The sequence below is a fragment of the Nelumbo nucifera genome, chromosome 2 (genome assembly GCF_055504915.1).
Source record: "Nelumbo nucifera cultivar China Antique chromosome 2, China Antique-T2T, whole genome shotgun sequence".
Classification (NCBI taxonomy): domain Eukaryota; kingdom Viridiplantae; phylum Streptophyta; class Magnoliopsida; order Proteales; family Nelumbonaceae; genus Nelumbo; species Nelumbo nucifera.
In genome coordinates this window covers 62,285,029-62,425,717 of record NC_142650.1, presented here as the reverse complement: position 1 = coordinate 62,425,717, position 140,689 = coordinate 62,285,029, and the positions used below count along the sequence as shown (strand labels likewise).

The 140,689-nt window shown below is 38.2% G+C and overlaps 4 protein-coding genes across 15 annotated transcripts; all 4 read left to right on the top strand.

The window, feature by feature from the left end:
• Nucleotides 1-17,728: 17,728 nt before the first annotated feature.
• On the top strand, nt 17,729-21,934 carry LOC104607755 (subtilisin-like serine-protease S). Its single transcript, XM_088896916.1, has 11 exons — nt 17,729-17,874; nt 18,057-18,151; nt 18,264-18,361; nt 18,473-18,625; nt 18,772-18,887; nt 19,145-19,702; nt 19,818-19,912; nt 20,036-20,266; nt 20,531-20,645; nt 20,751-20,955; nt 21,050-21,934. Exons 1-11 carry the CDS (start codon nt 17,788-17,790, stop codon nt 21,610-21,612), a joined length of 2,316 nt encoding a protein of 771 aa, XP_088753042.1. The 5' UTR covers nt 17,729-17,787; the 3' UTR covers nt 21,613-21,934.
• Nucleotides 21,935-62,771: 40,837 nt separating this feature from the next.
• Nucleotides 62,772-93,045, top strand: TAF12 (TBP-associated factor 12). 6 transcript variants are annotated; one of them, XM_010273407.3, is made up of 9 exons: nt 62,772-63,552; nt 63,637-63,801; nt 72,248-72,775; nt 85,286-85,360; nt 89,215-89,293; nt 89,392-89,456; nt 89,579-89,614; nt 90,651-90,837; nt 92,932-93,045. In XM_010273407.3, exons 1-8 carry the CDS (start codon nt 62,956-62,958, stop codon nt 90,780-90,782), a joined length of 1,677 nt encoding a protein of 558 aa, XP_010271709.1. In that variant the 5' UTR covers nt 62,772-62,955; the 3' UTR covers nt 90,783-90,837; nt 92,932-93,045. The 6 variants fall into 6 exon arrangements, with proteins under 6 accessions (XP_010271709.1, XP_010271711.1, XP_088754554.1 ...); XM_010273409.3 differs by having other exon boundaries at nt 92,890-93,045; XM_088898428.1 differs by having other exon boundaries at nt 92,856-93,045.
• A 6,400-nt stretch (nt 93,046-99,445) lies between these two features.
• Nucleotides 99,446-108,443, top strand: LOC104607715 (uridine nucleosidase 1-like). Of its 7 annotated transcripts, XM_088899213.1 has the most exons (10): nt 99,447-99,740; nt 99,939-100,076; nt 100,146-100,261; nt 100,368-100,427; nt 101,621-101,803; nt 101,906-102,010; nt 107,500-107,596; nt 107,671-107,796; nt 107,898-108,033; nt 108,109-108,443. In XM_088899213.1, exons 3-10 carry the CDS (start codon nt 100,154-100,156, stop codon nt 108,215-108,217), a joined length of 924 nt encoding a protein of 307 aa, XP_088755339.1. In that variant the 5' UTR covers nt 99,447-99,740; nt 99,939-100,076; nt 100,146-100,153; the 3' UTR covers nt 108,218-108,443. The 7 variants fall into 7 exon arrangements, with proteins under 7 accessions (XP_010271715.1, XP_088755340.1, XP_088755339.1 ...); XM_010273413.3 differs by lacking the exon at nt 99,939-100,076 and having other exon boundaries at nt 99,446-99,740; nt 107,919-108,033; XM_088899212.1 differs by lacking the exon at nt 99,939-100,076 and having other exon boundaries at nt 107,689-107,796; nt 107,919-108,033.
• Nucleotides 108,444-115,694: 7,251 nt separating this feature from the next.
• Nucleotides 115,695-116,021, top strand: LOC104607716 (uncharacterized). The gene has a single exon (XM_010273414.2). It carries the CDS (start codon nt 115,695-115,697, stop codon nt 116,019-116,021), a length of 327 nt encoding a protein of 108 aa, XP_010271716.1.
• The last annotated feature ends 24,668 nt before the right edge of the window (nt 116,022-140,689 follow it).

The window sequence follows — 140,689 nt, the reverse complement described above, 5'->3', positions numbered from 1 at the left end:
CTTCCAAATTCCATCTTCTTTCTCACCAAAAGCACGGGGGGAAGCAAAGGCTCTGCAGGGTAGCCCTTGTGTTCACACTTCATAGGAATGGAATTAAGCTTAAGAGGAATGTTGTTATCATGGTTTTTAGTGGGGGTGGCCCTTTTGGCTTATCAAAAACATCTTGAAATTCAACCACGAAAGCATGTTTCTATTAAACATAATTATATAACCGCCTAAACTTTATTAGTCTCCTCATTTTTATTCCTATAGTTATTGAATTTGGAAATCCTTACAATAATGTAGATCGAATGGTTTATGTCAGGGGTGAGAAAAAAAATCCGGAAAACCAAATCGACCGAAAAACTGATCAAAACTGAACCGAAAAATCAGTTAACCGAACCGATCAGTTTGGTTTCGGTTCGATGTTTTAAAAAAACCAACAGTTTTGATTAATCATTTAAAAAAAAACTGACAGTTAACTGAACCAACCGATATATATATACAATAATATATATTTATATATTATTTTTTATTGTTTTTTGAAAATCTAATAAATGCCGAATTGAGACTTTTCAGTTCGGCAGTCTAGACTCTAGAGTGTTTGCCAGTCTGGTAGACAACAGCCAGACTTTTCAGCCTGGCTTTTCCATTTTCCTTTCTTATCCTTTGTCTCTCTTTGAGCTCTCTCTCTCTCTCGACTCTCACTCTCTCAGACTCAGACTCCCACTCTCCTAGAGTCCCGGTCCCAATTTTCTTCTTCGTTCTTCCCCAACGGACCAACGGGCGATGGCCTTTGGCACTCCCAAAATTACTTATGAACTGCAATAGCTTCATAGACGGCCTTCGTCACTCCAAAAAATCAATGGACCAATGGGCGACGACCTTCACGCGATGGCCTTTGGCGCTCCCAACTGCAATAGCTTCGACGGACCAACAGGCAATGGCCTTCGACGCTCCCAAAAATCAATTTTCTTCTTTGTTCTTCCCTAGTCTCTAAACTCTTTCTCTCATCTCTGAGCTCTGTATGTTTCTCCCACTCTCCCACTCTCTCAGACTCCCACTCTCCCACTCTCTCAGACTCCCACTCTCCCTATCTCCAATTCCTTCTTTTTTTATAATTTTGAGGGCATAAGAAAAAACCGAAAAACTGAACTGCGGTTAACCGATCGACCGGTTGCATCGGTTCGATTTCGGTTCAGTTAAATATAAAAATTGAACAAGTTGGTTTGGTCCAAAAAATCATCCCACAGTTTGGTTAACTGAACTGTAAGCACCCCTAATTTATGTGGCAAATAAAAAAATTATTTCCAAACTTGATTGCTCCCAATCAAGCTATATTTGTACAAGGAAGAGAGGCCACTGGTAACATTAATCTCTTGCAAACAAATGTTTCACACCATGAAGAAATCAAAAGGAAAGTCAAGTTGGGTTGCAATTAAGGTAGACATGGAAAATGCTTTTGATAGGATTAGTTGGAAATCCTTATACCGATGGAAATCATGGGCTTTCCTTCTCAATATAATCAAATGATTGATCATTGTCTATCAACATCTATGTTTTCCGTTCTTCTAAATGGCGATCCTTCTTTTTTTTTTTTTGAATAAAAAAGGGATTGAGAAAAGGTGATCCCTTCTCTCCCTATATCTTTGTTCTTGGCATGTAGTATTTTTCAGCAATAATGTAGAAAGGTAAAGCTGAGAAATCAATTCAAGGTATCAAGATATTCCATGAAGCACCTTTAGTTTCTCTTCTCTTATTTGCAAATGATTACTATTTGCAAAGTTCACCCAAAGCAAATACTAAAGTTGAAAGATTTATTGGATCAATTTGAATAAGTTGATGGTCAAAAAATAAATTAACAAAAGTCAACAATTTTGTTTAGTGTAATAATGTTCCAAGGCTTCATTATTATTAGTACATCAAATAGCTGGTGGTTCTCAAGATGATGAATTCAAAGGATGAATACTTGGGCATGAATTTATGGGAGGGAAAAAATAAATGGCAAGAATACAAAGAAATTGTTGAAAGAGTGAAGAAGAGAATTGCCACTTGGCTGCAAGCTAAAAATTTATTACAAGTAGGGAGCATAATTACTTTGATGCAAGTAGTTTCTCAAGCCATATCTCTATATGAAATGCAAACATACTTAACACCCACTATAAAATTATAAAAAGTTGATTTTGGTGGAAATGGAACTTTAGGCTTCAAACCATAACTTGAAGGAAAAATGGTGAGACCTCAAAATGAAGGTGGTGTTGGAACTTTAGAGACAAAGATATGAAAAAAGGCTTCTTTGTTTTATTTTGAGTAGGAACAAAGTCTTATCTATAAATCAGCTAAGGAGGCTCTTCAATGATAGAAATAATCTACAGACAAATTAAGGTGATTTGTGCAAAGTATTTTGAAATCTTCTTCCATCATGTCAAGCCAAAATAATCCCATTCAATATGGTGGAATAATTTAATTAAACTAAAAGAAGAGGTGAAAAAGAATTTCTTCTGGAATAAAAGATGAATCACAAGTTTTTCTCTTTTCAAATCCATGGGTATCTGCTTCGTTGAGTGGTAAGGTTGACAAAATAGATAGAAGTCAAAAAATCATGTCCAAATTCTAGCAATGGTTGTGATCCCTAGTAGATTGGAAGAGGGAGACAAACTATTTGGAAACCTACAAAAGATGGAATCTTCACAATTAAATCAGCATATAGAATATTTGTTCTTAACCAGGAATTAAGGCTCCGTTTGGATGCAGTGCAAATACAAATATGCACTATACATTTTTTGTGGAACTGGACACTGGTTCAAGTGTATGCAAAGTAGGGCTGCACATTCGGGAGCTCTTTGCACTCTCGTTGTTTGTTTTTGAAATACACATTTCCGCTGATTCATGTTTGGCTTTTTTATGGATACAAGATAAAGCATCCCAACTCCAAAAACTGCTATAGCCAATTTTTGTGCCAAACTTGACCATTTAAGGCAACAAATTTAACCGTTGGCCCACTTTCACAGTTTCTGATGTATTATGACCGTTACAGCTTTTTATTACCAATGGGGGGAAAATGGGCTTTGATTATTTGGTTCAAGTATCATTTTCTAAGCTGTTTTACAAGTCAATAGAACTTTGCATTCTACTATGGGTTGATATCCTATCAATGAAACTGAACTCTACATTCAACCCAGTACAAGATACTAAACTTTGCACAAGATGTTGAACTTTACATTCTACCCTGTTAGGTCATGTTTCTTTGAATAAAAGACAAGTATAAGATTGTAAGAACTACCCTACTAATTCAGTAATAGCAGTTCTAGAAAAGGAACCTGAGTCACAATTAATTGAACTCTGCATTATACCCTTATTATCTCCTCAAAACTTTGAAGACTTGAAGCAAACAAGAACCTTAGCAGGCCCTACTGCAAATTTCATTTCTGTATACACCCTGGAAGTTCCTAACTAAATATAACTACAAGACTTAAAGATGAAATTGAAGTCATGAGAAATCTTCATCTAGAATATGATAACTCAAGTTAGACTTTGTTTCCTAGCTTTTTTTTTTTCTATTGATAAAAATAAACATGTTGCTTCTGATGCAACATGAAATCACATGTTGATTCATTACGGTTTGATCTGAAATAAGCTAAATATAGCACAATTCATCTATTGTAGTTGCTTTTGACACAAGGCAAGAGAAATTGCTTTTGTAAAAGTACTTTTATAAAAATACTTCCATAAAAGTGCTTTTATAAAAGTACTTTCATAAAAGTGCTTTCATGTAAAAGTACTTTTGTAAAAATGATTTTATAAAACTGCTTCCATAAAAGTGCTTTCATAAAAGCACTTTTGTGAAAATTCTTTTGTAAAAGTACTTTTCATAAATATACTTTTATAAAAGTGCTTTTGTAAAGTACTTTCATAAAAGTGATTTTATGTCGACTTTATTTTTGAATGGTTTCAAATTAGAAAAGGGTTTGGCCTCATGATCGGATTATTAGAAATTTGGTTTAAGTCCAATTCATACCAATAAGAATATGAACCCATTTATTTTGGATTGGCCCAATCCAATAATCATGCGGACTATCCAAATCCGATTTGATAAGGTTTGGATCGGATTGGATCCAACCCAAAATTGGCCAATTGACACCACTATATAGGGATGGTTCTAAGAGATCATAATGGAAACCTTATTCTTGCTTGTGCCGTGAAAGTTCAGACCAATTCAGCAACGGTTTGTGAAGCCCTAGCTTTAGGAGAAGCAGTTTCCTTGGAAGATTCCCAAAACCTTCCTTAGCAATCTAGTGTAGAACATATCAAACAAGCGGGCCCACACAAAATGAAACAATATAACAATATTTAAAGAGAAGCAAATAAGTACACTATAACTAAAAACATCTAATACATATTACTCAAAACACACACAAATTCACAAGCATTTATAGATTCAAACTTAAGCAATATACGAACACAGACATCACACACTTGCTATTTAACTTGGAACTAGCGGAGGGGCCCCTGTTATGGGTCCGCGCATAGGATTTCGTCACGGGTTGGTCTACGGGGAGAAAGCCCTGCTTTCCCTTGCGCCTTCCCTTGCGTGCAGACCCTATTGCAGAAATTGAATGAGTGATTTGTCCAAGAGACCACCCGAACTCTCCTCACTCTTTTTTTGACTAGAAAACTGAATGTCTTTATTTCAATTTGTGGCTCCTTAAATAGGAGATTACAGAAGGAAATTCCTAATTAAACTCAAACTCCTAATGGTAACACAACTCTTACTAGATAAGATAAGGATAAGGATAAGATAAGGGGTAAGGGACAAGGAATGGTGTAGCTGGTAGCGAGTTGGCGGGCAGAGCTGATGTGGTAAGATAAGTGTGGGCCCACCCTGATGAGCTGTCATGTGGGCCCCGCCCTACTTCTGCTGCCGGGCGGTGCACGTGTTTCGCAGTGCTGCTGCCGTGAGAAGCGTGCTGCTGTCGTGTGGTGCCTGTTGCCGCCGTGCGGTGCGTGTTGTGTGCTGCTGGGCGGTGTGTGCTGCATGCTGCGCATTGCCAGGCGGTGTGTGCTATTGTGCGTGCTACCAGGCGGTGCGTGCTGCGCGCTGCCAGGCGGTGTGTGCGGTGCGCTGCCGGGCTGCTGTGCGGCGCTGTGCGTGCTGCTGCCTATGACTGCGCTGTAGTGCGCTGCCAGGGAGTGTGTCTATAACAGCCCCTGCGTTGCACGGGCTTGGAGAAGCTAAATTATTATATAGAAAAAAAAGTTGAGAAAGTTATTTAATTTGAGTGCAAGTATTTTTGAAAAAAGGTACATAAAATAAATAAAAATTTATGGATAACTATACACAATGAGTGTATTGTGAGTGAATATATCAAATTCGGCTAAGCACAATTTAGTGCTTGCCACCTTCAACTACATATGGTGATAGCATAAAGTAGCATTCGTAAGCCTTTGGGATGCAACGTGCTTTAGATATTTTTCATTTTTTGCTATTTGGCCCTTCATGCGCATTGATGCTAGACGAGTTGCTCTCAGCAGGATAAAGTGTGCTGCCAATACCTATAAACATCCGTTTAGTTAGCAAGATTTGTATAAGATCTGTTTCATATAGCAAAGGTATTTGGGTATCATGTACACCTTCATCAAATCCAAACTTCAAGGATGGTGATTCAAATTACACCGGGCCTGAGAATAAATGGTAGGTTTTAGTAGAAATGAAAATAATAATATAATCTTAAATTGAAGTAATGCATTCCGTGGAAGTAAGAGCTGGCTCCATAAGCGATATGGGAGGAGAACTTGTACAAAAAAGGTGGATTACATAGTCATTTTAGCAATAAGGTCGAGTAATCGGTAGCTTCAAATGAAAAACTAAAATCGCACTGAAGCTCAACAGACAAATGTGTGACGTACATTGAGAGGATTCAAGAATGGGTTCTATAAGTGACATGGGAGGAGCACCTGCATATAAAAGACACAATACACTTTAATCATTGAAATAAGGTGGTAGAAAATAGTGGGTTTAAGTGACGAGGGGTACCTGTATAGGAAAATTGAACAAACATTTAGTCTACTCATAGGGTGGGGGAAATAGTATTGGAATATGCATTTACTTTACTACCAACTTAACACATACAGTCAATAGAAGTCAGAGGCAATTCTATGGCTATCATGGGGAGGGTACCTCTGTAGAAAATTGGGAGTACATGTGTGTTAATCACATCTAACTTGCCAAATGTGGATTAATTGTAAGCGTGGAGTGTTGCATTACTTGGGCGTTTAGAGATTTTTGTGATTTCAGTAAGAAGCCTACGACTCTCTTCTTGCCAATTTACGTTCGAAATGTTTACAATGATCAGGGAGAATTGCCTAGGTGGTTCAACAACAATTGTATATGGCCTCTAGACACATAAATGAACCAAGTTGTTGAGGACTTCAATCTGGTTGTTCTAAACATTTTGGTTGGATATAATTCATATTAAGTATGGTTATATATTGATAAACTGAATGAGGACTTGACTGGAAAAGTTAGCATAACAAGAACAAATAATAACTAATAACATGTAAGTAAATACTAAATCTCAAGTAGACAATATTGGAGATTCTAAGGGGAAGGTGTGGAGTTAATGCATGTAAAGCACATGATGTAATGGTAAGTAAATACTAAATCTCAAGTAGACAATATCAGAGCTTCCAAGGGGAACGTGTGGGGTCAATGCATGTAAAGCACAAGATGTAATGGTAACAAATGTAAAAAGACAAATAGTGGGAAGGGAAGTGACAAATTATATCAACCTATTGGAGAGACAGGTCAAGAGACAACCATTTGTAGCAAAAATACATTAAACAAAGTTAGCTCAAAGGATGTGCAAAAACAACACAGATTGACACTAATGTAATAAGGAAGAAAGAATCAAAATAAGGAGAAACAGGCAATACAAAACCTATTGTCGAGATGGTTGCCGAGATGATTGAACGACTGAACGAAAAACCAAATATAGTAAGCGTATATATATAGATGGAAGTTCAGAGAACTGGTGACATGCTCCCACTAATATTAATGTGGAAGATTATTAGACAGTGTATGTCCTTAGCTCCAATCAGCATGATGTATATTATGAAATTTATTGTAAATGAATTAAGTAAATATTTGATTCATGTTATTATGGTGTGTTTCTGTGTAATACCCTTAAATTTGACACATATGAGACTTGTATTAGTTTAGAATCTTCACAGCTGTTGGATAGATTTTGGGAGATTTATCATGCCAATGCTGAAACTAATGTACTGCCAAGTTGGTTGGGGTGGCTTGTCTCAGCTGCTAGGGTGAAACCTGATGTACATGTAGTGTGGGCTTTCTTGAAACCCTGAACCATACCAAAATTCTAGTATTTCCCGGGATCTTGGAGATAGATGGGCAAAACTGGAATGTTACACTTGACCCCTAGACTCGATTATGATACTGCACTAGGCGTCGGATTAGACTGTCTTTGATATGCCAATCAGTGAGATCCTTAAAGGGGGTCAAAACCTAGGTATGTTGGGACAGTCCGAGAATTCATCTAAGTGGGTGATCATAGTGACAGAATTAACCCTTTTGTCGGACAAAGTGAATGATTGGGGACACACTCTCTCCGATGGAAACCTAAACTGCCGGTAATTGATTTCAACCATTGAAATTTATTTTGCAAAATACATTTATATAGAGATACACACACACACACACACATATATATATTATGGTTTCAAAATGTTTTCTAAAGGTTTTAATTCTCGGGATCCTTGTGAGTAGAGAATGCAGCATTGCACCTTGTAGCCGAGGGAGAGGTCCTCTCTTATCAGACAGTGTTTGATCATTATGGGCTGAGAGGTTAAGTGTAAGACCATTGAGGAGTATACCTGATGGGCTAATCTAGCATCTGCCCACAATCCTTGGGCCTTCATAAAATGGCTGGACCCAATGACAATTTAGTGTAAATGTTGGGCCCATTAAGAGCCCATGGTGATGGACTCAAGGGTTCACTGTATTCAATAGTGAATTCGACTAGGCCTTGTAACAGAGGCTAGGTTGAACCCATGTGGCTAATGTATAGAACAATGATAGGGTCCCACGCCATACAAAGAGAGCCAAGTTAGCCAGCATTAAATGGGAAGTAAGCCTGAAAGCTTAATGGGCCTAAAAGCCCATTTCGAGCTAGGTTAATTAGATTAATTAAATAGGGGCTGATTTGGGATTTGGATCAGTAGATAAGGGATTATCCTTATCCACTTAAAAAGTCCAGATCCAAATAAAGATTTGGATTAAAGGAACTCCTAATTTGATTATGAAGGTTGATCTTTATCTGTAGATAAGATAAGGAATTATCCTTATTACTTAAAGAGTCCAGATCCAAATAAAAGATTTGGATCAGGAAACTCCTAATGAGATTAGGAAATTGTTTCTTTACGGCTATAAATAAGAGAGCAAGGTGAACTTCCAAAGACATACTCACTGAATACAGAGAGAAGACAACACAGTTAGACTGGTCTTGCCTTCTGCTCTTTTTTTTCATGTTTTTGCCACCCTACCCTGTTCGATCTCCAGTTCTTGGATTGGATCAAGATTTGATCTTGATATTATTTCTTACCAGAAGAAACAATTTAGAAGCTGTGCTCACTGTTCCATTCGATTCTTGCTGAAGAATCACTAGTTCTTGGTGAAGAACTACCTGCTAATCTTGCCTCACCCTAAACTGTGTCATCTTCAGTGGAGGGAGGATTTGGTACTCTGTTTGGACGTGAACGCGTACGTTGGGAGGAGCATTCTTGCATGGATTCCGTATCAGGTATATCCCTCCCCTAATTTGGTTTCAGATTTGGTCTGGTTTAATTATAAGAACGAATATTGAAAATGCAGTTTTCTAAACTGGGAATAGGATTCACAGATGGAAGTAAAAAAATTTTTGAAATTTTACCCAACCTTCCTGTAGGGTTCGGCCATCCATATGATGGATCTCCCATCCCTTCAGAGATGACTGTTCGCATGCATAAAAAAGATGCAACGCAGCCAACTACTGATCAGTGGTTACCTTCCAATTCTTATGTTGGCTCAGCTTTTTGCACTAAGAGTTGGAAAAGACAAATACCTACAAAAACAAATGGTTCAACTTTCGTTGAACAAGAGAAATTGTGACGGAATTGGTAGGAGAGAGAAAGATGGGCTAGAATTCACAAACACATGTATCCTTTCTAACGCATCCACCAATCTCCATTTCAGTTCATTAAATTTGTTAAAGTTAATAGGAATCTTGACTTCAAAAAAATATAATTTTTTTTTATAGTTCACTCTGCTATCTCAAATTTTGATGTGATGTGTTATCATCTTATATTCATTTTTAATCTCACCTACTTCTACTATCACCTACTCTTTCTCATCTCAAATTTCAGAATCTACAATCCAGCCCTCCCACTGGCACCATTGCAACCTCCTATGAACTATTAATTAATTAGTTTTTTGCAATCCAACCCTTTAATCTCACCTACTTCCACCGTCACCGGACCACCAACCAACTACAAGTTCTCTCCCTTCTTCTCTCTCCCTTCGAAAATCTCTCCTTTCGAATCTGCAATCCAACCCTCCTTTGAAATAATAATTAATTAGTTTTAATTAATTAAAGTGGATGAGGTCGAAGAACGGAAGCAAAGAAAGAGAGGGAGATCGGTATGGTTCAAAAGAGCAGGGCGGGAGCTGTCTTCCTTTCTGCAATTCAAGGCTTTTTCTGGGAACTCCCTATTCAAATGATGTGATTGTTGGAATGAACACTGGCACCGGATCTTCCTTTTTGCATTTCAAGGCTTTTTCTAGGAACTCCCTGTTTGAACAATGTGATTGTCAGAATAAATACCAGCACCGGAGAAGGAAGTGGAGACGCAAGGACAGTGAACAGAGTGGAACAAACACAGAATTTTACCTCCAAATGATGTGAATAGTGTTTTTTGTGGGAACTCCTTGTTAACCATTGGACTTTACCTTGTGGGAATTCCTTGTTACCTACTTGAATAGGGTCAAATACCGATTAAAAGATTGATGAAAAGGAGAGAGAGAGCAGAGGAAGTTGGAAGATTTGTCCTAATGTGGTACTTTTGTAGTTTTGAAAGTCAAAAAATATATAGATTATACACATTCGTAAAGGGTAAACCCCTATTTTATACATGAACTAATTGCTTTACATGAGGCAGTTTTAAAAAAATTTATGGTGTTTTAATGGACCACATGGGTCCTTTTAATCCAAAAAATTCAAGTCAATTTGTAAATTGACTAAAGAAGTTGGTGATGACTTTTCATTTCTCCCCTTCAGCAATGACTTCTTTCTTGCTAATCATCCAAAGCCTTCTTTTTGCTTTAGGTTTTGAATCTCTTTTCTTATTGCCTTTTGCCATCTTTTGCATTGACTTATCTTCATAACTAGTTGGTTCTAAGTTGTTAATTTCCTTAGCTAATGCAGTATCTATATTCTTAGGGTTAGGATGTCTAACCCTACTTGACCTTCGTAATTCATGTCTTGGTTGCTCTTGTAGCTCTTCCATTTGACTTGGTCTAATATCTTCTGGTGTTTTCTACTCATGAACACTAGTGCTCCATGGTCTTGGAGATTTTTGAGAATCTGATGAGCTAGGTTGAGGCTCTGAATTTTTTTCCTCGTTTAATTTTTCATGTACATTCTCCTCCATGACTTCAGAGTTGGATAGTACCACTCTCTCAGGTGACTATTAAGAAGAAGCTTCATCAAATACCACATTTCAAGATGTATAGCAACGATTGGTATTTGGATCATTGCACTTCCGTCATTTTCTTTCATTATTGTATCCGAGGATTATACACATGATAGGTTTTACTATTAATATGGTTCTACATACTTCAGCTAGATGTCAGTTCTTTCTCTCAACTACTCCATTTTATTGCAGAGTGTTTGGACATGTCAACTATCGTTGTATCCCATGTTTCGTGAGATATTTTGAGAATTTTTTTATGTGTATTCTCCTCCATTATTAGTGCCTTGCCATATTGACTCTCAACTTCAAATTTTTTTTATGTGTATTCTCTTAACTTCAAAATTTTCCTTTAAGTACACCCGTACGTACCTTAAGAAATCATCAATAAATGTTATCATATACCACACCCCGGTATTTGATTCTTACTTCACTTGTCCAAACACATCAGAGTGAATGAGTTCCAAAGGTTGTTTAGCTCAAAACTTTGATTTAGTATATGACAATTGGTGTGCCTTGCCATATTGACATCCAACACATACTATATTGATTCATACTTTCAATTGAGGAAGTCCTTTCAACATTGATTGAGCTTGTTGTATCCAACATGGCCAAGTCTTGCATGCTAGAGATTAGTAGTTTCATTGCGTCGAACTTTTCTACATTAGCTGATCCAGCAGACATTACGTAGATAAACTCTAATTTCTGTCCTTTCATAAGTGGTGCTTCTGGTGTATGTATACTCCGATATACTTCGACATCATTTGGACCAAATACTACAAAATTTCCAAATGCAGTTAATTGAGATAGTGATAATAAATTCTTTTTCATACCTAGCACATGGTAGACATTTTGGAGTTGTGCTTTTACCTTGTTGAAACGCGAGATGCATAATCCTTGACCAATATGGGTGATTGGAAGCCTTGCATTATTAACTGTAACAATAGATTTCTTGCCTTTATATTCTTACATAGATCAAAACATCTGTTTATCTCCTGTCATAAGATTTGAGCATCCAGAGATCCAATCTTGGCTATAATCAACTACTCCAAGATTTGACAAGACAAGTGTCAATTTGGTTGAATAGTCTTCAACATAACAATCGTGCTCATCTGGCTCTATAATACAATAGGAAGCTTTAGCATCTTGTTGTTCTTCACTTTCTTTATCTTCTTGATGATTGGTTGATGTTGCTGAATTTCTTTTTGTTGTACCAGCATTCATGTGCACACAATGACCCTTCTTGGAACAATTATAACATATTACATTGCGTTAAATACTCTTATACTACTAAGTGTCATCTACACGTGTTTGTAAAGCTCCTTTGCTGATATCATTCCTTCTGCTAATAAAATTTAGCAGGCTTCTACTGCATAGGATTTCTGCTTGGCCCCTTCTTCTGAGTGAGAAGTGCTTCTTTTGTTTCTTTGATTGAAACACTAGCCATCTATCTCTTTGTTGGCCAACATATTTTCTAATTCAACAAGTGATGGATGTGTTGGGCAGCCTCTAATAACTGTCATAAACCTGTTATACTCGGGTCTCAACCCTCGTATAATTATTCGTCTCATTTGGGTTTCATTAATTGTGGACTCTTTATCTAACTGAGAGATTTCATCATAGAAGCCCTTTCCCTTTGTAAAATATTAGTTGATTGTTATTGATCATTGACTGATCAATGCAAACCCATTTTTAACATCTGAAGTCGAGCTTCATTTGTTTTGAAAAATAGTTTAGATAAAACATCTTAGGCTTCGCTTGGAGTGTGGGCCTTTTTTATATGCTCTAAAAATTCCTTCTCAACAGTAATTTTAATAGCGTAATGAGCCTTATCTGCCTTGACTTTTCACTTCCTTTTGGCATTCTCGTCAATGGGAGCAGTAGTTTCACCTTCGATTGTTACTTCCAACAAGTCTTTGCCTTGTAGATGACTCCATGCACGTGTGCCAACTATCATAGTTATAGTGGTTTAGCTTCTCCATTCCCGCTAAACCCACTACTATGATTGGTGAGATCCTCTTCTACTTTCTTTCACCAAGAAGCTTAGTATCGGCTTCACAACATCGTGCTGCTCACAATGGATGGCTCTAATCCGATAGAGCAATAGGTAGATCTTCGTTATTCAAACATCAACCTGGCAACAATGTCGGACAACCTGCTCTAGTACCAAATGTAGAGCACAACAAATAAGTGGACCCACACAAAAAGAAATAATATAGCAATATTTAAAGAGAAGCAAATAAATACACTATAACTAAAATTATCTACTATGCATATTACTTAAAACACACACAAATTCACAAACATTTATAGATACAAACTTAAGCTATATACGAACAAAAACATCACACACTTACTATTTAACATGGAATTACAACCCCACGTAGGCAGTTAAAAGACTTTATGGGGTTTTAATGGACCACGTGGGTCCTTTTAAAACCCCACGTGGAATTACAACCCCACGTGAACACTACCTAGAGAAGTCGGTGATGACTTCTCATTTAGCACCACGATCGCCAACTGTAGAGCTATTTTACAAAGTCCCCCTCTCTTCTCAGTGTGTTTAACTCCTCGGGTTTATAATATGGCCCCTTACATCGTTGCTCGTAAAGCTTGTTTTTTGTCCCAAACTCAAACTTGGTGTGTGCCCTCTTTTCTGCAGGAGGATATGTGATAAGCTCCGAGTGTTCTTGTTGCCAATTGGCATAAGTGAAAAAGTGGTTAGGGGTCCCTAGTGCTGCTGAAGTCATGCAATCTGTTACTAAATTGGCAATATTCCAAGGAGGTTGGGACTTTGCCTACACAAGTTTCACCAAAAGTAGACAATCGGACTTGAGTTGACTAATAGTGGACAAGCCTGTTAGCTTCAGCCTCCTCGAGCGACATCAATGACAATCTGATTGATCTCTCATAAACAAAACAACCCCCGGAGTTGCGGATCATGAAACCTGCTCGTACTCTATCTGGGGACGAAGCACCATCACGATTACTTTCGAGAATACCCGGTGGAGGGAGTATCCAACCATGAGAAGAAGTGATATTAGCTACAGGTTTGTCCAACAATTAATGCAGTATATATTTTGGGGAGGGGCAGAGATAGTAGAAAGCACCTCTGAAATTTGAGCATTAGTGATCAATTTAAACAAGGACCTTTGTGGTTGTGCTTCATTGCAAATAAAGGGGGCAGCACCAAGCCATATGGTTTCATGATAGAGCAATGGATGAATCAATGGTCTATGTGTTGTTTTCGTTCAAACTGAGCCCTACTTCACAACATAGAGGCCTAAGGTTTGTGTTGTTTTCGTTCAAACTGCCACCCAAGTAATTGATTCTGCGTGTATATACCTCTGAATCCGAATCCTAATGCACCTTCATCCTTGTGTTGCAAGCAGGATTCCCGTCTCTTCAAATATATATGACGTTTATCATATCGCCAACACCACCAAAAATCCCTCGCCATGTACACAATTTCCTTCGTTTCCTGCTTGCAGGTAGTCCTTGGAGATTGAAGCTTCATTGAGTCCAGATCACTTGCCAACAACCTACCAACATGATCTCATACATGATGAGCCCCACCCCACCTTTATGGTGGGTCCTAATCTCATGGTAAAATGCGCGATATTAGATCAAATTGGTAAGGAGTTGAAACGTCTTTTATTAGCAGAAGATCCCAATTTGCCTTCATTGGCTTCGTCTAAGGAGGCTGACGTCATATTTTCCACTGCAGCACTGCCCGTAAACCATCCTCCTCAATTTCTTCCTCACAACATTCAAGCTTAGCCTTGATTTTCTCGATGCTGCAACAAACCTCAAATGACCCCAAATTGTCGAATCAGGGATTAATGCTTGAGCTCCACAGGGCTCACCTATGCTCCGGGGTTGTTCTTCACACACTAATCCAGCAGCCCATGGGCTCTCAATAAAGCTGTTGGGCCACAACTAGGTCCACTCAAGAGATCGATAGACATGGGCCCCCACCCATACCATGCTTCGAAGACAAATTCAAATTCAAAATCAGCACCAAAGTGGAACCCACCCTGCCATCCTCCGGTCCTCCAATGCCAAAGGAACCAGTGCTAGGTGAACGTTGGCCACTGCCGCCCGAAAAACGCTCTCCGTTTCCTTCCCCCCGACCCTGGCCGCAGCTCCACTATGCGAATACTGTCTCCTGTGGACCAAACGAGACCTGGCCATTGGACACAATCACTGGATTCCTCTCTTTGTCTACTACCACCACCCACCGGGAGTACATCAAACGCATTTCAGTCATCTTTGTCATTAAATTGGATATTGGGTATATCGCACGGGAAATGGTAAAACTAAAATGAGACCAGATTTGCTCCTAACACCTTGTGCCTCACTGGCACCTCACACGCACATCCTGGTATGCAATGAGAACATTTCCCCTACTTATTAGTGAATATTCCCGGGAGATGTTTCCAATACACTGTGGATGTGCCTGTGAGGCGCCCATTTGTGACGAGCAGATCCCGTGTACCTCCCACCTGACTCATGCTGTGAGGTCAGTGAGAGGAGCATATGTAGACTAGTTTTAGTGTTTCTTTAACATACCAATAAGAAGGTTCCGTTGTCACTTTTGGCTTTGATTGTGGGACTTTAAAAAGCTTTCCCTCCTCTTGACAAATTTCTCCCTTACAACTTTAATAATCTTTCACCTAGCTAGGACCTCCATCGTTAGAGAACTATGTATGATGACATGGGGAGTCCACTAATCTCCACTCTAGGCTCTCCTCCACTGCAGTCATTGAGAGCATCCCCTAACTCTTTAATGAATGCCCAACACCGAGTGTGCAATAGGATCCCAAAATCCTTCACCCACAAATTTCTATATTTGTCAGAAACACAGACTTTCTTAATGGAAGAATACCTTTTCGACACTGTTAATGCTCATCCTCTAAACCTGAAAGTTCAAGGACGAAGATGAAGCAACCTCGGAAAAGAACCAACAATTTTGAATGAAGTCTCTACCTTGTTTCCATCAAATCTGCTAGTGCATTGTGATTTACAATGGAGTGGAAGCAGTTGATGAGACTCCTCTAAGGGCTTGTTTGGTTCATGGGTATAGGGGTCTGGATTCGAATCAGAATGCATCATTCCGGTTCTAACTGTTCGGTTGGGGGAATGCCATTCCCCCATTTGCATTTGAGGGAATGGCAATTCCCTCTTCCTCTCTTGAGTATGAAATCACATCCCAACTGATTCAAATTCACTTTTTGATTCCTGTTTGAACCCAACAGACAGACTATGGGAATACATCAGTCTGATTCCGATTCCAAGGTATTACAATTTCGATTCCTATTCTGACTGTGACTGCAAACCATATAGACCCTTAAAAGTCTTATGAGAAAAGATGGAAAGTGATTGGCATGGATCCTTCCCGGAGGTTGATTTTTTTATTTTTTATTTCTCTACAACATTGGGTTCAGAAGAACACTTGCTGCTCTATCTTGTCTTCGACAAGCCACGACTACTGTAATGGTTCCATTCACAACTTTGATCATCATCTTTCTAGTCTAGATTCAATAACGAATAAAAAGTCCATCGTTGTTTAATACAAAAGGATCCCTTCACATGACATATGACAAATCTGGAAAACACAACTAATTTTATACAACTGATTAACTTTTTTTTTTATAATAATATAGATACAAACTTAATTATTATATATCAAGCTAAAGATAATCACATAGAAGGAGAGGAATTTTAAATTTTTTATGAGACGACTTTTTTTTGAGATGCCAAAATTGACTTTTATAAGTCATTTCATTTCAATTAAAATCATATAGTTGGGTAGAGAATATTGATAAGCTGTCCAGAAATTCTTTTTCATTGAAAACCACATAAGTCCATAACATGTACATGAGAGAACCAGAGCAACCAGAATCTAGATTGACCCAAAATCAATCCAACCCAACCACCTCCATATTCTTAGTGAAGGCTACAAAATCAATCCAATCCAACCCAAAATCTAGATTGACCCGACTATGTATTCTTAAGGAGTCGGGTCTGGATTGGTTCTAGTTAGTAGAACCATTCTTGAACCAATTATTAATTGAGACAAAAGAATGGACACAGAACCGTTCCGATTAATAATCTGGTCCTATCGGGTCTTATCTGATAGACTCAATTATTCTGAAAATTATATTTATTTATTTAAATAATAGCATAAAATGTAAATTTTGATAATGTAAACTTAATAATAAAATACTAAATTGTTTATATGTTAATATAATAAGCATTTTTAACTAATATAATTATCATATATATTATCTATCAAATTTACTATTTCAGAAATGAAATATAATGAAAATTATAATAAAATTAGGAAATATCATATATATTTAATAAAATATTTGATTTGGGACAAACAAGAACCCAAACCGATCTGATTATTAGTCAAACAAACTCAGGAAACCAGAACTGACAACCCATTAAGAGCCCTATTTACAATATCACTACGTCGACAATTCAGCTGTGGTGCGAGTTAGTGTTGCCCCAAATCCAATCCAATAGGATTGGGTCAAAATGGGTTTACGACAAAGCCATAACTGGACTACTGCTTGTAAAGATCTTTAATGAATCGATCATGCATACTAGTGCTCAACAGTAGTCAACCTACAACAGTAAATAGATTATTATATTGTCATTTACCCATTTGATGCATACTTTATAACCATTCATTGGAAGTTTCAGTTGCACAAAGTAAAAGTGTTAAAGAATTCAGTGTGAAAGAAGAGACCACGACCAACAACTGGTGGGTTCACCATTCAAATTATAATATGGATTGCGCCATTAATTAATACAAGTAGTACTGTTACATTGTTAGTAGTTTAATACCAAATGGAATTATGTATTTGGATATATAGACGTACGTTGAACGTGTAAATGGATGTACAAATAGGTTTCAAAGTTTCAAATTACCAATCTATTGCTATAAATAGGAGAACTCAGTCACAAGTATTACTTGCCCCCTTTCTTCTCATAGTCGACCCCAATCCCATCTTCTTCTCTTGTTCTCTAATCCAGTCTAGCTACATTAACATCATGAGAGTTGCCAGAATTCTGACTACAATACTCATTTTCTTTAGATTTTATTCTTTTTATGGAATCAGCACTACTGCCACCACTAAGGTGAGGTTACCATTTCTACACTCAGTGGGTACTGGGTAGTTCAAAGTTCTCTTATGTACAGAACAGATTACTTTTCTTTTGGACTGATTAGATTATGATATTTAATTTATAGATAGACTAGAGATTTTTTTCCTTTGATCTTATTAACTAATCAGAGGAAGATAATTCATCAAAAATGGCAGCATTACGTAGTTTACATGGGAGATCACTCTTATCCAAACTCAGGTTCTGTGATCAGTGCCAACCATGAACTACTTGCTTCAGTCCTTGGCTGCAGGTAGGACACGAGTTGCTCCAAATTTCTGAATGTAATGGATTAGATTATGTTTGTACATCTTCCCTTCAGGGAAGTTCTGAACAAATTAATGCATGCTCAACCATTTTTCCAGTGTTGAAGGAGCACAAGAGGCAGCAGTGCACCATTATACGAAGAGCTTCAGAGGCTTCTCTGCTATGCTTACGCCAGAACAAGCACGTCTCCTTTCTGGTATATATGTGCTTGTTTTAACTTGTATTATAAGTTCAATATTACATAAGCCAGGAATAAAGGCTGTGAACTGGAACACCTTGAATGAACCAGTTTCGGTTGATGTTTCAGAAAGCGAATCGGTTGTCTCCATCTTCGAGAGTAGGGAACATCATCTCCATACAACACATTCTTGGGAATTTCTAGGAGTCGATTCTATTCATCAATATAACAACCTGCCGATAGACGCCAAGCCTGATTTGATTATCGGAGTCATCGACAGTGGTAAATGCTCTAGTTTACATATATATATATATATATATATATATATATATATATATATATATGAGCAAGCTTATTTGATTATGTAATCACTGATCATCATCTACAGTGGCTATAAATAAATTAAAAATGAGTTTTGGACTTGCCAGGAATTTGGCCTGAATCGGAGAGCTTCAACGATAGAGGGTTAGGACCTGTGCCCAAGAGATTTAAGGGGAAGTGTGTCCCTGGACAAAATTTTACAGTGGTCAACTGCAACAGGTATGTTCAGAGGTTGTGGACCGATGGAGTAGTGGGTAGGCACTGTATAAAGCATGAGATTTGGATTTCCAAGCTTTGTCAATTACTTATTGCTGGGATTTAGGTATGAGTAGTTAAAAAAAATCTTACATTAGAAAGGAAAGGAATGAGAAGTGCAAGAAACTTGTACAAGAGCGACTCATAATCTAATAGTTTAAGCTTTGGGTTGTATGTGGTGTCCCTCGGTTTTAATGGCTCCCCTCAATAATTCATAACAGTGAGTATTGTGGATTTGAATTTTGCGGGAAAATCATAGGGGCCCGGTACTACTGGAAAGGATTTGAAACAGATATTGGACCTCTTGAATCTTTCGGCGTTCCTTTCTTCCAGTCAGCTCGAGATGAGAATGGGCATGGCACACACACTGCTTCTACAGCGGCAGGATCTGAAGTGAGCAATGCCAGCTTATTCGGCATAGCTGCTGGTGTTGCAAGAGGAGGTGCCCCCACTGCTCGGCTTTCCATCTACAAGGCTTGTTGGCTTGCCGGGCGTTGCAGTGATGCAGACCTACTCTCCGCCATTGATGATGCTATTGATGATGGCGTCGATATAATCTCACTCTCAGTGGGCGGGCCAAATCCTACCTACTTCGTGGACGCAACAGCCATCGGAGCCTTTCATGCATTTAAGAAGGGAATTCTGTTTTCAGCATCAGCTGGAAACGAGGGAGTTAGTGAGCCAATATCTAACGGGGCTCCTTGGATCCTCACAGTGACAGCAAGTACTGTGGATCGAGAATTCAGATCGGATGTGTATCTCGGAAATTCCAAAGTTTTAAAGGTAATTAACTTGTTACCAGCTGCTGGTGTCTGTCTTAGTTAATTTTGCCAAGATTTATTTATTAATTCTTGAATATGGATCGAAGTGCATTTTGATTGATTGAGATCTTGATCAGGGATACGCATTAAACCCATTCAAGATGGAAAGGTATAATGGTCTAATAAAGGCTAGTGATGCAGCTCTTCCAGGCGTTCCTCCTCTGAATGCAAGGTATATATCTGTCGTCGTCTCATGGCTTAATTATAACCCTTTTAACCAATTTGTCCATGAAAGTATTAATATTCCATATCCGATTTTGTTCTGGAATAATTAACAAATGCTTGCTGTTTTCAGCATGTGCCAGAACAACACTCTTAATCGCAAGTTGATTAAGGGAAAGATCGTGGTGTGCGTCCTTTCGTCGGAAACAGACACTTCAGGGAAAAGCATACAACAGGGTGGCGCCAGTGGGATTATACTCATCAATCAGTTTCCCTGGGAGCTAAAGCTCCAGCTTGCCCTTCCAGCCACTGTGCTTCCTGTAGATGACGCAAAAGTTCTTATAGCATATTTTGATACAGAAAAGTAAGTAAACGGCAATATGACATGGTTGCTTGATGGAATGTAGTGAGAGCCATCCAATGAATGGTTCATAAGCATATAATTTGGATTTTGGACCGGGTTGAACCCAACACTCCAACCTCATCACTAACCCAAATTTGGGTCGGGTTCGGTTGGGGCGAAGATATGGTTAAAATTCTTCATGCATGCAGCCCTAATATTCTACGACAAAGACCATTCTGATCGATTTCTGAGAATGATGATTTATGTTTATTTTGCAAATAATAGGAACCCAACTGCAAAAATATCTCCCACCCAGACTGTTGTCCACACAAGTCCAGCACCAACTGTGGCTAGGTTCTCTACAAGGGGTCCCAATACCATAACGCCTGATATTATCAAAGTATGTTACTTTCATATATAGTTAATTTGACTACAAGGGGTCCCCCCCAATACAAAAATGTTGACACTAGCTAATTAATGCAAAATAAAATCTTTGTGCTTGTAGCCGGACATCACAGCCCCAGGAGTGCAAATTTTGGCAGCTTGGCCTTCGATATCAATTGATGAAACTGGTGGTCGATCTACTGATTATAACATAATATCTGGTACCTCCATGGCCTGCCCACATGTTTCAGGAGTTCCTGCTATTATAAAATCTGTTCATCCTTCATGGAGTCCTTCCGCCATAAAATCAGCAATTATGACAACAGGTGACAAATTTCTTACATCTTTCTCCACACCCTAATTTCTACTAATTTACATTACATGGAGTGAGGTTTCCTCTTTTTTTTTTTTTTTTTACAGCTACGGTACTCGACAATACTCAAAAACCCATATTAGGTATCACATCAAATCAGTCAGTGGCAACAGCAGCAACACCTTTTGATTATGGGTCGGGACACATAAACCCAATTGCAGCACTTGATCCTGGACTAGTATACGAGTTTGATTCCACTGATATCATCCAATTCCTTTGTAGTTACGATGCCACACCTGCACAATTCTTCAACTTAACAGGAAAGAAATTTGTTTGCAAAAAACCATCAATTCCCTCCTACAATTTCAACTATCCTTCAATTGGAGTGGTAGACATGAAGGGAAGTGTCTCAGTGCATCGGACAGTCACTTACTATGGAAAGGATCCAACAACAGTTTATGCCGTATCTGTAAACAAACCAGAAGGCGTGGACGTTGTGGTCAGACCTAGCAAGCTCAAATTCGGCAAAGCTGGTGAGAAGAAATCTTTCAAGGTGGATTTCAAGCCCTACAAGAAAAGTGGAAAAAGCTTTGTCTTCGGGGACTTAACATGGAGCAATGGCATCCATAATGTTAGGAGTCCCATTGGCGTCAATGTGCTCTCAGTTTAGCATTTTTCTGTTAGTATTATTTAAGCAGCCTAGCTATATCTAATATCTATGTACTCTTGTTCTCTTCTCCTAGTCCTAGATGGCATTTCCAATAAAGGAAGAAACTGTAGCAGGAGTACATATACATCATGCTCAAGTGGCTCAACTGATGGATCAGATTATCAAAATACCTCTGCAAAAAAATGCCCCATTGGTTTCAAGATTCTCTCAGCTTATAAGGGAATTTTGAATTGTTCGGCTTCAAGCACTTGTCTCAATGCGTATGCGACAACTAAAGTGGAAGAAATTATAGACAATCAAATTACTCCCACTGATAAATACTTTGGAACACCTTATTGTTTAAATACTTGGGAATCTTTGGAACACCTTTTTCTGCATTGTCCTAGTGCCAGGTTCTATCTTATGTATATGATCTAAAGAAGTTAGTGGGTCCTTGTTTAATTGCCTCTGTCAATGGATTATGGCATCTAATGATCAAGACGACGAGGCTCCATTCATCATTGTAGCGGCTTTAATCTGGTAGTTGTGGTGTGCTCGTAACAAGCTAATTTTTTATAAAAAAATTATTCAACCATCCACTAGCCATCATTTCAAATACAATGTCTCTACTTAGTGAGTACAAAGAAGCACATCATGAGGTCACAAGAATTTCTGAACCATTGATCCAGTCCTCTCGGTTAGCTATGTCATGGTGCCCACCTCCTGCTATACTGCTGTCTCAGATTTGGAACTAGGGGTAAGTATGGGTCAGTTAAATATTAAAACGAAAAAATGATTAAATCACTTAACTTTATTATTCAAGGTCTTTGTAATCATGAATGTTTGGGTCTAAATCTTTACATCCTCAAAAGTGTTTTGAAATTTATTTCAAGGCAAGTTCAGTTTCAAGGCTGATTCATCAAGTTGGTTTAGACAAGGTAAATCTGTTCCAAGAATTTAAAACCAAACCTTATCATATAAAAAATTAGATAGGGTGAATTCAAAATCAACAATTCGAGGTTGATTCCATTTGATTTTGGATAAAAAGTAAAATCTACACATTTGCTTAGGGCAATACTTTTCTCGCATGATGCAAAAGATGTTCTATTCGTAATTATTTTTTTAAATATGTGAGTATTGATTATGTGGTTCATGTGTACTTATATATACTTTCATTATTTATTTTTGATTGTATGCTCATTATTGAGTAGAGATATTATTGCTACATCTATATTGGTGTGTGAGACATATCATATAACCGCTATGCCACACTTACATTAGCAAATCATATTGCTTGGTTTTTTTTGTTAAAATATTGCTTGGTTGAAAAGGTTATAAAGGTTGTATTAAGGACATGCAAAAACAAAAGCATCAACAATGTACAGAGTATAGGTTTTGATGACAGAGCATTAATAAACCTGAACCAGATGAAGCATGAAAGCAACCATGAACCGAAGACATCCTCAAAAATTGGATCAAAATCAGACATACCCTAATTTCATCCTATTAAGATCCCAGCCCAGGAATATTTTATATGCATACATATATGTAAATACATGTACATATTTGCAAGAACAACATTGTTCTTCATCGAATCTCCCATGTGGAAAATTGGGTTGGGGCCAAAAATGGCCACATAGACCTCTTGTTATCCCTCTTATTCACCACAGAATTTGAGCCTAAAACCCTTTTTTCGATGTGATCAGAGTACACCCTTCTTTTTAAGTTTTGTATTAAAATGGTAAAACTTCTTACAGTGGTTCAACCCAGAGGATCTCCATTCCCTACCCAGTAGATGACTCAATTGAATACAAAGCATTTACTGCGTACAAGTTCTTGCAAGAATTATTGCTTCTGCATCCAAGTTTATCTTAATGACATGAATTAGTGGTGGGTGCCACTTCATCCGCATCGTTTTCTATCATTTTCCATCTTATTTATCACACCAAGTAGGACCCTACTGTTTAGAACCAAAAAAAAAAAAGTAGGGACTGTCTACTTTTTTTTTTTTTTTTGCTTAGCATGTACATGAGAAAATATACATTTGACAAGATCCACAGAAAGGCCCAAAAGTATTAGGGCAACAAATAACTGCTTTACAGATAAGATCTAAGGCTGCATTTGGCATTCCTTATTTTAAGGACTTATCTCCTTTTCTAATACATATAAATACTGAGTTTTTAACTGCAAAAAAGGAAATAAGTCCTTAAAATAAGGTATGTCAAATGCAGTCTAACTCATCTAAGCACCCCAGCCTTATATAGATAATTAAACTATCAGTCAATATATTTAGAATTCAAAGAATTCATCGGAAAGAAGACTGTAAAGCTCTCACAACCTCCTAGCTAGCTTTAGGCATTAAATGGCTGAGCACCCAAGGCCCACTCCCCCTGTGGTTGATCCAGTTAATCACATTAGCAGAGTCACCTAACACTAAGGGGGTGTTCTTTTTTCGGATTTTGAGAGGGGGGAAGTTGGTCAATGGGCTTTTGGTTCTCATTGACCAAGAATCCCATGTTCATTTTTCAGATTAATGTGGAGACTTGAATGGGACAAAAATGCCCCTTTTAATAATGATTTTTATGGTTAAAATGGTCATTTCCCTTTTTACTTGAGAAATAAAAGAACATAAGTAAATACACTTACTTGAATAAATGTTTCCCAAGAAAAGCTTACCCATATAATTGCATTTACCCGGATAAATAACATACCAAAAAGCGAATGGAGCCCAAAAGAGAATAAACACCCGGTCTTTAGGCAATTCGAATAGTAGGAACTATTATTTAGTGTAATAATAAAATCCCAAATCCCAGACTAGCAAAAGTGAGAATGTGGGTTTAAGTCGAAGAACCGCCACTTTGTGTAAAAAAAAATACCAAAGATTAGAACTATATCCAGCGTATCCTTCCCAGGACCCAGATAGCTAGAACCAATATTAGATAATAGCTTTATATTCTATATAATGGCCTATCCCTCCCAAGACCATTTCGGTGCACTGGACCTGATATTTTTTATTGGTCCCAATCCAAGTTACGTCGGTGAGATATTCCATCTTGGTATAGCTGTACTGTTTAATTTATTGGAAAAAATGTGCTTCCCATCCGCCGCCTCCATCCACACAATTCACAGATTGGGTCATATTTGGTCTCTTTTGTAAGTTGCCTGTTTTCTGTTTGGAACCTTACTTTGATATCAAAGGAACCACAACGATAATTGATTTTTTGAAGGGCATTTAATTCAGAATGATTGACCATCTGATGTGGTTCCCCACCACAATATTTCCTCTTGTTGCTAGGGGATACATGATAGTGACGCCACGTTTGATTGGTATGATTTTAAGTAGAATAAAGATGAAGTGGTCGGATTTGATAACTTATTACTTTGTCTTTTGGTGAATAAATAGTTAAAGCTACATTTGAAATGAAACGATGCAAATAAGTGTGAATGTAAATATGTAGTGTAAAATGGTTCATATAAATTTCAAAGTTAGATTAATTTTGCACTAACAAATTTATCTTTTTACCAAACAGACTTTTAGGTCTAATGGATGCAAACAAGAATTCCAATAAAGCATGTCTTTTTTTTTATCAAAAATCTACTTGAATGCAAATTTACTTTTTTTTTATTGATGTACTCTTACATCTTATTATAAATGTAAATATGCATTGAAAAATGTGTTTTCGGTCATTTGTTAATACATAAATGTAATATTGCCAAACACAGGCAAAAGTGAACCAGAATGCAAATTTACCCCGAACCGGGATATACACTCCATTTGCATCATTTCCAAATGCAACCTAAATAACATTCAAGGGTTTAGTAATCAATCTATTCGGTTTCAGGATTTCACAAACTTAACTTAGGTTTGCGTTTGAATAAGATTCAGGGTTTGTGTTTTTAAAGCCCAAAATCACAAAGCCCCAGTTTTAGGCTTTGGGATTTGAGTAGGGCTCTCAATGGATCAGGTCTATCTGGTGGATCCAGATCGACCAAACCAATTATAATGTTTCTAGTTTCATGATTTTGTCCCAATTAATAATTGAACCGGTTCTAGTTTTGTCTGCCGCAAACCATTTCAGACCCAGAACTGATTATTTTATTAAAATATAAAGTATTTTCTTAATTTTCTTATAATTAATATCACATTTTAAGTTTGAAATGATAAATTTGATACATATTAAACAAGAGAATATTAGTTAAAATATTTAATTTATAATATATAAATAATTTAGCATTTTTCTGTCATTTTTAATAAAGTTATGTTATCAAAATTTAACTTATAAGTTGTTATTTAAATAAATAAATATTGTTTTAAGTATAATCACATCTATCGGATCTAGACCAGATTATTAACCAGGACTGATTTTGTCCCAATTAATAATCGGTTCGAGACTGATTTTACCTGAACCTGAGTCAGACCCGACCTGTTGACAGCCTTCTTAAAAGTATTTTGATTTTAAATTAATTGTCATGTTTTCAAATTAAGCAACTCTTACCAAACATTCAAAACACATGTTGGCTCACTTTTTGCCACAGCTCAAAGCTCAAAAGCAAAAGCTTTTTCAAATGGAGTCATAAAGGGCATCCGACAACATTGAATCCTTATAACTTTTAGACACTTCTACCGCTGATGAAACATACAATTTCTATTCTAAAATCCCTCATATTTTAATTGAATAATAAATATGTTAAATAATTAATAAAATAATAATTAGAAAATATGTAGCAGAAAATAATAACAAAGATAATTAGAAAATACAATCGGTTCTTAGAACAGTTTTGCTTTTCACACATCTTTTTTGTAATAAAATACAAGATTAAAATATAAATTAAAAAAAGAAATACAAGAATCCCAAAAACATCACCAATATCTTGACCACCTTGAGGCTGGAGCAAAAAATACCAGCCCAATGAAATTAAGAACAAAACCGAGATACAAAGAAAAGGCCCATCCAGAAAACCACAGGCCTCTCGAACCAAAGGCCAAAGCCAAGCCCAACACATCCAAACAAGTAACGGGTTTGAGCACAATGGCAAAACAAACTATTTACTTTTGCCAATTGTGGGTGTCAATTGGACTGGATTTGGTCTAATCCGATCCAGTCTAATGTGAGTCTATTACAAATGGATCAGGTATAATCTAATCCAATGTTTAGACTATTTTGGAGTAGTCCAATTTAATGTCAAGACCATCCAATTTGTTCAAATTCGTTTTAATTTGGATTGGTTTCAACCCAAACCCAATCCATTAACACCTATACTCTTATCTTATATCAATGAACCAGATATTAGATTAATCCAATCCAATCCAATATAAATTTATTATTGATGGACCAGGGTCAAATCCAATCTAATAAATATTTTGGATTGGATTGGTCCTATCCAATATGTCTTGTTTGTCCGTCCAATCCATCCAAATTGATTTTGGACTGGATGGGGTCCGGTCCATTGACACCCTTACTGCCAATTCTACCCACTCTTAAGAATTTTTAGCATCTCTCTTACCTGAACGCACACAAACATCACCGAGAAAACTCTCTTTATCCTTTGATCTCTTGGAACCAAGAATACTACCAACCTAATAGGCACCACCATCTTCCAAGAGGCCAAAGCCACCTTCAGCCTTTTCACAAGATTGAGTGCCCGTTTGGAGGGCTTTTGGGATCGGATTTTAGTGTTTTGATCTGGGCCTCACACAGCCTGCTATATATATATATATATATGGATTGAGAAGATATATAACCAACTTCTTTCATGTAGTTACCTAGCAAAAACCAACAAAATCCTTTTATGTACCCACCAGGCGCCCTTTAATTTTGACCTCTCTCCATCCACTACATTAATGATCTTAAACCATATTGATATTGCCCTAATAGGTTTGAATTCATTTCTGCCTCGTAGAGAGTGCCGCAAAAAATGCCCCACATGCACATCTTAGCGTGCATGGGAACATCTTTTGTACTCGTTATTGGGAGATGTTCCCAATACATGGTTTGGGTGTGTTGGAAGCATGTTTGGGTATGTTCTGTGGGGCATAGATGTGGATTCAATAGTTTTTGCTCACACCTTTGTCAGCCATTTAATCATGGGACAATGATCGATGTCCCCAGTGTCAGAATTTGTAGGTTTAAAGTACATTTGGGGTAGGTGCCAGTTCGAAATTGATGCCAATTCACGGGTAGGTATAGGTGCATAGGGTGTGGTTTTTGGATGTTTTGAATGTTTAGAGTTGTGTAGTGGGACTCAGATTTTTGCATTGGATGTATCCGTACTTTTCCGTTTAATTCATTACATCAAAGTGCTTCCTTTAGGCTGCGTTTGGTTTAAATGAAAAGGTAGAAAAAGGAAGGGAAAAATGGAAAAACATTTTGGGTAAATTACAAAGACCCCCGTGTACTATGGGGTTTGTGACAAAAACCCCCCTTGTACTTTGTTTTGTGACAAAGCCCCCAGTACTATGACCATAAGACAAAGACCCCTTCCATTAGCTTTCCGTTCCAATACTTGCAATATTTTTTAATCCTAATACTACCCTTGTAATAACTATTGGGAGAAAAATATTATTCATCTTCCCCAACCTCATGATAATCCCTTCTACCTCATATTCCTTCACATCTCTCTCCCTTTCTCTCTCTCCCCACAATCTCCCTTTTTCCCCTTCCCCTTTCTCTCCCCACAATCTCGGCCATGGAGGACTGTTTTAACTCTGGCTTATCAGAGCTTGGGCGTTGTTTATGGGGATTTGAGCACTTCTCCTCTCTACGTTTACAAGAGTACATCTGCGAAGGACATTCAACACTCAGAGACAAACGAGGAGATTTATGGGGTGTTGTCTTTCATGTTCTGGACTCTAACTTTGATACCGCTGCTCAAATATGTATTCATCGTGCTCCGAGCAGACGATAACGGCAAAGGTGGGACTTTTGCGCTATATTCATTGCAGTGCCGACACACCAGAGTCAGCTTCTTGCCCAATGGCCAGGTCGCAGATGAGGAGTTATCGACGTACAAGAAGGATGGCATTGGTCCGCCAGACACAAGTTATGGTTTGAAGTTAAAATCGATGCTAGGGAAGCATAGGGTGTTGCAGAGAGCGTTGCCTATTTTGGCTTTGATTGGAACATGCTGGTGACGGAGTCCTTGCTCCTACAATTTCTGGTACTTTGAGTTTCTTTTTTCTATTTCGGTTCCGTCTCTGTTTGAAAATTTGGAATCTCTGTTCATCGAAATTTTTTTAATGCTCTTGCTTGCAGTTTTTTCTGTGGTGTCCAGCCTTGAGCTTTCAATGTTTAAGGAGCATCACAAATGTAATCTTTAAGATCACTGCAATCACCTTTAAAAATGGTAGGCTACAGGTCCAACTTCGGCTGGAATAGGCTTAGGGAATTGGTGTCCCTGTGTGAGAAATTGAGCTTCTTTTCTCTATTACAAGACACTTGGTGAGGTTTTAATCTTTGAAGAAGATCTAAAGATGACAACAATTTCCCCCCTTCCAATAATTAATTTTTAACGTAGGGGAAGTTTATCCCTAAGCTAGACAGCCAGGGATCATTTACAGACATCTATCTTCATGAAAAGAAAGGTTTATACCAATCTCCAGAAACTAAAAACACTCAAAAAATCTAATAAGTCCTCTATTAAGTAGATTCCTTTCCGAAGTTACAAAATTTACCGCTGATTAACTTAATTTATCTTTGATGTGACCGATATGATCTTACATAAATCAGCAGGGAGAAGATTTGTATGTACTTTTTCTCTTATTGGTTAGCAATAAGATGAACAGTGTTAGCAATAAGAGGGAGAGAGAGAGAAATGTGAAGGAATATGAGGTAGAAGGGATTACCGCCACTACTATTCGTGTATTATAAGATTGAGGAAGATGAATAATGTTTTTCTCCCAATAGTTATTATAAGGGTAGTATGGGGATTAAAAAATATAACAATAGCGAATTTTAATGGAAAACTAATAAAAGGGGATCTTTGTCTCATGGTCATAGTACAAAGCGGTTTTTATCGCAAAACAAAGTACAGGAGGAATCTTTGTCACAGACCCCATAATATATAGGGGGTCTTTGTAATTTACCAAACATTTACAAACCTTTTATAGAGTTCCCTGCCATTCCCTACTTTTTGGAAAATTTAAGTGGTGGCATTCATAACTTATCCAAATACTGCCCCAACTGAATTATCAGACATGGGTGGCCCGCTATCTTCTATTGCACCAAAAAAAAAAAAGGCATTTCATCAGAGAGGTCGTGTCAATTTCATCATTGAAAAATTATAAATGAAAGTTACAACTGCCCATTTCTATTTAAACTCAGTTTGGAAGGAGTAAACCTTATGTTTTATATTATTTTATATACTGTACATATTGTACTCTTTCTAAACTAAGCCTTAGTCCCAAATCCTGGAATTAGCTGTATCTGAAGTCGGAAACAATGCTTTCAATTAGTTTTACAACTATTAAGAACATGCATGCTTACTTAAACAATATTATTTGCACAAGCGTTCCATAATATTCGATTCTATTTTAAGTTTAGGGATTGGCATTTTCTGGGCCCAATTGATGAATGGGTTTGAAGTGGAACCAAATCACTTAAAACTTAAATGGTGATTTTTTTGACACTCTTTACAACTGATGACCGTAGTCTAGCAAGTAATTTTTATTGACTTTTTTCACACCTGATGCGTTCTTATCAGTACTCCTTTGCACTTGCAAATGTCGGTGCTTTTTTTTTCTGGAAAACTCTTGCAACCTGTTCTTTTTTTCTGGTGGGTGACGATTAATAAATAGTGGTTAAATTCATCTTTTTCTTTTATCAATGAATATGATAGATCAAGCCAATTTCAGGCATCACAACCAACCTGCTCACGTCAATTTTAAAGGTCACCATGGTTTGATATTCCTTCCTTTACACACCAACCTTTCAAGCTTTTCCATAGAGATAAGAAGAGCTACATCATGTGCAACTTTTTGAGGGCCACCATCCAAAACTTTGAAAGTCTGCTGTTGCAAAAGGATTCAAATGTTGAATTTACAATGGCCAACAATAGGGGTACAATAATCTCCTAAAAATTTGGGAGTAGGGATTCTTGGGGTTGGGGTTGGGGTCTCAGCTATCAGGCCTACTTTCTCAATCTACTACATGGTTGCCTTTGGACCACAGGTGGTTGTTCTCTAATTTTTTAAAATATAACTGAAATATATGTTTCAGATTGACTACCATATCAGTGCAGTTCTTGTGATGACATTACAACACACTAAGCTGCAGGATTACTCATCACATTCTTATATCAAATTATGGATTTGGATATGTTCTGCCAGGGCTCACATATGTTATAACTTGTCAAATATTGGATTAACTACCAATTGTCGTAAATTGTAAGATTTTTTTAATATAATATATAACTGGAGAGGCCACATTTTTACACTTAAGTCCTAAGATTCATGATTTAAATTATATATATGTGTGTGTGATTTGGACAACCTTTTTCTTCTGTAACTCTTTCTGTATTATCAAAAAAAACAAGCATTTCACAAGAAAAAAAAAAGATTCAAAAATAATATTTGAATTGAAATTCTTGGAATTCATGATTCAAATCTTGAAACGTATACTAAATAAGAATATTTTGAGCAACCATAATTTCATATAAGAGTGTGATGAAGGATGCTTTTATTTGTGTTTTATTGGATGGTTGCTAGAAAATGCAGCTGGGACCATGGTCGAAGCATATGTGAACCCATTCTAGACGGTAACAAACGAACAATGTAGGAAGTTGCCCGGTGATAATTCTATAAATAGGAAAGTTATAGGCATTATTTTGACCCATGGAACCCTAAGGTTCAAATACTTCTCTCTATTACATTTTAGCCTTTCCTCTGTCTTGTTTGCTAGTTCCAGTTGTGCATTATTGATCGATAACCATGAGATTTCCCATTCTTTCATCACATGGAGTCTATACCATCGCCACCATTAAGGTTATGTTTGGTTTGAAGGAAAATGTAGGAAAAAAGAAACAAATTAAAAAGGTAAAGAAACGCATACAAGGTTTGTAAAGATTTTCTTACTTTTCCTTTCTTTTTCCTACTTTTTCCTTCTAACCAAACACCATGCAAGGTAACGCTATTAGACTGCTAATTTCATTAGAGAGAGAGATTATGACAATTTAATTTAGTTTCTTGGTATCTTACATTGTTTGCTTTTTATTTTTTTAATTTTATTTCACATATTTATTAATGGAAAGATGATGTGTGTTTATTAAAATTAAATGGCAACATTACATAGTTTACATGGGGGATCACTCTTATTCAAATTTCGAGAGTAGGGAACGCCATGTCCATACAACACATTCGATTCTATTCATCAATATAACCAACTGCCGATTGACGTGAAATCCGATATGATCATTGGTTTAATCGACGGTGGTAAATGCCCTCATTTGTTTATTTATTATCACCATGCATTATCGTGTTTCATTAACATTAATAGCAACAAATTAATATTTCTTCTGGACTTGCCAAGAATTTGGCCCGAGTCCAAGAGCTTCGATGATGGAGGATTGGGGCCTGTGCCGAAGAGATTCAAGGGGAAGTGGACAAAATTTTACATTGGCCAACTGCAACACAAGTATGTTAATTAAGAGGTTATCGGCCTGCCAATGAAATCTAGATTCCCAAGCTTTCTGAAATTATTTGGATACTCTAAATTTGAATTTTGCAGGAAAATTATAGGTGCCCAGTACTAGTTGAAAGGATTTGAAGCAGAAATCGGTGCAACTCTTGAAGCTCTCGGCGTTCCCTTTTCTTCCGGTCAGCTCGAGATGAAAATGGGCATGACACACACACTGCTTCAACAGTGTGGCAGGATCTGAAGTGAGAAATGCCAGCTTATTCGGAATAGCTGCTGGTGTTGCAAGAGGAGGTGACCCATCTAGGCTTTCCAGCTACTTCATGGATCCAATAGCCATCGATCGGAGCTTTCCATGAATTTCAGAAGAGAATTTTGTTTTCCGAAAAAGCTGGAAACGATAGAGACAGCCAGCCAATATCGAATGGGCTCCTTGGATCCTCACAGAGTGGCAGCAAGTTCTGTGGATCGAGAACTAAGATCGGATGTGTATCTTGGAAATTCCAAAATTTTAAAGTACCGGCTGGAGTCTGACTTAATTTTAAGAAGACTTAGGGTCCGTTTGGTTTATAGCCGGAATCGGAATCAAAATCATCCGGATTCGGATTCTCATAGTCTATTTGGTTCATAAAGGAATGTGATGAAGGAAGATTTAGCCCGACCTCGCAATCACTCCACGTGGCAAAAGCAAATAGCTCGGCACTAAAAACAGCGTACCCAGGGCGCAAGCACCAAAGGGAAGAAACCAGCAGTCCGAACTCCCTACGAGGAGCCCGACCTCCCTTCGAGGAGCCTGAACTCCCTACGAGGAGCCCAACCTCCCTACGAGGAGCCCGACCTCCCTACTAAGAGCTCGACCTCCCTACGAGGATCCCGAACTCTCCCTTGGGCCCTGAGCCACACAAGGCAGTGACCCGAACTGGCCCGCCTCATGGCAGTTCGGGACACTCCCCTATCCGAACTCAAGACCACCTCGTTCGCCACTCCAGCACTTTGCCTCCGAGACGCCAAACTGAACAAACATACCATACCTGACACCGAGGAGGTCCGTATCCAAGCGGCGGCGCATCTGACTGACTTGGGATCTGACGCTCGACAACCGCACTTCAACGGTCACCTACCACCGCCACCTGCCACCGTCATCGCCAGTCGCAGAGACGACTCCGACAAAATGGAGCAGTGGCGGTTCTGACCAGCAGAGGGGATGACACCCGAACTGGCAGGAGACCAGAGGTAATCATACCCGACCTGACAAAAGCTTGGGAGTGAGTGCACGAGGTGGGTATAAAAGGCCCCCTACCCCCAAGAACAAGGTATGCAAACTTTGCGCTATCTGGTTTTATCTTGCCTTTGAAGGATTCTAACTTGAGCTTCGGAGCCTCCACACCGGGTTCCCCCCAGAGCTTCCTCATCTTCTCCGTTTCAGGTTCCCCGCAATTCCGTTCAGAGGCAAGGTCGTTGACAGCTAAGATCGGCCGGATTGCGCACCATCAGAATGAGAATGGAAATTAAAATCAGCAAGAATGGGATTTTATTCCTCAGAGAGAGGCAGGAAATGACCATTTTCTCAAATGAGGGAATGTCATTCTAACAAGAATAAGAATAGGATTCTTATTCTGATTTCAAACAATTGGAATCGGAATGGGCTATTCCGATTTCAAACCCCTATTCCCACGAACCAAACGGGCCCTTATTATTTCTTGCAGATCGAATTGAAGTTACTTAATATATAGTGCATTTTGATTGATCAGGGATAGGCATTAAACCCATTCAAGATGGAAAGGTATTATGGCGTAATAAATGCTTGTGCTGCAGGTGCTCCAGCGTTCCTTCTCAGAATGCAAGGTATATGCATCTCTGCATCTCATGGCTTAACCCATTTATTAATTAACACCAATCGATATTATTTAGTTGTTCATGAAAATATTCCATCCAATCTTATGTCCTGGAACAAATGCTGCTGCCTTACACTAGTTCTTTTCTAATGGGGTTTCAGTATTTCTTTGTTTGTTTAGCTTGTGCCAGAACAATACTCTTGATCCCAGGGTGATTAAGGGAAAGATCGTGGTGTGCAACATTGGGTTTGGCATAGATAGTACTGGGACTGTGATCGACGAAAATGAAGCAAAAGTTCTTGTAGCATATCTAGCTACGAAAGTAAGTAGACAGACATTTCCTCTCCAAAAATTCAATGACAAAGCCATGCTGAGATGATGATTTATGTTTATTTTGCAAATAGGAATCCAATGCAAAGATATCCCCGGAGACTATTCTCAAGACAAGTCCGGCGCCGGTTGTGGCTCGCTTTTCTTCAAGGGGTCCCAATACCATAACTATTATCAAAGTAAGTTATTTATTTAAATTTACCATTTATTCCATCAATATATTGTAATTTAATTAGGGAATAAAAATGGAGGTCATTATTTTAAGGACTTATCTGCTTTTTGCCGTTAAAAACTCAATGCTCATATGGGCATTTTAACTACAAAAACAGATGATCTTAAACTAAGTCCTTAAAATAAGATTGCTATCAGTATCAATGTCAAGTTTTCACTTTGGTGGCATTATTTTTTTGGGTTTTGAGAGGAGGGAAAATTGGTTAATGGGTTTTGGATCCCATATTCTTTTTTCAGATTTATGTGGGGACCAAGAAAAGTTTATTTTATTGCGTATCACTTACTTGCGCAAGTAATACCCATCTCTTAGGTGGGTAAATAAATTTTCCACCTGGGGGAAGTTAACAACACTTGGATGAGACAAAAATTCTCCTTCTAATAATGGATTTTTATGGCTAAAATGGTTATTGCATTATTTAATTGAGAAATAAAAGAGCATGGTAAATACACTTACCCAAGTAAGTGTTTCTTTGGAAAAATTTACCCAGATAATTGCATTTACCCAGGTAGGTGTTTCTTAGGAAAAATTTACCCAAATAATTGCATTTATCCAGGTAAAACGAACAGGACCTTAGGAGGCGTTCTTCTTTTGGATTTTGAGAGAGGGAAAGTTGGTCAATGGGATTTTGGTTCCCATTGACCAAAAAACCCATATTTTCTATTCAAACTTATGTAGGGATCAAGGGGAAATTGCCAACACTTGAATGGGACAAAAATATCCATTTCAATAATGGAATTTTATGGCTAAAACAGTCATTACATTATTTACCTAGGAAATAAAAGAGCATGGATAAATATATTTACCCGGATAAGTATTTCCCAAAAAGTGAACGTGGCCTTAAAGTATCACGTCAGCCATTGCTGATTGCAGAGCTCCTTCGTTGCCTCTCTTCATTGTCAATTATTCATACCAATCATCAAGCCAATATGGCTGCCCATAGAAATCCTAAATTTGCACTTGGTTGTAATTCTATAACTACTTAATGTGCTTGTCCTAGTTTTCTGGCAGACATTGTCATAGCTGTAGGTTTTCTTTTTTTGTGTGTGTGTTGGTTGTCCCTGTTTCCCTGAGTCTCATGTGTGATTAGTTATTTTGGTTCCCGGGCCTTTTATTTGTTTTTTGACTTGGGTCCAAAGTCTAATTTGTAAAGATCTGTGGTGTTCCTATCTTGTGTTAGTGATGAATATTTTAAGCGTGGGCGTTGCCCTATTCTCTTTATAATTTTTTTCTTTCTTTTTTACTTTTTTAATATTTTTTTATTAATTTAATATTAATTAAATATATGGGATTGACTACATGAAACCTATCTTATTATTCATATCTTATTACTTGAACCGAGTCATGGGTTGTCTATGCACATGAATGAACCATTTCAATCAATTTTCCCTCATCTTGTCTCTATAATGTGAACTCATCTTCAATTTTGCCCTTTCTATCTTTTTTCTTCTGAGAGATAGTGTCCTTTCTATCTATTCCATATAAAATGCCGGTTATATATCCTACTCATAAAATTTTCTTTCTAATCTCATCAATAGAATTATGTATCCCTTAAGCCACTTTATTCTAATTCATGCAGTTGATAACATCCTCTTTAATATCTGTCTTGTCAAGGATTGTCAAGGATTATTGATCCAAAAGGATTACACCACCAATGTCACAACCATTTTTACTAAAATTGCAAGACACGTAATCATAGTTTGACTTGTCTTGCAACCTCACACAATAAAGCAAGTCTTGCAACCTAAAAAGTAAACATATTATATACCACATGCATTTAATTGCCGAGCGACGTTTAGTTGAATGTTTTAGCTGTTCAACGTGCTGTGGAATTAATGATAAGGTTCTATTCTAGTATTTAAATATATGGGACCTACATTTTTTATTACTAATGTGGAACCTCATCATTAGTTTCACAGCCCGCTGAATGGATAAAGTGTTCAACTAATCTGAATTTTTAATTGCCATAGGATTATCTATACTTATATAAAGCATATATTTGTCTTGGTTTTCCATGCAGTCATAAAAGTTATATGTTTGCACACATGCATAACACTTGCTCTTTATATACATGCATATCTCTTTAAGTTGGGCTGCACTTCCCCCCAAAAATTCAAGCTAATACAAAAGTACCAATTTCAGAATTTTTATTTTTCAAAAAAAAAAGTCAGGCTTTTTTGGTAAAAATTTCTGGCTTAAATTGGTACAATTCTTATGTGGGGAGTTTGAATAAAAAAACAAGTACTTAATTTTTAACTAATAGATCCATAAGCATCAACCCTTAAGCAATCAAATAGTGGAAATTTATTTGCAAACTACCCTTGATCCCAAAAATTAAAGTCTTCCTCTATGATTATCCCAGCTGCCCTTTTTTCCATTTTGAGGCTGAATCAGTTATACATGCCTTACTCTACTGCCCCCAAGTAAAACCCATTTGGCTATTATCAAATTTAGATCTCCAAGTTGATCCCATTCCTAGACTATGTCTTAAGGACTGACTTCTCTCCCAAATCCAAAGTTTAACGAGTGCAGATGGAGATTCAATTGTTCTTATCTTCCTTTATTGTGTTCTACTGGTGCATCTGGCTTAGGAGAAACAATTTGATCTTTAAGAACCAACTTGAGGACCATTTTCTAACTCAAGCTCATGCTAACAAGATTTTCCAAGAATCTCTACTAATCCAAGATCAGGGACAAGCCTTGGCCCCCTCAAAGATCATTAGTGGAAGCCTAGATCTGCGTCCCTGGCCTCCCCGTGCAAGCAGTTTCTCTCAAGATTCCTATGTAGGTTATGGTGTTTTAATGTTGAATGATGAAGGACAAATCCTACTTGCGAAGGTGAACTCAGATATCCCTCACTCTACCTGTTTCTCACAAGTGGTTGCTATCCTTCAGGGTATAAAACTCGCAAAATCTTTGGGTTTCTCAAAATATGTTTCTCCACAGCGACTATAGAACAGCTATAAATCCCTTGAAGCTGCAATCTCACCCCCCCCCCCCCCCAATAAATGATTGCTGCCCCCTATTCATTGAGATCTTTTGCGAGATAAATGGTTTAAATTATTTTGGGTGTAAGTTTATTTCACAAACTAGAAACATGCAATGCATTTTTTGGCTAGTTGGAACTATCAAAAGGGATATTGGTTACATCCTCTCCCTAGCATCCAGTACTCAACTTAGGACCTTTGTTAATGATCTTTGTACTCCCCTTTCTGGGGTTCTATTAATGAATGATTTCACTTTTTACCAAAGAAATATACATAAAGAATAAAAGAAAACAAAAACTTATTTTTATTTGTCACCAAATGTTCATACTAATACAAAATAAAAATCTTTGTAGCAGCCAGACATCACAGCCCCAGGTAGGGTTGTTCACAGACAATGTCAAACCAACCAACCCAACCCGATTTGGTCGATTTTTCTTTACCACCGATCAGTTTTAGATTGTGAAGAGGGGTAAACTAAATTATCGATTCAGTTCAATTTCGGTTTTTCTGTGTGAAAACTAAAACCAAACTAAACCGAACCAAGTTAGTTAGTTAGTAGTTACTAGGTAATCCCTAACTAGGTTATTTCTATCCGAGTTTCTTCTTTCTAGTTATTTAGTTAGTTACTTATTTTGAACATTAACTTTCTAGTTTCTTCTTTCTAGTCTTTAAGATTATTTTCCTTTCTTGAGTAGTAAATTTTACATCAAATAGGAAAGTTTGAATATGGCTATGGTAGGAAAAAATACAATTTTAGTCAATTTCAAAAACCATTTTGGGATTGATAAGCATTGCAAGCAAAATCCCTACACCTTTAGACTTGCCAAACTTGGAAGATTTCTCATTTGATACTATGATAGGAGTCTTGGAGAAATGGGGAGTGGACACGTTGGAGACTTGGTTAATTGGCTTATTGCACTTCCCGGAAGAATAAAAGAGAGGTTTTCTACTCTCTAAGGTATCCTTTACATCAAATAGGCAAATAGGATCATAGAAGTCCTAGTCCTTCCTAGACTAGAGGTGTAGGGTGGTGCATTGGTAGGATTAAGCTTTATTGTGTGTGGTGCATTGGTAAGTTAAGTTCTAGAGGTTGTAGCTGAATCATTCAGCTAAATTGGGAGAGATTTTTTTAGCAACCAAATTATGTGAGATGCATCAAATTTAACCCATCATATGGAATATAATGTTCTTACGGTTTGTTTTCCTTTTATACAGCTACGGTACAAGACAATTCTCAAAAGCCCGGCCATATTAAGTATCTCGCCAAAGAACTAGCTTTATGGCAACAACCGCAACACCTTAGGACACATAAACCCAATTGCAGCACTAGATCCCGGATTAATTTGATTCCACTGATATCATCATCCAATTCCTTTGTAGTTATAATGCCACACCTGCAGAATTCTTCAACTTAACAAGTATGAAGGTTGTTTGTAAACACCCATCAATCCCCTCCTACAATTTTAGTTATCCTTCAATTGGAGTCGTAAACATGAAAGGAATGAAGCATCTCAGTACATCGAACTGTCACTTACTATGATAAGGGTCCAACAATTTATGTTGCATCTATAAACAAACTAGAAGGAGTGGATGTTGTGGTCAGACCCAGTGAGCTCAAATTCAACAAAGCTGGTGAGATGTCTTTCAAAGTGGATTTCAACCCTACAAGGAAACTAAAGAAAGCTTTGTCTTTGGGGACTTGACATGGAGCAATGGCATCCATAATGTTAGGAGTTCCATTGGGCTCAATGTACTCCCAGTCTAGATACTTTGTGTTTAGCAGCCTAGATATATCTATGTACTTTTATTTTTTTCCCTTATCCTAAATGATGTATTTGCAATAAATGAACTGTAGCAGGAGTTTTTGAGTTGCTGCAGCCTTTTAAAGTCCACCATTGTTGGCCAATTGTTTGTTGAGATTACCATATAATTTTCTAGTCCACTAAGTCTGAAGTAATTATAGACAACAATTCTAAAATATTCACTATAAGAAAAGTGAATTTTAGCGGCATTTAGGTAAAAACGCCACTAAAGGCTATAGTGGTGTTTTCAAATTACTCCACCGATATCTAAGTCGGTAAAAATTTTAGTGGCGTTTATCCAATTTTTAGTAGCACTTAAATAAATGCCAATAAAATTTATTTTCAGTGACGTTTATCCAAATTTTAGTGGCACTTATATAAACGTCTATAAAAACTATTTTTAATGGCATTTTATTCATCCTTTAGTGGCCGTTTTAAATGCCATTTTTAAATTTAATGATGGCATTTATTGGCACATTTAGTGACAATTCTTAATGCCACTATATAGCAACCGCTATAGTGGCAATTAAGGTTACCATAAAAACTAGCAATAACAATATAATAGCATTTATTTTTTTATATAGCGGCATTTTTTAATGTCATAAAACATTTATCTGTATAGTGGCATTTATAATTGCCACTAAAAAGTCTTAATCGATCTATTCATTTAGGATTTAGTGGCATTTACAAGCGCTACTGAATGTCTAAACATATTCATACATGCATGCAAAAAAATAATAAAATGAAGCAACAAAAAATATGTTGCTTATTATATAATGGTAAATGGACCTATATCAATAAATATTAATTTCATCATGCCCTCTAAATCAAATGCATATTATATATTTAATTAAAAAATCAAATCATTATGAAATTTAACCAAATAAACCAATTTCGTATAAAACAAATTTATCATAAAATGTGTATATATACATCTGTCACTTTCGGGTCATAGATCCACAATGGATAGTCCAAAAACAAACAAAAAATATAACAAAAAAAAATCATTTCGCTCTATGATGTTCAACAATCTTCATCAAAATCCTACGCTGAGCTCCCTGGTGGTGAGCTACCTTGGTGGACTCCCTAGTGGTGAGCTACCTTGGTGAACTCGTCATTTGACCTACTCCTAGGCGTCCCGTAACTCAGAGGATGGAGGAGCTCCCTGGTGTAGCGCAACCCAACTGCCCTCTGCATGAGGTGATCTCCTCTCCTTTGTAGGCGGCGGGAGTTGAGGGACCTGCGAGAACTTCATCTTTTCCTCCTCTTTATAGGCAGCAGGAGCTGAAGAACCTACGAGAACTGAACCAGGGGGCCCAGGGTATTTACCCGGCGGGGACTCTCCGATGCCTAAGTTAGCACTCTGATTGTTGAGAACTTGAAGATGATATTAGAGGAATGAGAGAGCTAGAGAGTAGGGATTACCGCCATTTTTTCCTTCTCTCCCCCTTGTCTTTGGGGGTCGGAGTCCTTATATAGTGGTGTCCTGTCAAATCAGGCGTAACAGCCTCTGTCAAGTAAGGCGTAACCGCCTCTATCTCTCTGCCACAACCGTTACTGCCAGAGCTGAGGTGGCGGGTGCAGGCGGCTGCTGCAGAGTACGGCCCTGCCAGTCAAGGGACAGCTCTCAGGACTGGCAGGCACGGCGCCGCCTAGCGAGAGACGTGGGCGCAGGTCTCCGGATCTGTTAGGTACGGTTGTCAGGCAGGAGATCTTCCTACGATACGCCGAGCTGCCCCTAAGTGTCGAGCTACCTGTAAGTGCCAAGCTGCCCCTAAGTGGCGAGCTCCTCGTAAGACGCCAGGCTGTCGGCGTTGTGGCGAGCTGCCTATGCTGAGCTACCTGTAAGTACCGAGCTGCCCCTAAGTGGCGACTTCTTCGTAAGACGCCAGGCTGCCTGCGGAGTGGCCAGCTGCCTGTGGCGAGCTGCCTATGCCGAGCTTCCCCTAGCTATACCGAGCTCCCCGAGCTATGCCGAGCTGCTTGTGGCGAGCTCTGTCGAGCTGCCTGTGGCGAGCCATGCCGAGCTGTCTGTAAGTGGCAAGCTCTGCCGAGCTGCCCGAGCTTCCCGAGCTGCCCAGTTGTCAAGAGGTTGCACTTGGTTTGCATGAGGTGCCAGGTGTCACAATTTCACTGGAGGGCCAAATCCGCCATCATCATTTGCCCCCCACTCCTGAGCTGAGACTAAGAGTAACTCAGCGAAGGGAGTAGATTTCTTCTTTTTGCCTGTAAGTCGACGAGCTAGTAAGTGCTGAACCAACTCCTTAGGCTTTGGGAGCTACTTGTATGTGGCGAGCTGCCTATAAGGTGAGGAGGTCTCCGCCAGTTCAGTAGTGTAGCCCTTAGGATCTGGGGGCAACTTATAGTTCACTTTTGTTGATTTTGCTCATGCTGAGGAAGCGACTGGGTATTTAGCAATAGTGTGGCCCGTAGGCTTTGGGAGCGACTCGTAGTCCACTCTTCTTGACTTTGCCCATGCCGAAAAGGCGATTGGGTCTTAAGCAATAATGTGGCCCATAGGCTTTGGGAGCGACTCGTAATCCACGCTTCTTGACTTTGCCCGTGCCGAAGAGGCGACTGGGTCTTAAGTAGTAATGTGGCCTGTAGGCTTTTGGGAGTGACTCGTAGTCCACTCTTTTTTGACTTTGCCTGTGCTGAAGAGGCGACTGGGTCTTAAGCAGTAATGTGGCCCGTAGGCTTTCCCTGTGAGGTGCCGAGCTGACTAGGTGTCGAGCTACCTATGAGGTGTCGGATTGCCAGGTGCCGAGCTACCTGTGAGGTGCCGAACTAACTAGGTGTTGAGCTGCCTGCGAGGTGCCGAGCTGACCAGGTGCCAAGCTACCAGTGAGGTGCCGAGCTGACCAGGTGCCGAGCTACCTGCAAGGTGCCGAGCTGACCAGGTGTCGAGCTACCAATGAGGTGCCGAGCTGACCAGGTGCCGAGCTACCTGTAAGGTGCCGAGCCGACCAGGTGGGTGCCTTAGAGCTATGATTAAGCTGCATCAGCTTCGTAATGCCGGTCACCCACTCCTATAAGAAGTTACTAGGAGCTCGACCTTCGGGGGCAGCACTACTAACTTTAGGTCGCCAGCTCACACGGGAGCCTTGGAAGGCTTGACCAGTAACGGCGCCTATGTAGTCTGTTGGCCACCAACTCCCGCGGAAGCCACGAAGAGCTCATCTTTGTAGGGGAGACCTTGCGAAGAGAACTGATGAGGCTTTAACTGAATTGAAAGTAAACTTAGTCTGTTAGCTCCCTGCGTAGTCTTTGAGTTCATAAAAATGTAAACTATAAAACGGGAGCTTCAATTTCTAAAAAGTGAGGACTTAGCTTTCTAGGAGAAGAGGACTTAGCTTTTGTAGGATGAGAACTTCGCTTTTTGTAGCGTGTTCCCAAAGACAGCGCCAATTGATGTAACCGTTTCTGGTCACGTACCATTTTTTTGTGATGTATGGATTTTTTTGGCTAAGTGCCTCATCATTTGACTTGCTCCCAGGTGGCTTGTGACTCAAAGGATGATGGAGCTCCCTGGTGGCGAACTGCCTGGTGATGAGCTACTTGGTGGCGAACTCCCTGGTGGTGAGCTACTTGGTGACGAGCTCCCTGGAGAAGAGCTACTTGGTGACGAGCACCCTGGTGGAGAGCTACTTGGTGACGAGCTCCCTGGTGGAGAACTGCCTGGTGATGAGCTCCCTGGTGACGAGCTCCCTGGTGGAGAGCTACTTGGTGACGAGCTCCCTAAGGGAGAGTCGCTTGGTGACGAGCTCCCTGGTGGAGAGCTACTTGGTGACGAGCTCCCTGGTGGAGAGCTGCCTGGTGACGCGCTCCCTGATGGCTAACTGCCTAGGGGAGAGCTATGGCAAGATGGGGAGTGCTATGCCGAGCTACCTGATGGCGAACTGCCCGGGGGAGAGATATGCTAAGCTCCCTGATGGCGAACTGCCCGAGGGAGAGCTATGCTGAGCTCCCTGGTGGTGAGCTACCATGGTGGACTCGTCATTTGACCTGCTCCTACGCGGCCCATAACTTAGAGGATGGTGGAGCTCCCTGGTGTAGCACAACCCAACTGCCCTCTACATGAGGAGATCTCCTCTCCTTTGTAAGCGGCGGGAGTTGAGGGACCTGCGAGAACTCCATCTTTTCCTCCTCTTTGTAGGTGGCGGGAGCTAAAGAACCTGCGAGAACTGAACCAGGGGGTCCAGGGGTATTTACCCGGCGGGGACTCTCCGATGCCTAAGTTAGCACTCTGATTGTCGAGAGCTTGAAGATGATATTAGAGGAAAGAGAGAGCTAGAGAGCAGAGATTACCTCCATGTTTTCCTTCTCTCCCCCTTGTCTGTGGGGGTCGGAGTCCTTATATAGTGGTGTCATATCAAATCAGGCGTAACTGCCTCTGTCTCTCTGCCGCAACTATTACTGCCAGAGCTGAGGTGGCGGGTGCAAGCGGCTACTGCAGAGTACGGCCCTGCCAGTCAAGGGACAGCTCTCAGGACTGGCAGGCATGGCGCCGCTTAGCGAGAGACGTGGGCGCAGGTCTCTGGATCTGTCAGGTACGGTTGTCAGGCAGAAGATCTTCCTGCGATACGCCGAGCTGCCCCTAAGTGTCGAGCTACCTGTAAGTGCTGAGCTGCCCCTAAGTGGCGAGCTCTTCATAAGACACCAGGCTGCCTGCGTTGTGGCAAGCTGCCTATGCCGAGCTACCTGTAAGTGCCGAGCTGCCCCTGAGTGGTGAGCTCTTCGTAAGATGCCAGGCTGCCTGCGGAGTGGCCAGCTGCCTGTGGCGAGCTGCCTATGTCGAGCTGCCCCTAGCTATACCGAGCTCCCCGAGCTATGCCGAGCTGCTTGTGGCGAGCCATGCCGAGCTGTCTGTGGCGAGCCATGTCGAGCTGTCTGTAAGTGGCAAGCTCTACCGAGCTGCCCAGTTGTCAAGAGGCTGCACTTGGTTTGCATGAGGTGCCAGGTGTCACAATTTCACTGGAGGGCCAAATCCGCCCTCATCATTTGCCCCCCACTCCCGAGCTGAGACTGAGAGTAACTCAGCGAAGGGAGTAGATTTCTTCTTTTGGCCCGTAAGTTGACGAGCTAGTAAGTGCTGATCCAATTCCTTAGGCTTTGGGAGCTACCTGTATGCGGCGAGCTGCCTGTAAGGTGAGGAGGTTTCCGCCAGTTCAATAGTGTAGCCCTTAGGCTCTGGGGGCAACTTATAGTTCACTTTTGTTGATTTTGCTCATGTTGAGGAAACGACTGGGTATTTAGCAATAGTGTGGCCCGTAGGCTTTGGGAGCGACTTGTAGTCCACTCTTCTTGACTTTGCCCATGCCGAAGAGGCGACTGGGTCTTAAGCAGTAATGTGGCCCATATGCTTTGGGAGCGACTCGTAGTCCACTCTTCTTGACTTTGCCTGTGCCGAAGAGGCGACTAGGTCTTAATTAGTAGTGTGGCCCGTAGGCATTTGGGAGTGACTCGTAGTTCACTCTTTTTTGACTTTGCCTATGCCGAAGAGGCGACTAGGTCTTAAGCAGTAATGTGGCCCGTAGGCTTTACCTGTGAAGTGCCGAGCTGACTAGTTGTCGAGCTACCTGTGAGGTTTCGGGCTGACCAGGTGCCGAGCTACCTGTGAGGTGCTGAACTAAACAGGTACTGAGCTGCCTGCGAGGTGCCGAGCTGACCAGGTGCCGAGCTACCAGTGACGTGCCGAGCTGACCAGGTGTCGAGCTACCTGCAAGGTGCTGACAATTTAAATCAATGGTTCAAATAAAAATTTACCCATTAAATGTCTAAACCCGCATTAGTGGCGCTTTAAAAATGTTTTTAACGACAATTTAATAAAAGCCACTTAAAACAAAAATATAGTGGCATTTCACATATACTTTTTCCGGCATTTCAACATCTGCCCCTGAAAAGTTATATTTAGTGTCGATTTTGCTGCATATATAATGGCAATTCTTAAAATCGCCACTCAAACTAACATTTAGTGGCACTTAAGCAAATGCCACCATAGAAAACGCCTCTAAATAATGGAATTCTTAGTGATTGTAATAAACCATTTAAAACAATCCAAATTAATCAGTATGTTGTTTTAATTTCCATTAAAAGCATTTGAAGCCAAGGGCGTAGTGAGGAAATTTTCATGCTGGGTCCCCCTATTCGAGGCTAGTCTAATTGAATTGCTGATACTTCCCTTTTTACCACACTAATTGAGGAGGAATTTGGAAGGATAACTCTAATCTAATGTATATAGTTTTGACAAGCATTGCATGAAATCTTCAGTTCTAAAAGCTGTATCCGTGAGATGAGGGCTCATGGAAATTGCATCTATGAGATTAAGTAGAGCTTGCCTTGTGTCTTGAATAAAAAGGCCATTACCCAATAATGTTACATTGATCCCAGCTATCTAGAGTCTCGAGAGGGGTAGACTCGATATGGTCCTACTATTGGCAAAAATTTCATGTATTCGATTGACATAAAATATGGGGACAAATTATAAAAACGAATTTGTAATAAAAAAAGATAAAAGAGATTTGAACTCTCTTTAGTTTCTTCTCAATGATATGAGCAACCTCTAATTAATGGTCGAATTCGGTGAAGATGAGGATCGCTGGTGTATTTCTCATACTTCTTGAATTGTTGATGTAGATCTCTTGATTTTTGTGCTTTTGAAGAGTTGATGTAGATTTATTCACTATGGGCTTCGTGCTTAATTGGCTATAAAAGATCTTCTTTAAGAAAGGCCTTTTCGTAGTGGCTTGATCTTCTTTACAAAGCTTAAATCCAAGTGTGCTATAGAGAACTAAAAAGTTTTTCCCTTCTTTCTTTTCTCTTGATCTTGAAGTTGATGGAGTTTGCAAGATCTTGTGGTTGATTGCAATTCTTAAGGCTATGTTTGTTTTAAAGGAAAAGGTAGAGAAAGAAAAAAAAACATAAGGAAACCAATACAAGCTTTGTAAAGGTTTCCTTACATTTCCCTTCATTTCCCTACTTTTTTCTTTAAACTAAACACAGTATAAGTGTTGGTGTGTGAGAGCTTCTTGCAATGTGATTGTTGGAAAAATGAAACTCTTTCTTCCTAGGTAAAGCTATTTATAGCCAAAGATTATGACTACCACCTCAGCCCACTTTGCTAACCAATCCCATGTAAGTGGGGTGTTGGGTTAGGGTTAACTCCCATACACGTTTCATTATGTGGGAGTTAGTTGTCTTGCCAATGAGACCACCCTATTACAATAGGAGATGAGTATATTGGACTTAATATACTTGGATCCTTAGGCCACCAAGTCATATTTATATAGACTTGGGCCTTGGTCCCATGGAGGCCCATATTAATTTAGAGGTTGTCATGTAGATTAAGCCCATTTATTTGGCTTTGAAATTCACATGTCCACACCTACCTTTGACATTCTTTTGCCCAAACTGGTCGCTATCAAACTTCAACATGCATTTTCATTCTATGATTTAAAGAATTTGGAAATTCCCTGATGAAACCTATCCTCATAAATATCCATCATCTATTTGTGTGCTTGGGTAGGCCATTTTATCTATAGAAACATGAGGGCCAATGTTTGGCACAATGCTATATGTTAGACCAAGGAAAATTCTATTCATGCATTGCAAATTCCCCATTCTCCGTGCACTTGAAGTTAGATTAAGAGAGAGAGGGGGGATGAATGAATAGAAAAGATTTTTTTTCATCATTCAATATTATGAGTTCATTGTAAATTCTTCTAAATAGGAACATTGATTGATACATTGAATGGTTAGTGGATTATGAATCTTTCCATGATGGCATAGAGAAGACACCAAATCTGTTGGAAACAAGATTACAAAATGGGTTTGTTGACCCGATGTATTTTAATGGTAACAAACTCATTGAGAGTACAAATGGATAGTATTAAGTGTGCAATAGGTCCAAGTAACTTCAATTGAACTAAGGCCTCGTTCACTTTTTGGTAAATTATTTACCCGGGTAAATGCACTTACCCAGATAAGTGTTTTTCAAGAAAGGCTTACTCGGGTAAGTGCATTTACCCATGTTCTTTTATTTCCCATGCAAATAAGGCAATGACCATTTTAGCCATAAAAATCAATTATTAAAAAGGGCATTTTTGTCCCATTCAAGTGTTGGCAACTTTCCCCTTAGGTGGAAAGTTGTTTACCCACCTAGGAGATGGGTATCACTTATTCGGGTAAGTAATCAGGAAAATGAATTTTCCCTATTCCCCACATAAATATGAAAAAAGAACACAGGATTCTTGGTCAATGGGAACCAAAATCCCATTGACCAACATTCCCCCCTCTCAAAATCCGAAAAAACAATGCTCCCTAAAATGTTTGACAAATTACTATAAAGAATCAAGTTTGGAATAAAATGCATTAGGCATTTGTCAATCAAGTAACTCTCCAAAGAAGATGTTTACTTGTAAGAGCTAAAAGGAAAAAATATCAAGTTCCAACTTAATATAAATCATTTACATGAAATCCACCCTATGGGTTTAAACTTACCAAATTCGATTGACCTAATCTTAAAAACTAATGGCTAGAATTATGTCTAATTCTTAGGAGTTTCTAGACTCTTATTAATTGAACTTAAATGTTGAAATTCTAAGTTTGGAAACCTAAGTAAATGTTTTCGGGGCCTTTGGAATCAAATCTTAAAGTTTTTAAGGTTGAGAATCGTTAGTAATCAACTCCCCCTGAATCTATAGTTTATTAACCTTGACACTAGAGACTTGTGTCACTTAGTAGTTGATTCCCCATGAACCTACTATAATCAACTACCTATGACACCTTTCCCCTATCAGTCACACTCCACTGTCAACAAGATCATGATGCACTAGCGTATTTTTCTACAAGTAATGTTGGAGATCATTACATCACACAACAAATAGGTGCTTTCCTTTGAGGTACCTTGCCTTGAAATACCTGCCTAGAGAGTCTTCATAGTACACTCTCTGTAGTGCCTTAAGTCTAAATCAACGATCAACATCTATCAATCATCTTATACCAAAGCCATATATATATATATATAAAAGTATGGTTTTGGGGATTTCAACTATTCAAAATTGGGTTAGGGATGATTTCATGGTTTTCTAAACCGGACCAGACCAGATGGTTAGACCGGAAAAACTAGGAACCGGTCAAGTGACCAGTTCCATTTTTCCCCAAAATCGGGATTTCTCAAAAAACCATTGATTTTGGTCAGCAAACCGCTGACCCAGGCGGTTAACCGTTTGAACTGTTTGAAAGGTTTTAACTGTTTTTTATTTTTTAAAATTTTTTTGTCAAAATTGGCCGACCGTTCAGTTTGAACAGTCGGACCATTCGACCCGGTAACTGGACCCCTGACCAGTTCGGTCTTCGAGTCGGTTTAAAAACCATGGTTGATTTCAACCTGACTTAACCTAGTCAAACTTTGCACCCTTAACTAGGGGTGGCAACAAGCCGAGCTTTTCACGAGCTGCTCGAGCTCGGCTCGTGAGGCTCGCGAGCCGGCTCAAATATATATATATATAATAAAATTATAGAAAATAATATATATATATAATAAAAATATTATAATTCTTAATTTTGAAATTTAAAATAAAAAAAAAAATTATATATAATTTTTATTTTTATAAAATATATTTTTCTCAAAATCGAGCTCGAGCTTATGAACTTTTGACTCGAGTCGAGCTCGAACTCGAACTCGAACCTTATAGAATAGTCTCGAGCCTGGTACTATTCAGCTCGACTCGACTCGAATCCACCCCTACCCGTAACTAGCCAATAAGAACTTATTATTTGAGGCAAATTCCACCCGAATAAGAATTTATAGGCATTTGGTAAATAAGCCCCCACTAAGTGCACATCATGGAATAAGTCAAGTTTGAATAATTAACGAAGAAGGTGCTTGTTCTTAAGCACTTATTGAAAAACACTTGTTGCTTTCTGATCAGTCTTGCGCAGCCATGTAATTATTAATATATCTATATTTTTTTTTCTCTTCTCCCAAATGCATAAACCCCGTCCATAGATTTGCATCAATAAACCACATATGCTGTCTTTTTGTTTTATTTTTTTCTTTGCTATATGGGGCTACACAATGGGGTAGCCCATCTCCCATCCCCTTAAACCCCCAACCCTCATGTCTAAGGGTTCTCACAGTTTGATTAACAAAACTGTGACTGTTTTTTGCAACCAAACCAAACTATCCAGTTTTTTAAAAATCCGAACCAAAACCGAATTGAAGCAATCGGTTAGCTGCATTTTGGTTTTTCAGTTTTTTTATTCAAATATAATTTTCATTTCTATTATACAAAGCACACTTCAACTTCTTAAAAACAATGATGCTTCTCCTCTTGCCATCTCTATCAAGAATATACAACACAATAAATGATGAATAAAAACTGGATTTCCAAAAATTAAAAAACAAAGTAAAGAGCAAAAGAAAAGGTGCTGTTGATCCTATTGAATTGGTGTTGAACTGTTGTGGTAGATCATCATTGTCGTCCAGTGGTGGTGAGGCACCAATATGATGGCTGGTGCAGCTATGTAACGAACCAACAATGTGGGAACCTCAAGTACAATGAGGCAAAGAACGATAGGTTAGAGAGGATTAGAGGGGAGGAATGGAGATGGAGGTGGAACATGGAAACAAAGTAAGGTTTTCTCTTGTTCGTTCTAAAACCTCAAGTAAAAGGTTTTGGGCTTTTGGTTGGGGAAGAGGGAAAAAGAGTAGGGGTGCAAATGGAACGGATCATGATCTGATCCGAGATCCGATCCTATTTGATCGAATTCGGATCACTCCTGTTCGGATCTTTGGATCAGATGCGGATCACCCCCTATTCGATATGATATATATTATATATTCATAAATATAAATATATATAATATATATTATATTTCTATAACTTTGTTATATTATTGTTTTTATAAAAAAATGTATATATATGATGAAAATAATTAAAAATACATGTATTTTTTGTTTTTACTTTATTTAAATTAGTATGTTTTACTTTTTTAATAATTTATTAATTTTTAAAGAAAACAAGTTGGATCGAATCAGATCCGAAGATCCGACTTAACGATAGGATTTGAATTCAAACCGAGTCCTATCAGATACAATCGAATCAGATCTAACATGAACAATGTTATATCGGATTCGAATATACCCTAATTCGAAGCTAATTTGATCCGATTGCATCCCTAGAAAAGAGAAATGGCAATGACCGAATGAAATTTGACAACTGGTTAGGTGGAGCCTTGCGAGTTGGAGTTAAGGCCTTAAGGTTGTGTTTGGTTTGAAGGAAAAAGTAGAGAATGGAAGGGAAAGGTAAGGAAACCTTTACAAATCTTGTATAGGTTTTCTTGCCTTTCCCTTCCTTTCCCTACCTTTTCCTTCAAACCAAACATAGCCTAAGGGTGTTTGGGTGGGAATTTCAACACTTAAACAACATCTTATATATTTTTTAATTAGATACTAGCGGGGACCTGTGCGATGCACGTGATTTATTAAGCGAAAGAGATATAATAGAAAGGGTCATTTACTAAAATATCCCTTATAGTTTCATGGATTTACTAAAATCTATCCTATAGTTAAAATTTTACTAAAACACCACTTATGATTGGCAATGACCGAATGATTTTTTTAGAATAAAAAAATCATGGGCCTAATGGCAAAACAAACACTCCTTAATGAAAAGTTGATTAAGTAAATAAGTTATAAAATATATAGAATATTTTAATAAAATGAAAACTATAAGGTAGGTTATTTGGTTTAGCTGGTTCGGTTCGGTCGTAGTCTATTTGCCAACCAAATTGACTTGATCAGGTTGGGGAGTTGAAACCAACTGACCTTTTGTGAAAACTGACCCACTAAAGCGTAAGTTAAATAATAGAAAGGGTCATTTACTAAAATACCTCTTATAGTTTCATGGATTTACTATAATTATAGTTTCATGGATTTACTAAAATACCTTTTATAGAAAGGGTCATTTACTAATCTACCCTATAATTAGCATTTTACTAAAAGAACATTTATAATTTGCAATGGATTTAATCAATCTTCTATTAGCTGACAGTGGAAAATGACAATGTTGACCCTAATGTTCATCTAAATACATTTAATCAAAAGAAATTAAAAATAAAAATACCATTTTCCCTTAATAAGACACAACAACCACTCTATTTGCTAATGACGATAAAAAATAAAAAATCATGGGTCTAATGGCAAAACAAACACTCCTTAATGAAAGGTTGGTTAAGTAAATAAGTTGTATATATGGGATGTTTTAGTAAAATGAAAACTATAAGGTAGGTTTAAATAAATATGTAAAACTATAAGGTGTGTAGGAATGGCAACGGGGCGGGGATCATATTCCCCATCCCCGACTCCGATTCTAAAATTAACCCCATCCTCGACACCCGAATCCCCAAAATGTTTTTAGATAATAATATTTTTTTAAAATAAATTTATTTACAATAAATAAAAATTTTAAGTTATAAATAATGTTTTAAATATGTTTTGATATATATATATAATATAAATAATATAATATTATGTTTAATATAAATAACATTTAATATATCGGGGTCAGGTCAGTGCGGGGACCTCAATCCCCATCCCCGACCCCGACTAGGGATTTCTTATTAATCCCCATCTCCGCCCCCACCCCCACCCCACCAAAACAATCCCCATCCTCGGCCCCATCAGATAGGGGAAGTCAGGTCTATGTGTTCTAGTAAATGACCCTAATAGAAACTCATAAGAGTATACAATTGCTTTATATTTTTCAACTTTTTAAATAATTAATAATTATTCATATTTTATATACTACTTTTAATTTTTTTATAATAAAAAATAACAATAATTAATTTTAGCTAGGTGTATTCATCAAACTGATGAAACTGACCAACCCGATCAACTTGACTTGAGTTGCTCATTTTTCTAGTATTTTAGGTTGGCTTTGGTTCAAAAATTTCCCAATTTAACCAAGTTGGGTTAGTTCCACTTTGGCCATTTGTAAACCAACCAAAATCGAACAATCTAACCATGGATATATATTAATATTTTATATTTTTAATATGAAAAAGTGGGAAATTTTCCATATTTCTTAGTCTAAAATATTTTATATCATAAATCTTTTTTTTAAATTTATTTTCTAATAATTGCACTGTAATTTTTAAAATTAAATTAAATTTTTAAGTTTAAATCTTTTAAATCAACTAACCAAACCAAAAAGTTGACCCAAACCGATAAAATTTGAGTGGGTTAGATTTCACAAAAAGTCAATCGATTTCAGCTGACCAACTCCCCAAACTAACCAAGTCAATTTGGTTGGCCAGGTAGCATACGATCGAACCAAACCAACTCACGAACACTTAGTCTCATCTCTAATAAATAAGAATAGTTTAATCTCCAATAATTATTGAAAATTTATAGCAAAAATACACAATTATTGAAAACATATTGATAATAAAAAAATACAAAAATTACAGTAATTACAAAAATACAATAAGTACTAAAAAAATATTAACTTAGTCAATAAGTAGTATAATCTCAAATAATAGTTTAATTTATAATAAAAATTAATCAATAAGTTATAACAAAAATATAATAAATACAATAAGTACAATAAATTAAATTTAAAAATTTCAATAATAGTTGTTTAATCTCTAATAATTATTAAAAGTTTTCTATTAAATAGTAAAACAAGATAAATTTATACATAATAATTGAAAATACATTTATCATAAAAAACAATAAATAATTACAGAAATTCAATAAATACTAATTTTAGTATATATAACTATATAATAAATACAGATTAAGAGTTTAAAATTATTATAAATAAATATTATTTTTTGAAAGTTATTTTCTTGAATTATTACTTGATAAAATTGAAATTAGTTAATGACAATATTATGTAAAAATATTAAATTATATTTAATTTCAATATTATGTTATAATTTTTTTCTAATTTTCAGGATTTTTTAAATTTATTACATAATTTCTTTATTTTAACTATTTAAAATCTAGTTATGTTAAATATTTTGTTATTTAATATTTATTTATTTAAATAGTTAACTAATATGTAAAACATTTAAATTTTAAAATATGAATTATTTATTGAATTTAATTATCCATAAAATCATAATTTATACTATTATTACATAATTTCTTTATTATTAATTTTGTAATATATTAATATATTATTATTTTCAATATTATGTAATAAATATTTTTCTACTTAGAAGAAATGTTTTAAATTTATTACATAATTTCGTTATTTTTTCTATTTAAAATCTTTTTGTGGTAAACATTTAGTTATTTAAATATTTAAATAATATATAAATCTTTTGTTATTTGAATTTTATTTATTTAAAGATATTACATATTATCAAATATTTAAAAAACATTTAAATTCATAGTCCGAAAAAACATAATTTACATTGCTAGTATATAATTTGTGATATATTTTGTAAAAACATAAAATTATTTTTTGTATTTTTAATAAATATTTTAAAATTATTTTATAATTTTGCTAGATTATTTAAGTAATTCTTAAATTTTTTAATCTAAACTTTCTTTAGAAAGATATAGATTAAAAGTAGGGGAAATGATAAATAGGAATTAGAGATAATTTTTTAATCCAAACTCTCTACTAAATTAAAGATAACTTTGGAGATAAATAGGAATTAGAGATTATTTTGGAGAAAGTAGGGGATAGTAGGGGAGGTAGTTTAGGAGAAGAGATTATTTAGGTTATTAGGAAAGTATATCATTGGTTGTCTTGAAAATGACATGGAATAAAAAAAATAAAAAATGAGAAAATTTCTTGACCGCTTTGTTTTAATATATATATATATATATATATATATATATATATAGATAGATAGATGGATAGATAGATAGATAGATAGATAGATAGATAGATAGATAGATAGATAGATAGACAGATTTTTGTAGACTAAAATGGGAATGAAATGTGATATGACCGAATTAATTGGGTTAGGTGGGGTCTTGGGAGTTGGAGCTAGGGGCATTTGGGCAAGAATCTCAAATTTTTGAAACTTAAGTTTTATTAATATGTGATATTATATATGAATATATAATATTATATGCATATACCGATTGAGATTGAAGCCTCCTTCTTCTTGTTCTATTCAAACCCCGTCGGATCTGGTTCCTTGCTTATGGATTGATGCAGTCGAACCACCCAACATCTACACACCGATTGGAGTCGATGAATCGCGAGAACTGTAATATCCCCTTAGTACTATATTCGATCTCTCTTGTGTTATCTCTCTAGTTTAGTGCTGATAGCGAACACTCTTTCTTTCTCTTGCTTGAGAGAGCTGAATGAGAGAAAAGCTTGAAGGGGAAGAGGCCAAGAGGGATCACATGCCTAGGGGAGATGGATCCTGTCTCTAGTCATTCTATTAGGCAATCTTCCTATCAAAGATCTTGCCTAATTAGAGGGAATTCAATTCCCATAATTTCTCTCAATCAATCAGCCCTATAGATTCCTAATTTGTAAATGGGAGATTTAAAATTCAAATTTGAATTTCATAAATCCCTTAATTTATGGGTTGTTTTATTTGTAAATTGTTTAAGTCCAATACCCTCATAAATGAGCTCCAATTAGGGTGATTGGATTTGGACCAATTCAATCTAGATCATGGCCACCATGATGGGCCACAATCCGGATCCTACCTTATGGGTAATGTTTCTAACAATCTCCCACTTGGCCCAAAAGGTGGCCATAAAGACATTTACATATTTGTATATACTAACAGTTGGCTTGATCAAGGCCAATGAATGTGTAAGTACACATTCTAAACCAAACCACTTAAATAATTGTTAGCATAATGTAAATCATGGTAGTACCCTCGTATCGTCCAAGTTTCCTTCCATGCAAGGTTCAAAGTATCGACACGTATCGACCGATACGTATTGTTCTAAGACCCCTCCGATATGCCCCTACAATGGGTGTATTGAAGGTTTGACCGGTTCAGGGGGTAGAGGAGACCTAAACCAGCCCCCTTGAACTGGTTGCGAAAAAAAAAGGGCCTGAAACACTGTATCGATTCGCCCAATACGCCCATACTGGCGTATCAGGCGTATCGATATTTTGAACCTTGCTTCCATGTATTATAAAATTACGCATCACAACCCTCAGTGTATGGACCCTGTTGTGTTTCCAATCTATAGCATGTTATCTCATATATGTGCACAATACGATAGACCACGGGACATCCGCAATTATATAAGGCACTGACACGTGTCACGGAATCAAACTGCATTCATCAAACGAACTGACAATACCCATGTTTTTCACATGGTTTTGATAAATCATTAGGGATAACCCCTTAGTCATGGTGTCTACTAACATTTTGTCAGTTTTGATATATTGGATGTCTACCTTGCCTTCTTGTATTCTGTTCCTCACTACCAAGTACTTCAAATCTATGTACTTGTTTTGGCTACCGCTCTTGTTATTTATGGAGAAAAGCACAACTGTTGCATTATCACAGTAAAGTTGTATTGGTTTATCTACATAATCCAATACTAGGGCACCTATACTTGATGTACAATTTGAGGACAATTTTCATTGCTAAGCTTATCCTGAAGGGGATGAGATATCAATCATATGGATGCCCAAATCTTGTGCAATAGAATGGGCGAGTTTCAAAAATTTCTCTCCATCCTATTGGGAATCGTATTCCCTATTTTAGAAAAATCATATTTTTCAATGATCAATATTGAACCATGAACCAAACCATATCTGAACAAAAAAAGTAAGAAAGGGATATACCTGATACGGAGAAATAGTATCTCCCAATGGAGGTGTTCACGCCCAAGGAAGGAACCAAAAACTGCTCCCATTGAATATGGCGCAATGCAAGATGGAGCAGAATCAGCAGCGTTCTTCACAAGAACCGGATCCTTCACAAGAATCAGCTGAGTGGCACGTGAGCACTACTTCCAATCAGCCCTTTCACAAAGGACTGATATCAAGATCCTATCTTGATCACCTACTGACAAGAGGAGAACGAACTGGAAGATGTGGCGGCGACAGGAAGGAGGCGGCAAGAGAGATTTAGTGCAGTGATGTTGAATTTTCTCTTCTGTGATTTCAGCTCTGAAAAGGATGTGAATATGTGTGTCATCTAAAGGCTGCTGCCCCCTCCTCCTTTTATAAGCTTAAAGGGATCAACTCCTAATCCCATTAGGAGTTGCTGATCCAAATCATATTTGGATCAGAATTCCCTTTTAAGTGATAAGGGTAAACTCTTATCTTATCTGCAGATTAGATCAACCCCCTCCTAATCATTTTAGGAGGTTCTCTAAGTGGATAGGGTTAAGACCCAATCCTATCTGCTAATCTAATCTCAGAATTCACCCCTTATTAAACTGATCAAATCAGCCCAGTTTGAAATGGGTTTTAGGCCCAATAAGGTTATGTGCTCACTTAGCCTTCCAAACTGCTGCCCAGTTGGGCTAGGCTTCCTTGTATGGCATGGAACCCAAACATTGATCTACACATCAGCCACATGTGTTCGGCCCAGCTTTTGTTATAAGGCCTAGCCGAATACACTGTTATGGACAGTGCACCACCTAAAGCCCATCACATGGGCTCTATGGGCCCAACACTTACCCTAAGTGGTCTCTGGGCCAAGCCGCCTTATAACACCCAGGGACTGTGGGCATTAGCCCATCAAGTATTACCCTCAATGGTCTTACACTTAACCTCTCAGCTCATAATGATCATACACTGCCCGACAAAAGAGGACCTCTCCCTCGGCTACAAGGAACAGTGTTGCATTCTCTACTCACATAGATCCCGGGAATTAAAACATTTTGCAAACAGTTAGAAACCGTAATATATATACTTTTATATCTCATATAAAATATATTTTGCAAAACAAATCTCAACGATTGAAATCGGCTACCGGCAATCTTGGTTTTCATCAGAGAGAGTGCATCCCCGATCATTACCTTTGTCCGACAAAGGGGCTGATCCTGTCACTATGATCACCCACTCAGATGAATTCTCAGACTGTCCCAAGATACCCAGGTTTTGACCTCGCTAAGGATCTCACTAATTGGCATATCAAAGACAGCCCAATCCGACACCTAGTGTAGTATCATAATCGAGTTTAAGGGTCAGGTGTAATTTTCCAATTTTGCCCACCAATCTCCAAGGTCCAAGGCAATACTAGAAATCTGGTCCGGTTCAAAGATTCAATTAATCCTACACTGCATATACCTCGGGTCTCACCTTGGTGGCAGAGACAGGCTACCCAAACCGACTTGGCAGCACATCAGTGTCAGCCTTATCAGGATAGGTCTCCCCAGACCGATCCACTGGCTGTGAACGTTCTAAACTAACACGAGTCTCATAAGTGTCCAGTTTAAGGGAATTACACAGAAACACATCACAGAACATGAATCAAATATGTACTTTATTCATTTACAATAAATGTCATAAATACATCAGACTGATTGGAGCTAAGGACATACTAAACTGTCTAACATATCCCCTTTATGAATGAAAACTATACTTGATGTACAATTTTCCAATCCAAAGCATTTTAAGACCCTTTGAATGTTGGCCTTTTGGGATAACCCTAGAATTTTACGGGTTCTATCTCTCAGGATCTCAATTCCTAGGACATAAGAAACTTCTCCTATGTCCTCCATATCAAAGTTCTGTTTCATAAATTCTTTTGTTTGAGCTTGTCGCTTATGTCCTTCATTTCCAGAATGTGGTCTCTCATAGATTTAGAGTTAGCCAATCTCGTATTAGCTAGCTTATTTAGCAAGGTTTGTGAGACCACCTTTTCTGAGGCAACAAAGTGTTATTTGATTGCTGCGAGGTATTCAGCCACGGTGTCCTTTTCAGGGATCACACCCCTTGTCCTCTTGTTTATACGGGCTTTCACAACAGATTTGCAGATTCGGTTGGATTTCTCCCATGCATCCAAGTGCTCTATCTCTTTTTGAGATGCACTTTCAACAAGTACTGGTTTTACCTTTTCCCATATGGCCAGGTCTAAGTCTTTACAACCTAGAATTATGTGGAGCATTTTGCTCTATTCCACGTAATTATCCCCGTCCAACATAGGGATTGCAGTAATCTCAAATGAATCGAGATTTGCTGCAAATTGAATTAAACTTGATTAGGAATTTGCCGCAAAAGCAATTGGGTTTTACCTTTGGGCACTCAACCTAACTACCGTATCAACTGAGTATGCATCATCAAGGATGTTATTCCATACCTTTGGGCATTAGGGAATCATTTGACGGTGCACACTCAGTTCGTTAAATCTCAACTGCTTGCCTTTGGGCCCAAGCAGTTAAGATTTAACGTGATGAAATAAGTCTCAGCATCCTCAACACACTAATGGGTTGCTTTGGCTAGGCTCATTTAAAAAAAAAAGAACTCCTAAAAGTGATACAAATAATAACCAGTTTGCCGACGCGATCAAAAGGGTTACAGGGATCCCAACCAAATTAAGAACCAGACCAACATACGATTTGTAAAGATGTTGGTTCAGTTGGATTCAAATTGGCTTAGGTTTCTTGATCCCGTCAACAAATTGGTATTTTACAAAACAATTAACGCCATGCCATAAAAAAAAAAAAAAAGTAATGGGCTTGGGGCCCAACACACAAGACTGTACAATTATAGAAGACAATTACTAATTTTGATTGCTCCTTGACTGCCATTTCGATGACATGGCAATCTCAAAACTTCTGTTGGTCACAGCACCGATTGATAGCATACGAGTCCCAAAAAAAACTTAAACAACAATTGGTGGTCAAAATTATTCAAATATTTCAGCAAATGGAATTCTGATAAAATTAAATTCATTTGACCACTTATTCATATATATGTCAGTCCATAGAACGATCAGCCATGGATAGAAATTCAAATGAGAAGAAATTATCTATGGTCGATCCTTTACTACTTGTTGGGCACCCATTTATAGGTCACGTTGTGACCATTATTTGGACCAAACAGTGCTGGATCGCAGTCAAGGTTTTGATCTTGTTATGCCATCACAAACAAACCAAGTTCACGCGCAATAAACTAACCAATAATTACTGCTACAACCCTCTATGTTAATGGTGGATTTAACCGTAACTATCAACATGGCTTGTTACATTTTCAATGCCATCCAAATCGGCATTTAAATAATGAATTAAAGAGCAATATTAAATAAAAAAAATAAAAAATAAATAAATTACTCTCTTGAATCTAACATAATGGGTAGAATACAACCCATAACTCAAACCATGTTGTAGATTACCGGTATTACCAAAACCCATTAACATAGGTACACAAAATAAATTAATTAATTAATGGTAGCCACGATTTTAACTAGAGGGGTTCAACCATTTACAGAGCTATGGTCTTTGGAGGACTGGCTCTGATACCACTATTGTTATGCTAAATCCGATCAACCATAATAAATGAATTATATATATCATAATTTTACCTCCAGTCACCATAGCCTCTGTTCAAGGATCTGCTGTACCAATGGTTGTTGATGCTGTCAAACCCCTTAGGATCTGGTTCCTTGCTTCCGGATTGATGCTGTCGAACCGCCCAACTGCTACACACCGATTGGAGTCGGTGAATCGCGAGAACTGTAATCCCTTAGTGCTATATTCGATCTCTCTAGTTCAGTGCTGATAGCGAATACTCTTTCTTTCTCTGCTTGGGAGAGCTGAATGAGAGTAAAGCTTGAAGGAGAAGAGGCCAAGAGGGATCACACGCCTAGGCGAGATGGGTCCTCTCTCTAGTCATTCTATTAGGCAATCTTCCTAAATTGTAAATGGGAGATTTAAAATTCAAATTTGAATTTCATAAATCTCTTAATTTATGGGACTGTTTTATTAGGAAGTTGTTTAATTCCAATACCCTCATAAATGAGCTCTAATTAGGGTGATTGGATTTGGACCAATTCAATCTGGATCATGACCACCATGATGGGCCACAATCTGGGTCCTACCCGATGGGTAATTTTTCTAACAACCTAAGGCTGCATTTGTTTGTGATACAAATATCAAATCAAGATATTTATGTTCCCTGGTTCAGGTTTGTGAGCATTTGGTTGTCATATAAAATTGTATCATTTAAGGGCGGGGGGAATGTATTTTATGACACATTCGTATCATGAGGAGAGTGCATAAATTATGCATTTTTTGACACAAACTTGTGCTCTTTGAAAATCGATGTAAGCAAGCTTACCGATTGCGTTGATCGAAGAGAAACCATTGCCTCCTAGTGGTAACTTTCCACTCACCATCTCCGACCACAGCATGGTCATTGCCGACCACCGATATTTTGAATTCCTTTCTTAGAGTTGATTGTGCTATTTTCTTTTGTAGATCTCCTTTCTACTCTGTGGGGACCTTCCGCCGAGGGTTTTGGTCCATTGTCATACACGATTGGCCTTCTTCTCTTCCCTGTGCTATAACTCTCTCTTCTCCATTCACAATGGTAAATCGTCCTTCCCACCGCAGCTACTCCAACGGTAAATCCACCATTGTAACTCCCTCCGGTAGACTCCATCTCCCCCATCCTTGCTTGTATCTCCCACCCTCCTCTCTCCTGTTCTGCTCCATTCCACCAATGCCACCACCGTTGTGAGTGCATCTGCAGCTCCACCGCCACCACCCATGTATGAAACTAAGTCCTCCATCTTCCACTGCTATAAAACCCCATCTCCGATGTCCAATACGAGGATCGAACTCATCCAATGGTAAAATCCAACCAACTCAACTTCCCACAACTATGAAACAACTTGTTGATGTCCGACCAATAAATGGAGTTCTAGATATGTAGTTGTAACTTTATCATCTCCTCTCCAACTATTATTTTACATGATTTGCAAATTGCAATGGAACCATCTTTGGTCACATAAGTACGTACTCCATCAATCAAGCTGCTTTTATGGCGTTGTGCACAAAATATTCTACCAACGGCTAAGCTATTACGAAGCACAATATCCATATTGATACAAGTTGTTTATTCTGTAATCATTCACAAGACACTACTGTGCACTCCTTATCGTGTCATGTTCGGCGGTTCAAACAATTTGGCTCGGCTCATGTTTGAATTTCAAAATTGATGATTTGCTAATTACAAATATACCAACGCTTCTCTATGGTTGGTGGTAGCGAGATCGTCAACTCAATTCTTTGATGGATGGCATGGCTATCTATTTCGAAGTAGAATTATTATGAAACAAATCCGGTATGCCCGAAATCCTCATTTATTTGGTGGTGTTCAATTCGATCCCATTGTTGTTATACGCAAGGCTCACGTTGAAATTGATTGGTGCTCAAGTCTTTTGGATCCCATGCCATCTGCAACTTTGGCCACTTGGATTGGTGGAAGTGTGGTTTAAATCTGTTGGACTAGTCATTCGGGATCATATTGGTACTTTTTCTTCTTGCAAGAGCTTTGCCTATTAAATGTGAAAGTTCCATCGTGGCTGAAGCTTTGGCTCTTTATCATGGTCTACTTTTAGTCAAACAGCTTTAGTTATTATAGTATTTTAAAACTCATGTTGGTGGATGATCTCCATCCACCGTGGCAATTGATCCATATCATTACTCTCTGCAAAGCCTTTTATCTAACCTTCATTCTTGCTCGATGAACTTATGTGCGATGGACGGCAAATGTTGTTGCTCATTTACATGGTGTTTGGAAGTGTGGGTGCTTTTTGGGACCGTTTTTCAAGAAAAAAAATACCCATGCTTCCAGGACTTGTTTTTTTACAAAAAAGCATTTCTACCATGTAGGCAGTGAGCAACGCTGTGCTGTTTGGTAAGGTGATTTTCATCACCATTTTTTATGTATGTATAAGCAACACATAGGATACACATCAGTCAACCGTTGGGGAAAATGGTTCATCGATGCATGAAACACTGGGATCCCGATTTTTTAATAATCGACTGAATCAAACAATGAGATACATGAACATTTGTTGAAATGTCTATGTGGATCTGATGTGGCACCGTTTTTTTTTGAAAAACGGCTATGATTCCAAACATCCCCTAAAGTTGCCAAACGGGGTTTGTTTCTATCTAGACTTTTTACTTAGTCTACTATTCCAGACTTTTTATGTAATACTGTTAAAAATAGAGCTAATGGAATTCTGCCTACGGGCTTCGTTTCTTTCAGAAAAAAAAAAAAAAAAAGTTCATACCTTATCATCGATACAAACTACCAAACACCAACAAAAATGCATGTATTGATTGGAAACAAACGACATGAATACAAAGTGGGTTGAAAGTAGGACCCACTTTGTGTATTCATGAACCGGGCACAAGTATGAAGGGTATACATATCTGTGTTTGTACGCAACCAAACGCAGCTTAATTGGTCTTCCACGAAGCCCACCACGAATTCGGCAAACGGAGCTTTGTTTTCCTCCAAAATCATGGGTTCCAAGGAAACAACATCAATACCCACTCCTCAATCCATCAAAAATATTTCGAGTTCCATATAATCCCCAGACGAATTCGGGAAACAGAGCCTTGTTTCCGCCAAAATTATGGATTCCATGGAAACAACGTCAACATCCACTCCTCAACCTACCGAACCAGCGCCACCTGCATCAGTTCCTCCTCCGTCATCTTCAATACCTTCAACCCCTGAAATCTCATCCGCTCCTTCTCCTAGTTCTAACCCTAATCCTAGCCCTGTCCAAAACTCACAACCATCAACCCCTCTCCCGCAACACCCACCACCACAGCAGCAACCAGTTTTGCAACAGCAACAACAGCAGCAGCAGCAACAACAACAACTATCCACTCTCCAACATTCTCAGCCTAGGCCCTCATCCCTCAGCCGTCCTCGACCACAACCGCCTTACCCACATTTCTCTCAACATCTTCCGTCTCTTCCTCCTTCTTCGTCTTCTTCGTCTTCGTCTTCGTCATCTCTATCTTCTTCTGTTTCATCCCCCATTTCCGCACCACCTATGCAAAGAGGTGGGCTTGCAATCGGGGTTCCAGCGCACCACGCGAGGCCCCCGCAGCAACCTACCTCATATTCGTCTTTCGGGACGTCTTCTTTCAACCAGCAATTTGGTGGGTTGTCTCGGAATTCAGTCAATGTGCCTGACCCTAACAATTCGAGCAGCACTCAGGTGGGTTTCTTAAATGACCCATCCCTGTTCTCTCATTGGATTCCTTCGTGGGCTTCACTTATGATTGATGGTTTTGCTTTTCAGGTAAGGCAGCCCATTCAAGGAATTCAGAGTATAGGGATGATAGGTTCGCATGGTTCAGGTTCTCAATTGCGGCCGGGTGGGGTTTCAGCTAATCCTCAACCGAGACCTGTTCAGCCACCACTGAAATCTCAACCTCCATCAAGTAGCCAGTCTCTAGCTAGTCAAGTCAGTGGAAAGATTTATTTTGAGTTACTTTCTCCAGTTTTTTAACTAATTGTCTGTCGTTCTGTATTGCTGAAAACCTATACTTTAACAAATGTAAATTATTTTTCTTGTGAAAAAAATAGATGCAATATTTTTGTTTACTTTCTTTCCCTGTCTAGGTCATGCTCATTGGTAGTGGTGTTAGTGAAGGGGTATTTTGGTCTTTGCACTTGTTGAGAATGTTGATGTGTACTGCTATTTTAGTTCGGGTGCCTCTTACTTAAATAAGGGCACTTAAGTCTTTTCCAATAAGTTAATAATATAATAACAGGTCTTGCCGAATCTAGGGATAACTTTTTCTCTAATTCGAACCAGACCTTCTCTCTTTTTTCTCTTCTTCTTTCCTCTCCTACTTCTACTTCTTGCTGTTCACTTTACTTTATAGTCAACGAACAATACAGAATTCTAGGGCAGGTCGAACTTCAACACTTATAAATATCTAGCATGTAATATAAATATTGTTTTTTGAATTTAATCTCATTATATGTTTACCAAAAAGAATTTAATCTCATTATATACCATCATAAGATTGCAGTCAGACACAATACTTGATTGAGACATGAATCTCATCCAATACCCCACAGAAAAGGTTACTCCAAGTTTATATTTTCAAATAATTAATTTGATTGTTGAGGTTAGCAAATCTTTTCCTGGGTATAAGGTGCTTGGGACTTAGAATGTGCTGGTACCAATGTTAAATTTCAAGGGGAAGTGGAAATGCTATAACCCATAATGTTCTTTTGAAGATTTAGTAGCAGTAGGATTGACTTCCCATGGATAGAGCCATGGTATTCATAAAGCAAAATAGCAGTTGGCCAATGTGATGTAAAGTATTGCATTCTTTTTTCTCATTAAAACCCACAATCTCTTTTTCTCCTTAATTGCATTGCTTCAAGTAGCTAATGTGATGTAAAGTATTGCATTCTTGATTCTATGAGTCGCCTTTGTACCACGCCCCTCGAGGCAAGCCCGAACAAGTCTATGTTAGGGTCTGAAATTCTTATTTCTCACATAAAAAATAATGGTTTTATAACTTTATTTTGGGGTCTGTGTTAGGGTCTGAAATCTCACATAGTCTAATAGACATTATTAGACTAAACTTTGATGATTGCAGCCTTGGCAACCAGGAGTTTCAGGTATAAGTGGAGTATTTAGGGGTGGTATTAGAGCTATTATGGCTATGTTCTCTCTTCTCTGGACCAAATGGGATTGGAGACTCCAAAAAGGCCAAGCTGTTGGTGGTACTGCACGGGTTAAGGCTGGGGAGATCTCTCAACTTGTGGAATTTGGTAGTGGAAGGTGATTCCCAGGTGATAGTGAGATGGTTTAAACATAACAAATTTGGCTTCCTTTTTTGCTCCTGGGCTCTCTTGGAAGTTGGATCTAGGATTGAGAAGGGTTTGAGGGCCTCTGAATGTAATCAAGTTATTGTTCTCTTTTTTTTTATCAGTATCAAGTTATTGTTCTCTTGTATTTTGGAGGAGAGTTTTTTAAGACACTTCCAAACCTTACACCGGAATTTGGACTCTCATTCTTTCTAGTACTTTTCATGTGCATTTTTTTTCTTGGAACTTTTTGGCCCCCACCATGTTGGCTTTCCTGTTAGGTCTATTTAGTTTGGACTAGTGCCGCCCAAAATTTGGGCATTTTGTTGGGAGGTATTCCACCTAAAAATCAACACTTGTGATAATGTGCAAAAAAGAAAGCCTAATTGGTGCCTCTCTCCTTGTAAAAGTTTCCTGCGTGATGTAAGCAGGGAAACTACTTTCCTTTGCTAATTTCTTGTCCTTTTACCTCTAATATTTGGGATTGGTTTGTAGCTTGTAGGTAGTCTCCACCTAATAATGTGAGCAGTATTTTTTCACTATTCTTTTTTTATCTCATCCATAAAAGGGGAAAGATTTTGTGGAGATGTACAAGGGTGGCCATCCTTTGGACCATTTGGGAAGAAAGAAATTCAATAATTTCAAAGAGAATATTCTTTCCCAAGAATCAATGATAGAAATAATCTCCTTCAAAGTGGTGCATTGGGTCAAAACCTTGGATATCTTTGGACCTTTTTCAAGGGATGATATTCTTAAAGGCTGGTGGATTTTGGCTAACTCGTTTTCTACTAGGACTATCGTTATGAGAGAGTGGACCACCCAGCCCTAAATCAGATAACATTAAACTTTGATGGATGCATTAGCATTATTTTCTGGACCTATTTGTGTGGAGGACTCTACAAGATCTGAGTTGCAAGCTGTTTTGTATGGGTTGAAGATGAGAAGGCTGAATATGAGGAATATAGTGGTGGAAAGAGAATCAATGATGGTACTTAGCTGGCTACAAGATGGAGTAATGAAAGAGGAAACTGACTCATTTTTAAAGTCAGAGAGGGCATACAAAGAAGGAAATTGGTCCTTTAGAGGGGCATCCCCCACCCAAGTTTGTTCCCTAAATTTTATGGAATTACCTAAATTCAAGTCATACCTGATAAGAGGGGAAAAAATTGTTAACAACTCATGGATGGCTTTCCAAGGTGAAGCGCTTGTAGTCCTAGCTCGGATTCCAGCATCCAATCCATTCAGCTCCAGCCCATGTATGCTTTCCACTATCATGGCCCATAATTTCTCCTTCTCTAGTGGGTATCTCCACAACCATTTCCCCAGAAGGGCCAAATTCCTTTTTCTAATGTTCTCGAGTCCCAAACCACCACTGTTTTTACTCCTGGTCACCACCTTCCAGCTTACTTTATGGTCCCTTTTCTCTTCTCCTGGCTCCCAAAGGAAATCTCTCATCATATTTTCCAATCTGTTAGAAACCTTTACTGGGATTTTGAACACTGAAAGGAAATAAGTAGGTAAATTTGCTAGTGTGGCCTTAATTGGTGTCATCCTCCCTCCCAGAGAAAGGTAATTCCTTTTCCAAGAGACAAGTCTCTTTTCAAATCTTTCCACCACCAGATTCCAGAAACTCTCTCTCTTTGGATCGTCACCCAATGGCAACCCCAAATAATTCAAAGGCCACTCTGAGACTTCACACCCTAGCACTTCTGCATTCTCTGTGATCTCTCCCTCCTCCAAATTCACACCCACTACACAACTTTTCTCAAAATTCACCTTCAAGTTTGACATTTGTTCAAAGAGTTGTATCACCAATTTCATGTTCCTTATATACCTCATATTTCCCCCTTCACAGAACAAAATCGTATCATCTGCAAACTGTAGATGGGTGAGGGGGGTTTCCTCCCTTCCAGCTCTCCAACCTCTAATAAGACCCCTAGAATCTGCTCTGTGAATCAATCTCCCTAGAACATCAACAATCAGTGTGAACAAGAAGGGAGACAGGGGGTCTCCTTGTCTTACACCCCTAATGGCTGGAAAGAAGTCAACCACAATCCCGTTTACTAGTACAGAATAATGACAATTCCGAACACATGCCATAATCCATTTGCACCATCTAGTCCCAAATCCGAATTTGGTCATAACTTTTCCCAAAAAATCCCAGTCCACCAAGTCATAAGCCTTTTCTAGATCCAACTTACATACCACTCCTTTCTATCTTTCTTGAAATTCTCCACACTCTCATTAGCAATTAGAATTTGATCTGTACTTTGTCTTTCACTCACAAAGGCTCCTTGATTTGGTGTAATGATAGCTAGCAATACTTCCTTCAGTCTCAGAGGCAACACCTTTTGAAGGATCTTATACAATCTATTTACCAGAGTGGTTGGCTTGAAGTCCTTTGGATGCAATGCATCTTTCTTTTTTGGGACCAAAGCTAAAAAGGTGGATTACACCTAGGTTAACCACTCCTCTCCTATGAAATTCCTCAAACACCAACAGAAGGTCACCTTTCACCGTATCCCAGCAGTCTTGGTAGAAAGCTATTGTGAAATCATCCGAACCTGGAGCTTTTGTTCTATCCATAGAGAAAATAGCCTCCTTAATCTTTTCCAACTCAAACCTTCTTTCCAACATTCTCCCGTTATCAAACCCCATTTTTGGCCAGTCCAATCCTTCTAACCACACCCCCTTACTTATAGGCCTTCTTAGAATGGATTTATAGTGTCTCACAAATGCTCCTCAATCTCATCTTGTTGTGTTAACTCAACTCCATCCACTTCCAGTTTGGAGATAAAATTTCTCCTTCTCCTCCCATTTGCCAAAGAGTGAAAGAAGCTGGTATTCCTATCTCCCTCTTGCAGCCATTTACATCGAGATTTTTGCCTCTAGCTAATTTTCTTCTTGTGTAGGCAGTCCTCAAGATGACTTCTCAAACCTCTTCTTTGTTCCTTGTTTGCCTCTCCAAAGTCTCCCCTTTCATCTTTCAAGTCAAGGCTCTCAATTTGGTCCATCAATGTTCTCTTTCTTTCTTCTAGCCTTCCAACTCCAATTGATTCCACTCCTTGATCTTTGCTTTCATAAATTGTAGCTTCTTATGGAACCTCATCCCTTCCCATTCCACCATTGGGTTAAACTCATTCCACCACTTCCTTACTCTTTTAGTGAACCCAAGGTAAAGCAACCACATATTTTCAAACCTAAAGGGGGCAGGTCCACCACTCCTTTCCTCCTTGCAAATCACTATAGGCCAATGGTCAGAGGTTAATCTAGGAAGAGCCCTAGAATCTAAATTTCCCTAGTGTTCTTCCCAATCCAAAGAGAACAGAAACCTATCCAACTTGGAGCAGATGGGACTCGATTGGAGATTTGACCAAATGAATGTCTTATGGGCTAAAGGTAACTCTTTGAGTTCAAAGGCATCCACAAACCGATTAAACTTCCTCATACTAGTTGTCACCCTTTGATTAGCATTATTGGTCTCTTCCGTGAATCTAATCACATTAAAGTCCCCGCCTACGCACCAAGGCCCATCCTCTAACATCTGCTAGTTCCTCCCACAATTCCTTTCTTTCTATGTAATCATTTGGTCCATAAACATTTGTGAGCATCCACACAAAATCATCCTCTTATTGCTTAAACTTCTTTGAGATTGAGTATTTTCCAATCAGTTCCTCCAAACCATCCACCACATCCCTCTTCCACATTGTCACTATTCCCCCTTGAAGCACCCCAAGAGGGAGCAGCCACCCAGCTAATCCCCCTGGCTTTCTAAATACTCCTTGCCCATCTATTATTAAACTCCATTCTCTTGGACTCCTGCATTAGTACAATGTTTGGGTCATACCTCTTTATTACCTCTTTGATCATTGCTCTTTTCCGAGCACTTCCTAACACTCCAACTCAGTATTTTCTTGATTTAAGGTTTTGTTTGGTTTTTCTTGATTTATTGGAGAAAGGAGTGGATAATTTTTATATTTTAAGATGAAGAGAAACATTCATGTCAGTGAAATGAATGAAGAATTTAAAGAAACTTGTTTTTCTATGTCAGTGAAATGATTCTTGTTAGTTTAACTGGTTTTGTTTGGAGAAAATGGAGTTATTTTTGTGTCAATTAGGGTTTAAGAGAAGAGGGCGAGTAAAAGGATGTAAGGAAAGTTTTCACCTTATTTTTGGGAGACTCCTCAAGGGTAGAACTGTAGAAGTTTTCGCCTTATTTTTGGGTGACTCCTTAAGGGTAGAAGTTTTCGCCTTACTCCAATGTCTCAGACTAGAAAAGCAATGGGGAATGCAACAATTAGAAGTGGAAGGAGATTCCAAACTGGTAATAGGCTGGATGCAAGCAAGAAGCTTGGACACATGGCTTTTCAGACAACAACTTAGAGAAATCTTGAGCTTAGCAAGGGAGATTGGGGTGCAATTTAAATGGGCAAGAAGATCAGCAAATGGAATGGCTGATGCTTTAGCTACTAAGCAAGGAGTTAATAGGCAGGAGTTTTTTTTTTTTTTTTTTGCTCAATAACTCTGAAAATTTTCATTAATTAAGATGCTTTAGGATACAACAAGAAGTTGCAAAGAATCAGCATAGAAGCTGACCCAGGACAAAATTACAAATGTGCCCAAAACATATCTGTTCTTTGAACCCCTTGCTTTGCTAAGCTATCAGCCAAACTGTTGGCCTATCTCCTAACCCAACCCACCTGAATTGACATATTCCTTGACATCCATTTGAACCTTCTGAAATCATTCTTCGGCTGCCAGGTCACTTCTTCCCCTTTCTGCAACCATTTAATCACAGTTTTTGAGTCTCCCTCGATCAGTCTATTAATCCCCAACTCTTTGGCCTTCTCAACCCCATATACCGTAGTTAGAAGCTCTGCCCTAGCCACATCACCTTCCTCCATAGGACTGGAGAACAGAGCAATAATGGAACCATTTTCATTTCTAATGCCCCCCCGCCCCAATACCTGAGGGGCCTGGGTTACCCACACAACTCCCATCAAAGTTCAGCTTCTTCCAACCCTCTGTTGGAGGGGACCAAGTCTCACACACCTGTCGCCTCCTAGATGATGAAGCAACAATAAGTTCCCAAACCCTGAAAAAGTCTTCAACTTTAAAATCTGAAAACAGCTTTAAGCTTTTTACCCAATGTGCCACCCTCAATGTTATTGTTTCAACTAAAGCTTCCTTGCATTTTTCTTTACTTGCAAGTCTGTTTTCATCAAAGGGCTCTCTATCCGGTCTTTGGATGGTGACAGTTGTAACCTCCAACTATTACTATTAAAGTTACCATTTCCCATAAAAAAGGAAATAAAGAAAGTTCATGTGGGTATTTTGGTAATTTAATGCATTCCATCACCTGACTTAATGGCCAGGGGTATTTGTCACAAAGTGAAAGTTCAGGGAGGCAATTGTCATTGACCCCAGACAGTCTTTGTAATTTACCCTTTTTATTTATATCTTGTTTTGTCAAGGGAGGCTTGTTTTAAAGCCCTTACTAGAAAATAATTTCTTTACATTATTTAATACCTGATAGAATTTATTTTCCATCATATGTAGGTTAGAGAGCCATTATATGTGGATTAATTGACTTTCAAGTTAAACTTGATTATATCATCTTGGGCTTCTATTGTACAAGTGGTAAATTCTACTGTTTTAGACTAAAAATAGGGTAAAATCAATTGATAAAAAAAGGGTACTATATGTATTATCCTTTTAGTATATCTATTAATCTATACTTATTTTTTTGACACATTTGTGAAAAATAGAAATAATCTCATAATTTATGATATAAATACGATTTGGTTCAACTCTATGATTTTTAGAACATCAAGAAAAAGTTCTATATCAATTTGGAGAATTGTTGTACTATATATTAAGAACTTCCCAAGAATGGCTGAAGTATTTGTCATTACTCAGTACTCACAAAAGGTTTTCAGCATATTAAACAATCCAAATGCCATTAGAAGCCATTTGTCAAGCCCTTCCTTTATTTTGAAGGCTGTCTTCCATTAATTTCAAGGATGAAGTGTCTGATATTAGTCATTGAGGTCAATTTTATTTTAGAAAAAAATTTAGCATCTGCTAAAGCAATGATATCAAGCCTCAGTATGGGAAACAAATATTTCACAATGATTTTGTTTATGGCAAATAGATCTGTTCATGGGCCCTGTTTTGCCTCTTTATCAACAGAAAATGTCCAGGCCCGAGCCCAAGCCCAAAGCTTGGTCCGCACATAAAATGTCCTATTTATGATGTAATTTAATAAATTAATATTGTATTAATTTGGTAATAATCTAATAAATTAATAAACTAATCGTATTTCCTGAATAGTAAATTAAGTATTTGAATATAATTTAATAAATTAATATATATTATATATAATTATTAGCTATAATTAGTGTATGTTTTTATTATATGTAACAGCGGACCTGAAGTTTCGTCCAAGCCCAAAAAATAACGGGCTGGGCCAGCCCATTCGGCTATCTGGTCCATGAACAGGTCTAATGACAAAACTATCCACAAAGCATTTTTGAAGTGCCATTTACTTTGGAGTAAGCAATGTTGCACCACAAGAATTTAAGCTTTCTCCTGTGAAGCCTTTGTTTAAGAAGTTAGAAGTTAGAACTTGTCCATTGAGTTCCTCATGTTCGTTTGCTCTCATTCTATAATAAGGTTTGTTTGGTCAGCTTGCAAGTTTACCCATTTGGTCATGTGGTAACCCATTTAATCTCATTCATTTGTCATGATTTGTTGCTATGTCACTCGCTGAAAGCTTTACCCTGGATTATCAGGCTTAGTGAAGATCTCATGATGCAAAAACTTTTCATTGACTTCTTGATTTAGTCAAATTGGACCGAGTGAGTTAGGTTTCTAAGGCATTCAAATACATGGCAAATTGGAAGCCCTGTTGAATATGATGTTACCAGATTCTGCCTGCCTGTTTGCTGATAATTTTTGGTGGATTATTTGCTACGTACTTTCAAGTTGATAGCATAATTTAATACTGGAAGTTTCAGGTTGAGATAATTGAGTTCTTTGTTCTCAAGTTTGTTTTGACCTTTGAGTTTTTATTTTGGCAGAAGTTTCAATCCCATAGTCTACTAAGAGTCCCATCAATGGGTTCTCCTGGCTCCCAATCACCTGGGACACCACAAAATTTGCAAACCCATACACAACCATGGATGTCAGGTGGTTCGCAAGGGAAACAAATGCATCCACCATCCTTACCATCCTCTTCATATAGGCCACAGATGAAGCCACAGTCTTTGCAGCAAAGATCACATATTCCTCAGCAACATCATCCCTTGCCAACAGCTTCCCATCAGCAGCAGATCCCATCTCCTCAGCAACAGCAACAGCCATCACAGCCACATCAATCACAAGATCATTATGGACAGCAATATCCAGCACCAAGGGTTGCACAGTCTGCGCTTCATCAACAGCAGGTTACACGGGGTCAGGGCTCAGGAAGCCAAAAATCTCCCTCTCTTGCAATAATGCCTACCACAGTCCAGTCAGGCTCACACAATACAACATCTAATGCAGATGCTGGTGAAATCTGTAGTAAAATTCTCAGCAAGAGAACTATCCATGAGTTAGTCACACAGGTTAGCCATGCGAGGTTCCTTGTTTATTTCTCTAAGCATTGGAATTGCTACTGTACTTAAGGATGGGTTTCTAGTGGGGGTCTTGTATGTGTGTTGCTGTGGTACTATGTTATTATCAAAAATGAAAAGTTCCCAGAATTATCTTTTTCACTAAACGATAGTTTCTTTACTTGGAATACATGGCATGTTACTTGCCTAGACATTACCCATGTTTTAGAAGAAATTTTTTGCAGCATGATCATCAGATATGTTTTTTTATTAAAGTTAACTGAGTCTCATTTAAAGAAAAAAGTACATGAGATGAGGTACAGTAGGAAACAAAAATAAAATAGCCACAAGCAAGGGGTTTTTAGGGATTCTATTTTTTGGACTCAATTATAAGCTGATTTGTTCTTGAGGCTGCATCTCAAGAACAAAGAATTTAAGACCCTAACATGGACTTGTTTGGGCTTGTCTCGAGGGGTGTGGCACAAAGGCGGCTCGTAGAATCAGGAATGTAATATGTTTTACATCACATTAGCTACTTGAAGTAATGCAATTGAGGAAAAAAGAGATTATGGGTTTTACATGCTTGAAAATGTTTTATATGTTTGATTTTGTTTTTAAATTCTCAACTGAATATGCTTTACATGTTATGTTTATGTATTTTAATTTTAGATAATAGGTTTTTTAAAACATTTACTTTAAAATTTAAGTTTATATTTTTTATTAATATTATGTTTAATATTTTTGATTTTTTTTTGCATTTTTTGAATTTTCTGACAATTTTTTTTTTTATTTTTTAGCATTTTTTTAAATTTATGCGCCTTGCTTCAAAAAGGCATGCGCCTCGGGTGCAAATTGACCCCTGTGCTTTTAAAACACTAGGGGTGCACCTCAGGCATAACTGCATAAGGCTTGGTTACAGACAGGGCCCCTTCAAAATTTAACAAAGCCGTCCAAGTTGCAGCCCTACCCAGATCTTGTTTGGGTGTCATCCAAAATGAAATGATCTTATTAGGATTGAGGAAGAGTGAGGAGTGATTGGAGATGGGGAGAGAAGGTAGAAGAAGAGAAAATTAAAGAGAAGAGAAGACGAGTAAAAGTGGGCAAGTTACCCTAAGGATCAGGTCGTCCAGACTATTTTTTCTTATTTTTTAAAAGAGGAAGACATTACATGTTAACAGTACTTGTACTTAAGCTGTAGGGGCTTTTTTGTCTTTGTACCCTTTTTACTTTAAGTTGTTGGGTTGCCCTAATATAAATATAAGTGGTGGCGCCGCCAGCCTGGATTTTTTGACCCCAAACAATTGTTTTCTCTCTTCCTCTCTTCTTTTTTCTCTTTTCAATTTCTCCAAGAAAACATGGTATCGGAGCAAGAGTGTGGTCTGAAAGCAAAGTACTAGCATCCACTGGTTCTGAAGGGATCGAAAGTTTTTTTCTTGGCTGTGTGCCAAGATAGAACCTGAGAAGTTGTAAAAGAATGCTGTGAAGGTGTTGGAAGTGTGGTTTTACCTTCTTTGTGGATTGTATGATCCTTGTGCATCCAGGTGAGTGCTTTTGTAGGTCTGGAATGACCTGTACCATCAGTAACAGCAAGTTTTTTTGACTATTCCTGCATCTGTTGTGATTGTATGCTCTAGGGAAAAAGGGTTTGATGATTGTAGGGCCTATCAAGACCCAACCTGATCTGTTTTGTGCTAGTTTTTGACCCTTCATTTTCTCCAGCAGTGTTCCAGTACCTTGAAATCTGGAATTATTTGCAGACTGTAGGGAATACAATATTGTGGTGCTGTTTATGTGTGATTAAGAAGTTGGGTGCTTGTTATCTCTCTTGTGTGGGTGAAAAGTAACATCATGTCGTCTGAGGATTCAGCCACTTCTGGTGTGTTTGCTACTCATGGTGGAATGACTGGGGGGTTTGATCTGAATTTTCCTATGTCTGCTATTCCTCTAGATGTAGGTGGACTTAACTACCTAGATTGGCCCAAAGGGATTAAACTTTACATAACCGCAAGAGGGAAGATAGGGTACATCAATGTGCAGAACATGATAAATGGAACCAAGAAAACAGTATGGTGATGTCGTGGCTCTTGGTTTCTATGCTGCCACAAGTGAGGAAAAATTTTATGTAGGCAGAGATAGCTTATGAAATTTGGGAGCAAGAAAAATCTACATATTCTAAGCAAAGACACTATGCAAAAATCTATCAATTGTAAGTTGAATCCTCTACTTGTAGATAGGGGGAGAGGAGTCTCTTAGTCTATTACTCGATTTGACCTCCATTTGGAGGGACCTGAATCATTATTTGAATATGGACTGGAAGTGTGATGATGAAGATGCAAAAGCCTACAAGTCTTTTGTTTCACAGCAGCGTGTCTTTGCCTTCCTTTTGGGGTTGAATCCTATATATGAGTATATAAGGGTGTAGATTTTGGGAAGCAAAGATCTTCCTCCAGTGCAGGAGGTAGATGTCTTAGTACAGTCAGAAAAAAGCAGGAGGAATGTAATGAACAGTTCAGAGGGGGAGCTTGTTGCTTTGGCAGTTAGGGGAAGTGCAAGTGCAAGTGGTGGAAATTCCTTTAAGAAGGGTGACCCTTTGAAAAGGCTAGATGACAGATAAACTTTGGTGTACTCATTGCCAATGGTTTAGGCATACTAGGGACACTTGTTGGGATTTCCATGGAAAATCTAAGTGGATTCAAGAATTAAGTAAGAAATCAATTTAAGAACAAAACAAGAAGCCTAGTTAACAGAGTTAGAAGAAGCATAGTTCAGTAAACATGGCTTCACAAGAACATCAGCCTTCAGGTTCCACTTTGAATCAGTATCTTCCTTCTAGTTATGATCCAAAGGAAGATATTATCAGCTCATTCCGTGACCAACTTGAGCTCTATGGTAGGACACTTTGTCAGATGGATTCTGACATCAGGTAACTCTGTCATAACCTTCCATGTATCTTCTCATGTTTCAGAGTCTCACTAGATCATTGATTCTGGAGCCTCAAATCATATGACAGGTAAGTCCCATTTATTTCAGTCCTATAACTTGCTTTCTGGGAGAGATAAGGTGAGACTAGTTGATGGTTCATTCTCCACCGTAGCTGGTTAAGGAACCATTTCCCTCCCACTTGGCCTTACTCTTTCATACCTAAACTTCCCATAAACCTGTTTTCCATTAGTAGCATTACAAACTCTTTGAACTGCTCAGTGACATTTTTCCCTACTTCTTGTGTTATACAGGATTTGACCTTGGGGGAGACGTTTGGTATAGGAAATGTAGTCGATGGTTTCCATGTGTTGGATAATAAAGCTGGTCATGAGGCTATAGAGTCTGAGTCAGGTTTATTTATGGCATAGTCATCTTGGTCATTTGTCTTTTGAGTCATTGAAAATTTTGTATCTAGAATTGTTTAAGTTAATGTCTGTCTTTAAGATTCCTGCTAGGGAAGCTAAGAGGTTAGAGAAAATGATGAGGGATTTCTTGTGGGAGCTGGGGCAAGAGAAGAAGGATCATCTGGTTAGATGGGAGATAGCTAGTCAAAGTAAGGAGGAAGGAGGATTAGGAATAGGGATATCACTTTCAAGAATGTAGCCCTTCTAGGTAAGTGGTTGTGGAGGTGGCCTTTAGAGAGGGAGAGGTTATGGCATGAAGTGGTGGCAAGTATCCATGGCTATTCCGGAAATGGTTGGGTGCAAGGGTATCCAGACGGGCAACTCTTGCAACACCTTGGAAGGCAATTCATGGAATCCTCCCATAGTTCCTACGCTTTGTAAGGTATGATGCTTGCTCTGGGACTCGTATTCTTTTCTGGGAAGACACTTGGGTGGGAAATTTGCCCCTTAAGGATCTGTTCCCTTCTCTCTTCTCTATTTCTCTTTATAAAAAAGAACCAGTGTCTTCCTTTATTTTGCCCTTGCATACCCCTTTGTTGACAAATTGGAACTTTGGATTCCGTAGAGGGTTGAGGGATGAGGAATCCTTATCAGTTTCTGAGCTCCTATTGTTACTTGATTCTGCTTGCCTGGACCCACTAAATCCTGATAGGAGGATTTGGACTTTGACTCCGAAAGGGCTGTTTACTTGTGCTTCTTTCTTTAATTCCCTCTGCTCCAGTTCTTCTCCTCGAGCTTTCCCAGTTAAGGAAGTTTGGTCTAGGCCTATTCCCCCCAAAATTGCTGTATTTTGTTGGGAAGTTTACTTGGGTAAAATTAATACGATGGATAACCTGCAGAAGAAAAGACATTTTTTGGGTTTATCTCCTAACTGGTGTATTTTGTGCAAAGCGCAGAATGAGGACTGTTACCACTTATTGATTTCTTGTCCTTTTGTTGCAGCCATTTGGAATTGGGTATTTGATTTGTTTGAGTGTAGGTGGAACTTGCCAATTGAGTTAAACTTGTTGTTTTCCCCTTCTACCTTTGTGTGGACCACAAGAAGAGGGAGAGTCATGTTGAAGTGTATAAGAGTAGCTCTCCTTTGGACTATTTGGGAAGAGAGAAATTCTTGAATTTTTTAGGAGAAGGAAAGAAGCATTCTTGAGGTCAAAGAGTGTATTGTTACAAGGACTATTTTGTGGCTGAAATCCTTAAAGCTCTTTGAAGATTATTCCTTCGAGGATTTAATGAGGAATTGGTCTACAATTGCCCTCACTTCCTCTACGAAGTTTAGAGTCCAAGTAACTTGGACTCCACCGATGGAGGGTTTTATTAAGCTGAACTTTGACGGAAGTAGTCAAGGTAACCCAGGATCGTCTAGGATTGGTGGTGTACTGAGAGATGAGAACAGCAACATTATTGCCTTTTTTTCGGGACCGGTGGGAATAGGAGACTCTGTGAGGGCTGAACTCCTAGCTGCGGCACAGGGGGTACAGATTGCCTATCAACTCGGAGTGCAAAACTTAATAATTGAAGGAGACTCCAAGGTGGTAGTAGGATGGTTGGATGACCTCGGTATTGTCACTCGGAACTTTAAGGATATTTTAAAAAAGGTTAAATGGCTATTGAGGGGTATGACATTTAGAGTTCAGTGGCTGGGTAGATCGGCTAATGCCTTGGCTGATTATCTTGCTAAACAAGGGGCTACTCGGGTTTCATTGTATTGGGCTTCATTGTAATTTTCTTTTTCCTTTGTTATGTTCTTTAACTAAAGGGTTTATGGTTTCTTCCACCTCCCCTCTTTAAAGGGGAGGTAGCATTTCGTGCCTCTCCCTAAGTTGTACTTTCTTTGACTTTTATTTAATAAATCTGAATATCCACTGATCAAAAAAATCGTTTAAGTTAATGTCCATGTCTGAATTAAGATGCCAAATTTGTCAATTAATTAAACATTGTAGAAATCGTTTTCCGTCAAAGAATAATAAAGCTGAATTTCCTTTTCATATTATTCACTTTGATGTTTGGGGCCCTGTTAGTTCGTTACTTTACCTTCTAAGATTGGTTACAAGTACTTTATTACTCTTATTGATGATCATTCCAGATATGTGTGGGTGTATCCAATGCGGTCAAGAGTAGGGGTGCTCACGGTTCGGTTAACCGAACTGTGGGGTGATTTTCCGGACCGAACCAATTTATTCGGTTTTTACATTTAATCAAATTGAAACCGAATCGATGCAACCGGTTAACCGTGGTTCATTTTTTTGGTTTTTTTATGCCCTCAAAATTAAAAAAAGGGAACTGCGAGTCTTGAATGACACGTGTCTGAGATGCCGGAGCTCTGCAAGCGTCTCGTGCAACTCATCCACTAAGTCTGACAGCTGCTCTACACAATCGCGCAATGCGCCTTGCTACCTCTTACTCCTATCGTGGAACTAGGCGAGGCGGGCGATGTAGTCGGAGATGGCTCGAGTGCGGGAGAGACTAACGGTTACGCCACTCATGCGAGGTCATTGGCAGTCCTGGTGGAGCCGGTGTCGAAGGAGAGCGTGCGGAGACAGAGGTTTGGATAGCTGGCGTGGATGCATGATGAACGAATTAGATCCCCGGTGTGCTGGATCTTGATGCGGCGGTAGTGCATCGTGCTGAGTGGGAGAGAGAAAGGAAGAGAATGAAAAGGCAAAGAGGGACAAAGGGACTACCATTCCTAGCTGAAGCCTGAGGATTGATTGGCTTTGGCTGAACACCTGAAAGAATAGGAAGAGGACCAGACTGAGTACAGTGAGAGAGACAGAGAGTGAGTTCGAGAGAGAGAGAGGGAAAGAAAGGGAGAAGCCAAAAATATAAAAGTTTGGCTGTTCGGCTTCCAGTCTGGCTGCCAGTCTGCCACTACCAAGCTCAGTTCGACAGTCTGAACACTCTCAGACTGCCAAACTGAAACGTCTCATTCGCTGCCAGTGGCATTTATTAGATTCTCAAATATAAAATAAAATAAAATATATAATATTAATATAATATATAATATTATATAAGTATGTATTATTATATATATTGGTCGGTTCGGTTAACCGCCGGTTTTTTAAATGGTTAACTGAAATTGTCGGTTTTTTGAAAACGTCGAACCAAAACCGAACCGACCGGTTCGGTTAACTGATTTTTCGATTCGGTTTCAGTTGATTTTTTCGGTCAATTCGGTTTTTCGGTTTTTTTTGTTCACCCCTAGTCAAGAGAGGTTCAAAAAATTGTGAAAGATTTTCAACGTATGGTATTCACCTAGTTTCAGACTGAAATTCAAATCTTTCAGTTTATCAATGCCAAAGAGTAATTCTACCCTGACCTTGGTGAATTTTTTACCTCAAATGGATCTCTTCACTATAGTTCATGTTCTAGAACACCCCAACAGAATGGCATTGCAGAAAGAAAAAAATCGTCACATCCTTGAAGTTTCTTGTGGGTTGTTACTTCATATGAATGTTCCGAAATGTTTCTGGATGGATGCTATTTTATCTATTGCTTATCTCATTAATCATATGCCATCTCGGGTGTTGGAGTACAAGGCCCTACATCAGCTCTTGTTTCCCAAGCTCCCTTATTCTCTGTCCTCATGCGTGTGTTTGTTAGTTGTTGCTTTGTTCATGGCCTATCTCCCTCCCGTGGTAAACTAGACCTTTGTGTTATTCCATGTGGTTTCTTGGGTTACCCCTCCTCTCAAAAGGATTACTACTGTTTTGATCCTATCTCTAGGAAATACTATGTATCCATGGATGTGTCCTTTAAGAGTGACCCATTTTTTTGTTTCTCCTTAGGGGGAGAGTAGTGTTGAGGAGAAACACGTACAAGTTCAACTTCCTCCTCTTCTTGACCCCTTCATTTCATGTGTTTCTACATTGCCAAAAAGGCCAATCGAGTTCGAAAGCCATAGAGCAACTTGAAACTATACCATCGACATCATTGGAATCCTCGAGGGTAGATCCTTCATTCTTTCTCTACTAGGTACCAGTATCCCTACTGATATGCTTGAATCCTTTGATATTGATGATTCTATTATTGATGACCTTAACATTCCTATTGCTAAAAGAAAGGGTGTTAGGTCTTGTGCTACCAAGTATCCTATTTCCTATTTTGTTTCCTATGAGAACATCTCACCTCCTTGCCATGCTTTTCTTTCTTCTATTGATAGTATTCCTATCCCTTAGAATGTGGTAGAGGCATTTATGAGTTCCTAAATGGATAGATGCAATGAAAGAGGAAATAAGTGCTCTTCATAAAAATGGTACATGGGAGTTGGTGGATCTTCCTAATGGAAAGGAACTAGTAGGGTGCAAGTGGGTATTTACAATGAAACATAGGGCTGAGAGTACAATGGAAAGATATAAAGCTAGGTTGGTAGCGAAAGGATTCTTACAAATATATTGAGTAGATTATGTCGAGACCTTTGCCGCAGTTGCCAAGATGAACTCTATTAGAGTTCTCCTCTCTTTGGCAGCCAATTTTGACTGGGATATTCATCAGCTAGATATCAATAATGCTTTCTTAAATGGTGATCTAGAAGAAGTATATATGACTCAACCTCCTGGTTTTTGTGCTAAAGGTAGTGAACAAAAAGTATGCAAATTGAAGAAATCCTTGTATGGACTAAAACAATCATTGAGGGCTTGGTTTAGCAGGTTCCATTTAGCCATGCAATAGACTGGTTTCAAGCAGTGCCAGTTTGACCATACTCTATTTGTGAAGAGGGGGGAAGGAAAAATTGCAGCAGTAATAGTATATGTTGATGATGTAGTAGTCACTGGGGATTGTACAGGTGAGATTCAAAAACTCAAGAAGTTTTTAGCCACTTAGTTTGAGGTGAAGGATCTAAGTCCCTTGAGGTATTTCCTTGAATTGAAGTTGTTTGCTCAAAAAGGGGAATATTCATTTTTCAAAGGAAATACATCTTGGATCTCTTATAGGAAGACTTCCCAACACAATGCTTTAACTTTGGGTGAGATAGGTTTACTCCAAATCTCTTTCACTAGGAACAATTCCCCCACTGTATTGGACTACACAAGGGTATTGAAAAAAGAGGCACAATTAAAGATGCCATCAGGAGAAGGAGACCAAACTCTAGTGGCCTTCACATTTTGAACCAAAAAGGCTGACTTAAGCTTGTCCAACAACTGAACAAGGGCCTCACATTCATTATCCCTCAATCCCCTTCTAAAACCAAAATCCCAATTTAAGCTAGAAGGAGAAAAGGTAACAAACCTTGATATTGGTTGTAGCGTATAGCTTGACAAGAGTAAAGGCTATGGTAAAGAGAACTCAAAGGAGTTTTAACCAACCATAGATCTTCCCAAAACAAGACTCTAGTCCCACATCCCACATCAAATTTAGTGAAGTTGATATAAGTTGGGTATACCTCTTGAGTTGATTTTGATGTAGAAGTTGATGTTGAAAAAGGGGCTACCTTTGCATACCAGCCATTGTTCATCATCCTATGTATGCTTGCAATAACATTATGCCATAGCCTGTCTCTTTCCAAAGGAAACCTCCAATGTCATTTTGCTAGCAGAGATGCATTCCTATGAGTTAAGTTCCCTATTCCAAGCCCTCTTTGCTCCTTTGTTTTGCTAACTTGTTCCCACTTCACTAGATGATCCCTCTTCTCATCCCCATGCTTCCAAAGGAAATTCCTCATGGGCTTCTCTAATTGCCTTTCTATCCTAGTTGGGTTTTGGAGGGTGGAAAGGAAGCAAATAGAAAAGTTGCCCTAATCAGAGTTATTCTCCCACCCATTAAAATGTAGTTCCTCTTCCAGAGAGCCAGGAAAATCTTTCTACCATCGGTTTCCAAAAACCTTTTGATCTTGGATTCTCACCCAAGAGCCCTAAATATTCCATTGGCCACTTCCTTATCTCACACCCTAGAATCCCTGCTAGTACACTCAAATCCTCCTCTTCCACATTAATCCCTACTACATAGCTCTTTACCAAATTCACTCTCAACTTGGATACAGATTCAAAGGAATTGATGATTTCCTTCAGATTCCTCAGACCGTCTTATCTATCACCCTTACAAAAGAGGATAATATCATTTGTAAACTGCAAATGAGTAACTGCCACGGTGCCACCTCATGCCTTTCTTCCCAACCTCTAAACAAGTTGACCTGATCAGCCTTAATGGTCATTCTACTTAAAACTTCTACTATCAATGTGAACAGGAAGGGGGATAAGGGATCTCCTTGTCTCAAGCCTCTTTTTGCTGGAAAAAAATCTCTAGCCACACCATTGATTAAAATTGAGTAATGCATTGAGCTTAAAAACCCTTGATCCACATCCTCCATCATTCACCCAACCCAATCTTTTCTCGAACCTCATGAAGGAAAGACCAAACTACTACGTCATAGGCCTTCTCTAGGTCCAACTTGCAAATCAGCCTCTTTCCTCTCCTTCAAATTTTTTCTGCTACACACTCATTAGCTACCGAAATTTCATCATTAATTTGTTTCCCTTCAACAAAGGCTCATTGAAATTGAGATGTTACCAATGGCAAGACATTTTTCAGTCTCCCAGCTAGCACTTTTGCTATGATTTTATAGACACTTCCTACTAGGCTTATGAGTCAAATCCTTTGGGACTCGTGCCTCCTATTTTTTTGGGAACCATAGCTATAAAAGTTGACTTAAAAAGTGCAGGAAACAGAACTTTTGAAGACTGAAAACTGAGTTGACAAAGTCTAGTATGTCATTGATATACTCTAGACTTATTCGGACTTTGACAAGAAAACTGCAAGGCAAACAGCTTAAAGGTAGAATCCATGTCGTAGAGTCCGCAGGATTCAAGCCCACGACCAATCACCCTCCTTGTCTTCAGATCCTGAAAAACACAAGAGTTAGAAAAGAAGGTTACTTTACAGTTGGAGTTATTGGTAATGACTGATGGAACGTAAATTTTTAGTTAATTGAGGAACATTAAGAACAATGGATAGAGTAAGATTTAGAGTGCAAATGAATATCACCCTTCCTAGATATAGAGGAGGGTGACCCACCTGTAACCCTATCCTTATCCTTGCTTGATAGGGGTTGATAGGAAGAAAGAAGGTTAGACATACCAGTCATATGGTCGGAAGCTCCCAAATCAATGACTTAGAAAGAGTTGGAGGCTTGACTAGAGGATAGGTTACCTGAGTGAATGGAGGAAGATGAGGCAGTATTACCACCTGAAGGAGGAGCTGTGCTACTGGTAGCTTCAAGATGAGCAAAGAGTTTATTGAGGCGATTTAGTTCTTCCCGGGGCAGTGTGAAGATCCACTGTAAAGGAATTCCCAGTAGAAGTGGAAGTAGGTTTGTCAGAGACTATTATTATTAGCACTTGGCTTCTGAGATTGTTTTCCCTTCTTGAACCATGATCAGTATCCATGCAACTTAAAGCATGTTTCCCAAGTGTGTTGAGTTCCTTTACAATAATCACATACAAGGCTGTCCTTATCTTCCTTCCCCCTGGTATGCTTCTTTCTTGAGCCCTTATTCCCGCCCATCATAGCAACAGGTGCTGAATGGTCTATTTCTAACTTCATCTCTGTGCTCCTTGTAGCTTCCTGTTGGATGATAGAATAAACACCATCAATGGATAGAACGTCACTGCAGCCCAGCATTTGCATCCTAATTATTTCATAATCAGGATTTAAACCTGATAAGAATTCAAACACCCTGTCTTTATTCTTCAGTTGTTAATGTGTTTCTGCATTCTCATCATCTTTCCAGTGAATAACACTGTAATAGTCGAATTCCTCCCACAATGCCTCCAAAGCAGCATAATAAGCAGGGGCACTCATCTCCCCTTATTTAAGATTAGCTATATATGACCTCAACTGAAATATTTTTGCTCCATTTTTCCTTTGGGAATAGGTTTTATTGACCGTACCCCATATTTGTGCCACAGTTTTAAGAAACATATGACCCCTGTTGATTTGAGGAGTCATTGAATTCCACAACCAGGACATGATCATGTTTTCCTGTTCCCAAACATCCATAGCTGGGCCATCATCCTTGGACCTCTTTCTCTTCACAGATTGTGACCACTCCAGGAAATTTGTCCTGTCTAGTTTTATAGTGGTAATCTGAAGGTTAATATTGTTCTCCCTAGAGATGTAAAAGACTGTCTTAGGATTGAAGTAGAAGTAGACCTTTCAGTAGAAGAGTCATGAGCCATTTCTGATCAACTCCTAATTAATAAGTTCAACCAAGGAAATAGCTCCAGTATCGAAGATGAACCCAGAAAGACAAGTGGCAGCAGAGGATAACCAGGAAAGGCGGCAATATAGGAAGAGAAAAAATCGCCAAAAATCAGATGCTCTCCAAAAATTCTTAAACAAAGTTCTATTGATCACAAAATATGTTCTGCATCAAACTGAATCAAGTTCCAAATGGAAATAGTTCCTCTACAAGGCTCCATGATCAAAAACCCATATCTGAATTTCTCCTATTTTCAGAAGTAAAAATAGGAAAAAATATAAAATTGATTAAATTGGTTCTCTAATCCCCTTTAAAAAATACCTTAAATCATGTTAGAAACCCCCACACTAGTAGCCATAGTCCCTGTTTGAGCCTTTTCAATCTACCAAGATTTGCTGCAGAAACATTGAGTGCTACAAAGAAGAAAACAGCAACCCTTGGGCTTGGGATCCTACTATTGGCTCTGATGCCATATTAGGATTGAAGAAGAGTGAGAAAAGTGATTGGAGATGGAAGAGAGAAAGTAGAAGAAGAGAGAAATGAAAAGAAGAGAATATGAATCGAAGTGGGTAAGTTACCACAGGATTGGGCCACCCAGACTATTTATACTTAGTGTTTAAAGGAGGAAATTACAAAAATATCCTTACTCAACATAGCGGCATACAAGAATATATATACTTAGAGATGTAATTGTGGCTTTCTTTTATTTCAGCTTCACTGTTGAACTATATTCTATATTTTTGAAAGGTAACTATGTTTTTGTATTATTTACATAATTCTGAAACACTAGTCCTCATAATCAAACTCATTTCCAGTTTTTTCTTGACAACTGGCTATGGTTTAATTTGTATGACATCTCAGTATTCATGCAAAATGTGTGTGCATGTGTGTTATTCACACAGAATTGTCTTATGGCATTTATGTTTTCTGCTCCTTGGACAGATCGACCCCTCTGAGAGGCTGGATCCTGAAGTTGAAGAAATTCTAGTAGAGATTGCTGATGATTTCGTTGATACTGTGAGTTGTGGCTACATTTTGGCTTTGTTTTCTCCTTTGTTATGTATGATCCCAGGTCATATTCAGAATTTTTTTTCACTATATTATTTTATTTCCTCGGTGTATATCTCTATATTTCTTAAGACTATCTTGTTTTTTATAATTTTCCATTACAACATAGAAAGTGGAGCTTTTGCAGGGTCTAGAATTTATCACCTTTTGGCTGTGAGGAAAATTTACCTATCCTATATAGCCTTTTAACAATTTAAGAAATGATCTACAAACAAGAAAAATATAATATTTGGTACCATTCAATCCCTTTGACTCTTGCAAAGTGTGCAATGTTTTAATTCTCTCCAAAGTTGACCATGTCCTAGTTGAAATTAAAATTAACTGTAAAAAGATTCTTCAGGAATTTGTTGAATTATTGGAAAATGGAAATACAATCTGATTTGGATGAAAGGATACATGTGAAGTGCTTACACTACATTATGCAGCAGGGTGATTCCAATCTGATAAATAAGATGAATTATTTACTTTGGAACTGTCAGGACCTAGGCTTAAAAGGGCAGCCTAGTGCACAAGGCTCCTGCCAATGCAGGGTCTGGGGAGGGACAGATGTACACAGCCTTACCCCCGCACATACAGAGAGGTTGTTTCCAAGATTTGAACCCTGGTCACCCAGGTCACAATGGAGCAACCCAACCATTGTGCCCATGGTTCGAAGTATCAATACGCCTCTGCGTATCGGCAGAGGCGTATCTATACTTAGATACATACGAAATTAACTTTTTTTTTAGTTTTTTTTTTCAAATTTTGGTTTTTGGGAAACAGGTGTTTCGGGACCCAAAAGATACAATATGATACACCCGATACGGGGCGTATCGTATCGATTTTTTGAACCTTGATTGCACCAAGGCCCACCCTCTGTCAGGACCTAGGTTTCTTAGATGAAAACAAAAGAGAGCCCTACAAGGTTCTGAATGAAGCAAATTAAAAGCAAGAGGATGATGATTATCCTAGTTAAACCTTCATAATGATGGATTTTGTTGATGAATTCAGATATCTATTTCAGGCAGGATAACATAATACTACCATAACCGTGGATCCATCTTTTGATAGTCTTTCTGTATAGTCTTTCATATAAACAAGTATAGCTATCAACATAGTTGTTAAGGTGACGCCTAGGCAACAAGGCGCCCTTTGAGGCTCGCCTCGCCTAATCGCCTAACAGTTTTCTACTTCCTACCATAAAATACTTTTTTATTCATTCTTTTTTGAGATTATAATTATAAAATAGACATTATTAAACTAAAATAATCATTTTATGTGTTTATATATTAATTTCTTTTTATTATTTTCTTATTTATTAGGGTTTAATCAACACAAACATTGCTAAATTCTGTATTGAACCCTCAAAGACTTAAAAACCTGAACCAATAAGTAAGGAAGAACTAAAAATTTTATCTAATCAGCACATTTTCCTCTTCCATATTTTCTTCTTCTACTTCTTCTTCTTCTTCTTCTTCTTCTTCTTCTACTACTACTACTATTACTACCAATACTTTTTATTTTCTTCTTTTCCTATAACAAAAATAAGGGTTCAGCCCCTATATTTTTTGAATTTTATTTTCCTTCTTCCTTTTCTTCTCATGAATATGTTGATTTTCTATACTTTAATATGAAATTTATACTTTTCTTATGAAACTCATGAATAATTATTAAAGAAATATGGTTATGGTACCTAGGGAACTACCCTAGGATCTATGTTTTTAACATAAAAAATCCATCGCTTAGGCGCCCGCCTAGGCAACTAGGCGACTAGGCGCCCCACAGTCACCTAGCCTCGCCTTGGCGCCTTGAAAACTATGGCTATTGATTGGTTGGGTCTGGTTTGTGGCAGGGTGTACCAATTCTGAACTGATTATTAATTGGTTCTGTAAGATTGACCCAGAACCATACCGATTATTAATTGGTCTGATCCGATTAAACCTGATTGTACTTGATATCTAAAATTACCTATGATAATAACAACTTAAAGCTTCAGTTTTGATAATATAACCTTAATAAAAATGACAGTAATTAGTAAACTGTTTAAGTGTTGATAAAACAAGTGTTTTTAACCGAAATAATCTTATATACTGTCTATGAAATTTACCCTTTTAGACAAATGTAACAAAAATTACAAGAAAAGCAGGAATCCTTTATATATTATTAACTATATAATTGGTTTGGAACAGAGGGGACTGGTCCCATCCCAATTATGAATCAGGACAAACCCACAGAATCATAATTGACATATTCGGTTCCTAAATTTTGTCTATGGGTCTTCATTGATACAATCTCATTTGTTTATTTTTAATCACTAAACATTCGTAATGTACACAGATCCATTCTTCATGTGGCTTTGATGATTAGATTTGGAGGACTGATTTCCTCATTTATAGATTGACCATTTTAAATAGATGTTCCCTTGCAGAGGGTGGAATCCATGTCCCATTTACTATTTTTTTTTTTAATCAATAACAATAAACTTTATTAATGATGTGAAGCTTTATGAAACTTTAATTACATGTCCCATTTACTGTTGCAGAGGGTAGAATTCATCATAGGCCCCTTTCGATCAGGAGCAGGTTGTACCAAGTGACACATGGGTGCTGGTTAACTTGTGGATGTTAAGAGGTTTTTATACAAGATAAAACATTTTTCTTTGTTTGATAAACAGTAAGAAACTTCATTAGAATAAAAATGTAAATGTTATGTTGAGTTGATGATGGGATTTTGGAATACAAAAATCTTGGATTAATGAAGTAAAGCAATACATAATTGATATCAACCCCAGAGTCCCCTCCCTAAGAAGAATACAAATTTATTCCTTATGCTTCTTTGTTCATATCTTTAAACTCAGAATGAGATAGCACCCAATCTGTGATCAAGGAGCAATTGTTGGCCACCAGTTTCATTCTTAACTTGTATTTGTCTTAAAAAAATGTGCCACAGATTGTCCTGCTCAAGAGGGAATCTCCAAAGCCATTTGCTAAGGAGAGCAGAATTTCTTTGTATCAATCTTTCAATCTGGAGCCCCTCTTCTCTTGCTTTTGCACACCATATTCCTCTATGATCTCTCTTAGAGTTCCTAGGTTCCCAAGGAAGTCTCTCATCAATTTCTCTGACCTCTTGACTACCAACATTGGGATCCTAGAAACTGACAAGAAGTAAATGGGAAGATTGGTGATGGTAGACTTTTTCTTTTGGTTTTTGCCATCATAGACTTGATAAGGGTGATTCTGCCCTCTAGAGAAATGTATTTCCTTTTCCAGTTGGATAGTTTCTTAATGACCCTATGTCCCTATCTGCTTATTAGGTTCCAAAATTGTTAGCCCTAGGGTTTTCTCTCAATGGAAGACCTAAATATTTCAATGGACATTAAAACCCTGGCTTATCTCCCTAGGGCTCTCTTTTATGTTTTTCAAAGAGCTTAATCAAGAGTTGAAAGTTTTGTTCTCCTTGTTCCCAGTTTCTTTCCTCCCTCCCCACCCTCCAAGCCCTTACTAGTTCAAATCAATTGCCCCTTGAGATCATCTGGCTTAGCAAATCTGCTATTAGAGTGAAAGAGAAGGGGGATTGGGGTTCTCTCTTTCTAAGTCCTTTCTTAAAGGGAAATAAAAAAGATCACTACCCAAAAAATGCTTTCTTCATGAGATCCCTTTCTTCCATAAGCTCATAGCCCATCCTTTATCATCAGTAGTTTGTGCAGTATTTATGTTTTTGTCCTAGATAACTGATATTTACTAAAAAGATATTGTTCTCATGCACATTTCTTTATGATTATAGAGGTCAGTCATTTAATTTTCATTCTCATCTTTCTTGAGCAGATAGCAACATGTGCTTGCTCATTGGCCAAGCACCGGAAATCAACCACATTGGAAGCTAAGGACATAATTCTTCATCTAGGTTATCTTTGATCCTCTGTGTTTCTTCCTTTGCTTTCAGGTTTGGTTTGTGATGACATGGTTCACCCATGTTTATGATTTTCCTTTATTTCAATACAGAAAAAAATTGGAATTTGACCCTTCCTGGGTTTGGTGGGGATGAGATCAAGATCTACAAGAAACAGGTAGCAATTTTCAGTATTATGGGAGGAATATTGGAATGATTACAAGTGTGTCTTTCTTTCTTTGGGATAAACACTTGCCTTCTAATTACTTTCTTTTTCTTGTTTTCTTTGGACAATTGCAGTATACAAATGATATTCACAGGGAGCGTCTTGCAGTGGTAGGTTTTAACTTAAAATTCTTTGTGATAATAGTTTTTCTTGGTTTAAATTCTATAATTTCTATGATTCATAACTATCTTCAAACAATTGTATTGCAAATTCAATCTATGCTATAAATTAAAGTGAATGTGTGTTACAATTTTTATTCCCAGCTTTTGTTTAAAACGCCCCAGAACCCATGATGCTTCAGAGAACTACTCGTTAAGTTGCTATATTAGTACACCATGTCGGTCTCTAGAGTCTAGACAGAGTGAACCTGGCATGGTTGTTAGAAGATTTCTCATTGTTCTTTCAATGTGGTTAGTGTATACAAAACAAGCATCCTTTTCTGGATAACTATCCATTTGCACACTTAATAAGTACACCAAATATCTTGCCTTGTACCTGAAATGACGCTTCTGACAATCCGATTCTTATATCAGTTCTTGAATTGTCCATATCCTTGAATCATTCTCTCGGGTTAGCTGAACGCTTTAGCTTAGCAGGCTGTGGAACCAATGATAGAGCTACACACCAGTGATAAAATACATGGGGCCCACACTGAGAGGTTGAATGATTGTGGGCCCCATGTATTTTTAAGACTGGTGTGGAGTGTTATTATTGGTTCCACAGCCTGCTGAACAGCTAAAGCGTTCAGCTAATCCTATCTCTAATCTTAGCAGATGTTCTTGATTGGCCCATCAAGGTGTTAAACATGTCTTTTAGGTATCAATTTTTACACCATGACCCATTCAAGTATGATATTTGTAGTTAACAAACTTGATTTTCACCTCTACAATTTGCATGGCAGAAAAGGAGCTATTTCAAATTCAAACAAGAAATGTTCTCATCTTTTGTACACTACTGTCATCTCCTGTATTGTATGTTGTATGCTTCTCTTATTTAATCAAAGTAAGAAAGGTGATATGCTGTACTGTACCCATTTTATAGGGCTACAGCCATATTAATATCATTCTTAGATTTCAAATCCATATCCATGTTTTGGATGCATTCTTGAATGTTTATATGTTATTTCATTACTTTCTGTTTTAGCAGATCAAGAAATCCGTTGTAGGATCTGAGGTGGCAAATATGAAGACCCCTGCTGGACAAGCTGCTGGAAATGTGAAAGGTCATACAGCCAAGGCACCTGCAATTGGCTCCCCGAAGACAAGTGAAGTGTTGTGAATCTACCAAGTCTTTTGTTGGAGGTTCTGCATGCAAGGTGTTTTTTTGACTGAAGGTTTGTTCACAATTCTTTTTTTTTTTTCTTTTGATAATTATTTGTTCAAAATTCTTGGTTCTTGCACATAAAATTATGCAAGTGCATGGTGTCCTTGTGTATGCTCACTGGTTGTCTGGTTGAAGAAATCTTTTGAAGAAAGGTTACTCCATTGATTCTTTAAAACAATACCAGCAGTACTGGTTTCATCCTCATGAAGTTAAATTTTTGTGGTGATGGATCAGAAAGGATGAACTCCTCCAGTCCTCCAGTCCTTAAAAAAGGTTTCCTCAAAAAGGTTACCAGGAAATGGTCCTCCAACTTCTCTAGTCCTACCATAGCCTAATAATAGGTTTGATCCAGAGTTATTTGAAGGAATTCCATGTGATAGCCAAAATTACATCCAGCATTGTTTGTTATGTTAATCCGTATCCATCTACTGACAGGCTCCTTAATGGAAGGCTGAATGCCTAGTATGTGTGGCTTGTAAACTTGGTCATAAAGCGGGGATTAACTGGTCATGGATGCATTTTTCTCCTCGATGATAGTTAAAGATTAATACATATGGTTTGTAATCATCCAATTTGTATTTTTTTATCAATATCAATCTTCATCCATGAGCCCCCCCTCCAAGAAAAAGAAAAAGAAAAAAAAACTTCAGCGTATTCCAAATTTTGACTATCTGCTCTGGGACTTGTCATTACATTATCATTGTTATGTTTAATACAACTTAGGGTAAATTACAGATAGGTACCCTGTACTTTGGGGGTAGTGACAGATAGGTACCCTGAACTTTCAAATGCAACACTTGAGTACCCTGAACTTTCAAAAATAGACACTTGGGTCCATCCGTTAGTATTCTGTCAGTTAAATATTACATAATGTCAAAAATACCCATCTTGTGTATTTTTTAGATCATTCTACAGAATACTAACGAATGTTATTTGCTGTCCATGTGAGAACGTTCATTGTGGGGAGATGCTCACTTACCTGAGAATGATCTCAGAAATACATGAGAAGGGTATTTTTGGCATTATGTAATGTTTAACTGACAGAATACTAACGAATGGACCTAAGTGTCTATTTTTGAGAGTTAAGGGTACTCAAGTGTTGCAATTGAAAGTTCAAGATACCTATCTGTCACTACCCCCAAAATACAGGGTACCTATCTATAATTTACCCTACAACTTAACAAACCTCATTCCAACTATAAGGTGTCAGTTACATGAATCCTCTCTAGCCATTCCACTCTAACAATGGCCATATCTGCTGTTAAAGTGTGTGAGCTCCCAACTCATTTTCACTTCCTATTTGGCCTGCCCCCAACTTTCTATTCTATGCCTATGCTTTTTTTTTTAATTTTTGTTCTATTCTGAATCTAGACTTATTGGGAGCAGACTCTGTTGCTCCCAGCTGGCCCATGTCGTCTGCTTTACATCAATGGTACGCCCAGGTGGTGATCCTTCATTATGCATTGTATCAGTCATTGGATGTGCATTAGAATTCTGCACGCTTATGGATTTCCCTGTCTTTTTTTGGCTGTCCAGAAGGTGAGAAAATTCTAAAAAATTTTAAAGAAAAACCTAAAACAAAGGTTTATTGGCCTAAGAAATTGGGTATGATCCACAGGAGTATTTTGTTCTTCCAAAATTTCTTTTGAATGATAGTTATTTTTTTTTTCCTTTCTTGATCATCCTTGCTTTTCTTCCTACAGTGGACTAATGTTTATTTTTTTCCCTGGCAAAACTTTTCGAAAAATGCAAGAAAATTGAGCGGTAGAATGGGGTCCACTTGCCACTACTTTTATTTATTTATTTTTAATTTTCCTTGATTTTTCTTGCCAATAAAACGTCTTTAAAATTAGAGATTTTCTTTTTAAGTTTCTCTTTTCATTTTTTTAGTTCCTTTCACTTTCTTGTATTCTCTTGGCAATCAAATGGCATCTATATATTTACATGTCTTTGCACGTAGGCATTTGTTCTCTCTTGTTTGTCTTTCTTTTATCAGCTTTCTTTCATATCTTTTTGTTGCATGTACAGGTGTCATTAATGCGCATTATATATTTGCATGCAGATATTGCAAGGATTGATCTGTTAATGTTACTCTTTTGTGCAGTTAAACTTGTATGGCAAGATGAAAGGGGGTTTAAATTTCTGTCACCAAACTGGATGTTCATGAAATTTTGGTAGAAAATATGAAAGAAGAAAAAATGCACAAGTAAATTTTGTATCTCTGTCTCACCAATGCTTCGTTTTGGCAATTGAAACCTAAATAAAATGCAGTTTTGATGCCCTGCCCTCCCTTGGGGGACAAATAGAAGGTTAAAGGAATGGTTACTGGAGGTCTAAAACTGTATTAGGTTTACCCTGATGCATGGCTGGAGCTTCGACCCATCTGGTTCAACCAGTAGTATTTGATGTTGACAGTGTTTTAAAAACTGACTCGAAGGCTGACCTATTTCCCCCTGTGCGGTGAGTTAGTGGTTCGACCATCTAGGTTGAATGGGTCAATTCGTCATGTCATTATGTTCTGGGCCATTTACATAGGCACCTATGGTTTTGCAACTGCTTTTCTTACATAGGAGAGAGAAATGACCTTTTTGACCTCTAAAGGTTGATATGAGAGCTGCTAGTTTTTTTTTTTCCCTGGAATTATCCTAGATCCATGCCCTTTCATATTTTTTATTTGTATTTAGAGTTCACAAGATCATGAACATTCCCAAACCAAACTACAAACAGTTCCTCACAGGTGAATTAAGCAATGAATGTCATTCCCCCATTTGAGGGAATGGCGAATCTCCCCCTCCCTTGGGAGTGAGAATTCATTCTTGCTGGTTCCGATTCCCATTTGAACCAAATAGGTGGGAGGAATAGACCATTGTTATTTTCATTTTGATGAATTTTTATTCCGGTTCTGACTGAATCAAATGGACCCTTAAACTAAATACATTCTCTTTTGTTCTCAATTGTTTTTGAAATTGTCACACCAGTAAAAGAACAAAAACATGTTGAATTGCATTTTTTTATTTTAAAAAGCAAAAATAAGTTGGTTTTGTTTCAAAGAAGAATTTCTGTTTTTTAAAACCATTAAAATGATGGTTTTCAAAACAACAAAAAACAAATTTTGTAGTACAGATATTATGTATTGAACATGATGTTAAATAACTAGATGAAAACATGGCTTAAAAAAACCCTAGATGAAAATTTAATTCTTTAAACCAGAAATTCAATAACAACTATTTGGTTTCAGTTTTGGGAGAACTTTGCCTTTAATGAAAGACAAATGCATACTGTATGCATCCTCATTGGTCCAAGTCAGCGGATGTGCCATGTTAGATTAGTAAAGAGGAACACTTGTAATTAAGGGAGATGTTAGCCTTCCCAGCCATTATCTGTAACAAACCCAAACCCCATAATAAAGTTCATTATCTTTCCTTTCCAACAGCTCTTATCCAAACCCTACAGCAGATTTCATTGTCATTTCTTCCCAACGAAACCAACGTCTCCATCCCTGGTGCTGGAACTCATGGTAGTCTTTTATCTCCAGTTTTTATTTTCGTCACTGCAAAGACATCTCCAACTGCTTCTTCCAGTGTTGTAGGGTAATGTTGATTATCACTGATGATCGAAATAGCTTCGCAGTCCTGTCCTATGTGATTTACCTGATAACCAAATCAATATCAGTGCAAGAGCATAGCATTCGGATTTTTCTTTGAATTATCTATGATTAATCAAGTAACTATAGTTAATTTTAATTTTAGTTTTACCCATTAAAACCCCACTGCCCTCTCTCTGTGTTGTTGGACAAGAGATTCTAATCTGCACAACTTGAGATTCCCAAGGTTTAAAGTATTGACACAGGCCAATACGCCGTGCCTTTTTTTAGTTTTACTTTTTTTTTGAAATTGGTTCAGAGGGGCTGGTTTAAGGCCCCGACTACCCTCTGAACTAATGGCTGACCTGATACAACCCTTGTAGGGGCATATCAGGAAGCCACCGGCACGATATAGGCTGATACGTATTGATACTTTGAACCTTAAAGATTCCCTTAACACTGATTGTATGCCAATAGAGCTATTTGCTCGAGCTTTAAAGGACTTGGGAATGTAGGCTGGTATGTATCAATTAAATCCAGAAGAAAACCCGTGTTCCACAGCTAGAAAAGAAAATCGATAAGGCCTAGTTAAAGGATAGAACAGAATCCATTATTTTCCTATTAAAGTACCTCAATCAATGCTTACACCCATTACTCAAAGCCTTAAAGAACAGTAACAGAAGAAAAAGAAACTAACCGCACCAACCCCCACCCCCCCCCAAAATATATATATATATATATATATATATAAATAAAAACTAATAAGGGATTTCCACCAATCTGTCTTTCTAAATTTGAACAACGAGATTTACTTTGGCCATGCTTGGCTTGACAGAAAATATGAAAATAACGGTAGTAAGTTGAGGGTAATTTGTGAAAATTTATGAAGAACTTTTCCCTTTTCTCTCTTATTTATTTTCAAATCAAACATAGCCTATTAAGTTTTTAGCTAGGTGAAAAGCAGTAAATGCAGATTGAACTATACTTTTCATTTCAACTTTCAAGACTAAAGGCTAGAAGGTGGAAAAGAAAAGTCTACATACACGAGAATGAAGTCATAGCGAATGATTCCATTTCCATTTATCCAGAGCATGCGCAACGGAGTGCTTACAGCAAGTTTTAGCTTGGAGTTGGAGATGACCAAGGCACCAAAGCTTGCCCTCTCCTCCATTTGATGTCCCTAAATGTATTGATGTTTGGAATCCAAAACGTCATCCCATTTAGGGGTGCAACTTGGGTGGCTTGGGTTGGGTTGAAGGTCAATTCAAGTCCAACACTAAAGTGCAAACCTTGGGCTCTGGCCTGGCCCAACTTGAGGTTAGGCTGAAATTTATCAACTCAGGTCCAATCAGATGATCTTAACCCAAGACAATTTGGGTTGGGCTTGGGCTTGTGTTGGATTGGGCTGGGTTAGCTAGACTTGGGCAGGTTGGTCAGGTTTGAAAGAATTTATATATAGATTTCTACAGTCATCTTTTATTGGGCTTTTTGGTCCAATTTAAGAGTAAAAATTGATTGAAAATATGTATAAATTTCATTTATAAATGTATAAATACATACTTGTATATATACATACATAATTTAAAAAAAAAGATATTTTATATAAATATAATATACATATGTATTTATTTTTTTATGAAGGTTCAGGTTGGCTTGGGCCCAGGCTACTTGAGTATTCAACCCAAGTTTAGGTCATGTCTAAATTTTGTAGCCCAGGCCCAACTCATACAAAAACTTGGGTTGGGTCAGGTGGGCTCTGGTTCAAGTTGCACTTGTCCGGCATTATTTATGGCTTGACCTTCAACTCCAATAGCCTTCAAACAAAAAACAAATGCACTTATCATAATCGAAAATAATAGAGGGGGTACGAGAAGTAATGTTTTTGCCTTTTTCCTAGAGTAGTTGTGTTGAGAGGTTTGTATTAATTCACTTGTGTTTGGCTTCTAGTTGTTTTGCGTGAATAATTATAGTTGCGGAAGAGTGCTCTTGGAGATATAGTGCATATTGTCTGCGATCCAAAAGAGTACAAATACCTGAATTGTTCTTTTGGCTGGATGGTTGAATCATTTGGCTGAGAAACCATCTAGGTAATTGGTTCCATTTTATCCTTGAACTATTCTTTTGCCATAAACTGTTGATTTGGCAGTGGCTTGTTGACTTGGGTTGTCAAACTGTTCACCTGTTTAACCTGAACGATGGTTTTTGGTTGTTTTTTCTTTTAATTATTTTTAATATAATGAGCCATCGTTTAGACCATATTATTGAACCAATGACCCAAAAATCGGTGGTCAAAGCAGTTTCAGTTCTGGGTCAATTTTTAAAACATTGATTTGAAGAATAGAAGTGTTGGGCTGTTGGGGCACAAGTACATTGATATGGAGAAAAAAGAGAAAATATATATATATATATATATATACACTGATATGGAGAAGGATAGTGTGCTTTATAACACTAATATACTCCGTTTTGGGCCTTGTTTAATACACCATTTCTGACGATAATAGAGTATTTAGGAGTCAAAAATCATTGTTTTGCTTTGCACCAAGAAAAATATATATTTTACTGCACTACACAAAATTCATTCATACTTACTTTTCTTCTAAAACAAAGAACAAGCAAGTGAGCAACCATAGACAATAATCAAACCAAAGAATTGTAAGGCAATAGAGGACAAATACACATGGTTTTCAATGCAGAATACCTTTCTAATATGATTAATATAAAACAGTTGGGATGCATCTAATTTTCTTTATATTTTATTATTTTAAAAATTTTATTTGGCTATGACATCATGGGTTGACCTAGATGGTTAAATTGCTTCTTTGACACCTAAATGAAAAATCATATGTATATTTTAATTTTGGATTACCTTTTTTTATAAATATAGATCTAATTAGTAGAATTTATTGGTAAGAAAAAAGAAAAACCTTAAAAACAGGATTAAATGAAAGAAAGTGAGAGTTGATACCTTAAATATATGATTTAACGGAAAGGAATAAAATGAAATGAAAAATAATAATTCAAACTATATATTTTCCCCGGCAATTAGAGAGTGACCAAATTAAAAATAGGGATATTTTAATAAAAAAAAGAAAATTTCACAATTTTTTTGAGGCAAAAGTAAAGCATATTTCATTCAATCAACAAACTTGTATGAATACAAAGAATTGATAACAGTACTAAGCTAAAAAGCCCAAAAACAATTTCTGAGAAAGAACAAAGCATACATAACTAATGGATAAAAAACAAATGGTGAGTTAAGAATCAAAGTATCATCCCCTAATTCCACAATAAGGTTTCAGAAGATATAGATTTGAGTATATATTGGATGAAAATCTGACCTAGAAGATCAAAAAGTTAACATCGCTTTTGTATGGTATCCATTTACTCATTTAACTTGTCTATTCTGTTTGTTGGTGGAATTTCCCATTTGGCAATCAAGCTAGCATATGTGCCATCCCCTAATTGGTTAATGCCTTGATGTCCCCTGATTGGTTAATTCCTGTGAAAGATTGGCTGTTTGAATTTAAAATAACTAATGTAAGGGCGTTTTCTATGCACCGCAAATAAAGCTCTGCTGGAAAGAGCTCAAATACAAATATGTATAGGGCAAATACATAAAAAAATAATATAAAATATAAGGTTTTGCACTGTACATATTTGTATTTGTACATTTTCTAAATTGAGCCTAAGCATGTGTTTGGTTGCAGTGCAATTTTATTTGCATTAGTACAAATGTATGAGAGTGCAAATGAAAAAAATGCAAGTCCTGGTTTAATTTTGTTTTGGGTTTTACTTTAGTCTTCTTCAAGTCTTATTTTATTTCATTTGTACTGCAATCAAACAAAATAAGGTAAATTTTGAAATAAAAATAAATCATAATTTGCACAAAAAACATTTACACTACCATAATTTTGCATCAAGGCAAATAAATTCACATTCCAACCAAACACAACTTAAAGGGTAAAACTATAATTTAGCATGTACCCCACAGCACATCTCAGCTTGCATCAAGAACATCTCTCATACTTGTCATGGGGAGATATTCCCAATGCGCGGTTGGGATGTGTTGTGGGGCAGATATGATGTGCACATTGTCTTTTTAATTAAAAGATAAAGGGAAATTGTCTAAAACTCACCATGAGTTTTCAGCATTTTTCTTAAACTCACCACAACTTTTCAAAACGTCTAAAACTCACCATGTCACTAACTTGACGTTAAACAGACTAACAGGCATTAATATATTAACATTTTAACCTTCATAGAAAAATATGAAATATATACAAAATAAATTAGCGGGTGTTAATATATTATCATTTTAATATTTAGACATGAAAAAGGAAAAAATTCAAAAATTTATGAAAAAAATAAAAAAATATAAAAAATTATAGAAATTGCAAACAAAATAAAAAAATATTTTCAAATTATAGAAACTATAGAAATTGAAAAACAAAATCAGAAAATAAAAATTGTAGAATAAACACAAAAAATTTATAGATTGTAGAAAATAGAAAAATGTAAGAAAAACAGAAATTATAAAAAAATTGAAAATTATATAAAAACATTAAAAATGCAAAACAAAAACAAAAAAATTGAAAACTAAAAAAGATCATTTTTCCTCTAACTCACCATTCAAGGGTAATTTGGTCATGAAAGTTGTTATTTATACTAACATGGAAACCTCTGTTAAGAAGCATTAACAGTGCACTAACGGAATGTGAGTTTTGGAAAATAAAAACTTATTGACATGGTGAATTTTACATTTTAAAAAGTTGTGGTGAGTTTAAGAGAAATATTGAAAACTCATGGTGAGTTTTAGACAATTTTCCAAAGATAAAAAAATATTGATGACAATTACTCTTTTACCCCACACCCATGCAACGTATCACTTATATGGCCTTAAAACAGTTCAGACTTCAGACTGTTTTTTCTAAACAGCTAAACCAAGCCATAAAACCAATCCAACCCATCCAAACCCAACCCGGTCCAACCCGGCCAACCCAATTCAATATTTAGGATTCAGGTAGGGCCCTTACATTTCCAAAGAGTCCTGCTTCAGAATTCAGATTCGTCTTCCGTCGAAAACCAAATACCTGCCAGCACTGACCAGACAGAATAAGAGAAGAGTTTCACAACAGAACTTCCTCTTCCTCTCTCTCCCCCCCTCTCTCGGCTTCTTATCCTCTGCGAGACCATAGTTTGTTGTGGGTTTTTTTGATCGGAGAAGATAATGAAGTTTGGGAATTCGAATTCTCACGATGAAATTGGGGGAAAGCCCTCTTTGTGTACTAAGCCTGAAAAGCTCATCATTGATACTGATCCTGGCATCGGTAAAGTCTGCTCAAGATTCTATATCGTTGATCTTGACCTACTGCTTTTCTCTGGGTTTATTGGATATTTTAGTTTAATGCACATCATCTCTTTCCTACCCTTTGCTTGATTTTTGTTAGTATATACCGTCTTCCTTCACAATTGTTTGAAGACTAAATTTCCTAACTTTCCTTGTTTTCATTGGAAACCGTCTTCAGGTTCGCTTTCTTTTTAGTGTTTGTAGTGCTTTCTGCTAGTATGAATGCTTGGTTTGTTTTGAAGAATTCTTTCTGCTTGTGATGAGGAATCATTTCGAGTAACAGCTCATTGTGCACCCAAGAGTTGCAGATATACGTGTTGGTACTTCTCTGCATGCATGCTCTTGTATATGTGTGGATACTTATGGGACTTTCATGGGTTTGCAGATGACAGTATGGCTATATTCATGGCCTTTCAATTGTCAGATTTGGAAGTATTAGGTTTGACAACAATATTTGGTAATGTTACTACAGAGGATGCTACTCGCAATGCCTTGCTTCTGGTATGTATGTTTTTTTTCTTCAATTTTCCCTTACAGGCTGCAATTTTTTCTGATGTTTAGGAACAAATTCATGATTAATTACTGTTTTTAATGTGTAAAAGGACAGTGTGAGATTGCAGGACGTCCTGATGTTCCAGTGGCAGAGGGCAGTCTTGAGCCTCTAAAGGTACAGAAAGCTTACCACTTTATGATTCCTCATTCATGTGCCTAAAGTTTTGTCTTAACCTATAGGCTGCAAATTAATTCATCAAAATTAAACTGTAAGTGTTGGCACCATTTCTATTGGGGAATCTTGTATGCCTGGTGCATTGCATATGAATGTGAGAGTTTTCTTGTTCCATGTGTTATTTCTGTTCCATCATTTACAAATTGCACCTGTTTGGTCTATCTTCCTAACAAGGAGATGATTTTAAGTTACAAATGCATTGTTTTGATTAAACAATCAGCTTGATGAAATGCTTTTTGCTTGATTAATAATCATTGTAACATAAAACTTGTCTAACAGCCAAATTAGGAGTGTAAACAGAGAAAAATCTGCAAGGAAATGCTTAGCTGTATTGGGAGTTCATCATGAATGTACAGGAAAATAAAAAATAGAAATCTACAACGTATAAAGGATTAAAGAATGTATACTTTATGTAATGCATGTATCTTAATATATAATTTAATAATTAATAATTACAATTTTGGAGACGACATAATGGATTTGTCTCATAGTACAGGACTTCATAAAAATCTGATTCAAAGCTCCAATAATGAAGTGGCAGTCTATGTTGCTATGTTTTGTCTGTTAATTATGCAGTTATTTTGTTTTATTTAATAGTACTGTTGTTTTCATATAACATAACTGTAGCCCCATGGAAAATTGACTACCATACCTTATATGAATACATGTAAAAGAAATTCACAGGTAGAATAGAAACCTGGACCTTAAGAGGGCTATGGAATAAACCTTTTCTATACATGATCTATTGATCTTAAAATATATATTATAACCAGGATCATACATGATTATCTTTTAATTTTAATCAATTTTTATGACATGGATGTCCAACGTCTACTTGTCAGTGATTGTCAGGGAAAAATCCTGTGGGATAACCACTTTGTCATCAGGTAGTTTTTCACTTCTTTCCATATATTGCTTTCTTGGATACTACTAAAAATACTACTACTGTATAGTTCTATATTATGATACATTTTCATGGACATGTAGCTGTTTGGATTTCATATGGAAGAATCATGTCTAGCCACTTGTTTTGGAAGCAAAAGAAGACTTATTTCCTTCTTACTGAATATTTGCTATTTTCATATGCTAGATTTTCATGGAAATGTGTTTATTGTTCTGCATTATTGTAACAGGGAGGAAAGCCACGTATTGCTGACTTTGTTCATGGTTCCGATGGAATGGGAAACATATTTCTAGCACCCCCAAAAGAAAAGAAAATTGGGATAAATGCTTCTGAATTTTTGGTTGATAAGGTTTCTGAACATCCTGGTGAGATATCCATACTTGCACTGGGACCATTGACAAATTTGGCTTTGGTAAGTGACAGTATCTTTGTTCTACCATTTCCACTCTGACCAATTTTTATGTTCTGCTGTTTATTGATTTAGTGTGGTGTCTGTATGTCTTTACTTGACCAGGCAATTAAAAGGGACTCATCCTTTGCAAGCAAAGTGAAGAGAATGGTGATACTTGGTGGTGCTTTCTTTGCAATGGGAAATGTCAATCCTGCTGCTGAAGCAAATGTAAGTACAAAATTTTCTCATCCTATTTCATTACTTTATACAAGCTAAAGAATATGAGGACATTTTTACTGCATTTTCCACTTTTTATTTTCTCTCAGGCTTAGCACATCTCACTGAAGTTCTAAATGTGTTTGTATAATTGTATTACATAGAATTTATACCGATACTTTTGAAGCACCAAATATCTATTAAAAAGTACTTGCTCTCAGTGTACTAGTTGTACATTTCAAATAAAAAAAAAACTGTCACAATTGACTAAATAAATAAAATGAACCTCAACCACCAGAAAATGAATTGGGATAACAAGAGCCTGTATTGAGGTCTAAATATGCTTCTGTTGAAAGGCACTGTTAATGTCAAGTGCTAAAAACACTATAAAATGAGAGAGAGCTCCTAACTTCCTTTCCTTCTTTATATACTGCTGTTACAATTTTGTTATACCAGCTTCTCCACTTGTCCAGTCCACTTGTCTAGTTTGTTATTTAGTTTGTTCTAGTGGTTGGCTGTTAGTTACATTCTTTAAAGGCTGGTGTGGCCTTTTCTTGTACACTTGTATTCCCTTTATTTGTGTCTCAACAGTCCCTCCTCCCTTGAAAGCGACCTTGCCCTCAAGGTCAAGATGTGGGAATCTATTATGTAAATCCAAGTAAGGTTCCCAAGTTGCATCCTCAATTGGGAGACCTGACCATACCACCAATGCCTCTGGTTCGATGTGATTCCCTTTGCGTATCCACCTGAAATCTGTTATCTGAGTGGGCTCAGTTTGAACTTGGCCATCTTTCGAGAATGATGGGAGGGTGGTTTTTGTTATTGCTCCTGTTTTTGGCCATTTCTTCAATAGGGATACATGGAATACAGGGTGTAATTTCGATGTTGCTGGGAGGTCAAGCCTGTATGCCACCAACCCAATGCATTCCACAATCCGAAATGGGCCGAAGTACCTAGGGCTCAGTTTGTTCCACCGGTGGCCTGCTACTGAAACTTGCTTGTATGGTTGTAATTTAAGGAAGACTTGCTCTCCAATCTGGTGCTGGACAGGCCTATGCCTTCTATTGTAGGAGTCTGCCATCCATTGTTGGGCTCGATGGAGGTGGGATTTGAGATCTTGTAACACCCTTTCTCGCTGGAGGAGTTGGTCTTCTACTGCTGCTATTGCTGTAGACCCTTTCTCATATGGGAGTAGGGGAGGTGGGTCTCTCGTCCATATAGAGCCCGGAAGGGAGTCATTCCTGCTGCACTATGATACGTGGTATTGTACCACCATTCTGCCCAATGAAGCCATTTGAGCCATTGACGTGGCCTATCCCCTGCATAGCACCTTAGATAGGTTTCCAAACTCCGGTTGACCACCTCAGTCTACCCATTTGTTTGAGGGTGGTAGCTGGTAGATTTGAAGAGTTTCACTCCTTGTAGTCGAAAAAGTTCTGCCCAGAAACGACTCAAAAATAGGGTCGCGGTCTGAGACAATAGAGTTTGGGGTACCATGCAGTCGTGCCACCTCCTTAGTAAAAATCTCAGCCACCATGGAGGCTGTAAAGGGGTGGGACAGAGGGAGAAAATGGCAGTATTTGGTGAATCTATCAACCACTACGAGAATAACGGACTTGCCATAGGAAAGGGGGAGCCCCGTTATAAAGTCCATGGATATATCTGCCCACACTTGTGTAGGAATTGGGAGTGGTTGTAGTAGTCCTGCTGGAGACTGGGTATCCGCCTTATTTTTCTGGCAAATGATGCATTCGGCTATGAATTTTTGGACCGAATTTTGCATGCCTTTCCAGTGGAATTGGGTGGCTAGTGTCTTGTAAGTGCGCAGGATCCCTGAGTGTCCTCCTGCTGGGGATGAGTGGAACACTTCCAGAAGCTACTGAATATGGGCTGAATCCTGTGGTATCACCATTCGGCGTTTATACAGCAGCAAGTTATTCTCCACTGTGTACCCTGGGTGGCTAGTAGGGTCCTCTTGGACCTGTGAACGCAGCTTGCTCAGTTGTGGGTGCCTTTCAGCTTCTTCCCTTAGCTGACCCATGATGGAACATGTTGGGCCCGTGAGAAGTAATGGAAATAGTTGTGGCTGGCGTGACAGTGCATCCGCCACCTTGTTAGTGTGTCCTGCCTTGTATTTAATGACATAATCGTAGCCAAGTAATTTGGCTATCCATCGCTGCTGTTCCGGGGATAGTACAGACTGCTCCAACAGAAATTTCAGGCTCTGGTGGTCAGTTCGTATGATGAACCTCCTTCCTAGAAGGTAGGGCCGCCACCTCTGAACTGCGAGAACAATTGCTATCAGTTCGCGTTCGTATACTGATTTGGCCCATTTCTGTGTTGTCATTGCTTTGCTGAAAAATGCTAGTGGCCTTTCTTCTTGCATGAGGACTGCACCAATTCCTTGGCTTGACGCATCACATTCAATGATGAAGTCCTTTGAGAAGTCTGGAAGTGCGAGCGTCGGTGGGGATGAGACAGTTGTTTTGAGTGTCTCGAAGGCCTGTTGGGCCTCCCTAGTCCAGTAGAACCCATTCTTCTTAAGTAAACTTGTCAAGGGGGCAGCAATCAGTCCATACCCTCTAATGAATCGCCGGTAGTACCCTGTTAAACCCAAGAAGCCTCGTAACTCCTTAACATTTTGAGGTCGGGGCCAATTTATCATGCTTGAGATCTTTTCCGGGTCTACTGCTACAATGCCATTTTCGACCACGTGCCCTAAATAGTGTACTTGTGTCTGTTCAAATGCGCATTTTGACTCCTTTGCAAGGAGTTTGAGTCCTTAGCAGTTCCAAGGTGATTTGTAGATGTACTAGGTGTTCGTTCCATGTAGCGCTATATACAAGTATATCATAAAAAAAAACGAGTATAAATTTGCGCAAATGGGGTCGAAATATGTCATTCATAAGGGCTTGGAATGTAGCTGGCGCATTGGTACCCAAATGGCATAACCAGAAATTCATAATGCTCTTCGTGTGTACGAAAGGCAGTCTTGTGGATGTCTCCCTCATGGACCCGAATTTGATGATATCCCGATCTCAGGTCTAGTTAGAGAATATGGTGGCCCTGCCGAGTTCATCTAGTAGTTCATCGATTACCGGTATGGGAAATCGATCCTTCACAGTAATGTTGTTCAGAGCCCTATAGTCTATACAAAACCGCCATGTCCCATCCTTCTTTTTCACAAGTAATACTGGCGAGGAGAATGGGCTTTGGCTGGGTTGTATAATTTTTCTATCAAGCATATCTTGCACTTGCCTCTCAGTCTCTAGTTTCTGAAAATAGGGGTAACGATAGGGCCTTACATTTGTGGGTGCAGTTCCGGGCAGCAATGGAATGCAATGATCATGGGCACGTTTCGGTGGTAGTTCCTTAGGTTCTTGGAAGATCACTGAGAACTTCTGAAGTAGCTGCTGTAGTTGTGTGTGGCCTTCTTCGGATCTGCTTCCTTGGGCTAGAATGGGGCCGTTCCCGTGGGAGTCTATCTGCATTAAAACGATGTGGGCTGGGTCTGCTGCCTGTTTCCTTAGGGAGGCGAGACTAATAGGTCCTGGACCCTTGGACAGCTGCCCTTGACTATGCACCAGTGAGCTGCCCACTTGAAAATCCATGGTGAGACGGGCTCAATCACATATCACCGGCCCTAGTTGCCTTAACCATTGGACTCCGAGAACTACATCTGCTCCACTGATTTCCAGGGGGTGCAGATCTACCTCGAACTCATGACCTTGTATCTTCATCTTTAATTCTGTGCACGTATTGTCGCACACTAGGTTGCTCCCATTAGCTACGTGCACCCGGAAGGCTGTACATGGTTGGACCGGAATCCCTAGTTGTCTGACCAATGTTTGGGTAATGAAATTGAGGGTGCTGCCACTGTCTATCAGAATCGACACATGGCGCCCTTGTACCAGTCCGGTTACTCTCGTAGTTTGAGAAGAAGCAAGACCGGTCAAGGCTTGCAGGGATACTTCTGGGTATTCCTTTGTCCATTGCCCCCATTCTTGGTTGTCCATTGGCTCTTCAATGTCTGTTGATTGCTCGACATATTCGGTTTCAGGTTGAAGGAAGAAAACTTGAGGGATCTTATAGCGATGGCCCGGCCCGAATTTGTCTCCACATGCATAACAAAGGCCCTTTTCCCGTCGGGCTTGCATCTCAGCCCAGGTTAACCTCTTGGCTGAGCCGGGGCCTGAACCAGAGTTGGCGTCCTTGCCTGTGATTCCTACTCTTGATCTGGGCTCCGGTTTACCCAAGATACCCGGTCTGGTTGCAGCTCCCAGAGGTCGATTAATCCTTCTTGCCTGATTCAGTTTGTCTTCATGTAGTCGAGCTAATGCTGCTGCTTCAAGAACGGTGGTGGGCTGCATGGCTTTTACTTCCAGCCACAATTCTTCCCTGAGTCCACCAACAAAACCGCTGACAAGCGCGTTTTCTAGCCAGCCTTCCACGCGCACAGCTAATCTTTCGAACGCCATCTGATAATCTTGGATGGAGCCAGTTTGTCATAGCTTAGCGAGGCTTTCATCATAGTTCTCAAAAGTCGAGACTTCAAATCGCATGGTTAAGGCGTCGGTGAAGTCTGCCCATGTGGCTCTTGGGTGCCGTCATTGGTACCACTGGTACCAGACGATCGCCTCTCCTTCCAGGTGTGCAGAAAAGCTAATGGAACACGATCAGGTCCTTGTGTGTCGTGGTAATCGAAGTATCTTTTTGTTCGCAGAAGCCAGGATGTGGGATCTCCCCCTGCGAAGATGGGAAACTTGATTCTTGCTGTTCTTGATCCGCTTCGATGACTGGTGTCACTGTGCTCTTCCTGATTCGGCGCAGGTGGTGCCTGTGCCAGTCGTTCAAGCAAGGATGCAAAGCTTTCTTTGATTTCTTTGACATCAGCCGATATTCTTTGCATTTCTCCTTCCATGTTGTCGACTCTGTTCTCCATTGCGGATGACCTTGTGCTTGGCATCTTGGCTTTGATACCAACTTGTTAGGGACTACCTAACTTAGGGACTCTTTCGAGGGAGCCTGCCTCCTGAGAGAGAGAGAGAGAGAGAGAGAGAGAAAGAGAGATTGTATTCCCAAATCGAATATCCCCTCCTAACTTCCTTTCCTTATTTATATACTGCTGCTACAATTCTGTTATACCAGCCTCTCCACTTGTCTAGTCCACTTGTCTAGTTTGTTATTTAGTTTGTTCTAGTGGTTGGCTGTTAGTTACATTCTTTAAAGGCTGGTGTGGCCTTTTCGTGTACACTTGTATTCCCTTTATTTGTGTCTCAACAAACAACTTTTTGTTCCCATTTGTTAGAAGAACCCTAAGAAAAGAGGGTATCCAGTTCCTCCACTGTTCCAAATTTATCTTAGCAAATGGAACTAGATATTGGGTGTCTATGTTACCTAGACACTTTGACTACAGTAAATAACAAATGACTAGTCTAAGGATCATAATTTCCACTACAGTTTACTGTAGTATGAGCGTTTTTTCCCCTTCTGACATGCAGATCTATGGTGATCCAGAAGCAGCTGATATTGTGTTCACATCTGGGGCAAATATTGTTGTTATTGGCATAAACATTACCACTCAAGTTAAACTAACAGGTGCAACTCTTACTTTTCACTTGATTTAGATATACAGATACTAGATAATGAGGTATAATAGCCCGATTATGAAGACTCTTTGATTGTTTCAGATGCAGACCTCTCCGAGTTGAGGGGTTCAAGAGGAAGATATACCAAAGTGCTAAGTGACATGATCGTATTTTACAGAGATTGGCATGTGAAATCTGATGGTGTTTTTGGTATCTTTCTCTTTACAAGCTTGATGATCCTAAATTGTTCTGAGTTTCCTTTCCTACTTGTGCTATTTCAATGGAATAATACGTTTAGCTCCTAAAATCAGGTATTTTCCTCCATGACCCAGTAAGTTTTGTGGCCCTAGTCAGGCCTGATCTCTTTACCTACAAGGAGGGGGTTGTGAGGGTTGAAACACAGGGCATCTGTGTGGGACATACACTAATGGATCAAGGACTGAAAAGGTATATCCAAGGTAACATAAGCCTTGGACAGTTTTGCATTTCTCTTTTATTGAAACTGTAGATATTTTGTTGCAGATGGAATGCGAGCAACCCATGGTCAGACTACTCACCCATTTTGGTTGCATGGACGGTTGATGTGGATCAAGTTGTTATGTATGTAAAGAAACTACTAATGAAAACATGAAGCTTTATGAGCTTGTGATATCCAAGCCTGGAAACTGTAGAAAAAGAAAGTCTAGATTCTCAACCATTAGCTAGATACCATTTGCCAATTCTTCCAGTTCTTTGTGGTCAGTCCCAAACCTGAGGCTGATTTATTTGTCCCATAATTCTCAGATTATGATTTATGTTTAGACTCTGTAGTATACATTGCGTTTTTTGATATTCAAAAATTGAAATATTTTACTCTATGTATTGTTTGAAATTTTTAATTAAAATGACAAAAAAAAAAAAGATAATGACATGGGTGATCCCTACACAGCTCACCTGGTGAGTTGGTCGCTTGATTAAACTTGAAATGGGTTATGGACTCTGCACCGTTCACAACTAGTATAACTGATGCAATACGGGATTTGGACCAATTGAGTGAAATGCAAGGTATATATTTCAAAAATAAGATATATGGTAAAAATATTTCAATTCATATTGGAAGTCCAATCCGATCCAATCCAGTGTGAGTCCATTACAAATGGACCAGGTCCAATCTAATCCAATCAATAATTTGGACCATTTTGGATCAGTCCAATTCAATGTTTGGACCCTCCAATTTGTTTAAATTCATTTTAATTTAAATTGGTTTCAACCCAAACCCGGTCCATTAACACCTATATTCTTATCTTATATCAATGGATTGGATATTGGCTTAATCCAACCAAATCCAATATAAATTTATTACGGACAGACCAGGTCCAGTCCAATCTAATAAATATTTTGGATCAGATTGGTCTAATATACTATGTTTTTTTTGGTCCGTCCAATCCATCCAAAATGATTTTGGATTGGACGGGGTCCAGTCCAAAACTAGTCCACTGACGCCCTTATTTACATCACCAATTATCTATCAGAGGGTTAGAAACAAAGAAGCATAATAGAAGTGCAACATCATATGTTGGCCCTCTCAGATGGTAGCATGAATATGAGGTCGGATGCTTCCTAAACTGGGGAGGATGATGTAGTACGGGATTTGGACCAACTGAACAAACATTTGAAAAGTTGATTTTCAAATACCCATCTTAATACATATAGGGGGGGATGATGTAGTATATGAGAAGGCCAATAAGTTCTATGCATGTTGGGACCGTTCAAAGACATATGAAGTTGCGATAATGTTATTGATCCAATCGAGTAAACAATTACCAAGTTAGTGCCAACATGGAATTCTTACCTTAGATCGAATTACCAAGTTAGCACCAGTATGGAATTCATATCTTAGATCGAATTACCAAGTTAGCATCAACGTAGAACTTCTATCTTAATTCGAATTTACCAAGTTTAAGAGTGTAAGTCTATATAAAGAGTAGTTAGGGCAGAGCTATGATAGTTTTGGTTGATTTTCTCTTAATCATTCAATGAATAATTATTCTTCCTATTTATTTCGTCTTTTGCTCTTTCCTTTAAAACTTATCTGAACGTGGTTTGTTTCCCTACTGCACCAATAATTAAAAAGGAAAATCTATGTTGTTGGAAAGGCATGATACTGAAAGGGCTTTGACCATTCAAAACTTCCTTGTGAATTTTCATAAACATCACTTGATTAGTTACCAATTTTATAATATCGGTTGATTGGTTACAAGTTTTTCCAATAAAATGTTTTTCATGTATCATAGTCGAACCCATAACTAAAACATAGAAATAAAGTTGATCCTTATAACTAAAACATACAAAAAGCATTGATTCTTATAACTAAAACATAGAAAACATATTCTTGGTTGTGTAATGCATTTTTTATTATCTAAAGTAAAACCTTAAAATCATAGATTTTTTTATTTCAAAAGGATGTTTTGCTTCGGTGGTTTGATGTTATGTTTCATGAATCATTCTTTATATTCACATAGATGTTATTTTTTTGAATTGAACAGAAAATGCTTTCACTTTGTTTTGAAAAAAACACACCAAAAAATGTGTTTATTGTTCCCTGATGTAGCGTGTTTTCAAAAACAAGAAAAACAAAAGCATTCATGTTGAAGAACACATAAATGCTCTACGCTAAACCTTTTTTACTCTTAATCTCATTCTCTTTAAGAAAGAAGATGAACATATCTGATGATGGCGGATTTGGCCCTCCAATGACATTGTGACACCAGGCACCTCAGAACAACTAGGTGACACCCGAGACCACTTTGACAACAACTTGCCTTTGCTAAGTTGATGGTGTCCCATCAGGCGTAGCCTGGCACAGGCGTGGCCTGGCACAGGCGTGGCTTGGCACAGGCACGACTTGGTGGCCTGGCCCTGGCACGATCTAGCAGCTTGGCCCTGGCACGAGCTGGCAGCCTGGCCCTGGCGCGACCTGACCCTGGCACGAGCTGGCGGCCTGGCCCAGGTGCGACTTGGCGGCCTGGCCCAGGCACTGACCTGGCGGCCTGACACAGGCGCCAACCTGACAACCCCGAGGAGCTCACCACCGTACCTCGCATTTTACGGGATTGTGACTTGTAACGGCTATATTAACTCACCCACTCCCCGAGTCAGGCGAAAATGGGCAACTTTACCACTTGGTGACTTTATCCCCACCTAACATGAAAACATGTCCCATCACAACGGGAATCCAAGAACTGCTCCACCTAACCCACGAGGACTCCAGTATATAAAGACCTCACACCCCAGGGGCAAAGGTATGCTGAAAAGGATGAGTAACCTCTGCTCTCTAGATCTCTCATTCTCTAATATCATTCTCAGCTCTCCACTAAGTGCTAACTTAGGCATCGGAGTGATTTCGCCGGTTTAGCCACCCCGGGTCCTTTGACATTTGGTTCCTTGCAGGCCTCTAAAAGAGCAACAAAACTCATCAAGGTAGCTTACCACCAGGCAGCTCATCAAGGTAACTCACCACCAGGTAGCTCATCAAGGTAGTTCACCACCAGGCAACTCATCAAGGTAGTTCACCACCAGGCAGTTCGCCACTAGGTAGCTCGTCACCAGACAACTCGCCACCAGGGAACTCCACTTCAGCCCTTGAATCACAGGCCTCTGGGGAACATATGAGATGATAAGGTACTTAACCAAAAAATTGACACATCACAAAAAAACGATATGTGACCAGAAACCGTTACATCATTATCCATCTCAATGATAGTCCATATCTCATCAATACATTTGTCTTCCTTGGTATCTATTTTGCATCAAGTATTTTGGAGAGCTTCTGTGATCCCTCGAATAAGTGAAATCATATTTGTACTTAATTCAACATATCTGATACCATTAAAGCTTGTACATTATGGTTTGTCATGGACTTAATTTTATGTCTTAGGTTAGTTTTAGAAATTTCATTTATTATTATGTATTGATAATATAATTATTAAAAACTTACTTATGCCTCCAAACATTATTTGGTTAGGATGCTTATGAAAAACTGAAAACCATGAAGCCGAGAAATCAAATCGAAAAGGATGATAATTAAACTGATCTGTTCATTTCCAGTTTAATTGTTTTTCCCCCCAAAAGTTGTTTTTTTTTCTTGATTTGGTTTTTGTTAACCTTGAAGAAAAATCAGTGATTAATTGAATCGAACTGGTCAACTGGTTGATCTATTGACCAGTTGACCAGTGATTACTTGTTGGTTTGGTTTTGCTTTGACACTAATTAATTAAAAAAAACTGAAGGGATTGGTTTGGTTTCAAATATGTGACCATTGGCACTTTCCTTTCTAAATATCCCAACAAGTATAGAATAGCTAATTGAAGCAATCATTCAATTTTGTATTGCAGTTGACTGCAAAAAAAAAAAAAAAGAAAAAGAAAAAAGAAAAAAGAAAAAAGAAAAAAGAAAAAAGAAAAAAGAAGAAGAGAAATATCAAATTTGACAAATATGTAATACAATTTCTTGATAGAAGTTCTAATTTCAGCCCAATACAACTGCAATTTTGATGGGTTCAGATGTAGTAGGCACATTCGGTAAGTACAATGAGTGAACAGGTAATAGCTGTGTGACACATATCTCAGTTAATGTGTCTTTCATCCAAACATTTTTTTTTCGTTAGACAAAAATTATCCATTATTTTATTATCTTTGTCAAAATAATTAAAAATAAAAATAATAAAAAAGGAAAACCTAAATGTATTGGGAGTTGGGACTCATTTATGTTTTCTTTTTTCATTATTTTTTATTTTTAATTATTTAAAAAAAATTAATAAAATAATGAATAATTTATGTCTAATGAAATAAAAATGTTTGGATAAAAGATACATTAATTGTAATATGTGTCACACAGCTATTACGTATTCACTCTTTATGCTTACCTACCGTACCTACTACATCCGGTCCCAAAATACATTTCGCTGTTAACACAGAACCCTGAACCCTAAAATACTGTAGAACTATGAAATTTTGCAGGCTAAGCTTGCAGATTTAGCACTCTGGAATGGAATCTAAAAAAAAATCTACTTATAGTAAAGAAGGACGAGAACCAGTCAAAAAACTTGTCATAATAATATTGTTACAGATGTGTTATATGGTGCTGGTACTTGCTAGGGATGAGATGCCATCAAATATAAAATCTTCATCTCATCGTGAAAGTAAAACGAGACTTCGTCAAGATGTTAACCCTTCTGGGTATTACCCCAAATAAAACCCCTTTTTGGTATTATTATCAAAAAAAAAAAAAAAGAAACCTTTTAGGTAGATAGCAAATAGCTAAGACCAATTCCTTCAGGCAAAGTATCATCTAAGACATCAGCATGGTGGAGACAGTCATATATCCCTCATATTAATTCTTTATTGCATTTTTTTTTTAAGCCAATTCTTTATTTATTACATCTTGAGCAGGAGGGAAGTAATTGATAATATAATAATATATTAGATGATTCCGACTCCCTAACGGCTAAGCTTGACCTTATAGAGATGATGTGAGATAAAGCTAAGTGAACGGCCATTGCAGGTAGCTTCATGTAGAGAGAATGGCTTCTCAGTAAAGAAAGGAAAGGTACAAAAAGAACCTTGTAAAAGGGTCCCTCCGATGGTGTTTTTTGATTCACAGAGAGAAGAATTAAAAGGGTCTGTCCGTTAATCTAGATTCTTCACATTGGACCTCGATTCTGGTCTCTATTGTTTCTTCCCGGAAGAGAGATTTCGTGGTTGAGAATAAAACCTCTGAAGTTCCAATAGAATGATTCTGATTCCATTGTTGCTGATCGTTACGCATTTCGTAACCTTTGCTTTATGAGAAAGTTCAGTATCTGGCGGGATCAACTTTTAACCGACTTCAATCGCAAGAACCAATCCACCTAAATATCTACGAAACTGAGGTTCGTAGGTTTCCGGGTTGATTTGCTTTCTTTTTCCTCTTTTATATTTTGAACCTATCCTACAACTCGAGTGGAGGAGGTCTTTGGGTTTTCGACATTAGAGCTCGATTAGAGTCCACCCTGTTCTATTTGATCATTTTAAATTTTTTCATGAGTTAGACAGGATTTATAAAGTTTTTTTTTTTTTTTTTTTTTTTTTTTTTTTACCTAGAGCTATCGAATTTGACCCTGAAACTGTAATCCTGTGTTCTTTTTAAGGTACCTATCACCGAAATAGCAAAAATAAACTAAAATCAAAACCAGTGAAAAACAATAACAACAGAACACAACAGTTCGAATTGCCGTGTTTTTTCTGCAACACCCCAATCGTGTGTACGAGATGTTGAAAGGAAGACAACAGCTTGGTTTGAAACAGAACACAACAGTTCAGCTTGCCACGGTTGAAAGGAAGACAGACGGTGAAGATGAAGATGGATGGAGGGTAAAATTGGGTTTTAAAAGAAAATTATGTCAGGTGTTTACAAGTTTTAACAGAATATTAACACTGATGTTGACAATTAGTTAATTGTCAGAAATGGTAGGAATAACGTTACACAATAATCAAACAGTAAGAGTATATTTAGTCAATTAACTAAACTATAAAGATAAAGATAGTTTAAAAAATTTATCCTATTCTTTTAATTTTGTGTGTGAAAGAGAGAGGCTGAAATTAGTCACCAAGGTTGTTTTTGTTTTAATAGAATAAGAAGACAAAATCTATGATGCATTAGCTACACTATGCAACAAAGAATACTAAAGCAGTGAAAATACACACATCATAACTGATATTTTTAGCATTGTTAAAATTTTGAAGGTACATACATCTTATAAAATATGAATCAACGAAAAATAAATAAATCATGTGACATTTAACATCACTGGTTGAAATCTTGCTTTAACCTTCAACAAATTTTAGTGAATACACATCATAGTTTGAAATCAAATAAAAAAGAAATAGAAAGTTGAGAAAAAGTTCTTAATGAATCTTACAAAATTTGTTAAGAACTTTTCTCCACTTTTTATTTTTCTCTTATTTTCTATCAAACCAAACATAGTCTACACATATATATAAATTGTGTAAGTATAATTTTATTTTGAAAGCCATATATAATTGTTTATATAAGTATAATGTAACAAATTAAGTATTGGAATTGTATAGGATTAGTATAGCATGAATGCATCTACTTTAATTTATTAAGTCATAGATTACCAACTACAATGGCCTTATTGGGCCGTTAATACTCACATAAATTATTAATTTCATATATTCTTTTGGCGGTTTAGATTATTTACAATTATTATTTTTTTTTCATTTCACTTAAGTGATTATAAATACAGGACATTCCATTTGACTACTTATATGGTTTGTTGTTGATTATTTATTTATTTTTAATTTAGAAGTTCTAATTAAAGATGGGTTATAGGGCTGAGGTTAACTGGGGAGTGGAATATCAAAAGCCTGATTGACTCCTGCACGCTACCTTTATTTTTTATCTTGGTTTATTATTTTTCTGTAACCGTGTATATATAGTTGGGTAAGTGATAAGTCTTAGATGATGACCAAACTATCAGATATAGCCTTGTTGCCATGCCGAATGCCAAAGGATTTTATGCAGGAGAGATTTTAGTTTGTTGAATTTAATTTATCGACTTCTCACATAAAAGAACAAGTGATTGATTATGGTGGATTAATTACAAGGAAAAAAAAAATCTTGGTCATAGTTATGGGTCACCAAGGTTTTGATCATTCGTCATATGACGTGACAATCAAGTTAGTATATTACTTGGAAAAACTTTAGAAAGCAAGTAAACTATCAACATATTAGGAGCCCAGCAGGTCACCCAAGCCAACATTAGAAAGCAGTTGAGACTTGAGACCCAAGAAGCAAGTATCAATACTTTACCTCATAGTATTCTCCTCCTTCTTTGACATTTACCTACCACATTGAGGGAGCCATTTCAACTTCCCGCCAAAAAATGCACCCACTCCAACCACCAAGAAAAGAACCCTAGTTCTCTTCTTTGGAATTTCTCAATAAATCAGAAGCTCCCCTCCCCTTCTTCTTCTCCACTTCCAGAAAGCTTGAACACAACTTGGGGAAAAGTTTGGAAATCCCAAAGCAGCAAACAATTAAAGAAGCAGCTGAGTTCTTCAGTATTCATGGCAGGATTTTCTTCCTCATCCACAATAACAGCATCAGTAGCAGAGAGGATATCCTGGTATTGTTCTCTGGTCCTGGTGGTTCTTCTCTTGCTGGGTTGTTGTGATTCAAGCGAAAGTGAGTCGCTGGTTCGAATGAATCTGAGGATGATCAGCAAACCTTGTGATGAGATTTACGTCGTTGAAGAGGGAGAAACCCTACATACCATAAGCGAAAAATGCGGTGACCCTTTCATAGTTGAAGAGAACCCACATATCCATGACCCAGATGATGTCTTCCCTGGTCTTGTTATCAAGATAACTCCTTTCAAGATTAGAGACTGGTAGAGTTTACTTTTCTTGCTCTTGTTCCGGTTTTAGCTTTTCAGATTTAATTTCCACGAGTCTTTCAATGTTTAGGAGTCAGCTTCTTCATTGGAGATGGAATCCCTTGTAAATATTCTTCTGAAGGAACCAATTTATTTACTTTCCGTGCTTCCATCCCTGGTTGTGAAAGAAACAATGGCTCCTTCTATATATGTTGTAAAGAAAAGGATCAAGATCACTGTTCTATGATTTTTGCATTTGTTGGTTAGTTCAGCAAGTTAATTACCTCCTTCCAAATACATTGGTATATACATTTTATTCTTACTTATTGTCTTAGGAATGTAAATATGTTTCTCTACAATATGTAATTCAATATTTTCATGCCTATTTTTTATTAATTGAAATGCGTAAATTTGGCTAAAAAAAAAAAAAAAAGAAATGCGTAAAATTAAGGGACACAAGTCGGGCAGGCTGGGCCGGGCTGGGTTTAAGCTCAACCCAAGCCCAACTCTAAGAATGGGCCGCACTGCCTAAGGCCCGAGCCTTGCCCGACTCCGAAGTCTAAGCCCGAACTGTTACTTGTCTAAGGAATGTCAATATATTTCTGGGTAAGTGGGTATGCTGCTTTATATAATGACGGAAAAAGAGGATGAAACTCCCATATAATTCTATCCCATCTTCTCCTTGGTTCTTGATACATAGCTTCACACTCGATGCTGGGTGAACTCTTATGAGGATGAATTTATGCAAGACATTAATGAAAGCTTTCGCTTAGAAGTCTTATTTTCCTGATTCGTGTGTTTAAAAAAATAAAAACAATTTGATTATTCAAGGAATAATATTTTAGGGATGCATTTGTCTCCATGTAAAAGCAGCGGAACTGTATTACAAAAGGCGATAATGTGACAAAAATATTTCTGATTGAAAAGATCTTTACCGGCTTTTACCATTGAAGTCAGAATTGGATTGCCAAAAGTTCTTGAGCTATAAATATTTTATAATAAATCTGAACATCAGTGGAAACATGGCTAAAAAATCACCGAAATTTTGTTGGTTAAAGCATTGACAGCGGCCTCACGCATAGAAATTTTGTTGGTTAAAAATCTGGAATAATTACTGGGATCAACGGAAGAGAGTGAAGTCATAGTAAAGAAAGAACATGTTTCTTATTCCTAAGAATGGAACAGATCCTTAGGGTCTGTTTGATTGTTGAGAAAGGATCATGGTTTTTAAAACCAGATCGGACCGGTTGGTTGGATCGGAAAAACTGGGAACTGGTCAGGTGATCAGTTCCGTTTTTCGGACCCCTGACCGGTTTGTTCTCCGGGTCGGTTTTAAAAACCTTGGAAAGGATGGGATGAGAAAAAGGAAAAATTATTTCCTCAGTTAGTCACAGTGCGTTTGTTTGCTGAGAAAATTTTTGTAAGAAAATCCATTTTCTAGAGTTTGTTTTACAAGAAAATTTATACGAGAAAATATTTCAATAAATTGTTCAATCATCAAAGAAATGATCCCTTATTTGGATTTGTTCATTCATCAAAGAACTTATTCATACATTCATCATTCACCAAAAGCTTGTTCATTCATCAAAAAACCTGTTAATGCATTCATAAAAAAAGTTATACTAGGAGTTAAAAGTGCTCCATTATTTGGACCTGTTCATTCATTGAAGAAGTTGTTCATGAATCCATGAAAAACCTGTTCATGCATTCAATAACCTATTTCATAAAAAAAAGTCATCCATATATCAATAAATCAACTGAAAGTTATCTTTAACTTGTAATTAGTTCATCCAATGCCACTACTTCAACCTGTCCATTCCATGCACTCATAATCATCCATATATCGATAAATTCGTTGATGTAGAATATAACCATAGATTCCACTTAACACAAGTATAGTTTAATAATCATCAAAATAAAGTAGATTGACCATTGCGCAAAAAGGGGACAACCATCAAATTGCTAGTGCATCCCAACAAAATGTACAAAATGGATGCAAAAGCTCAACCATCAAAACAAGTTTTTGTCATATATAGTTAATACCGAGTTTGTTACTTGTAATAGTTCAAGTCTCTCATTCCTTCCTTCAATATGGAGGCCCCAACTTCATTTGAAGCCATGTCTTCCTCAGATGTGGCTCCACTCCATAAAATGTCATAACTTGACTCTTAGATTAAGCTAAGAAGCCATATGCTTTCATTAGAAATTCCACTAAACATCCTTCTAAACTCATAACATCTACATACATTTTCTCCTTGCTGAATAAACCAAACCCTCTCTCAACTACAGATGCAGGTTTTCCAAGATGTGTAGCAATATCTTGTACTTGTTCAATAACAATTGAAGCATATGACTTTTGTTTTCCTAAAACTCTTCATTTTGCAGAACTACTTCCCTCCACTGGCCTTGCTTGAAGGCTAGGATCTCCAAAATTCTCCGCCTCATCAATGTCATCAAACACATGCTCAGCATTTGGTGTTGCATTAGTGGCAATTGCGGAAATTGCATCTTGCTTGTTTAGCTCCTTGGCTATGAAGACACCATTTCCAGTCACTTGATTATTACCACAAGCCAATGCCAATTGGTCATAGTTGGGAATGCTTTTTCGTCTGAACTGCTTTGCCTCTGGATGTGCCTGCTCATTTACCATGGGAGTTTCATAATAAGTCATATTTCATACTAATTTGAAAAGTAAGTGTTTAAAGTGAGTGTTATTAATCTATTTTACCTCAATATATGTAGCCCAAACATTAGGCATTGCATCTATTGTCTTGGTTGAATGATTCCATGCAAAAACACTTTGATTCAAAAGGTTTTTTAATATGACAAAGTTTCATATGTTTGTTTTCAACCTATTCCGTATGTGTCCTTGGGTACAGTCAATTGAAAACTTCATGCTAATAGCATGTGCTTTGAAACTTTTGTCAACTTTGTTTCCAAGGTTGACTTGCTAAAAAAGTGTCTCAATGAGTAAATTATCCATATCTTGGGTCTACCTCATGTTTAATTTTCCATTCTTGTTTTCAGGTTGAGAACTAGAAGAGTCCATTTCTATTTCATGCTAATCAAATGAACAATGCAATTCAACAATATACATCCATAACACTAAGTCAGACAAAGTATTTTTGTATAAATAGCAATATGTAATTACTAAACTCAAACATCATAGTCATTTTAAAAAGGAGAGTACACAGAGAAAAAAAATGAAAGAGTTAGACAACATGAAGAAATTAATGTCGAGCCCTAGATCGATACAAGACATAATCAACCCACATTTAGGTAGTTATTTCGTCTCTGAGACAAATTCCTTCCCATGATTGTTCATTTCTACTAGCTCATTGAGATGGTTGGGAGAGTTGTGTCAACTGCTTCTCAATCATACTGACGCATGATAAAGTCATATGGATCCACACCCATGACATGGTTGTGCAAGATACAACATGTAGACACAATCTTCACCTGAGACTTAAAAAAATATTGTTGTTGAGATACCAAAATTGGAAAGCATTTCTTCAATACCCCAAAGATCCGTTCAATGGCATTTTTAAGTGATGAGTGCCGAAGGTTAAACAGTTCTTTTGGGTTGTCAGGTTGATGCGCACCCCATTCCTTTAGATGGTATTGTGTGTTTTGGTATAGTGTAATGAATCTAGTCTTTAATAAAAATCCTATGTCTACGAGATAATATTTATTTATTTAAAATATAAAGAAGTTAGGAAACACGTACATTCTTACCTATTAAATACAAATGCCTTTGATGAGAGTTTATTAATACCTTAAGGGACCTCTAATTTATGCTCCCTCCTCTGAGCATTGTTAAGCATATAAGAGTCTGATGCAGCAACTCCCAACCAGGTAATACATATGTGAACTACAAATTGAAAGAACATGCAACAAGGATGTTTTGTGTAGGGTAAGATTTACGATCTCAGAACCTATCAACATCAACAGAAGGGACTTTTATAGGGAGGTGTGAGACATCAATTGCCCCAACAAAATCTTGCCATTATACATATGCATTTTATTATGCATTATTATGAGTGTATATGTCATAAAGAAGACACTATGAATTATGTTACCTTGAAATATGACAAAAAATTAGGTCGATTTCTAATTTTTGGAGGTGTTTCAGTACCACTTGGTTGAATCAAGTACTTATCCTCCAAGCTCAACAATGCATTCAATACAGTGTTGAAATGATGACTTACAATCTCACCAGATCAACTGAAATGAAAGCCCATTGTTCTATTCCTAACATTGTGTGCCAATATGTGTAGGAAACATGCCACTTGTTCTTCTACCATGCAATTCAATGTATCATATAGTCTCCCTATCTCACTAATAATCTTGCATTACCTTGCAAAGGCTGCTTTTCCTATTCTCAATTAATTATAACAATCTATTTTTGTCCATATAGTCTCTCCAATAAATCCCTCCGTTCTAAATCCTGGTTAACTGATGGTTCCTTATCAATATAATCCACATATTCTTGCAACATTGAAAATGTAACCGCAACTGTAGAAGTTGCAAACCCAACAATTGCATGAAGCAAATTTTGGTCCATTTATATATAGACAATAAATAAATAAATAAATTGGGGGGCTTATTCCAGAATGTCAGTATAGTTTGCATGCTAGAAAAAGTAGTCAAAGAAAAAAAAAAACAAATCATCAATGATGAATAAGTTTAAGTGTGTACTAGTTTCTTAAAATTTGATTTCAACATTCTTTAATCTGAAATTTTGAATACATGTAGATTTATAAATCTGAAATTTTGAAAGTTTATAGGTTTCTAACTCAGATTTGGACACAAAACACCCTATTCCCCTTCCCTCATTCTTTTTCTTTCTGTTTTTTTGGTAAAAAGACTTGAATTGTGTTGGGTTACCTAAGGCTTCATCCCAACCTCAATATAGTTTCAACTCAGATTGGGATTTTCTAACCAAACCTCATCCATTATAGTTTCAAATTGGATTAGTGTTTCCAATGAGGGTCTATCAATGGTTTAGCATTTTCACTTTTACATAGCCCCTGTTTCAGTTCTGGAATCTCTAGAAAAAAAATCCAAAGAGATTTCCTTTGGCAAGGTTTGGATGGTGAGAAGTACTTTCATCTTGTGCCTTGGCACCAAGTTTTCTTGTGTTTTATAGATCAACATAAACTATAAAATCCAGATCACTTTTTTGTCTCTTTTGATGGCTAATTCATGTGACAGAGCCTTTATAGGGGAATGTTCCATAAATAATCCTTTTGAACTTATTGGCATACTATTCTATGGCTTATCATACAGTGTTATTAACTTTCTTTTTTTATTTCTGAAATATCTAAAGATGTAGGTGCTCTTGAACTAACAAGCTACATGGGAAGGTTTGAGGATACTTTGACTTTACTTATCCATAATGGTGTGTAGAAGGCCTAATCTAGAAAAATTAAAGGGGATTAGTGTCTAACATATTGTCATTTTTGACTGAATGTCATTTTTCATGTTTGAAGTGACCAACCTCTTCCACATGTTCATATACATCCCTGTTGCAACATAAAGGATATGATGTATGACAATGCAGTTTAAAACTGCTTATTTGATGATTAGAGTAGAACATAGGAATGGAATAGAGTGGGATCAAAGGGATTCTATCATATGAAATTATGTTGGTTAATTAGGTATGGAAAATTTTATATGAATAATAACAAAGTTAGTAATAAAATTCAATAATCAAGCATAGAAGATGTCATCAAGTATCAAAATCATTCTATTATATCTGATTTTTCCTCATGTTGATCTTCCATCAATAAATCCTTGTTAAGTAAATAAATACGGAATTTAACCTATACTTTAATAAGTATTAACATCAAAATAGGAAACTAACTAAATTTTAGTTGGCCTTGAGGTAAGATGCATAGAAATTCTTACACAATTTACCTACTTCTATGTAGGCTTAACAAGCCAAAGAGTGTGAAATGATACCAAAAAGGTTTGATACTATAAAAACTAATAACTAATCAATTGATACTGTAAAAGCTACATATAAATTCTTATATAGTTTTCTGAAAAACTAGTAACTAATCAATTTATTAGTTCAGGTCTCATGATCTAGGCTATTTGAAGGGTATCAAATGAATTTCCTAAGGTTAAGAAAATGAATGTAGGTGACTAATGTGTTGTAGCACAAAAAAAATTACAGATTTTGCAAAGATTGGTGGAAATACAAACAAAAACAAATATTATATTTAACATGTGCAAGCATTATTACTGGAGGAAATAAAAAAATAGAGATTAAATTTAACCCATGCAAACAATATTACTGATTTTGTAGAGATTGGAAGGAATAAAAACAAAAACAGAGGTTATGTTTAACCTGTGCAAGCATTATTATTGATTTTGCAGAAATTAAAGTGAATAAAAGTAAAAAATAGAGGTTATATTTAACCTTGCAAGCATTATTACTGATTTTGCAAAGATTAGAGGGAATAAAAGCAAAAAATAGAGATTATATTTAACCTTGCAAACATTATTACTGATCTTGTAGAGAATGGAGGGAATAAAAACAAAAATAGAGAAAAGAACAACCAAAATAGAATGAAGATACATGGGAAACAATGGAAGATTGAGTATGGGTGTTACCTCAAGCTTGGGAACAAATACGTTCTTGGCACAAATCTGCACAAATGAGGTGAAAATGTTAGATCTAAAAAACCCATGCGTGTTTGGACATTTTACAAAAGGAAATCACATATAGGGCATTCACAAAGAATGATAAAAACCCTAGTGTGACCAGATCTCACCGTTGGGTTAAAATGAGAGGAAAAATTGAAAAAAAAAGGCATAGATGCATGTTCGTGAATGATGCAGTTTCGTTCCAACAAAACCTCATACAGGAGACAATGAATACACAAACTAAGCTTCCAAGCAATGAGGGGAAAAACATGGGGATAGAAAAGAATGAATAATGGACTGAAAAAAAAACAAAAATGGGTAAAATATAATCGCCTAATCAAGTTGTTCATGGATCTTGTCTTACCTTCCAAAGAGATGTCTGGAGAAGCCACCAGAGATATGACTGTTGGGGTGCTACTTACAAAGGAGACAAGACTGCGAACTCCTATTCTGACAAAGCTCGATAAATTTTCTCAAACATGTCTTTAACTTTTCTTTTCCTACCGGGGTCACACTGTTATGGTGCGATCCCGCTCACTTGTTTTTGGGATCCCGCGTCCCCCTCATTTCTCATCCCAAAGCACTGTATACCACCAAACAAACATAGGAAAGATGAATCATTTAAGAATATTTCTCTTTTCCCATCCCTTTTTCAGCAATGAAACAGACCCTTCTTAGTGATTAAGATTTTGACTGATAAAGAGATCAGCCTTCTTGGTTTATGTAAAGGCTTAAAAGCCGCTCGGCACATAAACCCATATGCAATATCTGAGTTTGAACTGGATGCCTTCCTGATTAGATTCCCCCTCTAGAGTGGAGAGAGATGCAATTGTTGACAATGGACCTTGGACGTTTGACAAAGATCTTATCATCATGGAGAAGTGCCTACTTGATATGGCCCCTTCCTCTTACCTCCTTAACGACATTGATATTTGGGTGCACATAAGAGGACTCCTAGTAGAGAACCTTACTCTGGCGGTGGGAATGGAACTTGGAAAAGCTATTGGCAGGACTTATGAACCACAACAAGGGGAAGAAAAGAAATGGAGTAATTTCATCTGGATCAAAGTATCCATGAGTATCTACAGCCCACCAGTCTGATCCTCTCGCTACACATTTCTAAACAATACTACTATACATACCTGCTAAATTTCAGTACGAGAGGCTCTCCAAATTTTGCTATTTGTGTGGCAGATTGGGCCATATACAGGACAAATGTGAATACAAAGCAAGAGTGAACAATGCAATTGACACTTGCAAGATAGGGGAGGCTCGTAAACTCCAACCTTGATTCACAAAATATTTGTGGTGCGAAACAAGAAGACAAGGGGGAAAACAAAACTCAAAGAAAGCTGATAAGCATAGGCATGCAAAGGTGAGCAGCCGGCGATCGGACTCAGGCGATGCTGACGTAGACAAGGAGAACCCCATTCATGTCTTTCCCTCAACCGAAAATCAATGCATAATCTTGGGGGATGTACAAATGAAAGGACACTAGAACTGAAGAGAGATATGAAGATTCAAATTTAAAAAAAAGAAAAAAATAAAAGGAAAGGCTCTCCTAAATTCTGATTTGGAAATCTTAAATGAAGATTTGGGAGAAGATATGGAGCAGATTATCGAAATAGACTTAGAAATCTCTAAGGCTCTTAATGTTCCAGCCCCTTTAGTTGTAAAACAAGTAGTGGACCCTACTAAACCCAAAATTAAAGAAGGCAATGGACTGGGCTGGAAAAGAAAATCTAGGCAAGAGGAAGAAATTGAACATGACGCCCATGGAAGTGCCAATGTTGGGATTACTATTGGACACGCCCATTTAAAGAAGAAAGAATGTTTCAAAGACCCACAACCAAGTACTCCATTCTCAAATCAAAACTGTGAAGGGGCTGAGGTGGCAAGTCCAAAGGTGCCACCACGGGCACCAAGAAGATCTGAGCTTGGAACTGTGGGGGGTGTGGGCTTAAGCCCATTCCATTAATGTTCTTGTTTTTGTCAAGGTTTTTAGGTGTGTTTAGGTCTTTTGTGTATATGTGTGTGTTTTCTCTTTTGTGTTTGTTGGTAGGTGTTTAAGTGTTTGTGTTGTGTCTTCATTGTTACGGGAGTCTTCAATGGTTTTGTAGTTTCTGTTGAAGGATTATGACCTTCATTTTACTGGTGATTTCTTTGTTAACGCCAATTACAAAGACCTTGCTTGTTGATGCTCCTAGTGCTCAACTTACCTAGGTTGTTGTTTCTTTCTTGATGCTTGGTGGTATCTAGTTGGTTTTCAGTCTTGAGTTCCTTAATATTTCTACTTATTTCTTGTAATCTGAGCATTTTTAATGAAGAATTGCCTTTTGGACTCAAAAAATAAAAAAGAAAAGAAAAGAAACATGGCTAAAAAACTAGATAAATGACTAGGGACACAACTTGGAGGGAAGGCTCGAATCCAACTTGGAAAAATCGGGTTGGGTTGGGTTAAGGATGAGGCATCGTGTTGTTAGACAGTTTTTGTATGCCCTTAGCTCCAATTAGTTTTGATGTACTTTTGACATTTAGTGTAAATGAATAAAGTGCATGTTTGATTCATGTTGTGTGGTATATTTCTGTGTAAGACCCTTAAACTGGACACTTAATGAGACTCGTGTTAGTTTAGAATGTTCACAGCCATTGGATAAGTCTGGGGAGATTTATCCTTTCAAGGCTGACACTGGTGTGCTGCCAAGTATTGGGGTGGCCTGTCTCAACTGTCAGGGTGAGACCCAAAGCACATGCAGTGTGGGTTTAGTTGAATATTTGAACTGGACCAGATTTCTAGTATTGCCCTAGACCTTGGTGATTGATGGGCAAAACTGGAAAGTTACACCTGACCCCTAAACTCGATTATGATACTGCACTAGGTGTCGGATTGGGCTGTCTTTGATATTCCAATCAGTGAGATCCTTAGCGGGGTCAAAACTTGGGTATGTTGGGACAGTCTGAGAATTCATCTGAGTGGGTGATCATAGTGACAGGATCAACCCCTTTGTCGGACAAAGGTAATGATCGGGGGTGCACTCTATCTGATGGAAACCAAACTGCCGGCAATTGATTTCAATCGTTGGAATTTTGTTTTGCAAAATTTATATATAAGATATATATAGATATATACGGTTTCAAAATATTTGCAAATGGTTTTAATTCCCAGGATCCATATGAGTAGAGAGTGCAACACTATTCCTTGCAGTCGAGGGAGAGGTCCTCTCTTGTCGGGCAGTGTTTGATCATTATGGGCTGAGAGGTTAAGTGAAAGACCATTTAGGGTTACACCTGATGGGCTAATCTTGCATCTGCCCACAGTCCTTGGGATTTTATAAGATGGCTTGGCCCAGGGACCACTTAGTGTAAGTGTTGGGCCCATAGAGTCCATGTGATGGGCTCAAGGGGTTCACTAGGCTTTCTGGTGAATTCGGCTAGGCCTTGTAACAAAAGCTGGGCCGAACCCATGTGGCTGATGTGTAGATCAATGCTTGGGTCCCACGCCATACAAAGAAGCCCAACTGGGCAGCAGTTTGGAAGCCTGTTGAGTACTTAATGCTTATTCGGCCTAAAGCCCATTTCGAACTGGCTGATTTAATTACCCACTTAAAGGGGCGGATATGAGATTCAAATAAAGATTTGAATTTGGTAACCTCCTGATTAGATTAGGAGTGGGTTGACCTAACCTGCAGATAGGATTAAGATAATTCTCTATCGAAATACAAATTTGGATTGCGATAACTCCTAATAGGATTATGAGGTTTCTTAATCACTAAGAAAGAGGAGAAACCCTAATCTTGAATTACATGAATTCGAACCAAGGGTTTAGCAAAAACATCCTCCTGCAATTTGAGATTGGATCTCAGAAACCCTAGAGAGAAGAAAAGCAAATACGCCAACTTCAGCTCTAGAGTTCTCCTCCAGTCGCCGCCATTCACTGCCTGGTTCGATCTCTCTGAGAGGGAAAGATCAAGAAGGTGTTCTTGATATCAATCTTTGCTGAAAGGCTGATTATGTACGGTGTTTTTCACTTCCATCGAATTCTTGTGAAGAATTTGGTTCGTAGGACGAACACTACTGGTTCTGTTCCAATATCACTGCATCATCTTCAGTGGGAGTATTCTTTGGGCGTGAACACCGACGTTGGGAGATACTGACTCTCCGTATTAGGTATAACCCTTCCCTTTCTCTTTGGTTCAGATCTGGTTCGATTTTGATTCGATTAGATCCTTGAATATAGTATTCTAAAATCAAGGTATATGATTCCCAATTGGAAGGGAGGAGAGAAATTTTTGAAATTCGCTCACCTTGTTCTGCTGCTTTCTTGGTGTCCATACAATGGATCTCTCCCTCCTTTCAGTGGTATCAGAGCCATAGGTTGGAATCTTGAACCAAGAAAATTAGATCTGAACCTGCGCAAATGGGCAGAAGCTGTTCTACATGGATTTGCGCAGATTGTTGTTTTTGTTCCAAGAAATTGTTTCTGGATGTGGGCGATTGATCTAAAATTAATTTTTGTTAAATCTGAAATTTATTTGGAAATGTGCTTAATTTATTTCTTGATTTAAATGGGCTGTTCGTACATGGAGATCAAAGTGCAGATTTGGTGCAGATAGTCTGCGCAATCTTTTTGTAGTTTCTATTCTATTCGGTCTGTAAAATATTTTTTTTTTATTTTTCTAGACTGAATATATAGGATTCAATCAAGAATGTAATTAATTAATAGAAATTAGATTTATGTAATTTTTTATTTTCTTGATTGAAGATGGCGGCGGCACTGGAGATTTGCAGATCGTGATATCACATTCTACGTTTTGCAGTTTATGAAACTGCAACCCTTGATTACTAACTTCTGTTTTGCAGGTGGTACAAACAGTCCATATCTGATTTGTGATTGTCTAAAATCAGAAATATTAATTTCAGATCTTTCTTGAATTGTTTCTTGAATTAAAAATTGGTTTTGGACCGTTTCGGACCAGATTGGACCAAAGTTGTTTGGACCGAATCTAGGGTTCGAACAGGGCTGTTCTCAGCCCTGATTTCTCCTACTTTCAGGTCTGAAACTAATCTTTAATTGGAAGAACCAATTCGGCCCAACCTGTAAAGCCCAGTTTTAAAAAGTTAAAATTGCAAAAGCCCACTTTTGTGTAAAAGCTATATGGGCCGAACTGCTAACTGCTGTTCAACCCATATACCTAGATAATGCTAATTGTTAATATTATGGATTATAAATGAGCTTATTAATGGGCTTTACAGCAAGTAATTAATTGGATCAATTCTTCCATTACATACGATGTGTGGATGTTTGATGTGCTGCGACCATGGGCCATAAGCACTTGGCCCATGATGATACGTTAGTGGCTCTCGCACACACCATGGCTGAATGCACATCATTGCCATGGTGTCTTTTATGGTCATTGGATGACCCATTCCTTTCGTGGTGGTCCCCACAACCCTAAATAGGGACATGTGTGGAAACCCTAGCCGAATTGGGCCACCAGAAATCTGACTTTATGAAAGTCAGTGGGAGCCACTTTGGTTTGATCTAAATTAACTAGGGTGTAATCACTTGTTCCCTCTGGTAATATGAGTGCATGTGATAGGGAAATCCATATGATGGACTCTCTAAAGGCCTTCCGTCATTAGCACGATGATGGGTCCTTCAGTAATGAGGAAACACACCATAAAATTGGGCTATCCATTTGCTGTTGGGTCTATCAAAGTGTTTCATAAAATGATAGGGGTGTCATAGACCGATGTGGGAGGGGCTTCACCAGAAAATGGGAACTCTCTCACGGTACCTTGGCGTAACCTGAATATGATGGGTGAGCACTCACTGGACAGAAAGGTTTACCCTAAAATGGCTATTAACCTTGTCTGACAGAGGCCAAAGGGAAACTCATACGATGAGTGGATATGATCCGTCACAGAGAGGTGGTGGGGTTATGCAGTTGAAACAGTTGGCTCCATGCACCCTATGTGATTTCCCACATTTCCAGAGACATTTCGCCGTCTCCGTCACTGAGATAGGAGGGAAATCTCAGAGATGAACAAATGGAAATGGAACATTTTGTTGTTTACCAAAAAATGGCAAGCGGACAATTTGCTAAGTTGCTTGACGACAACAAACTTAAGGGCCCAAACTATGCCGACTGGTACATAAACCTTATGCTGGTCCTGACTTCAGAAAAGTTAGATAAAGTGGCAAAGAATCCTGCACCGAATCGTCCGAGAGACAGGGCTTCAGAAGCCCGTAGGAGGGAATACCAAAAAGGGGAGGAGAAAAACTCCCTAGCTCGCTGCTATATCATAGCCTCTTTAGATAATCCGATATAGAGGCAGTTCGATCAGATCGAACTAGCCAAAGGCATATTGGATAGTCTGAAAACTATGTACGAAGAGAAGAACTGTTCTATTTGCCAAAAGGTCCTAAACCAGTTCATGACCGCACAGATGACCGAGGGGCAGCAAGTTCATGACCATTGTCTATGGATGATGGGTTACATAAACGAGCTGGAGGCCCTTGGGTCCGGGCTAGATCTGGTCACACAGATAGACATCATTCTTAACTCCTTGCCTTCGTCCTTCAATCCGTTCATTATGAACTATAATATGAACAAGTTGAATGTTAGCGTTCAAGAGCTCAGCAACATGTTACAACGAGCCGAGGAAATGATTAGAAAGGATGAGCCGATAGCCATGCTTGTTGAACCTGGCAAATCTGGCAAGAAGAAGAGGGAAAAGAGGAAGCCCTAGAAAAAGGCCACTAAATCTAAGAAACAAAAGAAAGACAAGGCATCTGATGTTTGTCACTTCTGCAAGCAGGCCGACCATTGGAAGAGAAACTGTCCTGCCTACCTGGAATCTAAGAAAGGTAATTTTGAAACTTGTGTCATGGAAACTAATCTGTTAGTTGCTTCTGTGTCCTGGTGTGTTGACTCCGGGGCTTCAACTCATGCGTGTAATTCACTGCAGGGGTTCAAAGTAAGCAAAAGGCTGTGTGAAGGAGAAGTGACACTTTACTTGGGGACTTCTGCAAGTGTTGCAGCTACGACGATAGGAATCATAGAATTAGTCTTTAGAGAAGGAATACTTGTACTTAAGGATTGTCTTTATGTACAAAACTTAAGAAGAAATTTGATTTCTGTTTCTAAACTGTGTGTTGATGGATATACTGTCTGTTTTAATAATATGATTACTATTAAAAGGAACAGTAAATTCACCGCATGCGGGGAACTGGAGAACGGTCTCTATGTTCTACATCATTCTCTAGAAAGTAACTTAACCGAAACTATGTCACTCGAAATCTCCAAGAAAAGGACTCATGATATAATTAGTTCCACGTGTCTGTGGCATTACCGACTTGGCCATATCGATATTGACTGAATCACAAGACTGGTAAAGGATGGTCCTTTGGATTTTCTAACCGTAGAAGATCTTCCCACTTGTGAGCCTTGCCTTCGAGGTAAGATGACAAAACGACCATTTAACGGTAAGCCTGAAAGATGTACAGGCACGCTTGACCTTATACATACTGATGTATGTGGTCCCCTGAGTGTTAGGACTCGTAACCAACACGTGTATTTCATCACCTTCACCAATGATTACAAATGATATGGTTACGTGTACCTAATGAGACAGAAGTCTGAATCCTTTGAAAAGTTCAAGGAGTTCAGACAAGATGTCGAGAAACAGTTAGGGAGAAAAATTAAGGCCCTTCAATCAGATCGAGGTGGCGAGTAAACACCGAATTCAGGGACTACTTGAAGGCCAATGGGATAATATCACAGTTAGCTCCTCTTACAACACCACAGCTTAACGGTGTTTCAGAGAGGAGGAATAGGACATTGTTAGACATGGTCCGGTCACTTCTCACACACTCGGAATTACCCACATCCTTTTGGGGATATGCATTAGAGATTGCAATCTACGTGCTGAATCGGGTTCCAACCAAATTGGTTTCGAAAACTCCATACGAACTTTGGACTGGAAAGAAACCAAGTGTCAGACACTTGAAGATTTGGGGTTGTCCTGCGCACGTTAAAAGAACGAGTGCGGACAAGTTGGAATCCAAGACCAATCGTTGCCTATTTGTAGGCTACCCAAAGGATTCGGTGGGTTATCTATTCTATGACCCAAGTGAGTAGAAAGTGTTCTGCAGTCGAAACGTCCAGTTCTTAGAAACCAATTATATCCTGGACACCCATCGTCAGGAAATAGTTCTTGATGAGGAGAGCTCAGGAGCAGTGGGAGATGTCTCACAAGTTCCAGGTAGTGACCAACCTAGAAGATCAACCCGGGTATCCAGGCCACCAGTTCGTTATGGTTATGACCAGGATAGTTACCTGGTATAAGCCTTGACTAGTGAGGAGGATCCCGTGACTTACACGGAAGCTATGTTGGACATAGATTCCTAGAAGTGGGTGGAGGCCATGAGAGCCGAGATGGACTCAATGGAGGCCAATGGAGTCTGGACTCTAGTAGATCCGCCCTCCGGGGTAAAAGTAGTCGGTTGCAAATGGATCTATAAGAGGAAGAAGGGCCCCGATGGCAAGGTTAAGACCTTCAAAGCTCGTTTGGTGGCGAAAGGGTATACTCAGAAAGAAGGCATCGACTATGAGGAAACCTTTTCGCTCGTGGCCATGCTTAAATCCATTAGGATCCTGCTAGCTGTAGCAGCATACCATGACTACGAGATTTGGCAGATGGATGTCAAAACCGCGTTCCTGAATGGAGATCTTACTTAGTGAAGATATCTACATGCAGCAACCGCAAGGCTTCATTGCTGCTGGTTAGGAACACATGGTATGTAAACTTAATAGATCCATATATGGACTTAAGCAAGCTTTCAGGAGTTGGAACATCCGTTTTGACTCTGTAATGAAATCATTTGGCTTTGAGCAGAATCCGGATGAGCCCTGTGTTTACAGGAAGTCCAATGGGGATAAGGTCACCTTCTTGGTGTTGTATGTGGACGATATCCTACTCATTGGGAATGATGTAGGAATGTTGACTTCGGTCAAGGTGTGGCTTTCGCAGCAATTCTCCATGAAAGATCTTGGAGAAGCCTCCTATATATTGGGTCTTCGACTCTATAGAGATAGATCGAAGCGGATAATTGGATTATCCTAGGCTGACTACATTGACAAAATTGTCAAAAGGTACAACATGGAGAAGTCCAAGAAAGGAAATGTTCATTTCAGGCATGGAGTCACTCTCTCCAAGAAGATGTCTCCCAAGACTTCTGAGGAGATTGAGGGCATGAAAGATGTTCCCTATGCCTCAGCCATAGGGAGCATCATGTATGCCATGTTGTGCACTTGCCATGACATCGCTCAGGCGATGAGTGTGGTAAGCAGGTTCTAGGCCAACCCAGGGCAGGAGCATTGGACTGCTGTGAAGAACATACTCAAATACCTTCGAAGGACAAAAGAGTTTTGTCTGGTATTCGATGGTAGTTCACTATAAATTCTAGGGTATACTGATGCCGATTTCCAATCGGATCTAGATGATAGAAAGTCTACATCTGGGTATGTTTTCACGATAGGATCGTGTGTTGTTTGTTGGAAAAGTAGCAAACTAGGGTCCATGACAGACTCCACAACCGAAGTCAAGTACATTGCCGCAAGTGAAGCTGCTAAGGAAGTCGTGTGGATGAAAAAGTTCGTTCACGAATTAGAAGTGGTTCTGTCCAGCACATCACCCATCCCGTTGTTGTGTGACAAGGAGCGATCGCTCAAGCTAAGGAGCCTCGAGCCTACTCAGAGGGTAGCATCAATGGATAATGTGGCAGACCCATTGACTAAGCCACTCATACAGAAAGTGTTTGAGAGACACGTGGAAAGCATGAGACTCCGGCTTGTACCAGATTGGACCTAAGTGCAAGTGGGAGCTGTTAGACAGTTTTTGTATGCCCTTAGCTCCAATCAATTTTGATGTACTTTTGACATTTAGTGTAAATGAATAAAGTGCATGTTTGATTCATGTTGTGTGGTATGTTTCTATGTAAGTTTGGGGAGATTTATCCTATCAAGGCTGACACTGGTGTGCTGCCAAGTGTTGGGGCGGCCTGTCTCAGCTGTTAGGGAGACCCAAAGCACATGCAGTGTGGGATTACTTGAATCTTTGAACCGGACCAGATTTCCAGTATTACTCTGGACCTTGGTGATTGATGGGCAAAACTGGAAAGTTACACCTGACCCCTAGACTCGATTATGATACTGCACTAGGTGTCGGATTGGACTATCTTTGATATGCCAATCAGTGAGATCCTTAGCGGGGGTCAAAACCTGGGTATGTTGGGACAGTCTGAGAATTCATCTGAGTGGGTGATCATAGTGACAGGATCAGCCCCTTTGTCGGACAAAGGTAATGATCGTGGATGCACTCTCTCTGATGGAAACCAAACTGCCAGCAGTTGATTTCAATCGTTGGAATTTTATTTTGCACAATTTATATAGATATATACATATATATACGGTTTCAAAATGTTTGCAAATGGTTTTAATTCCCGAGATCCATATGAGCAAAGAGTGCAACACTGTTCCTTGCAGCCGAGGGAGAGGTCCTCTCTTGTCGGGCAGTGTTTGATCATTATGGGCTGAGAGGTTAAGTGTAAGACCATTTAGGGTTACACCTGATGGGCTAATCTTGCATCTGCCCACAGTCCCTGGGTTTTTATAAGATGGCTTGGCCCAGGGACCACTTAGTGTAAATGTTGGGCCCATAGAGTCCATGTGATGGGCGCAAGGGTTTCATTGGGCTTTCCAGTGAATTTGGCTAGGCCTTGTAACAAAGGTTGGGTCGAACCCATGTGGTTGATGTGTAGATCAATGCTTGGGTCCCACGCCATACAAAGAAGCCCAACTGGGCAGTAGTTTGGAAGCTTGTTGAGCACTTAATGCTTATTGGGCCTAAAGCCCATTTCGAATTGGTTGATTTAATTACCCACTTAAAGGGGCGGATCTAAGATTCAAATAACGATTTGAATCTGGTAACCTCCTGATAAGATCAGGAGTGGGCTGACCTAATCTACAGATAGGGTTAAGGTAATTCCCTATCCAAATACATATTTGGATTGGGATAACTCCTAATAGGATTAGGAGGTTTCTTAATCACTAAGAAAGAGGAGAAACCCTAATCTTGAATTACATGAATTCGAACCAAGGGTTTAGCTAAAATATCCTCTTGCAATTTGAGATTGGATCTCAGAAACCCTAGAGAGAAGAAAAGCAAATACGCCAACTTCATCTGTAGAGTTCTCCTCCAGCCGCCGCCATTCACTTCCTGGTTCGATCTCTCTGAGAGGGAAAGATCAAGAAGGTGTTCTTGATATCAGTCTTTGCTGAAAGGCTGATTGTGTTCGGTGTTCTTCGCTTCCATTGAATTCTTGTGAAGAATTTGGTTCGTAGGACGAACACTGCTGGTTCTATTCCTGTATCACTACGCCATCTTCAATGGAAGATCTTGGGAGTATTCTTTGTGCGTGAACACCGACGTTGGGAGATACCGACTCTCCGTATCAGGTATAACCCTTTCTCTTTGGTTCAGATCTGGTTCAGTTTTGGTTCGATTAGATCCTTGAATATAGTATTCTAAAATCAGGGAATATGATTCACAGTTGGAAGGGAGGAGAGACATTTTTGAAATTCGTCCACCCTGTTCCGCTACTTTCTTGGCGTCCATACGATGGATCTTTCCCTCCTTTCACGTGCAACCCAACCCATATGAATTAGCCTACTAGGATAGGTCAGCCTGACTTTGCTAACTCATTTAAATCCAAGACTTGGACTACTTTATGTAGTGGGTCAATTAAGAGGGTCTATGTATTTTTCCCCTCCCTAGAAATCTTTTGTATTTTTGGTAAGTCCATAATAAAAGCTCCATTTGTTTGTGGTGTAAATCTGAACTGAACACATTTTGCACCTCCCTCTATGATTCAGCTAGTATCTCTATGCTTTCTACCCCTCTTACTTTGCTCTCTCACATCTACATCATCTTCCTATTTGTCCAAATATCATTTTTCTTTTTCTTTCTTCTTTCTATGACTTATTGTTGCTTTTTCATAGAGGAGGACAAGAATTTACAAGACTTATCTAGCTTACTTCTCCCTTCTTCTCATGCTTTGGTTGAAGCATCCATTGAATATGCTCTTCTTGTTGATGATTTGCAAAGGAGCCTTGTTTGCATACTAATAAAAACATCAAAGTCGTTGGTTTTAAAGAAATTCTAAGCAAATATTTGAAAATTGAAAGATTACAATTCATGGAATTTACTGCCACCTCCTTGGTTCACTTTCCAAGTTCTTTCGAGTGTGACCAAAATCTTGATAAGGAACCATGGTTATTCGACAATGACATTATAGTATTCAAGAAGGTGGTGCCTAATGAGTGATGTAGTATAAGAGGATGCCAACAAGTTCTATGTAGGTTGGGATCACTCCAAGACACATAAGAAGTTGGGGTAACGTCACTTATCCAACTGATTAGTAAAGGCATAAGGGTGTAAAGAAGGCATAAGGGAACTTTATTGTAGAAGGCATAAGGGTGTAAAGAAGTCTATATAAAGCGTAGCTAGGCCAAAGTTAAGGCAGTTTTGTTGATTTTCTCTTAATTATTCAGTAAAGAATTGTTCTTCTTCCTATTTTTTTGGATTTGGTTCTTTTTTTTTTTTTTGAAGCTTCTCTGAATATGATTTGTTTTTGAACTGTTCTAGTTGGTATCAAAGTACAAGTTTGGTCATTCTTTCAATTATGGCTCCCAAGAAGAAACAAGTGTTTCACATCATGGAGAAAGAAATCAACAACAAAACACAAGAAGATATGACAAAATTAAGAAAACAAGTCGATGCTCTTTCTTAAGAGTTGGGATCACTATGCTTTCGTTTTGAAATAAGGGACAATGACTTTGATGCAAGTGCCTCTATTTGATCATTTTCATTATCATGACAAGCAACTAGATCGATTGTAGTTGTAGGTGGTGACCAGAGATGGTGGGAAATAGGTCTTAAGATGAGATCCTAGAGTTCCATGGATGTATTAGAGCTGTAAATCGAGTTATGCTTGCCTCCTATGGATGCTTCAAAGGTCAGGCTTGGCATGGCCCATGGCACGAGCCCTGGTGGGTCCGAGCCGTGCCTTACCATAACACGGGCTTGGGTTGGGTAGGCTACAAGCTGTGATGGGATGGGCTATGGGTGGGGCCTTGGGCTTAGGCCGAATTGTGCCAAACTTTCTTTTTGTTTTTTGACATTTTTATTATTTTATTTTAATTTTTTGCTAAGTAAAAAGTGATACAACATACAAACCTTGGGAAAAGTAAAAATTTAACAAAAAATACTTAACAAAATACAAAATAGACAATAAATTGAAAACATTTAGAAATTATATTTCATTTCGATTTGAACAACATAATGGATGAATGGAGTATTGGAAATGGAATAAAATATAAAACAATATAATAAAATTAGAAATTGAAAATAAAAATTAGAATGGTATTGTTGAAAAAATAAAAAATACTTTAAATGAAATTAAAACACAAAATTAACAATAATTTTAAAGAAAGAAAATTTCTATACAATTATTTAGTATGTAGAAAATGTTGACTTCATTTTCTTCAAGCATATGGTGAAGTGTCATGCCCTCCTTTATCTTGCATACTATCCTTAGTATCCAACTAATCTTTCAAGAATATGCACATCTCTAGGCTTCCATCATTCATGTAACTTCTCTTGTCATCCAACACCCTAGAACCTTACCAACCGAGAGGTGGCTCGTTGCTGTATTAGCTGGTTTGTTCCACCACCACTTTGGGGAGAAAAGGGTCAATGGGAGGTTTTAATGGTGCATAACACCGAATACCAAAAAAAAAAAAAAAACCCTCTAGGTATGATTGCTTATGGATAATCGTCATAGGAAGAAGACTTTTCTTTCTTACCTTTGGTATATCCAACCACCGCTTGAATAAGGTTGGGGACTTTGGATAGACGAGGTGAGGCCTCAACAACATACCCAAGACTTTTCTTAAGGTATATGGGTAGCCCGACCTGATTGAGGTTCCCCTACACCCCTTAGGAGATTATAGAAACAAAATCAAGCCCTTGCATATAGAGAGCCTTAGCAACTACCCTCAGGAGTCCGAACTAGGCATTTTAGTGCATTGATACTTATTTGTAGTTAGTATTCTTTTTTATAGTTTTCTTGCATTTCTATTTTTGTTTGCATTTGTATTTTTGTTTTTGTTTTTGCTTAAGAAAGCGGGTAAGAGCAGTTGTGGGCCTAATCAAATACAATTCTTCATTTTCTTTTAAATAAAAGCTTGCACAACCAAAACCCATGGCTACAACCTAGGGCCAATCCAACCCAAGTGTGGACGTCACCCAACTATTTAGAGTAATAGAATAGTTAAGATAGAAAATAAGCCAATTTGAACAATCCTGGAACCAGTGGATGGACAAATTCCCAACTCAAATAGAACAATCTATAGAGCAATTCCGAAATCAAGTAAGCCATCTCCTATCCAAAAACTACGCCCAACCCAACCAGGGGCAAAGCACTCAAGCCCAACCATCATGGGCTCTATCCTTGTTAGTCCACCCCAACTAGGGGCACAACACTCAAACCCAACTATCATGGGCTCCACCCTTGTCAATTCAGCCCAACTAGGGGCAAAGCACTTAAGCCCAACCATCCCGGGCCTCATCTTTGTCAGTTCAACCAAACCAGGGGAAAAACACTCAAGCCCAACAATTATGGGCCCCATCCTTACTAGTTCAACCCAACCAGGGGCAAAACATTCAAGCCCAATCATCATGGGCCTCATCTATGCCAAACCATCCTAATCAAAGGTAATGCAATCAGACTCAACCATTATGGTTCTCATTTATGCTAGTTCAGCCAAACTAGGGTCAATACGCCCAAACCCAAACTTCATGGACCTTAACCATGCCAGCTCAGCCTAGTCGGGGGTACTATAGTCAAGCCCAACTTTTACATGCCTCACCTATGCCGGTTCAATCCATTCAAGGCCATCCAAGGCTGGCCTAATCATCATGGGTCACAATTCTAATGCAACCCATTCAAGGGTATTCTTGCCCAACCTAATCTTCACTAATGCCAATCCAACCAAATTGGGGGCATTTCAACTAAGCCCAAGACCCTATGCAAGGGGCAATAGTAGCCCAACCAATATGCACCTAGACACCCTGGTCCTCTACTCCATCACAACCAGTAGTCCAAAATTCCATGCAAGGGGCAACACTCTTGCCCATGACTATAATTGACCTTGGGCTAGACCAGTGGTTGACTTACTTAGAAGAAAGCCTTGGCAAGTTGCAAGGCAACAATTTGAGCTTAATTGACCTTGACTTGACTATTGGACATAGGCTGCCTCTAGGTTTCAAGTGGTGCGACATGGACAAATACGATGGGTCTGGGTGCCCAAGGACCCACGTTAGAATGTATCAGCAAATCCTAAGGCCCATGGGCTTAACTAGTGAGCTTTTAGCCTAATAGTTCTTAAGGAGCCTAATTGAACCTTCCATGACTTGGTTAATGAACACCGACCCTAGCCTAGTGAAGACTTGGCCAAGTCTAGTTGATGCCTTTGCAAATCACTACTTGTATAACACAAACATCCTATTGTCAAGGCATAAACTAGAATTGGTCAAGCAAGGAATATGAGGCTTAGTGAAGATGACCAAATTTCAATGGTCCTAAAGAGATTGAATAAGGAATATGCAAGCAAATTGATATTACCTTATCATTTTACTTTTCAAGCCCTAGTTTGTGCAAGTTGCCAAGTGGAAGACTCTTTGACAGTCGGTAATACATTCACCCTTAAAGTATCATCAGTAGCCGACATCTCATTTAACAACAAGCACATTACAGGGGCGTCTTTAGACTCGAGGTTGACCAACTAAGGAATGTGCTTCAAACTCAAGCAATGATCTATAGTGCATCAAATCCAAACAGTCAACCTCAACAAGCAATCTATGAGAATAAGCTGATCTAAGATCTAGAAAACCAACATCCAATCAATTCTCAAGGCCCAACAAAAGAACAACAAGCCCTACCAAGTCATTAGGTTAGTACCATGCAACAAAAGAGCCAACCATTTGAGCCCACCAAGTACATTAGTCCCATCCAATTTATGAAGGTGTTATCAACAGCTAAGAGAGACAAGGCTTTTGATTCAACCCAACTCATTAAGCCAATTTAGAGATCAGGAAACAAACCCCACAAAATGGCAATGCACATTATCATTGTAATGCAACAGAAGACGGAAGAAGATCAGCCCTTTGATCCAACTCAGTTCATCAAGCTCATAAAGCAGATACACAACAATGAACTAATTCAAAAGAAGAGCATAATGTGCAAACTGACCAACTAAACATACAACAAGGTTCTATTACTTCAACTCAAGTGATTCCCATAAACTAGGGGCAAGAAAATCATAGTATAGGTCTAGACCAAGGGCAAAGTTCTACTTTGGAATCACAGTAGTCCACCTCTGAATTTGACATAAAAGATTAGCATAGTATAAAGCAAGATATAGACATATGGCATGGTACAAGGCAACCAGAGCTAGACTCAAACCGGATCGGTCAAAACCCCATCACTGAATCAGAAGTCTGGCATGGTGTATGGCAGGAAAAGCTAGAGCCTAAACAAGATGACCTGAAGCCTATCTCAAACACAGACATAGAAGATTGACATGACACAGGGAAAGTAAAACAAGAGCCACAACAAACAAATTTGAAACCTAACCCCATCACTGAATTAGAAGTTTAGAACCCAACCCCATCATTAGCTTAGAACCAGAAGGCAAGCAACATCAAGAGTAGATTAACTATGACCTTAATCGATTCAACAATTGAATGCTTGTCTTCATTACCCAACGGAAGATGCCTTGCTTTCACTAGATCATATCATTTGGCATTTAGTTAAAGATGGGGACCACACCACCATACAACTATTCAAAACTCCTAGCTGATGCCAACGTGTAGATTTTCTATTTTTTTAATCTTTTAACTCACATGATTTACCAAGTTTCATTGTTACACTTAGGTAATTCTAAGGTACATTAGAGTGATCCATTTTCTCCCTTTCTTTTAATCTTATTTCTTTTAACTAATCCTTTAATGTTTTTTTTTTCTAATTCAATATTGTTTTTCTTATTTAATCAGTTTCTTTTAACAAAGTCAGCCCTCCTAGGGTCATTCTTCATCTTTTTCTTAAGTGACTAAATAAGCATCACCATGCATAAGTCCATAGGAAATTAGAATCATCAGTTATTCCGTGTCTTAGAACTTTCATTTCTTTAGACAAATCTAGTTTAAGTCACTTGTCAATCATCTTTTTAATCATTGGATAACATTAAATTCACTATTTAGTTAAGTCATTTCTCTTATTCAGTCAACTTGCATGTATGACCTAGTTAGTGTATATGTTTTTCTTTAATTTCTTAAATGTAGTTAGGGTATCCCTTGTGGATTTCTTCAATGTGTGTGTTAGTTCCTTTTAATTTTTTTGATGCCCAATATTATTAAATTTTTCTTGAAATACTGGTGAAGTAAAGGCCGGTTTAACCAGGCATGTATGGGGTGCTTAACACCTTCCCACACCACACCTTGGTCCCCAGACCCTAATTTCCATTGGGAAGCGAGTCACCAAGAAAAAAAAACACAATTTGTTTCTCTTGAAGAATACCGGGTTTTCCTAAATTCCCAATTCCTAGTAGTTTAGGTGGCGACTCCACTCCATCTATTGTCCTCCCTCCGAGTCGAGTAGCCACAAGACTGATAGATTGGGGTTTCGTAGCTAGGAGATGTGAAAAAGACTGACAAACTCAAGATCGTTATGAGAGAAGAGACTGATAGATCCATGATCGTTATCAAAGAAGAAGTTAGACATCGGACAAGATTGGAGCTAGAAAGAGAGTGGAGGCAGGGGAGTGTATACTAGTGCTGGTGGACAACCATCATTGGTGGACGGTGGAACAAGGGAGAGAGAGAGAGAGAGAGAAAATAGGATGAGAG

Bases quoted from the DNA above. Each gene is read 5' to 3' on its own strand.
- LOC104607755 (XM_088896916.1), top strand. From the start codon at position 17,788: ATGAGAGTTGCCAGAATTCTGACTACAATACTCATTTTCTTTAGATTT. The intron at 18,626-18,771 runs GTAAATGCTCTA...TGGACTTGCCAG, and splicing joins TATCGGAGTCATCGACAGTG to GAATTTGGCCTGAATCGGAG. The intron at 18,888-19,144 runs GTTCAGAGGTTG...CATAACAGTGAG, and splicing joins TGGTCAACTGCAACAGGTAT to TATTGTGGATTTGAATTTTG.
- LOC104607716 (XM_010273414.2), top strand. From the start codon at position 115,695: ATGGCAGGATTTTCTTCCTCATCCACAATAACAGCATCAGTAGCAGAG.
- TAF12 (XM_088898425.1), top strand. From the start codon at position 62,956: ATGGATTCCATGGAAACAACGTCAACATCCACTCCTCAACCTACCGAA. The intron at 89,294-89,391 runs GTTATCTTTGAT...ATTTCAATACAG, and splicing joins GGACATAATTCTTCATCTAG to AAAAAAATTGGAATTTGACC. The intron at 89,457-89,578 runs GTAGCAATTTTC...GGACAATTGCAG, and splicing joins TCAAGATCTACAAGAAACAG to TATACAAATGATATTCACAG.
- LOC104607715 (XM_010273411.3), top strand. From the start codon at position 99,641: ATGAAGTTTGGGAATTCGAATTCTCACGATGAAATTGGGGGAAAGCCC. The intron at 101,804-101,905 runs GTAAGTGACAGT...TTACTTGACCAG, and splicing joins CATTGACAAATTTGGCTTTG to GCAATTAAAAGGGACTCATC. The intron at 107,597-107,670 runs GTGCAACTCTTA...CCGATTATGAAG, and splicing joins CACTCAAGTTAAACTAACAG to ACTCTTTGATTGTTTCAGAT.